Genomic DNA, 124,334 nt, shown 5'->3' with positions numbered 1-124,334 from the left:
TGATTTGCAAGGAAAGATAATGAATTCTGCTTTGAATAAGTTGAGTTAGAGATGTTCATGGAAATTTCAGGTGAAGATGTCTTTTTGGCACTTGGTAATATTAAATTGGGATGTCAAGAGAGAGGTTAGAGATGGAAAATAGATGTGAAGATTATATGCATAGGATTTATAACTGAATCCATGGGAACTGATATTATCACCAAATAAAATCATATAGAGAAGAAATCCCAGGAAAGAGTCTTGGAGGGTCAAATGAGTATGATTTACACAAAGGAGATGAAAAGACATTGAACGAGTTTTCTCTGTCTTCATTCTACCCCTTTGTTTCTCTTCTTTGCTTTGTCATATGTAGATGATATGCCACAATATACCAGGAATTTCAGGATTTTCCTTCTGGCAATTTCAATTCAATTAGAAAATATTTTTAAAAACTTTTTTTATGTTTGAGGAACTGTATTAAGAACTGGACATGTACAGTCAAGCAAAGATCCCTGCACAAGGGCAGCTAGGTAGTACAATGGATAGAGCACCAGCACTGGGACCAGGAGAAGCCGAGTTCAAATTCGGCCTCAGACACTTAATAATTACCTAACTATGTGGCCTTGGGCAAGCCACTTAACCTTATTGCCTTGCAAAGAAGAAAAAAAAAGAAAGAAAGAAATCAGATCTCTGCCCTGACACCTGGGAAGAAATGAACATAAAAGTAGAAGGCCCTTATTCCCTGAAGACTTTTCAGAATCAAAAGGGGTGGATCCATTGGTATGAGCTGGAGGAACAGAAAAAAACGTCCTTCCTGGAGGTAGAAGAACAGACTAAAAGACCAAGGAGAGGGACTTTTCCTGCCTGAAATCCAGGTAAGGAAGTGAGAGAAAGCCCTATAGGGAGGCTATCCTGTAATGCCTGTCTACTCTCCATTTTTTTTTTCACTGCAAGATGGTAAATGCCAATGGAATAGAGATGATGGCAATGTCCCTAGAGACTTCAAAACCTGCTTCCTGCTCTGGAAATATTAACCTTGAGGGAATGAACCTTATTATAAAGAGACTGTTGCAGTCAACCCAGCTCAGCGAGGTCCCTTTCATTTGCTCAAGAATCAGTTCCTGTTATATTTGGTGAGTAACTGTTAAGGTGTGGACATCAAATTTAACTGAATCTACATGTTCCCAGATGAAAATTTAATAGAATCAGAAGGGTTACAGTATGTGTCCAGTATCTGGTTTGGAGAAATAATCTAAAAGTAACAGATCATGCCAGAGTAAAGTACTTGTATGGAACAGATTAGATGAGTTTTTAGATCTAGAAAGGATATTAGAAATCATCTTATCCAGCCCCTCTTTTTATAATTGATAAATCTGAGACCTAGAAGAAAGTCTGTTTGTGTGTGTGTGTGTGTGTGTGTGTGTGTTTGTGTGAAACATGTAAACAATAGCCACAGAGAAGTGATATTTAGGAGGCAAGATTTGAGAGACTAGTCATTATCATGTGCAAATTAAGAAAAGACTGGGGAGCAGTTAGGTGGTGCAGTTGATAGAGCACAGGCCCTTGGAGTCAGGAGTACCTGAGTTCAAATCTGACCTCAGACACTTAATAATTACCTAGCTGTGTGGCCTTGGGGAAGCCACTTCACCCCATTGCCTTAGAAAAAAAAACCTAAATAATAGAAAAGACTAGGCACCTATCATATTAAATTAGTCAATGAACATTTATTGAACATCCACTATGCAAAAGGCTCTTTATTAGGTTCTGTATGATCTCCTGAGACAAATGAGTTAGGAATGAATTTTCCTCAAGGAGTTAAATTCTAATAGGGGAAATAAAACATAAAGATATCATCAGCTTAATAATTTACTAATTTCATAGTAACCTAAACAAGGGAAGAGACATAGGAATGCACGAGAATTTCAGAACAAGGATAGAGCTGAATTGAATTAAATTTGTCAGAAAGGAAATTCTAAAATTCCAGGCATATTGCAGCATATCAATGCATATGGTGAAGAAAAGAAGAAAGGCAAAGGGTGAACTTCTTGGAATGGGAGTTGTCAAGGAAGCCTTTCTGGACCATGCAGAATTTTAGCTTGACCTTGAAGTATGAGGGGATATAGAGAGGAGGAAAAGATTTCCTACTATCTGACTGGTATGTACAATAAAACAGAGAGGAAAAGATATGATAGAGAAATTGAGAATTTGAAGATCTCTGAGACATCAAGACTTCCAATAATATACTTGGATAATTTATTTGAAAACAATAAAAACTTATGTATGCAAATATAAAAGCAATTTTTAATTGCAGGAGAGAAGAGGTAGAGTACAGGCACACCTCAAAGATAATGCACGTTAGGTTCCAGACTATTGTGATAAAACAGGTTGCATGATGTTTTTTGGTTTCTCAGTTCATATTTTTTTTTGTTTTTGTGGTAGGGTTACATTACACTGCAGTTCATTAAGTGTATAATAGCATTAATTTTAAAAAGTATATAATTAATTAAAAATACTTTATTGCTAAAAATAAAGCTAATTATCTTCTAAGCTTTCAGAAAGTTGTAATATTTTTGCTGGTGAAGGGCTCTGCATGATGTTGATGGCTCTTGACTGATCAGTGTGGTGACTGTTTGATGACTCTGGGGACTATGACAATTTAAAAAAAAAACAAGACAACAATGAAGTTTGCCACATGGGTTGGTTCTTCCTTTCACTAGACTATTTAGAGTCATTGTAGAGTTATTAATTGACCTAATTTCAATATTGTTATTTTTCAGGGAATAAGGAGAGAGGAGAAAGAAGGGAATCTTCGGTCTTACAACATTAACAATTAGGTCTTTTCTCTCATAAGGATGCGCTTCGTTATGGGTGCCTCAAAACATTTACAATAGTAACATCAAAGATCAAGTCTAGATCACAATAACAGACGTAAAAAAGAAAAATTTGAAATCTTGAGAGAATTACCAATACGTGACACAGACACAGAATGTGAGCATATGCTTTTGGAAAAAAGAAGCTAATAGACTGAGTGATGCAGGGTTGCCTCAAAACTTCAATTTGTAAAAAATGCAATGCCTGTGAAACTCAGTAAAGTGAAATGTAGTATACCCAAGTATGCTTGCAGTGAATGCAAAACCGGTCAAAAAATCAGGAAGACCCAGGTTCAAGTCTCACTTCTGACATATGTTGACTATGCATCTCTAGGAATATCATTTAAAAATCTTAGTGCTTCAGTCAATTATCCAAGACTGGGTTCCTTGATTAATGAAATCAGAATCCAGTTTAAGAAAAGTTAAAAGACTGGGATTATCTGACTTGATAGAAATTTATATTGAAAAATCTCAGTACTTTAGTCTTACCCATAACATAAATAAGCAGCAAGATAGTATTTCTAATGTGGCAGTGAGGTAGTACCTAGCCTAGAGTTAGAAAGTATCACATTCTGGAGTTCAAATTTGACCCCAGACACTCACTATCTGTGTGAACCTAAGTGTCACCTAACCATGTTTTCCTCAGTTTTCTCATCTGTAAAATGAAATAGAGAAGGAAATGGTAAACAACTTTAGTATTTATACTAAGAAAACTCCAATTAAAGTCACAGGAAGTTAGATATGACTGAAAATTGACTTAGCACCAGATATCTTCTAATGGGTGTCAGTAACAATATTGTATCCAAAATGAGGGATATATATATATATATATATATATATATATATATATATATATATATATATATATATATATATATATATATATATATATATAGGATCTCTCTCTCTCTCTCTCTCTCTCTCTCTCTCTCTCTCTCTCTCTCTCTTTCTCTCTCTCTCCTTTGAGAGTCCTGCTTTTCTGTCATAGATTTTATATGAAGCACTGGGTTTAGTTTCATTTATCTTACTTTAGGAGAAACCTTGATAAAACAGGTAATATACAGATAAGTCCAAGAGAGTTTTTTGACAACTCTTCCATATGGGGAATGGTTGTTATAATATTAAAAGATTAATTTGGAGAAGAAAAGATCTAGGGAACCTCATTCCTTCATTCATTCAACAATATTTCCAGAGTGGTTACTATGTGCCAGAGTCATAGAGGATACAATGGAACAAAAGATATAGTCATTGCTCTCAAAGAACCAAATAGAATGGAGAAAATGATACACAGACTGAAATAAAGATATGTGCATAGATAAGGTAAATAGGATTTCAAACGAAGGAAGGCTCTCTTTCATTCAACAGTTAAGGAGATAAATCCTAGAAGACTTTTGAGAATATGGCATTTTAGTTTAAACTTAAACAAGAAATCATTTGTTTATCTTTCATGCTTGAAGAGGTCCATGACATCAGAAAGATGATGTCAAGACTTACAAATGAATTGGATTAAAGTGAAGGAGGGATGTGCAAAATAACCAGCTTCACTCTCTCTTTCAGAGTCATCTTGGTCCAGTGTCAGCCCAAGTTTCACTTGCTTATTGTGTGGACTCTGACAGCTCAAAGTTCGGATTATTATCATTTCTTTTACTTTGCCCAGAAATTCTGAGCCTCTTTCCCTCCCAGATAAATGATTAGTAAATAAACATTATTACCACTGCATCAGTACTAGAGTTGACCTGAGTCTCTGACTCAGAATGACAACATTAGCTCTTTCCCCTTATTCTTACCAATGCTATATTGGTATCCTTATTAAATTTTATGCTGTTTAACTTTAGCTCACCCCAAGATCTTTTTGAAACTCAGATTACAATTTATTAGTCTCATTTCCACCATAGAGTAAAGAGAACAGGAGATGGAGATTGAGGAAAAATAGAGACAGGGAGAGAATTGGAAGAAGAAAAAGTTGTAGAGAGGAAGAGAGGAGAGGTAAAGGTAGAAAAAAAATGTTTCTGTTTTGTTCAATAGACAAGTGAAACCATATTCTTACATAAAAGGAGAGAGAGAATTGATGATTAATAGAGGAAAACATAATTTTTTTTTTTTAAGTTTTTGCAAGGCAATGGGGTTAAGTGGCTTGCCTAAGGCCACATAACCGGGTAATTATTAAGTGTCTGAGGCCTGATTTGAATTCAGGTACTCCTGACTCCAAGGCCAGTGCTCTATCCATTGTGCAACCTAGCCTCCCCCTTATAATTTCTTAAATATGGCAATTATACCATAGAGATTTTTGATGAGTTAGATGCAAACTAACATAAACATACAATGGAAAGACAAGGAAAAAAAAACATGTTGCATCTCATAATTTAGGATTTGAAACGTATTTTTATAAAGGAGAAAGACCCCAGAAGGACAAGTAACTTAATAAAGCCTAGTATTTTAGATGAGGAAAAACATCAGGACTCTATACTTCCACAGAAAATTTCATAACCTCTCAGCATCAAACTGAATAGATCAGGAAGCATTTGTAGGTTCAAAGGCAGTGAGTACAGTGTAGTCAGAAGAATAGCGGACTTAAATTTAAGATAGATCTTCATTTTAAGCTCACATCCAAAATTTACTAACTGTTTGAACATGCTCCCTTTATATTTGTGTCTTAGTTTGCTCATCTATAAAAGGGGAAAAACAACACTTAAAATATCTACCTCACAAGGAGCTTGGTGAGGCTCAAATGAAATACAGCATATGCATCACTTTAATGTAATTTATTATTATCATTTTCATTATTTTATTCTTCCATTATGTTCTAATTTGAGAAAAAACATATCTGGGTTTGGGGTATGGTGAATAGGAAAAGAATTCTGCCCTAGAAGCCATTAGTACTGCTCCTTATCCTATCTTTGTTGCAGTCATTGAATAGTTTTGAAACAATCAGTTGTCCTTTCTGTATTTGTTTCTCAGGCATAAAATGACGGATTTTGATTCATAATTTCATTGTTTCATAAGGAATAATAAAGGGACATATCTTTGAATAAGGGAAAAAAACCCAAATGGAAACTAGGATTATCACCACAATTAGACTAAGGTTGGGGGATGCATGTCTGTTGATAGGGAACATGGAACTATGTCTCATTGGGAAGAACAATCAAGTTTCTAGCTTACCAATTTACTCTTCTGTCTCTTCTTTTTCAGGCTGGATTCACTGTGAGCCACAGATCATAGCCTATGGAGGCGACACCATGGTGGGCAACACCACTATTTCCAACTTCTCATCCTTTTTCTTGGTTGGTATTCCTGGTTTAGAATTCCTCCATTGTTGGTTGAGCATACCTGTTTTCCTTCTGTATATCATGACTGTGATGGGGAATGGCCTCATTATTCTTGTGATAAGAGAAGAATCCAGCCTTCATCAGCCCATGTTCTATTTTCTTTGTATGTTGGCCTTTGATGATATAGCCATTGCCTCAACAACAGCCCCTAGGATGCTTGACATATTTTGGTTGGATGCTCATGTCATTGAATTTGATGCTTGCCTGGCTCAAATGTACTTAATTCACACCTTTTCCATCATTGAATCAGCTCTTTTGGTAGCCATGGCCTTTGACCGCTATGTTGCCATCTGCCATCCATTACATTATGCTACTATCCTGACCACTCCTTTGGTCATTAGGCTAGGACTGGTAAGTGTGGCCCGAGGAGCCATTATGGTTTTGCCCTGCCCATTGCTCATTAAACGGCTGAGATATTGTACACAGAATGTTATACGGCATTCCTACTGTGAACACATGGCTGTGGTGAAACTTGCATGTACCAATACCTACATAAATCGTAGTTATGGTATCTTTGTGGCCCTTTCAGTCATACTTCTGGACATTGGACTTATTTCTTTGTCCTATGTTAAGATCCTTCAGGCTGTTTTTCGTCTTTCTTCCAAGGAGGCCCGCTCTAAGGCACTAGGCACTTGTGCTGCACATATTTGTACAATTCTCATCACCTATATACCTGCACTGTTTAGTTTCCTCACACACCGCATTGGCAAGAGGGTGCCTCCATCCCTTCATATCATCTTTGCCAGCATATATCTCCTGGTCCCACCTGCAGTTAATCCACTAGTCTATGGTGTAAAGACCAAGCAGATTCGTGACCGAGTGGTCATCCTTTTCTTCAGGAAAAATGATAAAATTTCCAACCACTAGGATTGGGCTACAAGCAATGCCTTGTTTAAAGTTGGCTTATTTGCAAACCCTGATGCATTTTGTCTATACTGTTCTGACCCAAAATAATTGTAGATAAATTGTGTAGAGCATAATGAGATAATTCTGATACAATTGATCAATTTGGGTCTGTCTTGAAGATGCTCCTCTTGACCTGTTTGTCTACCTCCATGTACTGGTCAGAGTTTGAGGCCTGGGCCAAGATTTTGTTTCTCACCTGGGAGATAAGGACTACATAGTTCAGACTACATGGTGAAGAGCATGAAAAGACAATCCCAGACTTCTCTGCCACATCCCCAGGCTCTTTGAGGAAACTTGAATTTGACTTTTCTTTCAACATCAATTCCAAAAGTTCTTGGGATGGAATGTGATCTCTTGGCCCTAGAAAAGTTCTTTGAAAGTTATAAAGATCATAAGTTGGATGTCAAAAAACCTTTGAAAATCAACTACCTTGATCTTTGTCTACCTTGATCATGACCAATGTCTACAATGACTATTCCCTTCCAAAGTTCAGACTGATCACTGTGGCTCACCATGGTGGTCTTAAGTCTCTGGTCATGACCAAGGAAACAGACATATTTGCTTTGTTCTGTAATCATTCACTGGCCTCTGCAAATTCATGTTTAAATTGATAGAAAATTAATACCTTGAGAAACTGGTGCAGAGATGACACCTTGCTGTTTTTTTAATAACATGCTAGAAAATAATTATCAAGTAAGGTAGAAGTTTTAAGTCTTAGTATCACACAATTATTCTCAATATAAAACTGCTAGTTTTGATAAGGAGTTGTTTCCTAAACCAACCAAGAAAGTCTCTGGGCTCAAGGTCTTCAAGAACCATTTTAAACACTGACTAAAATGATGTTAACAGCTTAGCAGACATAAGTGTGAACTAGAGATATGCAAGAATTTGATGGTCAATCTCTGGTTTTTGAACTACTCCTTTTTGAAATCTGTTTTTGTTTTTCCTTTGTTTCTGAAAAGGACTATGACATCAGGGAGGTGATATCATGACATGCAGAGGAGCCAGATATAGATCAGGATGACTGGCAATGACCCTGGATACAGTGGGAGACCTTGGCCTTTATAACCTTAGGCCTTTGACAGATCTCAGTTTAAACAAGGCAATGCCCAGTTGGTGATCAGTATAATCATAATGAATATGGGAAATATGCTGGGAGGTTTTTTTTCCTGGCATAATCTATCTTCCTTTTATTTCTGTGGTCTATGGCAATTGATACCTGTCAACCTAATTCATATATCTGGGAGAACTTTCTTAGAGCATTGCCTTTTCTTCCAGGTAGTGCCAAAAATATCTTGTCATTAGGGTGATGGAAGCAAGTTCTAAAGACAATGGTCACCTGGATGGATGGGAAATATTTTTCAAGCCCTTCTCAGATGGATGATAAGGTGGCATATGTTACTACATTTTTATGAAAAAACTTTCCTATGGTTTAAGCACAGAGCAGTGTACTTCCTAGAATGGTAATAGATTCTTTGTCATTGTAATTCTTCATATAGAGATAGGACAGACTATTTCATGGAGTTTCTTGGTTAGCTACAGGTTGAAAAGTAGGTGACCTTCGAGGTCCCCCCCACCTTGGGAATTTTTTTAATGTTTGGGAATCTATGATTCTAAAAATGGTTTTTCAGCTTTGTCAAGATAAGATTAAAAAAAAAAACTACCTTGCAGCAGGCCAGGTACTGTACCAGCCATATTAATGAAACAGAAACATATATTTTATAAAATGTTACATGGTCAGTTGATAACCTTATCATTCCCTAAACCTAACTCTTGATCAAATTTCTTTGTTGAGGATACTCTTATTATTCTTCCATTCACCAGATTCACAACCATAGAGTTCCTTAATGTACCACAAATAAATTGTCAAGTTTTGGCAAATCTCTGTCTACACCATTTCTCCAAACTTTTTTCTTTGTTTTCATGAATATGGCCCCCATCTTAATTCAGCTTCTTATCAGTGTTTTCCTGGACTATTGTAATTGTCTTCTAATAGGTCTCTTTCTAATCTGTTCTTCATAGAACTGCCAAAATAATCTTCCTGAGGCAAGGAAATGTTTGACAATGATATTAAAATATCTCCTATTAAAAATTTGTCGTTCTTTATTATTTCTAGTGTAAAATACAAAGTCATGAATTTTTAAGGTCCTTTACAATTTACCTCCAACCTACCTTTCCAGCATATTGCACCTTTATGTACTATTCTTTCAAGTCAAATAAGACCAGTAAATTTTCCCTGAAAATATTACATCTCCTGTCTCTATGACTGTATATAGGCTTTATTACCAATGAATAGAGGAAAGAAATGCAATGCCATTGCTTCACATGCCTGCACTTCCTCTTTCTTCACTCCACATTTAAGGAATCTTAGTTCTTTTCAAGGCTCCAGGCAATTTAGTATTTCCTCCTTTTATGTATTTGTATAAGTGTCATATCTACTTCACTCTCACAGTGCCAACTGTTGGAGGGGGTTGGGATTGTTCTTGATTATATCTTTGTCTCACTTCTAACCTCCTAAGCAAGGGGATCAAGTATAGTTGCATACGACACAATCTAACCTTTTAATTTTCCATCAAAGTTCATGTCTTTTTGTTATTTGACTGCATGGAAGACCTCACTGAAGTGACTCTCTGCACTCTCATCATAACTTAATTCTATTTCCATGCTTTCTTGTTCACTACTCCAATGCTTTCAACAAGTGAACAAATGAGTGAATAAATGAAATGAAAAAAGCATTTATCAAAATCTTTCTATGTATAAGCCTTTGTGCTATCAGTAATGGGGATGCAAATAATTAAAATCAAGAAAGTCTTTGATCTCAAAGCATTGGCATATGAGCTGTGATTTGCTAAAGGTCACATAGCAAGTCAGTGGCAGAAACACATCTTGTCATCATACCATGTTGCACCGAATTCAATGAACAGAAACTTAGCAATCTGGAACTTTCAATAAAAATTTCAGGAGAAATGAGCAGATGATATGAGCCTTAACCCGGTAAGCTATTTTAAAATAATAATAATAATGACAATAATTACATTTATATGGAGTTTTAATGACTTCCATTCATGTAGAGTTTAAAAATTTGCAAAAATATTTTGCATTACTGATCTTATTTGAATATCATGCCCACAGATGTACCTATGACTAACTGCACCTAACTGAAGCACTCAGAATTGTTGAGAATTATCTATGTCAGGGCAGCTATTAGGTGTCAGGAAATTTATTTGAAAGTCCATATGCAAAAGGAGCAATTTACCACTTCCAGAACTTCTCTTGCTACAGTCATCAGGATATTTTCCATAAATATGTATAGTCACTATGTACTCCATGATAGTCTCTTTGTGAAGCTTTAAATCTGTACCTTATTTGTCCTTAGGTCCCAATGTACACATTGCAATCAACTATTCCAGGGACACTGGAAGGTTGCTGATGAAAAATGGAATAGGAAAAAACTTACTGACACTTTCAAACTCACTCTCTTGACTCTCCTGGGAATTCCCAATTTTTTTTTAACATTTTAGCATTTTATTTGTTTTCCAATTATATACAATAGTAATATGTACCCATCATTTTTTGCAAGGTTATGAATTCTGCAATTTTTCCCCCCTCCTCCCTTCCCTCTCCCCCACAGAAGGCTGTCTGGCAGTCTCTACATTTTTTCATGCTATACATTGATGTAAATTGAATGTTATAAGAGTAAACATAATATCCACCCCAAGAAGATAAAAAACTTCAAGAATAGAGAGAGAGGAAAAAAAATTGAATTTCACTCTATGTTCAGATTTCAATGGTTCTGTTTCTGGGGTGAGTTGCTTTCTTTATCATAAGTCCACCAGAGAAGTTGCTTCAATATTTTTCCCACAGTTGCTATTACTAGTTGTACCTCCACTCTATTTCTCCCTACTCTCATTTATTCTATTCTCTCGCTCTCCTTTCATCCTAGCCATGTCCAAAATTGTGTTGAATGTGAGTACTCTCTCCCTCGATCTTCCCTTTCTTCTATCACCTATTTCCCCCTTCCATACCCACATTCTCCCTCATCTCATCCCTTTCCTCCCATCTTTGTCCAGGGCAAGACAGATTTCCTTACTCTATTAAATCTGTATGTCATTTCTTCCCTGAGCCATTTCCAATGAGAATGAAGGCTCACTCATTCCACCTTGCATTCCCCCCATCCACTCCATTGATAAAGCTTTTTCTTGACTCTGATGTGAAATCTCTCAGCTTCTTCTTCATCTCCTTTTCCTTCCTCCCAGTACTTTCCCCCATCACTCATTGACTCCATCCCTTTACCTCATCGTACCATTATATTCTGCTTGTTCCTATGTCCTGTCTATATATTCTTCTTCCAAAAGCTCTTATAAATAAGAAAGTTCATATGAGTTATCAATGTCTTCTTCTTGTGCAGGAATACAAACAGTTCAATATCATCAAGTTCCTCATGGTTAGTCCCTCTCTTCCACCCCCTCTATGGTTCACCCGAGTCCTGTACTTGGAGAACAAACTTTCTGTTCAGCTCTGATCATCTCAGCAGGAAAGTTTGAAAGTCCCTCGTTTCATTGAAAGTCCATCTTTTAACCTGAAAGAGGATGTTCAGTTTTGCTGGGTAGTTGATGCTCATATTCCATTCCCTATAAGCCCATAATGTCGATGCTGCCAGATCCTGTGTAATCTTTACTATGGAGCCTAGGTAGTTGAATTGTTTGTTTCTGGAAGCTTTTGGAATTTTCTCTTTGATTTGGGAGGTTGAGAATTTGGCTATAATATTCCTGGAAATTTTTTCTTTTGGGGTCTCTTTCAGGGGGTGACTGGTGAATTCTTTCGATTTGTATTTTACCCTCAGCTTTTAGGATCTCAAGTCAATTTTGTTGTATTATTTCTTGAAAAATGAAGTCTAGGCTCTTCTCTTGGTCGTGGCTTTCATTTAGCCCAATAATTTTTATAATTATTTCTTCTGGATCTGTTTTTGAGTTTTTCCAATGAGATATTTCACATTTTCTCCTAATTTTTGGCTTTTTGGGGCAGAGCTTCATTTCTTCCTGCTTTCTTACAAAGTCATCAGTTTCCTTTAGTTCCTTTCTGCATGTGAAAGAGATATTTTCTTCAGAGAGCTTTTTTAGCTTCTTTTCCAGCTGGCCAATTCTGCTTTTTAAGGCATTCTTCTCCTCATTTGCCTTTTGTTTTGCTTTTTGCATTAGGTCTAAACTGTTTTTTAATATATTATTTTCTTTAGTATTTTTTGGTATTTCACCAAGCTTTTGATTTGGTTTTCATGATTTTTCTGCATCACTCTCATTTCTCCTCTCAATTTTTCCTCCACCTCCCTTAATTGCTTTTCAAAGTCTTTTTCGAGCTCATCCATAGTCTGAGCCCATTTTCTGTTTCTCTTGGAGGTTTCTGATGGATAAGTTTCGATTTTGTTGTCATCTGAGTATGTGTTTCGATTTTCCATAGGACTAAAGTAATTCTCTGTGGTCAGATTCTTCTTTTTCTGTTGTTTACTCATTTCCTCAACCCACGACTCACTCATTCTATTGTAGCAGAGTTCTCTCACCACCCCTTCAAGGTGTTGCCAGCAATCTCTGGTCTGGGCTGGGCTGGACTGGGCTGTGGCCGCAGCTTTTTTCCCAACCCCTTGTCCTAGCGAAACACACTTTTCCAGTGGAACTTCTAAGTTATATTGAACTGGGGAAATGTATCACTCAGTGTTTCTGTGCGTTCTGCCCCTCTAAGTTTTGGCTAGAACCATCCTTTGTTTTCTTTTGGGTTTGGGGAATTGGAGTTCCCAGAAAATGCTGCCTTCACACTACTCTCTTCGCTCCACTCCCAGAATTTCCAATTCTAATAAGGTCAATGATTTTACACAAGCCTCCAGAGGAGAGGAGCAAGCTTTTTCATAGATTTCTGGAGCACCCAAGAAGATGTCTAGCCCTTGTTCACATTTAGTGAAAAACAGATGTTTTCTCACCTACTGAATGCATCATGGTTAACTGCAATAGAGATTTCAATCCAATACTTACATTTCACTTATTGTTATAAATTTACTAACACAAAGGAAAGTTTGAGAAAACAAGTGTAGAGAGCATATGCTACATAAATATCACCTATGGTTTGGAGTTAGAGTACTGACTAGAATGTGTTGTTTTGGAACCTATGTTCATTCCTTTCCTAGATACCTACTTAGACATCTGCATACTGGTTCTGTGGCCCTTTCCAGTTTTAGTTATTGCTATGACTACACCTTACCACACTTGAGACATACACTCAATGTCCTTCTGATCCACTATGCTATTAAATAAAGTAATTGCAAACAGAAATACATCAGTTTGAAATTTAGGTTATTCAAGAAAAAAAAGAGAGGATATTTTTGACAGATGTCTTTTTAAAAACTATGTGCCTATCTGCAGGGAAATATTTTTAATGTCAATAAATATAAATAACAGTATGTATAGTAGGTGCACATATACAGATGACATCAGGGGAGAGAGATGGGGAGAGGGAGAGGGACAGGGAGAGGGAGAAGGAGAGAGAGGGAGGGAGAGGCAGAGGAGAGACAGAGACAGAGACAGAGACAGAGACAGAGAGAATGAAAGAATAGTGGTTGATGAAAAAGTCTTCTCTGTAAGACACTTATCCATCAACTCAATAGCAGCAGTAAATGTTTTCCTGCTCACTTCACTTTGCATCATAAAGTCTTCCCAGGTTTTTCTGAAACCATCCCCTCTCTGATCAGTTCTTGGAGAATAGTAGTATTTGATCACAATTATATACCAAAGCTTGTTTAGACATTCTCCAACTGATATTCTCTTCAATTTCCAATTCTTTGTAACCACAAACAGAGCTGCTATAAATATTTTTATATGTTAGGTCCTTTCCCTTTTCCTTTGAGCTTTTTAATATATAGATATGGTAGTGGCATTATTGGGAAAAGGTGTATGAGTAATGTTTTAGCCCTTTGGACACAGTTCCAAATTGCTCTTCGGAATGGTTCACAATTCCACCAATAGTGAATTAATGTTCTTACTTTTCTTTATCTCCTCCATCATTTGTCATTCTCCTTTTCTGTCATGTTAGCCTACATAATAAATGTAAGGTGATACTTCAGAGTTATTTTAATCTTAATTTCTCTAAGTTATTTGATCATTTTTTCATTGTAGACTGTGATTAAAGGTAGTGCTATTGTTGAGTCAAAGTATATAGTTAATTTAATGACTGTCATAATTCCTGATTGCTCTCTAAAATGGTTGTATCATTTCACAATTCCATCAACAATGATTTAGAGTCACAATTTTCCTATATTCCCTCCAACATTTATCATTTTCCTCTTCTCTCATTTCAGTAAATCTTGTCAGTGTAAAATAATACTTCAAGGTTATTTTAATTTCTATTTCACTAATGAAGAATGATTTAGAACAAATGTCGGAAAAAATATTGAAACATGTTTCTCTGAGGAAGCCCTCATTTCTCAACATAGAGACCTGAGTCAAAAATAAGAGTTATTGTCCAACTTATAAATTATCATGAGATATGAACAGTTCTCAGATGAAGTTATCAATGCTATCTATGGCCATATTAAAAATGTTCTAACTCACTATTGACTGGAGAAATGAAAATTAAAATAATTCTGAAGTACTACCTTATACCTATTGGACTGACCAATAGAACAGAAAGGTAAAAATGACAAATATTGGAGGAGATTTAGGGAAAGGAGACATTAATGCACTGCTGTGAAATGATTCATTTCACAGAGCAAATTGGAACTATACCCAAAGAGATATAAAACCATGCAAACACTTTGACCTAGTAATGCCTCTGAGTTCTAGGACTGATATGTATAAGAATATTTATAGCAACTCTTTCCTAGTGGCAAAGAATTAGAAATTGAGACAATGCCCATCAGTTGGGGAATGGCTGAACAAACTGTGGAATGTGATTATGATGGAATGCTATTCTTGCTATAAGACATGATGAGCAAAATATTCTCAGTAAAACCTGGAAAGACTTAATGAGTAGTTGCAATGTGAAATATACCGTATACAAAGAAACAGCTATACTCAAGTATGATCAACTCTGAATGACTTTGTTTTTCTTAGCAATGCTGTGATCAAGACAACTCTGAAGGATTTATGATAAAGAATGCTATCCATTCCCAGAGAGAGAGAACTGATGGTGTCTTAATAAAGATTGAAGTAAACTTTTAAAAATTTATTTTTCTCAAGACTACTTTGGGGGAGTATATGTTTTTCTTTCACAACATGACTATTACAGAAATGTTTTGCATGTCTACACATTTTTAACCTATATCAAATTACTTGCCTTCTTCTTTGGGGGTGTGGGGTAGGAAGAAAGGAGAGAAGTTGGAACTCAAAGTTTTAAAAATGAATGTTAAATCTTGTTTTTACATGTAACAGGAAAAATAAAATAAAATTTAAAATGATTTAAAATATTTTTCATATTACTATAAATTATGTTGATTTCTTCTTCAAAAATTGCTTATTCAAATCCTTTAACCACTCATCAATTGTGGTATGACTTGTATTTTTATATGTTTGACAAAGTTCTTTATCTATTTTAGATATGAAACCTTTATCTGATAAGCTATCTATAACAATTTCCTTATTTTCTGCTTTCATTCTCATCTTGTCTACATTTGTTTTCTTTGTATAAACACTTTTTAATTTAGTGTAATAAAATGATCCATTTTGCAACTAACTTTGCACTATATCCTTTTTAATTATATATTATTCACCTATTAATAAGTATGATCAGTAATATGTTCAATATTCTGATATTTTTATAAAATCTTTTTATATCTAGGTCATGTATCCATTCTGACCTTATCTTGGTTAATTGTGTGAAATACTGGTCTCTAATCCAAAACTGCTTTCCAGTTTTCCCAACAATTTTATAAATCAAATAATGACTTCTCATCTCCAAATCTTAAAACATTTTTTACTTGTTAAATAAAATGCTATTATATTTATTTGTTGCTGTAAATTGTATGTCTATTCTATTCCATTTATCTACCTTTCTTTTTCTTAGCTAATACTAGATAGTTGTGATAATTGCTGCCTTCTAATATAATTTAAGATTTGGTACTGCTGATCTTAATATTTTTTTGTATTATTTCCTAAGATAGTCTTGATTTTTTCTGTTTCCAAATGGGTTTTTCTATTATTTTTCTAAATTAGTAAAAAAAAAAGTGGAAATTTAATTGGGACTTATTGTTTTTTAATAGTTTGGATAAAATTATTGTTTTTATTATATTGACACTGTGCACCCCAAGCAATACTTTTACAATTAATTAAATTTGATTTTATTTGTATAAAAAGTTTTTTAAAATAATTTTTATATGGTTCCTGGGTTTGTTTTAGCAGATGTACTCCCATGTATTTTATGCTGTTCAGAGTTATTTTATATGAAGTATTTTTTACTATCTTGTCTAGCAATGTTTTATTTGTGACATAAGAATACAAATGACTTATGATTTCTTCTTAAAACTTCATATTCATTTTTTTTGCCATTTAATCAGTGAGGAATGACTCTTATTTTTACAAATTTCATTCATTTTTCCAGAAATTTGTGAAATGAAACCTTTAACAGAGAAATGTGTTGAAAAATCTCCTGCTTTTTGTCCAATTGTAATTGTATTGGTTTTGTTTGTACAACTCCCTTTAAACTTCATTTAATCATAATTATCCAATATATTAATACTTTTTTTATTATCAAGAGACATTCCAGGTAAATTTTTCTGTCTACGATTTATTTGTTTTAATATTACCCTTTATATTTTAAATAATATATTTGTTTTGCACTTATTTGGGGATGTGGCATAGTCAATGCTTAGTTTCTGCCAAACTACTTTATAGCCTCCCCAGCAATTTTTGAAAATATTGATTTCTTGTTTCTATCTCCCCCTACCCCTCCAAAAAAAAGCCCATTTGATTTTTGTGTTTATCAAAAACTCCAGGCATATAGGCACAGGAATTCTGGCAATGTTAGTACTTCTCTGTCATTACAATTCCTGTGTCTAGCCCAGTCTTCTTAGCTATAATTGGAAAAACAATTCTTTTGGAGAAAGGGCTAGTTAGCCTCAATAGCTAACCAATTGCCATACACAGAGCCGGCAAATCAACCTATCTGAAGTAGTTGGTCTCTTGAAAGGACAAAAAGAAAGAGTCAGATGTGCTTAGGCAAGTCAAATCATCACTACCACCTTAACCAAAATTCCTCTCATCTCTACACCTCCTCCAATTCCCCCACCTCCCCCACAACTACTTTGATCTTCATCTTACCTTAGATTCTAATGGGGATGATTAAGGACCCTGAAGTTAAGAGCCTTGGAAATATCAATGTCTTTAATTCATTGTCCTTAGATAATTTCTTTTGAAATAATCCCTTTGTTTGACAACCGCTTTGTAGGTGGTATAGCTATAGTCACATGGACCAAAATTATTCTTATCTTTAAAGTACTTGGCACTACCAAATGGTTCATTTACTATTATAAGAAATGATAAGATTTTATCATTGGAAATGACATTAAAGAAATTGAAATTTATTGATCTGAACTCTAAAGAACAAGAATTATTCATGTTGTTGCTGTATTCTAAAGACAATGGGACTAAGGAGATAATCTTTGAGAATCTAATTTTATTTTGTATTATTATTATTATGTTTTATTATGGTGTGCGTACATGGTGTGTAGTCTCCTTATTTGAATGTAAGTTCAATGAAGAAGAGACTGGATCTTACCAGTTTTGCTTTACCCCACTATACAGAACAATACCTTACATTAATAATATTTTTGAATGATTGAATTTCTTGAATGATGAAAATCATTTATTTTTATAGTCAGGGATTTTTTTTACTACAGAATTGCAAATGGTTGATATTAAAAAGGTCTTTAGAAATCAACTAGTCATATCTACCCTGTATTTTACAAAAGAAACTGAGATATTGATGGGGAAGTGATTTATCTGAGATCTCACAGACAATAAACAGAAATGTAATATTCAAACCCAGATCTTTTAACTCTGAGTTCAGTGTTCTTTTCTACTATACAAATGGATTCTAAATTTAGAAAAACAACAACTCCTGAAGGAAGTCCTGGAAAACACTGTATCGCAATAAATCTTTGGTTTTGGGGGACAATTTGTTTAGGAAATTACAGTGGAAAGAAGAGATATGAGTCATTTACTGAATAACAGATACAGAGGTAGAAAGAGTTATAGAAGACTGAAGGTCACAAAGTGAATGTGTGGCAAAGCTGGGATGCAAAAGCAGTCTTTTTCTACCCATCTCTGCTCCTTAGTCATCTAGGGAGCTTGCAGGAGGATTGCGGAGCTGAGACACATGCAATCAAGAGCAATAATGACCAAAAATTATTTCTTGTTGATATATGGACTGGTAAATGGGTTTTGTTAGTATGGTTAGTATGGATAAATTTCCCAGAGAAGGTGTCATTGAATTGGGATGTTAAAGACCAAGAATATTGACCAATGTGTTATGAGAGAGATATAATATGAATAACAGAAATGAATGGGTCAGAAGATTGGACTGTAGTAAATAGCCAAATAGACTAAGCTGGATAAATGAATCTATGTAAGTCTTTTGCAAAGTATATAGCATTTCTAGGTAGCAATTGAGTAGCCTCTAGACTATAAGGTAAAGTGGTGTATATCTCTGCATGTATGTTTAAGAAATTCTTCCATTAATATAGTGAAACATAACAATATTAAGGAAATGACTGATTTCCAAGAGAATTTTCCCTTGACCTTCTTCCTTCATGGCATCACTGTCAGAGAAAAAGAGAAAGGGGGAAGGAGAGCAAGAATGAAAATATTAAATTCTAGGGTTATTCTAGGCTATTATTCCCTTTCCTAATAGCAACCTCTGGGGCAATACTTGGCTCAAATTCAAGTACCTTCAGAAACAAGATAGGAAGGCATGACTCCTCTAGGGGCCATTCTCCAGCAAGACATTTTTTCTTGCTGGTCTCAAAGGGAGGGTCTGGGATCCATAAAACCTACAACAGAACAGCTTTGTTTGCACAGGATTTCAATTGAGCACTGTGAGTTTTGGGAGAAGTGAGGGGAGGGGATTAAAGTCTAAATGTACAGGGCAGGGACTCCTGGTGTGCATCTAGGACTAGAATGCACAAAAGACTTACTTGGAAAAATGAACTCTTCAAGATGCAGAATTACTTCCTTTCCTTAGATGAGTGATGACTAACTGGGATGTTTCTGCTAATGGCTTTTCTTCATCCTATTCCCTGAGTGGGTGGCAGAAGAGAAGTCAAATGGACTTCTCTCAAATAAATTTAAGGGATGATGGAACTTTGGGAGGACACGGTGACCAGGGTTTTCGAGTTAAAAGAATAGTGGTGACTGAAGAAGAACCTATTCACTCATCCTTTCTGGGTTCTTAGTTCCTTTCCTTATTGCCTTCTTTATGGAATGAGCCTATATGTTTCTCTTTTTTAAAATTTCTTTTCATTTTTTAGGATTTTGCAAGGCAAATGGGGTTAAGTGGCTTGCCCAAGGCCACACAGCTAGGTAATTATCAAGTGTCTGAGTTCGGATTTGAACCCAGGTACCCTGACTCCAGGGCCGGTGCTTTATCCAGTGCAGTGCGCTACCTAGCCACCCCAATGCTTACCTTTTCTTAGTAAGAAATGTCACAGTTTAGTGATATGGAAGCAAAACCAGGAGAGGAAGGTGAACATTGAGTAAGAATGAGAAAATAGAGGGGACACTTTAATGGATTAGGGAAAGGGTACAAAAATGTGTCTTTACAAATGGGGAAACTTGTTTAATCAATTTTATTGGAATATGAATGAGTATAGAATGAGAAAATATGGTGAGTTGTAATCTGAATAACAGATTCCTTTAAATTCTCTTTCCTCTCAAAACTATCCTCCTTCCTCACTTTCCTATTAAGTTAATTAATGAACTACCATGTCAGTTGTTCAAATTCACAATCTTGAGGTAATCTTCAAATTCTCTTTTCTTTCACTCTACATTTCTAATTATTTGTTCAATCTTTTTCAGGTAAACTTCCACATTTATCTGATCTCCATTTATTTTTCTCTCTACTACCCACAACGATTCCATTTCAGGTTCTAATCATCTCTCACCTGGATAATCTTCAACCAATTGCCACAGAATTTTTCTTAAAATCCAACTTTGGCTCCATTATATTCCTTCTCAGTGAATCCCAGTGATTCCCTAAGGATTCTAGATTGAAATATTATTTAGTCTTTACCTTAAGCTTTCATAATTTTTCTGTTTGGTCAAGTTTTAAAATGCATAAAAATATTAGTGCAGAAAGTACATTTTTATTACAGAAATAAACCAATCATGAGTAAAATAAATTTACCCACTTATAATCTCACATGTTATTATAAATGAGTAAATATGCATATTTTGAGAATGCATATTCAAAATTTTTTACTGATAGGGTATGTAATAAAAATATAGATTACTGGCCTAACTCAATGTAAGATAATGTGATATTTTTTTTCAGACTATATACCTCAAACTCATGCATCCTTTGATGTTTATGATTAAGAAGTTGAAATTTATGGAATGACTATTTTGACATTATCTATTCTTCCTTCCATCAGACTCCATTCCCAGGAATATTTATTCCTGTGACTATGCCCCCAAATCATTGCAACCCCAAAATAAAAAAATGATAACATATTTATATTTAAAATAAGTAGGTAGGGATTTGAGACAAGGTCTTGTAAACTCTGTATGATACGCAGTCCACTAGAATGTACATCTTCAAATCTCCCCTTACCATTCTCAGAACTTAAAGGATCTTCTAAGCATAAAGTGTATGCTATGAAAGGGGCAATATAAGTCATCCAATTCTGTTTCTTTACAGATAGATAAATAAAGATTAAGAGAGAAGAAATAGTGACAGAAAGAAAGACTAATATTTCTATTTTATTTCTATATGTACCTTTTTCAGGGAGCAGCTGTGTTCACAAAGAATGAGATATGGTGACAGTTTTTTTTTCAGGAGAGATTCTGACCTAGTCTGATGATGTCTGGCACAGTTATCACTTCTAATGAATTGACTTCTACTTCTACATTTTCTAGTCTCCAGGTAAACCCCGACCAACCCAAGCTCTACCTCATGTCATCTGCTAATAATAGCTTACATGCTGCACTCTCTGAGTTCTTCCTCATTTGCTTTCCTGGCCATCAGAACTGGCAGCACTGGCTCTCCATGCCCCTAGGTCTACTCTTAATTCTGGCCATGGCTGCCAATGCCACCCTACTGCTCACCATCTGGTTGGAGGCCTCTCTGCATGAACCCATGTACTACTTGCTCAGTCTCCTGTCTCTGTTGGATATTGTGCTCTGCCGCACTGTCATCCCCAAGGTCCTGGCTATCTTCTGGTTTGATCTCAGGGCCATTAGTTTCTCTGCCTGTTTCCTCCAGATGTTCATCATGAACAGTTTCTTTCCATGGAGTCCTGCACCTTTATGATCATGGCATATGATAGTTATGTGGCCATTTGTCACCCCTTGCACTACCCTTCCATCATCACCGATCAATTTGTGACCAAGGCGAGTCTATTCATTGTGGCCAGAAATGCTCTAATTTTTGCACCCGTTCTAATTCTTTCATCCAGGCTACATTACCATGTAAAAATATAATTATGAATTGCATCTGTGCCAACTTATCTGTGTCCCGGCTCTCCTGTGACAACTTTACTGTCACCTGACTTTACCAATTTGTGGCTGGTTGGGCCATACTTGGCTCTGACCTCATCCTCATCTTTATTTGCTATACATTTATCCTTAGAACTGTGCTGAGGATCCAGGCTGAGGGGGCTGCAGCTAAGGCATTGACCACCTGTGGCTCCCACTTCATTCTCATCCTTTTCTTCAGCACCATCTTGCTGGTTGTTGTTCTGACAAATGTGGCCTGGAAGAGAGTTCCCATGGACATTCCAATCCTTCTCAATGTCCTTCACCACCTCATTCCCCCAACCCTGAATCCCATTGTTTATGGTGTGAGGACCAAAGAAATCAAACAAGCAATCCAGAAGTTACTAAAAAAGAAGGGTGTGAAGTGGAAATCACTTCCAATATAGTGAATTGAAGACTGAACAACTGGATGGGAAAGTTCATCCTATCTTATCCATTGTAGTATCATAAAAGTGAAATGTTTATCCATATATACTTGTTCCCTGTCTTGTATTTCATCCTAAATTTTCTCTGTTTGCAGCAAGTAAAGATAAAATATCTATTTGTCTGAAGAAATAGAGTCTAGACTTGATTTCAGAGCACCTTTCTCCATCACTTCTGGGGAGTAGTCATCTAGTCCTTTTTTCAAAGTCTAGTGCAGAGCATCCAATCTCTCTCTGCGCTAGTAATTTCAGGGACACCTCTAACCTTCCCTGCCCTTCATTTGTATTTGACTTCACCTCTCCCTTTTGTCTGTGTGCTTTTTAGTTCTTTCTGTGTGAATATGTGTTTGTTGAGATGAATTTTTATGGAGTAGGACATCAAAAATTTGAGTTATTTAAGCTTAAAGCTGTGTTAAGATTTTTGGGAAACCCAATTATTCTATAAGGTTTGGATTTATTTTCTTTACTTTTTCATTTTGCAGTGCAATGGGATTAAATAACTTGTCCAAGGTCACGCAACTAGGTAATTATTAAGAGTCTGAGGCCAAATTTGGACTTGAATTCTCCTGACTTCACAGCCAGTGATCTATCCACTGTGTCACCTAACTGCCCCATGTTTAGATCTTTTGATTTTTAGTGTTAGTTATTAACTTTTATCTGAATGTATGTGTTTGTTTGAGTTGGTGATTCTAGATGATTGTCAACTCACATTTCCACTATTGGCACTTAAAAATTCAATGGAAAAACTTCCCCCATACCTTTCTCACCTTTTTTCATATTACCTGTCCAAATCCTTTGTTTCTCTTAAACTGGTCTCACTAGTAGTCCTATTATATGTTGTCTTCCCTTATTCTAATGCAAAGTGGCTCATCTCCACAGGACTCTCTCTTCCATGTCATAGAAACTTATACTCCTTCACTATTAGATTACTTCTCCCATTGGGAGTATCCTTTGCCCTCAGTGTCCTCTCCATTTGGTTTCCTAATTCTTCTGAGAACTTCCTATTAAGGATAAAGTCCAGGATATCCATGTTTTCATTTTACTCTAGGTTACACTACTAACTCTTCTCCACAAGATTACTCTTCCAAGCCCCCTGACTGGGTCCTCTTCTTCTTTCACCAAAGCACTTTTTAGCTCCCTTTTCTGTATTGTCTTCTTCCATTAAAATGTAAACTCTCTGAAACCTTAATTTCTTTCTGGTTAAATTTATATTTTCAGTGCCTGGTATAGAGTAAACACAAAATAAATGCTTGCTGACTATGTACCATTTCTTTCTTCCATATCTTTCAAAAGACTCTTCATCTGAAATGAATGTACTCCCCGTTGATATGTAGCATCCCTTATCATCCTTCAAATCATAGTTTAGGTGCCACTTTTTTCATGAAGACTTTCCTAGCCTTACAAGTCATTAGCAATTTCTTTTCTTGAAATTAATTTACATTATTCCTCTGGGGCACTATTCCCAATTCCCACTGTCCTGATGAATCAAATCACCTATGTTTAGCTAAGAGTTCACCTCTAAGATCTGTGTATCCCTCATGGGTTAGGGTGTATTTTTTCTAATGTTATCATCTCAGCTCCCAGTTTTGATGCTTTTCCCTCCATACTAACTACCAGTGGTTCCTCCAAATTATCATTTAATCAACTATCAATTATCTTTTACAGAGTACTATTACTAATTGAATAATATAAGTGTTTCCTTTACTCCCCCAACTCTATACTATACCACCTCAATTAAATTGGATTAAAAGTTAATATTTCTTCGCCTACAAACCATTTGACTTTCCACTTCGATTTCTGCATGAGGTATATATTTTTGTTGAATTTTTGCATTTAATTGTATATTGTGGCTATGACCTATATGTGTTTGTGGTGATCTCTCTGAGCACAACGTCCCCATGGTTTTTGGCAAGGGGATATTACACAGCTCACAAAACTGTAGAGTTTATAGGAGACCTGTAACTCATGTAAACAATTATTATTTTATTGATTTCCTAATTGAATTAATTTCAACCATGATGTTTCTTCAATGTTTCGAAGTTTTTAGTTTCCTAGTCTTTAGCCCATAGCAGATTTTGGTATGGTCAAAGATAGTTATATCTGTATAACATTTATCAAGGAATCTAAAAAGTAGGGGGAAAGATCATGCTTTTTATTAATCTACTGATCAGTCTCTTTCTAGGAATCAACTCTTATTATATTTGCATTACCTCACATGAGCTCTATTTTTAAACTCCTCTGCTTTTCATATATATATATATATATATATACATATAATTGCTGTCTCTTCTTTTACACATCCACCACACAGTTGCTAAAACTCTTCTTTAAAAATATTTTAGTTATTTGGTTAATTATTTCAAAATTATTTTTTAAATATTATTTTAGTTTCCCCCCAATTACATGTCAAGATAATTTTTAGTATTTATTTTTAAATGAGTTTGAGTTCCATATTTTTCTCCCTTTCTCCCTTCACTCCATTCTTCTGAAAAGAGTAGGCAACTGGATAATAGTTAAAAATGTGTTGTCATGCAAAACATATCTCTGTATTAGTCATAGCTGTCAGAGAAGAAACAATTCAAAAAGAAAAAAATGCCATGAGAAAGAATAAAGTGAGAAAAATAAGCTTCAATCTGCATTCAGGTTCCATAGTTCCTTTGTCTGAATGCAGATAATATTTTCCTTCATGATTGTATAGCTGAGAAGAGCTGAGTCGTTCATAATTGACCATCACACAATGTTACTAATACTGCATGCAATATTTTCCAGGAGCTGTTCATTTCCTTTTGTATCAGTTCTTATGAGTCTTTCCAGGTACTTTTTTGGAGTATGCCTACACATCACTTCTAATTGCACAATTCTATTCCATTCATAGCTTGTTTTCCCATTCCCCAATTGATGGACTTCCCCTCAATTTCCAATATTTTGCCACCATGTTAAAGGTTGCTATAAATATTTTTGTAATTTTAGGTCTTTCCCCTTTCTTATGATCTTTGGGTTACACACCTAGCAGTGTTTTGCTGAATCAAAGATACATACAGTTTGGTTGCCCTTTTGGCATTGTTCCAAATTGCCCTCTGGAATGGTTATATCAGTTCACAACTCCACCAAGAATGCATCAGTGCCCCAATTTTCCTACATTCTCTCCAACATTTATCACTTTTCTTTTTTTCATATGAATCAGGTGTGAGGTGGTATCTCAGAGTTGTTTTAATTTGTGTTTCTCTAATCAAAAGTGATTTGGAGTACTTCTTCATATATATGTTTGATCTCTTTATCTGAAAACTGCCTATTAATTTCCTTTGACATTATCATTTGAGGGATGGCTTGTGTTCTTATAAATTTGATTCAGTTCTTTATATATTTGGAAAATGAGGCCTTTATCAGAGACACTTGCTGTAAACATTGGTTTCTAGCTTTCTTCTTTCCTTCTAATCTTGGTTCCATAGGTTTTGTTTGTACAAAAATCTTTTATTTTAATTTAACCAAAATTATCTATTTTACATTTCATAATGCCATTAACTCATTTAATTTCTCCTTTAGGAATTTGGATACTATACCACTTGATACTTTTATGTTATGAATTGATATTGCTTCTTTGTAACACTTTTTATCAAGATATAATTTTCTTTCTTAATTCTTTTAATTAGATCTTGTTTTTTTATAAATGCTAACCCTTGCTTTTTTTTTTAACATCAACTAAAGCATAATAGATTCTGCTCAACCCCTTCTATGTGTATCTTTCTGCTTCCAGTGTGTTTCATGTAAACAACATAGTGCAGGATTCTGGTTTTCAAACCATTCTACTATCTACATCTGTTTTATAAGAGAGTTCATCCCATTCACATTCATAGTTATGATTACTAACTGTATTTCTTTCCATTCTATTCTTCCTTCTGTTTGTCTTCTCTCCTTTCACCCTGTCTCTCTTTACCATTATTTTGCTTCTGTCCACCACCTTCCCTGATCTACCCGGGGTGATTCTGAAGCATGTGGCTGTTCTCAGAGCAGGGATTCTAGTATTGGTGTTTGCCTACTTCAATGAACCAAAGTTCAGGATCTCCTACTGCTTGCTGGGATGTTCCTATCCTGGTTTGTGCTTCCCCTTTTATCTGAATGAGACAGAACTTTCCTGTTGATTTTCCAAGCTTCTTGGGCTCAGAGATTGTCTTTTTTTCTGGTTCTGCTTTTCCAGGATTTGTTTTGGGAGGGTTATGAAGGCTTTCTATAAACTCTGCCATCTTGGTTCCTGGAAGTCCCAGATCTCTCCAAATTACTTTTAAAACAATTTTCAACATTCATTTAACAAAATAATTTCAAAATTCTCTATCATCCTCCTACCCTTTCTCCAACTCTTGAAAAGTGAAGCAATATCATAAATGTTGTATATACAAAGTAATGCAAAACTCATTTCAATATTAGCCATCAAAATAATTTTCTTTTTCTTTTTATAATATAAATATTTTATTTTTCCAATTATATACAATAGTATATTCTACCTATCATTTTATAAGGTTTTGAATTTTATACTTTTCCCCCACCCTCCTTTCCCTCCCCCTCTCTTCCACAGATGGCAATCTGACAATCTTTACATTGTTTCCATGCTATGCATTGATCAAAATGGAATGTGTTGAGAGAGAACAAAACATATCGCTGAGGAAAAAAACAATAGCAAAAAATAGCAAAATTATGTAGTACATAAGACAACTTTTTTTTTAAATTGAAGGTAATAATCTGAATTTTGTTTAAACTCCAGTTTTTCTCTGGGTAAAGAAAGTATTCTCTATCACAGATACCCTAAGATGGTCCCTGATTATTGCAGCAGTGGAGTGAGCAAGCCCATTAAATTTAAGCATCACCCCGATGTTGCTGTACAATGTTCTTCTGGTTCATCTCATTCCTTAAATTTTTCTTAGATATCAGTTCTAACCATGATATTCTTCTGCTAGAGCATCTTCAGTGACTACCTATTGCCTCTGTTAGTTTGGCTAGAACATACCTGTTTATATCAATTTTATCCCTTCACACAATCCGCATTTTATTCAAGCTGGCTTCTTTTTACCCCAACTTCATATTCCTTCTCTTGCATCTGGAATTTTCCACAAGCTATCACTTTCTCTCTTTTTTTGCATATAGTGAATGTGTTGGTGTGACTCCTCATTTAACCTGTAGACTCTCACATTTCTCATATAGGATCTGTAGATACCTGTTATTCACTCATTGCCAACTCCTTAAAATGGCAGGTTCTGATAATCAGAGAAAAATCACTTCTAGTCGGCTAAAATAAAATTCTCTCATCATTTTAAAATTTCGCTATTGTGGATCACGATGTCCTCTCATTCATTCTTTTGAGCCTCCAGTGGACTACTTCTACTTAGAGAAAATATTTACTCATAAAAATGATGCACAAATAGAACTTTTAGTAAAACAATTCAGCTTGATCCTCAAGTCAAAGAAAAGAAGCCTAACCATCTCTTCACCCACAAAAATCCCAATCCTTTAAAGTATACCTCATTTCTCTTCCTATAAGAAAGTTAAGGGACACAGAGCCAGATCTGAATTAGGAAGACTTATCTTTCTGAATTCAAATGTGGCTTCAGTTATTTACTCTGTGACTCTGGGCAAGTTACTTAACCCCGCCTATCTCAAAGAAGAAGCCCTTCAATCAATTGGGCCATGAAGATTAGGTCATGATTGAAACAATTGAACAACAACAAATCTCTTCTTCTATAGCAAGGCAACTGCAAAACCTTCTCCCCCATCCCCCACTGGTTTCCCCCTTACTTCCCTCATTAGAACCAGAGTGTGCAGAAGAGGTAAATATTTTCCAGTGCTTTCATCTCTTAAGCTCTTGGTGGGATCATAAGATAGTAACTTGAACTGAAGCTATTTTTCCAATGAGTTTCTGAATTAATTAGCAACCAGAGATTTACAGCTTAAAACTTCTTGCCAGATTATTGATTCTGTTGATTTTTTTAAATTACTGCACAACTGCTTTTCATACTAAGTTTTCCCTCTCTTCCTAGGTTCTTTGGTCTCTTCCCCACTCCTCAACTGAATATGTATGAGTGCTTAGCACAGTATCTGGTTGTTTAATAAATAGTTATTTAATAAATACTTTATGATTTATAAATGTTTAATTGCTTATAAATTGTTTAATTGCTTAAATCAGAACCTAATAGCACTCATGAAGAAACAACTTTCACTTATAGGTTAAGTGAATTCACCAAAGTTCTACGAAACTTATGTGTTTTATTTAATCATCCCTAGGGTCCAAACACCTCTATTTGAACAAAAATATACTTGATCCCCTGTGTATGTTTTAAAATATTTACTTACAAATTAACTGAGGAATTACAATGTACTGAAACTCTAACTTTCTATCAGTTTTCAATAGGCTGCTTTATGACCTTTTTGTCCTTGAAACTTGAAACTTATATTTTATATTTTAATAAATGAAATTTCCTTCTATTAATTTTTACACAATTAAAATATTGGCATACAAATGAGATAGCACTATATATCCATTAAAACATGAATTAAAGTGTGGAACCAAGATGGCAGGGTAGAGAAAGCACTCAGCTGAGGTCTTTGAACATTCCCATCCAAACAACTTTAAATTAATTTTTCATGTCAAATTCTGGAGTGTCAGAGTCAACAAAGGATCAGAAGATGACTTTCTTCCAGCCCAAGACAACATTGAAGTTCAGAAAAAAAGATCTGTGACATGAGAGGGGAGGCTGACCTGGAACCCAGGTGAATGATGCACCAATGATGGGACTAGGTGTGAGTGATGGAAGCAGCGGTAGTTTCAGGAATTTTAATGTTTCCCATAGCAAGGGGATCTGACAACTGGCCAGAAAGGATCATAGGGAAGTTGTATGTTAGCAATAGACATCTCCATTGGCTTTATCCATTTCTGGGTCATAAATCAAGGACAGGGGGAATACTTTTGGGCAGGAGAGTAAAACCCTGAAGAATAGCTATTTGACTTTTCCATTGCCTAAATCCATCTCTGGATTATAGCGTAAGGACAGTAAAGACATAATGAAAACAATGAGAGAGTATCTTTTTAGGGCCCAAAGGAACAGGGGCTCTGCTGAGGATAGATTGCAAATGCAAGGTATCAGGGGTCCTTTCTTGTTAAAGACTAGAGAACAGACCAGGAAAGCAGTAAGCATACTGCTTTCCAGATAACATTGACTTGGAAGCTATAGGACTAGCAGTGTGAAAAAGCAGTGCTTTCGCCCATTACCTCCTCCCCCTCCACAAATGAAACAAAAGGAAAAAAAGAAAAAAGGAACTGACCATAAAAGCTACTATAGTGATAGGAAAGATCAAGATAAACTCAAGACAATGAAGTCAAAAATAACTGCAAGCTATATCTCAAAGTAAAGAAAATTAGTTTGGTACAAGCCCAACAAGAGTTCTTAGAAGAGCTAAAAATAATTTTCAAAATCAAATAACAATGATAGAGGAAAAATCCAGCAAAGAAATGAAAGCATAGGAAGAAAATGATGGGAAAACAAACACCTTGGCAAAAGAAGTCAAAAAAGAAACTCAAGAAAATATAAAATAAAAAAAGAGAATTATATAAAATAATATCTCAACGTGAAATTTGAGCTCCAGTATTTCTATATATTCTATATATCTATATTTTCTATATATTCTATAGGTCTTATATATATTCTATATATTCTACATACTATATATTTCTATATATTCTATATATTCAAATAATATGTGTATATTAATTTCATACCTCTCTATTAATTACATACTTAAATTAAATCCTTCTGTATTAATTATTTATTCAAAGTCTGAGTAAAATGTCCAGCTATTTTATGTTAGTTAAGACAATTTGGGATTGAAGTGTAAATACTTTCTGGCACATACTACCAAATCAACAAAAAAAAATTCCTGAAAGCAGATATATTGGGTGGCACACTCAGCTTCAGGAACTTTCACCTCATGGACAACGTGAGCGTCAGAGAGCTGAACAGCACAAGATAGCAGTCTGGTAACACCAGTAGTAGATGCTGCACCCGGATGCATAGATCTTAGTTCTGGGGTTGTGGCTGTGGTTGAGGAGTGAGCACATGCTGCTGAATACAATCACAGCAGCTGGGAACACTGCTGACTGTGGGTACTTAAAGAGTCCCTGGTTTTGGTTTAAAGAACTAGCTGAAACTTTAAATTCTGGGAAGAATCACAGAAAGTAAAAACATTTGTAGTGGTGGCAATGCTGGGCTCTGGCTATAGCTAAATTTTGAAGCTCTCAAGTCAAGGAGGAAATACTTTTTAAAAAACTGGAAGAAATAATTTAAATACTATGGAGCTATAGTCTGGATAACATAAGATTTAGCAGTTTCTATAGTAAAAGACTATGGAACAATATATTCCAAAGACGAAAGGAGTTAAATTTGTAACCAAGAAGTTGTGTGTTATTTGTGAAGAGAAAAAAAACATTGAATGGAAAATTTGACCTAATAGAATCAGGAGAAACATAAGAGGTAAGCATTAAAGATCAATGATGGGGCGGCTAGGTGGCTCAGTGGATGAAGCAAGGGCCCTGGAGTTAGGAGTACCTGGGTTCAAATCTGGTCTCAAACACTTAATAATTACCTAACTGTGTGGCCTTGGGCAAGCCACTTAACCCCACTTGCCTTGCAAAAAAAAAACCTAAAAAAAAGATCAATGATAAAGGATGTAATAAGGTCAAAATCTTTACTGCTTATATGAGAAAACTTTATTACTTCAAAGAATTTTGGGATTACTTGGGTAGTTTGAAAGAGCAGAGTATGTTGGAATCAAGATACAGTGTGTTCAACTGAATGATTAGACCAATATGAATTTATAATGCTCTACTACATATCAGGCACAAAAAATTCATATGAACATTTGGAGTAGAGATATCTCTAAATTTGTGCATCTCATGTTTGCAAAAGCTCATTTGCAATTCTGCTTGATTATACTACCTGTTTTGATGGGAACACACTTAATCGAATGATATAGCATTTACTTTGTTAGCTATAAAATAAATTTCTAGGAAAACATGCTGTGACATTTGAAAAATGTGGCTAACCCAGTAATACTAAGCTCTCTGTAGCAGGATTTGAATGCTTGGCAATTCAGCTTAAGAAAAGACTTCTGTATCTTGCCAGGTGATCTTCAGAATCTTCCTAACACAATTCAAATGAATGTGATTCAATTTCCTGGAATGGCATTGGTATACTGCCTAGGTTTCATTAGCATATAAAAATGAGGTTATCATAATAGCTGTGAGGACCTTCAGTTTGGTAGGCAGTCTAATAACTTTCTCACACTTTCCTTCAGAATTTTTCCAAACACTGGATTATCGCTGGCAATATGTACATCAACCTCATCATGTACTTCTGTGGAAAATATACTGTCAAGAAAAGTGAACTTATCCATAGAATTCAAAATTTCTCCATTTGCTGTAACTAATCCATGTGAGGATGGTGTTCTGTTGGCTAATAGAGAACCTCTGTTTCCTTGATTTTAATTGGGTCAAAATTAGTACAAGTTACAGAGTATCTACTTTGTTGCATCTCAGTCTCATTGAGGGCACAATCATCTATAAACAAGCATTTCTCCTTCCACTTTAGTCTTGGATTGTAGTCCTTTCAAGGTAAACAATTTGCCATCAGGGTGGTAGCAGACGTTGTCACTTTTATCATCACTGAAGTTGTCTGATACTGACTTAATTTGGTTTAAAAAAAAGAAAGAAGAAAACTAAATGTCAAGTATCACAATTCAATGGGGGGATTCACCCCCCAATGTTGAGGAAAACAATTTTATAAACTAATTGCCCAATAATATGCCAATAAATATGACAGTCTAAGGTCATGGATAAATATTTATAAAAATATTAATTGTCCAGAATAATAGAAAAGGAAATAGAATATAAATTCATCTTAGAAAGAGAAATTGAACAAAAAATTAATGAGCTACCAAAGAAAAAATCCCAGGACCAAAGGGATTTATAAATAAATTTTATCAAATATTTAAACAACAATAAAGCCATTATATAAACTATTTGAAAAAAATGAATGAATGAGTCCTACCATATTTCTTTGATGAGAAATATGGTGCTTATTATAGCTAAGACTGGTAAATCAAAAACAGAGAAAGAACAGTATAGACCAATTTCCCTAAGAATATTTATTTATTCAGTGCCATGCTATTCATACTATCAAGTAATTTTTTGTAAAGCTAGAAAAATTTCAACATAATTCATCTGGAAAAGTAAAAGGTCAAGAATATCAAAGCAATTGATGAAAAAATGTGAAGAGAGGAAGCCCATTTCAGATTTCAAATTATATTTTTTGTTGTTATTTCAGTCATATCTAACTGTCTATGACCCCGTGTTGGAATTTTTTTGGCAAAGGAAATGGAGCCTTTTTGCCTATTCCTTCTCTAGCTAATTTTATAGATGAGAGATGGAGACAAACAGGATTAAGTGACTTGCCCATACAGTTACTAAGTGACTGAGGCCAGATTTGAACTCATGAAGGTTCCTGATTCCAAACCCATTGCACTATTTACTGTGCTACCTACCTACCTGTCTTTATACTATACTACAAAGTGGTAATAATTTTTTTAAAAAATGGCAATGGCTAGGAAATAGAGTGATTAATCAATGAAAAAGATTAGGTTCACAATAGATAGTAATAAATGACCATAGTTATCTTGTGTTTGTTACACTAAAAAAATCTAAGTTTTGCAGTAAGAACTCAACATTTGACAAAAGTTTCTGGGAAAATGAACACAGTTTGTTAGAAAATAATCATAGGCCATTACATACCACATTACAAGATAACATTAATATATATATGTATATGTATATATATATATATATATATATATGATTAGAGACAAAGGATGATATCAGAAGTAAATTAGAGGAGAATCTAAAATTGCTAAGGATTTATGGAAGATGTATGAATAAGGGAAGCATTTTTGACCAAATAAGAGATATTGACCATCACATCACAAGATGTAGAATAGATAATTTTGATTAAATGTAATTAAAATGCTTTTGCAGAAATAAAATTGATGGTGATAAAATTAGAAGGAAAATAGAAAATAGAGGAAAGTTTTTACAAGTTTCTTTGATCAAGTCCTCATTTTTCAAATATAAAAGGAACTGAGTCAAATATATAAAAATAAGAGCTTTTTCCCAGTTGATAAATTATCAAAGGATAGGACAGGCAGTTTTGAGAAGAAGATATTAAAATTTTCAATGGTCACATGAAAAAGATTCTGTGAATCAGTACTCATTAGAAAAATGCAGTCATGTTTTTATTTTTATAATATTTTTAAAAATAATTCCGGAGTCTCCTAGGTACTTCCCTCCACCAGATGACCTCTACTATGACTCATCAGGAAGCCCAATGGATTCCAAATCCCACTTGCCCAAATTCTTTTCCCTGGCTCTGGGGAACAAACGGGAACAGAAGTTGAAAGCTTTAAAAACTGCTCTGTGATATTAATTACAATCCAGAACCTAGGGAGCAACCCCAGATCATACCTGAAGGAGTCTGGTTCATGCAGCAAGATCCTAGCTCAGGAGATCTTTTTCTGTGAGTCAGCAAAGGGCACGAAAGAGAGAAAAGAGTTTGGAGTGACACTACCATCTCTTTTCAATAGGAGGGAGTATTTGGATAAGATAGAGGGAGATATTAAGTGGGATAAAGACACTATTTGTGCCCTGCTCCATAGGAGAAGTAAATTCCCAGAGAATTTTAATAGCAGAACTAGGAACTGTGGATAACTGAGTCACTAGCACTACAGATAGTCTAATAACCCATCCATCTCAATTTTGTTTATTATATATTACTTGTCAGGGATGCTTTAGAAGGGATTTTCATTTGTAGTAAATGGTTAGGCAAATTGCCTTCAAAATTCTCTACTAAATAGTAGATTTCTCACATAAGAACTAGGGGTATTTCATAGCATCATGGTTCAAAAATTTGAAATAAAGTGACTTTGGAGATCATTTAATCTAACCCATTTCTTTTTTCTAGGAGGGAACTGAGGTACAGATAGATTTAGAGATTTTCCCAAGGTCACTTTGACATTAAGTAGCAGAACTAGCATTTGGTTTGAATCCACCTCTTCATCCAAATATAGGACTCCTTTTACTGTGACACAGTACCTGAGGAATCGATTTAGACTGGCCATCACAAGTTAATATATAGATTACATTTGTTCTACATAGCTCCAGATATCAAAATTAGACTCAAGGAGTTGAAATCACAGGTAGATTTTGGTTCAATATAAGGATAACCTTTGAAAGCTTCAGAGCTGTTAACAAGAAAACCTGAAACGTCTCAAGAAAATATTGGATGTGTGTTTGGCTATAGAGAAATCCATGCTTTAGGGAATAAACTGGATGGCTTCTGAAGTCTTTTCCACCTTAAAAATTCTTGAGAGGCTCATCGAGTAGATGGCAAACAATGGCAAGGTGGCAATAGTACTGAGGATCGTATCTACAGGTGCTCCTCCTGGCTGAGGTTTACTGGACCATCACTAAGCAATAGAACAGATATGACTGAAACAAAAAGCTTTAGATGATATGAGAAAGGATCAGTCATCTTGTTTTGCTTTAATACCCCCTTCCTATACTCTTAGTGTGGTATTAGGTGCTCTAATATTTTGGACTATAGGATTTTAAATCATATTACATATAAGATCTATGAGAATCAAAAACACTATTGTCTGTATGAACAAAGAAACAGAAGTAATTTGTCCAGCTCTGGTACATGTATTTATATGGAGAAATGAAATACATACTTTGGACAGTATCTTTTCATAAACCTAGTTTCATTTTTCAAGGCTTAGTGTAAGTAAATTGATTCTCGTGTATTTCTATTGTCTCTAATGCATTGCAAAATAATATTGATAACTTTGTTTTGGTACATCACCTATGTTTCCTACTCTATCCCTTCCCCTTCCATTTTTTTAAAGTCCAACCTCACATCTTTACCTCATTACTTGGGGTCAAGAAGAAATTTTCATCTTTGAAATTTGAAGTTTTTGGAAAAAAAAATCTCTTAATGATCTCTAATTGTTTTTATCCATAGGTCAGTTGATTTCTTCCTCATCTTTTCTCACAATATCCTCTAAACACAGAGTAATTAATATCATTACTTATTGTTTACTTAATTGTGCTTATTTGTTTTCTTTTCCTTTGATGGTGTTTGACAAAATATTCTGCTCAATTTTGGTGAGAATGCTTCTGTTTTCTATCCTGTCAATTGACTGAGAAGAATCACTGTCTATTGCTTATTGTAGTTTGGGAGGGTCAGGCAGGGAAGGATGCATTCTGAAAAGTTTCAAAAGCAAGATGGAATCCTTATATGAGGTCTAGGCACAGTCCCTTGGATTAGTTTGTGCATTCCTACTAGAAAAAGGATTGAACGAGTTCTTTAAGAATCAGGGATTAGTGTTCTTTGGTATTAATAAGGATTTTACCTTTTGGAGGTTCTATTGTTATTGACACGTGGATTAAACTATAACCATTCCAAATCAGTGCATAATCTTGCCTTTGGTGTGGAGGTGGAGTCAGGAAAAAATAAATCTAGTTTACCATCTTTTTGCTCCTTAGTCAACTTTCACATTCTACTTTGACATTTGTATTAATTTTTAGAGGGTAATATCTCCTTTTACTGTCATTCCATCATTATTCATTGTGGGTGCTCTGAGATGAGGTGAACCTTGTTACAGTCTCCCCAGGGCTTCAGTTCTTAATTAGATGATCGTCTCCAAAAAGAACTTCATTGGTTTTTTTTTTAATCAATTGAATCTGGCCCCTGCGACCTGTGTGACAGCTAAATGGAGACTTTTGCCAGTAAATCTATCTCTTTTACTTGCTTATCCACAAAATGCTCCCTAAAAGAACAGGAGACATTTCTTGCCTAGTTCCATATTGAATTGTATTCCTGTCCCTATTATGAACTCAGAGTTTAGGCTTTGTGATAGGGGAAGATATCTAATTGTATGAGGGAATGATATACCTCCCATACAACCCATCCAGATACAATATTAAGTGGGGAGTGCTCAAACCATTTCTCTTGCATTTAATGAAGCTACTAGATAAAGGTTTTACTCTGCTTAATGATATGCCCTGTTTTTCTAGAATTTAAAATGAACATAGTAACTAAAGAACTAATTACTACACCTGACTGTGGAAGGAATTCATAGGAAAAAACCTACCTAACTCAGGACCTGCTTCATGGCATTCATCGGCAATAGCTCATCTCCTTTGCCTTCTGAATTCCTCCTTATCTGCTTCCCTGGCTATCAGAACTGGCAGCACTGGCTCTCCCTGCCCCTGAGTCTACTGTTCCTATTGGCCATGGGGGCCAATGTTACACTCCTCCTTACTATAAGGCTAGAATCATCTTTACATGAGCCTATGTACTACTTACTTAGTGTATTATCTCTATTGGATATTGTTCTCTGCCTCACTGTCATCCCCAAGGTCCTGGCCATATTCTGGTTTGATCTTAGACCCATTAGCTTCCCAGCCTGCTTCCTCCAGATGTACATCATGAACAGCTTTCTGACCATGGAGTCTTGTACCTTTACTGTCATGGCCTATGATCGATACGTGGCCATCTGCAAACCACTACATTATCCAGCTATCATCACTAATCAGTTTGTGGTCAAGGCTACCATCTTCATTGTGACTAGGAATGCTGTCCTTACTGCACCCATCCCAATTCTTTCTGCCCAACTCCATTACTGTGGAGACAATATCATCAAAAATTGCATCTGCACTAACTTGTCTGTCTCTATACTTTCCTGTGATGACATCACTTTCAACCGGATCTACCAGTTTGCGACTGGTTGGACCCTATTGGGTTCTGATCTCATCCTCATCATTCTCTCTTATTCCTTTATCCTTCGGGCTGTATTAAGGATTAAGGCAGAGGGTGCTGCAGCCAAGGCTTTGAGCACCTGTGGCTCCCATTTCATCCTTATTCTCTTCTTCAGCACCATCCTACTGGTTCTGGTCATTACTAATGTAGCTAGAAAAAGAATTCCTCATGATGTTCCCATCCTGCTCAACATCCTGCATCACCTCATCCCCCCAGCAATGAACCCCATTGTCTATGGAGTCCGGACAAAGGAGATCAAACAAGGGATCCAGAAGCTGTTGAGGAGGTTGTGAGGAATAGGATGGGTTCTTCCTGTTTTTGATGGACCAACTTTTTGAATGAAAGGCATCTTGATGTGGGTTAAATAATTTATTTTTACTCTGTGACTGAATTCCATTCTTCCATCCTGCTCCAAATGACTATGGATGTCTCTCTCCCATTGAATGTCTCAGTTTTCTTTTTTTTCTAATAAGTTTCCCAACTGAAAGGGGTTGCAAGTTGGGCAAAGACATCCAGCATGACTGTTACTGTAAGTAAACTGACCATGATCCATATGATAAGGTTGCCTTATTCCCAAGAAAAACAAAGATAGATAATTAGAGATTAATTTGGAAGACTATTTTTGAAATTATCTAAATAGAGCTATGCAAGATGAATGATCATAGCTTGCATTGCAATGGCATGATAGGATTTAAAAACACTTTCCTATTTTAACAGTCCCACTAGGTACATCATAGGGTCATGGAAGAAGCCTCAAAGGCTCACTAGTCCAAATTCCTGAACCTCCATTTCACAAATGAGGAAACTGAGGCCCAGAATTAAATGACTTGCCGAAGTACCAAAAAACAAATATGCATCAGAGGTGCAATATGAACCTAGATACCATGAATCCAGAGCCAGTCCTCATCCCTCTCCTAGGGTAAACCCACTCAAATATATTTCATAATAATAACTACTGAGATTTACACTGTACTTTTAGGTTTAGTAAATGCCTTACATTTATTTGGTCCTCATATTATTGCCAAGAGGCTGGTAAAACATACATTATCTTTCTTATTTTACAATTGGTTAGCTGAAGATAAGAGAGGTCAAGTGGCTTGTTCAACCAGTAAATGTTAGATAAACTATTTGAATACAGGTCACTTCTGACTCCAAATTCAATCTCTTTGTGTGACTGCCTTTCTAAGATTCGAAACAACTCATCTGACATTTGGGCTTATTTGGACAATGCCTACCTGGAGAGTTAATTTTAAGACAGGGATATTATGTTATAGGGACTTCTTAAGAAATGCCTACAAGACAAAAAAAGAAAACAACAAATACAAGATGGTTAATGCTTTCTGGCAAGTGTTTACAGGGACTCCTGGTTGCTTTCCTGGATCCATCATCTACTTTACACTTCTTGAGTTATTTTTCCCTTATATATAACATTATAGTAGTACTGATAATATAACACTCATCTTATATAAATGTATTATGTTTTAATTCTGGTGTGGGTTTGCTTTTGTGAAGTTTTTATATGTCTTATACATACAACATATGTCATATAAGATGGTAGTGTTATGAGATTAGAGATCTTACTCATGTTTCTCTGTAACCTTTGAAAAGATACCTAGCATCAGTAAATTTTTGTTGATTAATTAAAATCAATTTCTTCGCTGTTCTCAAAGACTTGGGAACTCTCTGATCTGTTTACCTGGTAATATCTTTCATTCTTTTGATCATATAGAAATATAAATAATGATTCTTGAATTATCAACTTGAAAGACATATCAGGGTTATCATATTTGAACTTGACATGAAAATGGAACCTACTTTCTAGATTATATTTTGGAAAATCAGTTAAAGATTATATAAACTGGCAAGAGGAGCTATAACTTGTTTAAAGTAACATAGTCAATGGAGTTGAAAAGTGGCTGGAAAAAAATAATGCAGAAGAAAAGACAGAGGAGTCCTGTGGAGATGAATCAGCAGTTTGACCTGGAGAAGTATGAAGACAGGAGCCTCAGTCACCTATTTAAAGGAGAAGTTCTTGGAGAATCTAGCCAATAAGAGAGAGGTACTCTGGGGGTAGAGAGTAATTCCCAGTTGAAAAATAGGCCAGAGGCAAAGGCTGCTTCCAAGATGACATTGTTTCAATGGCATGATAGAGAGAGTCCAGTGATAATGAATCAGTCATACAACCTAGAGAGGAATTAGCAACACAATTTCTTTTGTATCAGGTCCAGGATTTGAAGCCAAATTTTCTGATTTCAAATTTAGTCTTCTTGCTTTAGCATTGAATCCTTTCTACAATATCTCTGACAAGTGGCTTTGCTTAAAGATTCTATGATGAGAAACTCATTGCTTCATGAGACAGTCCATTTTTCTTTAAGCCAGTTCTAATTGTTTTCTTCAGTTAGCTTTTGGGCTTCTTTTTCCAACTTGTTAATTTTACTTTTAAAGAAATTGATTTATTTCCCATTTGGCAAATTTTACTTTTAAAATTATTAGGCTTTTTCAATTACTTTTTTTATAATTCTTCTTTATGAATCATTTCTTGTATCCATTTTTTTCTTCTTCCTCTCTTTTTTTAAGTCCTTTTGAGCTCTTCCAAGGGTCTTTTTTGGATTTGAGACTTAATTATAACCCTGTTTGAGTCTTCACATGTAGGCATTTTTCACTGTTTTCCTCTTCTAAGATGTCATTTTTATCGTCCCTATTAGAATAGTGGGAAGCTAGGTGGTGCAGTGGAGGGAGCACTGACCTTGGAGTCAGGAGGACAGGTGTTAGAATCCAGCCTTAGATACTTGACACTTACTAGCTGTGTGACCTTATGCACAGTCCAAAAATTCAGAAGAGAGAAAACACTTTACCAAACTTGTTTTATGAAATAAATAGTCTTAACACCTATAATAAGGAAAGATAAGAGCAAATAAAGGAAACTATAGCCAATATCCTTACTGAATATTGATGTAAAAATTTTTTAAAGAAAATCCTAAAATTATTTGCTACAATAATTTTGGATTTTGGGGGTCATAAAATAGGTTAAATTTAGGAAACAACATAATGATAATTTTAAGAAATGATGATTATATGATTAAATTAATGTATGCAAAAAGAAAGTTGGACAAAGGAAAAAAATCATTTTATGTGTCCAAACTGAAACCTTTTATTTGGGTTTTTCCATTTAAAAAAATTTGTAGTTTTATAGGAGATCTGATTTTTAAAAATTTAGCAGTATTTTTAAATTTTTCTGTATGTTTCTCAATTATATCTATTTTTCTTTTAAGATTTATTATTTTTTAGTTTTAACATCCAATTAAAAATTGACTTACAAATTTTCTCCCTTTCTTTAGTCCCTCCCTCATTTACCAAGATGACAAATAATTTATCTATTATACATATGAAATCATGCAATACATTTCCACATTAGTGATGTTGTATTAAAAAACCCCATAAAAATAAAGTTGAAAAATGAACTTCAATTTGAACTCAATTCAATAGTTCTCTTTCTGAAGGTAGATAATATTTTTGTTATCCTGAGTCATTGTATTGAAAATTTTTCTCACTTGATCATTATTAAAATGTTGTTCTTACAGTGTTGTTATATGTATCATTGCACAATAATTGTCTTTTTCTGCTCCCTTCACGTTACTTTAATTCATATTGTTCTTACCAGGTTTTTCTGAAACCATTTCCCTTGTAATTTCTTATAGCATAGTAACATTTGACCATAATCATATACCATACCTTGATCAGATATTCCCTAACTGATTGGCATTCCCTCAGTTTCTAATTCTTTTCCATCATTCAAAAAAGTACTATAAATATTTTATACATACAAATCATTTTTCTTTGTTTTCTTTGGTATATAGACATAGAAGTGGTATTGCTTGGTCAAAGGGTATGCACAGTTTATAATGCTTTGGGTACAATACCAAATTGCTCCCCAGAATCATTAAACTAGTTCACAACTCTACAAACAGTGCATTAGTGTTTCTATTTCCTATATTCCTTTCAGTATTTGCCTTTTTAGTTTTTGTCATTTTAGCCACAGTACCTAAGAATCATTCTAATTTTCATTTGTCTAATTAATAGTGATTTGGATAATTTTTTTATATGCCAACAGATAGCTTTGGTTTCTTCTTTTGAAAACAGCCTCTAAATATCATTTGGCCATTTATCATTTGGGAAATGGCACGTATTTCTATAAATTTGACTCAGTTCCCTAGATATTTGAGAATTGAAGCCTTAATTAGAGAAATTCATTAATATATTTTCCCCACATCAGTTTTCTGCATTCTTTCTAATTATGGGTGCATTAATTTTGTTTGTGCAAACCTTTTCGGTGTTATGTAATCAAAATTTCCATTATATTTCCCATGATTCTATTTCTTTTTGGTCATAAAATCTTCCATTAGTGATAGATCTGACTGATAGAATTTTCATGCTCCCCTAAATTTGCTTATACTAAATTTGTTATATACTAAATTTATTTTGGTATATGGTATAGGAGAGCTATCTTTTCAATGTAATAACTAACTGCATATACTCTTTTTCAGTAGTGCTAAGTGGTGGAATTGGAATGCAAAGAGATGACTAAAATGAAACCAGTGGCAGTTAATCTTTAGTAGTTTAGAAGCTTTCTGCTCCTAATTCTCACTCCTTTCTTTCTTTTTTTTTTCCTGAGGACTCTTAACTTTTATTCATTAATACTTTTTATATAAGGGAGTACAAGCCGTGGACCCCAAGAGAGGTCTTGGGGCTGTGAAACCTGAGGTCATTTAGATGGAAGGACTGGTTCTCTCTCAGGGAGGAAATGGCAAATAACAGAAATTTTTTGACCTCTTGGGGATCTGGTGCTCTCCAAAGTAGGACTCTTTATTTTGAAGGATCTTGGAAGAGAAGTCCTATGGGGCAGGGCCCCTGATGTGGAGGGGAAGCAAGACTTGAGTCAGTAGCTGAGGGGCAGGTTTGCTTGAGAGTGGTAGCAGGGTAGGACTGACAGGGCAAGGGATGAAGTCAATCACAAAGAGAACCCAAAATGTCTAAGATAACAACCCCAGATCCTATTTCTAGGAGCTCTGATCTTTTGGCCTTGAGGTCCTCCTACCTGAGGATATAAAGGGAGTCAGATTCCAGTAGCAACTCCAGCCATTCTTGTGGATCTTAGGTGTCAACTTGTTGCTTGACACTGGGGGAGAACAAGGAAAGGCCTGTAATGATGCCACCACAGCACTGGCCAGAGAATTAGAACCATAAAATGACAAACCTGAGACTAGGTTGGAGGGGAGAGGACTCTAGAGTCCATCCAGTTTCAGTGATGGGAAGACTGAGTCCCAAGAGGCAGTAAGTGACCAGAGAGCTGGACTTGGAGTTAGGAAACAGTTTAAATCTAGCTTCGGAGATTTGCTAGTTGTGTGACCCTGGGCTTGTGAGGTAACCCCTGCCTCAGTTTCCTCATCTGTAAAATGAATATAATATCAGCATCCACCAGTCAGGGTTGTTGTGAGGATCAAATGAAATAACTGTGATGTTTTCCTTCATTCTTGAAGAAGACCATGAGTGAGGGGTGCTGTGCTAAGTCACCAGGCTTACTTTCTCCTCAGAGCTATTTGGGTCCATTGGTCAGATTTGAATCAGGATGACTGGAGATGGCCCTAGATGTGTGGAAATCAGGGTTAAATCACTTGCCCATGGTCACATACAGCTAATAAATGTCAAGTGTCTGAGGCTGAATTCAAATTCCCATTCTCCTGACTCCAAACAAAGAGCCTTGCTATTATCGTTGTTCCAGTGAGGACCCTAGAGATCATCCCATTTCACTGATGGCAAGACTGAGGTTCAAAAGACCCAGAGTTAGGAAGATGCGTTTAAATCCAGCCTCAGACACTAGTTGTGTGACCTTGGGTTTGTTAGTTAACTTCTGCCTCAGTTTCCTCCTCTATAGAATGAAGAAAATAATAGCACTCACCAGCCAGTGGTGCTGTGAGGATCAAATGAGGTAATAATTGTAAAGGGTTCAGCCTAGAGCCTGGCCCACAGGAGTGGCTGAATAAATGCTTCTTGCCTTCTATAGTTCCCAGAAAGGGCAAGGGCATCCTCAAAATCCGCACAAAGAAGGGGCAGGCAGGGAGGGGCTCGGGACTCCTTGGCTCAGCCTGCCACAGGCCAGGTCCCTGCCCACCTTTGTGTTGTCCCACTTGGGGCTTGATGTAACCGTTTTGGTGGAGAGACAGGACGAGAACCACGGGAAGCTGGCCAGGGCCGGGGGGAAGGCGGCTGCCCGGACCCGCTGCAGATGGCCTGGCTCGCCGCTGACCAGGGCACCTTCTCTGGCTCCCGGAGGCCGGGGATCGCCCGTGCCAGGGATGGTGCTGGCAGAGGCGGCGCCGCGGCTCGGGCTCCAGCTCCTGCCCAGCGTCTCCTCCGCTCCCCGATCCCCGAAGCCAGCCGGGCGCGGGGCCCGCAGCGCCCCGACTCCTGGCCTATTTTCATGGAATGAGTGTTTCGATATCATCTGAGAAGCCTAGGAGGAGAGCAGATATTCCCAGGGAAACATGCATTGAAGGCAGACACTTCTGCCATCACTGACTGTACCCGGAAGAGCAAATAAAATAATAAGCTAATGCTGAGAACTTCATTCATAAGAAGCTTGAGCTTGTCTCCCTTTGAGAAAGGCGTAAAGCCTTTATAAAGAAGAATTGGGCAGTTTCGTCTTTTGGTGGCCATATTCTCCCTCCTCCTCCGCAGGCTTAGATCTTGAATTGGACATTTCTATGGTCACTTGAAATTCTGCTGATTACTCAGAACTTTATCAGCCTCCTGTAGTTGGCTCCTTGCAGCCTCTGCTGGAACAGTTTCAAAGAGAGGAGTCCAGAACATGCTATTTATTAGCATACACCAACTACCCTACATTTCACAAGACTTCTATATTCTAGGCCCAAATCCTGAATTACCACATCACATTGGTTTGGGATTTTTGTCTGTATTTGGTGCTATGCAGCAAACTTGTGCAACCTGTTTTCTCAAATGCAGAAATAGGCAAATATATTTATTTACATATAGACACATTTGTATACATACATAAACATGTGAATAAATTGTATATATGTATTTTATGTTTGTATATATCAATAGTATACATATACATAATATATATATGTTTATATCTATATTTATGTATGATTTTATTATTTGTTTGCTTGTTTCTGGTAACCTTGGAGATATGATTCTTTCTTTCTCTCCCCTTTATTTTTACTTTGAGCAATAGCATCATCTGGACCTATGAGGTCTCTATAAGTCTATTTCTGATACCAAGTGTTGGACCACAGATAACTTAAGATCAGAAATCAAGTCAAGGAGAGCCACAATATAGTAGCAAACAGAATTTTATTTGCACTACAGAAAAGATAAAACTATAGAGTTTCCAATTCTTTTAGCTACTGCAGAAAGCTTTGATAGCATTCTTTCAGAGCAGGTCAGCTGGAGGTAGGTTTGCATTCTCATGTGTTGGTTACAGGTGAATGCCCCATCAAATTATACTAAAGAGCTATACTTTGCATGAACTTGAATTTTTGGTCAAAGAATTAGATGATCAGTTATATCTTATATCATTGTGTGTAGCTAAGTGATAACCCAAATGTTTCAGGGGTTACAATAGAAATGACTCAACAACAACATACAATACCACAGTTGTTATGCAAGTTTGTATTTATATAGTGCTTATGAACAAATAAGAGAATTCTGAAGCTGGGGTTCAGGCAGAAGTTATTCTACACATACAGAATGAAGAGAGAAACTTTGTTCAACCTGTCTTTTCAGAAAATTTCTCTTTACTATGCTACAGGACTCCATATTTTGGGAAGGATCTGAGGTGAAGCTAGAAAATAGTGATCGGTATGTTAACAGGACTTGAAATCATACCATACAAGGATCATTTGAAGGAACTCATGATATTTATTCTGGTAAAGATAAAATTTGAAGGTGGAACATGCTAACTAACTCCAAATATAGAAAAGGTGATCACATGGAAGATAAGTAAGATATATTCTGCCTACTAATAGCTAACATAATTTGAACTAATGAATGGAAGTGAGAGAGAGAGAGAGGGAGATTTTCTTTCAATACTGTAGTGGGGAGCCCTAATAATTAGATCTGTTAGTGAATTCCCTGTCATTGGAGTACTTGGGGAAAAAAAAAAACTGGGTGAACATATCAGGAATATATATCTATATATCTATATCTATATCTAAATATATAGATATACAAATATCTATGAGTCATGCATCTATCTCATACAGATTTTTGCACACAGACATACACACACATGCATACACATCCATATAAACACACAGAATATAAACAAACACCATACATATATGTACACACATGCATGCAACACACATGCCTGTAGGAGCACACTGACACATGTATATGCATGTGTATGTGCACACATATATGTATTATGTATATGTATGTATAAAGGCAACTAGAGTGCAGTTGATAGAGCACTGGCCTTGGAGTCAGGAGGACAGGAGTTTGCATTCAGTCTCAGACACTTGCCACTTACTAGCTGTGTGATCTTGAGCAAGTCAATTAATTCTGATTGCCTTCAGGGCCATCTCCAATCATCCTGATTCATATCTGGCCACTAGACTCAGCTAGCCCTGGAAGAGAAAGTGTGGGATATATGGTTATATATGTATTTTTCCCTGTTTCCATCCTAGTCCTCAACATAATTGGGAAAACAGTTGCCATGGAGAAAATGCAATCCAACCAGCTGCAACACGCAGGACAGACAAGTCAGTCTAGATGAAGCAACAGGGCACTCAAGGGTAGAGACAGGAGAGTATATAACAAGCAAGTCAAATCACCTCTACCACTTTGACTAAAATCTGAATATCCTCTAACTCCCCCAATCCCACCACAACCACCTTGACTTCCATATACCCTTGGATACCTGATGGGGACATCCCAGGGACCTGAATGCAAGGGCTTTGGCAATAGCAATGCTTCCAGTCCCATGCCCCCAGAAATCTTTTGAAATAACATCTATGGACTTATTTTCCCTGTTAGTACTCTAGTCAAAGCTATAGTATACAGCCCCTCCCCTGCCAGCCCCTGGCAGTGTTATGTCTAAAGTACTTGGCCCTGTCAAATGGTTCATCTGAAATTGATATGGTTTTTTACTAATGGAAATGATATTTGCGAAATTGAAATGTATTGATCTGATTCTAAAGAAGAATAATTAATATCTATGTTGCTACTGCACCCTAATGACCATGAAAAATTTCTATCTCACTTGTAGTTTGTGTTGTCTCCCCTAGAATAATGAGTTTCTTGAGAAGAGGGATTGATTTACTCTCTTTGTGTACCTAGTACTTAGCACAGTGCTTTCACATAGAAAGTGCTTAATAACAATTTTATACATATTGCAGAGGAGTTAATGGTCTGACTTCAGAAAAGCCTGGAAAGACTTGACTGAAGTGAACAGAACCAAGGAGAACACTACACATTAATAGCAATATTGCAAGATGATCAACTTGGATGAATGCAGCTCCTCTCAGCAGTTCAGTGATCAAGGATAATCCTGAGAACCTATTATGGAAAACACCGTCCACATCTAGAGAAAGTACTATGGAATCTGAATGCAGAGCAAAGCATACTATGTTCACTTTTTAAAATTTCTTTTATATTTTGTTCTTTCTCATGATTCTCCTCCAAGTTATAATTTTTCTTTCACAACATGACTAATATAGAAATATATTAAACAACATTGTACATGTACAAACTGTATCAGATTGTTTACTGCCATGGTGGGGGGGGGGGGGAGGGAAGGGAGGAGAGTAGAAAATTGTGGTACTCAAAAGTTTGCAAAAGGATTAATGTTGAAAACTATCTTTGCATGTAATTGAAAAAAATTAAAAATATTTTTAAAAAAAGGTCATTAGAGATCATTTAGTTGTACCTTCCCCTTATTTTACAGAAGAGGAAACTGAGGTAGTGATTCGAAAGTGATTATATCCACAGTCAATAGGTGGAAATGTAAAATTCAAATCCAGATCTTTTGACTGAGCTTATTGCTCTTTTCCACTGGATCAAACCATCTCTGGACTTAAAAAACTCTTAGTATGAAAGTAAGCTATGCCTGTCAGATCCTCTGGGAAAACCATCATTGAAGGTCTTTTGGTTTGAGTGACAATTTGAATCACAGATTCATAGTTAGAAGAAACCTTAAATATCTAGCAGAGATTCTGGAACATTGCTTTATAAATCTTTTTTGAATCAAATCAATTTAGTTCTCTTCCATTCTGAGTTTAGAGCCATTGTTTTTCTATTTCATTACATTGCTTCTTGACTTAGGAGGCATATCTATATAATCAACAGAAATAATTCCAAAATGGTTTATTTTAATGAACTTGGTCTTTTTTAATATGGGTAGATTTCTTTTAGAAGGTGTCACTGAGCTAGTATATAATGGATCGAGAATGTGAATTAATGGAACATTAGAGAAATGCTATATGAATCATAGAACTGCATGGACCAAAATAGTGTATTGTGATAAATGGGATCAAGGATTCAAAGTTAGTTGAATAAATGTGTCTGTAGATTCTTCAAAGAAATATTGATCTTTCTTTACAATCTAGAGAGGTGTTCTGAGTTTAAGGTATAAGTTTGTGTGTATGTGTGTATGTGTGTGTGTGTGTGTGTGTGTGTGTGTGTGTGTGTGTGTGTGTTTAGGAAATGCTTCTATTAATACAATGAGACTGCACTATAATAAGGCAATTACTATTTTTTTTGGGAGAATTTTACCTTGACCTTCTTCCTTCATGCCATCACTGTTAAAGAAAAGGAAAGAAGGGAGTAGAGTAAGAGAGTGAAAGAGTCAAATTTTAAGGCTATTGGCTTTTGTTCCTCCTGGGCAAGATTTGGCCAAATTCAAGTATTTTCAGAAACAAGATAGGAGAGTGAAGCCTCATGGGATCATTCTCCAGCAACTCAAACATTTTTCTTGCTTATCTCAAAGGAGGGTCTGGAACCTATAAAAACCTACCATATTATTGCTACTGTTTGCACAGGAGGATTTCAACTGAACACTGTGAGTTTTGGGAGGAGGAAAGGGAGGAGTTAAGGTCCAAGCATACAGTACTGAAAGAGTCAGTGTCCAGGTTTGGATCTAGGATTAGGATACACAACAGACCGAAATCAGGGTTGGTTTTGAAAAATGGGCTTTGCAAGGTGCAGAAGTAAGTTCTTCTTTTTGATGAGTAAATGACTCTGATTGAGGTGCTTCTGCTAATGGCTGCTATTCTTTCTTTCCTGTGACTGAGTGAAAGAGGAAAGGTCAAATTCACCACTCTTTAAATGGATGTACAGGGATACTGAAATCTTGGGAAGACATGGTGACCAGAATAGTGGGGAATGAAGAAAGACTCAGTCACTTATTCTTCCTGGGTTCCTAGTTTCTCCCCTTGATATCCTTTTCAAGGGAGATGATCATATAATTCCTTTACGCTGTCCATTGCTCCCCATGATCTGTTCTATAACTGATCTGACTATATCTTAACAAAGAAGTAGAGTCATCTTCCACCTTTTTCTTAAGTCAGCAAGCCACTAAATTCTGGAACTTTTAAGAACATTGAGAGTTAGAGTTGTGGGTGTGTATGTATATGTGTGCATGTCTGTGTGTGTGTGTGTATTTGTGTGTGTGTGTATTTGTGTGTGTGTGTCTGAGAGAGAGAGACAGAGACAGAGAGAGACAGAGACAGAGACAGAGAAATAGACAGAGGGAGAGAGAGAAAGACAGAGAGAGACAGAGAGAGAGAGAGACAGAGGGAGACAGAGAGAATCAGGAAATTGAGAAAAATTAATTATGAAGAAGGGAAGGGAGGAGAATGAGAGGAGATGGGTAGGAATTGTTACAAGTTACTGATATGAAAACAGGACCAAGAGGGAAATGAACATCGAGTAAGGAAGAGAGAACTCACAATTTTAGCAGATTAGGATAGGTTTTCAAAATAGGGAAGGTACAGCATACATATTGTCATATTCAGAATGAAAAAAAGCCTGAGTGAGTTGTGATCTGAGTAGCAGATGTCATTATATTCTCTTTCTTCTCAAATTACCCTTCTCCTTTATTTCTCTTTTCTAGCGAAGACAGCACTAATCTGTCAGTTACTAGTTTCACAACCTTGATATAGTCTCTCTTTCACTCCAACTATAATATCACTTGTCCAGTATTTTCATGTTTACGGCCACAATATTTATCCTGTATCACTTTAATCCTTCCCTCTAATTGCACAACCACTGTGGTTCAGGTTCTAATCATCTTTCACCTCAGGTTCTAATCATCTCACAAGCACTGGTCTCTTGATCTGACTCTAGTAAATGCCAGTAGTTCCCTATTGATTCTAGGATCAAATATTATTTAAACTTTATCTCAGATTTTTACAATTTCTATGCAAAAGTCTTAATATATATATACATATATAATTAGAAGTACAGAAAGTACATCCTTAGTACAGAAAAAATAATCTATGAATAAAATACATTTATTCATTTATAATTATATCCTCACAGGATGAATAAAATAAAGGAATAAAATACACTTACTGGGAGTTCACAATTAAAACTTTCTTACTGATAGATGTATTTAAAAAATTGATTAGAGACTAATAACCTTACCTAATGAAACATTAAGTGGTTTTTCTCAGACTACTCACCTTAAACTCATAATACTTTGATGACCCTGATTAAAAATTGAAATTTATGAAATAACATATCTCAACATTGGTTATTTTCCTTCCATCTGACTCCTTCTAAGAAATATTTATTATATCAATATGTGGCAAAATTATTGCAACTCCTATAATAATAATAATAATAACACATCTAGAGTGTGTGCAAAAGTTTGCAACATATATTCTTAAATACATTATCTCCTCTGATTCTCTTTACAACTCTGTATATTGCATATTATTCTCATTTTTCAAAGAAGGCAATGGAGCCTCAGACTTGCCCAGGATGACATAGAAGAATGGAGGCAGGGATTTGAACCTGTTTGTGATTCTGTTTGACACTCTGTCTAATGGAATATTATTCCTCAAATCTACTCTTCACAAGCCCAGAGGCTATAGGGTCTTTATAAGTAGAAAGTGTGTACTCTAGAAGGGGTCATATAAGTCATCTAATTCAATTTTTTTTTTTGTTTCACAGAAGGAAATATAGAGATTCTGAGAAAGGAAGTAATGATAGAAAGATCGGTATTTCTATTTTATTTGTGTATGTACTCTGTTGTGGGGGCAGCTGTGTTTACAAAGAATGAGATATGGTGTGAGTTTTGCTGAGGAGAGATTCTGACCTAGCCTGAAGATTCCTTCTGATGAATTGATTCCTACTTCTACATTTGCTGGTTTTCAGGTAAACCCTGATTGATCTCATGTCACCTGCCAACAACAGCTTACCTATTACTCTCTCTGAGTTCCTTCTTATCTGCTTTCCTGGCTACCAGAGTTGGCAGCACTGGCTCTCCCTGCCCCTGAGCCTACTCTTCATTCTGGCCATGTCTGCCAATGCCACCCTCCTACTCACCATCCGGGTGGAGGCCTCTCTGCACGAGCCCATGTACTACCTTCTCAGTCTTCTGTCCCTGCTGGATATTGTGCTCTGCCTCACTGTCATCCCCAAGGTCCTAGCTATCTTCTGGTTTGATCTCAAGGCCATTAGTTTCTCTGCCTGTTTCCTCCAGATGTTCATCATGAACAGTTTCCTTTCCATGGAGTCTTTCACCTTTATGATCATGGAATATGATCATTATGTGGCCATCTGTCACCCCTTCCACTACCCTTCCATCATCACCGATCAATTTGTGATCAAGGCTAGTGTATTCATTGTGGCCAGAAATGCTCTATTTTGTGCACCCATTCCAATTCTTTCATCCAGGCTTCATTACTGTGGAAAAAACATAATTGAGAACTGCATCTGTGCCAACTTATCTGTGTCCCAACTCTCCTGTGACAACTTTATTGTCACCCGACTTTACCAGTTGGTGACTAGTTGGACCATAGTTGGTTCTGACCTCATCCTCATCTTTATTTCCTATACATTTATCCTTCGAACTGTGCTGAGGATCAAGGCTGAGGGGGCTGCAGCTAAGGCACTGAGCACCTGTGGCTCCCACTTCATTCTCATCCTCTTCTTCAGCACCATCTTGCTGGTTGTTGTTCTGACAAATGTGGCCAGGAAGAGAGTTCCCATGGACATCCTGATCCTTCTCAATGTCCTTCACCACCTCATTCCCCCAGCCCTGAATCCTATTGTCTATGGTGTGAGGACCAAAGAGATTAAACAAGGGATCCAGAGATTACTAAAAAGAACAATGTAAAGTGGAAATCATTTCCAATTTAATGAATTGAGGACTGGGCAAAAGGATAGGGAAGTTCGTGCTATCTTTTCCACTATAGGATCAAAACCTGAAACAAGCATGTGTCTGCATATACTACGTTCTTATAATTTATTCCTTTCTTAAGTCTTGGTGTCTGTCTGTACCTGGTGAAAATAAAGTATATGTTGTGTTTAACAAAACAGAATTTAGGCCATTTCAGTGAAGGAGAACTAAAAATTCTTCTAGTTCATACTTTTCTCCAACATTCCTGATGAGTAATCATCTAATCTGTACACAGTTCTGTGGGGGAACGTCCAACCTTTCCTCACTTTCACATATATGACTGCACCTTTCTCTGGATGATTTGTGAATATGTATTTGTCTGATTTGGTTATTCTGGATAATTGTCTCAGCTCATGTTTCTACTGTTGACATTTAAAATTTCACATTGAAAGTTCTCCATCATCTGTACCTCCTTACCTCCCTATCTCATTTCACAAAAATTGTCCCTCCAAATCCTCTGTTTTCCCCCACCTGACCTCATTGGTAGTCCTTATATGTGTTGTCTTCCCTTATTAGAATGCCAGATGGGGGCGGCTAGGTGGCACAGTGGATAGAGCACTGGCCTTGGAGTCAGGAGTACCTGGGTTCAAATATGACCTCAGACACTTAATAATTACCTAGCTGTGTGGCCTTGGGCAAGCCACTTAACCCCATTGCTTTGAAAAATCTAAAAAAAAAAAAGAATGTAAGGTGGTTCATTTCCATAAGACTTTCCACCAAGTTAAAGCAGCCACTTTGACCTGAAATGTCACTCTTCTGGAATATTAACTTTGGGGGCCCTCAGGGACATCTCCATCTCATTGACTGGTTTCTTCCATAATCTCCTTTTAAGACTTCATTTCACTCCAGGCTTTATTTCTGAGTGGCATCTTTTCTTCTTCTCTTCCCACACATACTTTTCAGCTTTCTTTTACATATTTTATTCCTCCATTAGAATGTAAACTCCTTGAGGTCCTTTGTTTTTGCTTGTACTTGTATTCCCCATTGCTAGTAGAAATACTTAATAAATAGTTACTGACTGACAGGCAGCATTTCCCTTCTTCCTTATAAAATCCCTACATCTGGGATTAATGTCCTTCCCATCAGTGCCTTGGTTAATCTATAGTATCCTTCAAAGCAAAATTTAGATGCTACCTCCTCCCACAAGTGATTAGCAATTTTACTTTCTGAAATAATTTTATATTATATAATACATTCTTTGAGATGCTTCTCCTAACTTACTGTTATGAGTCAGATGATCTAACCTCAAATATGATTTAACAGCAGAGATTTGTGTGTTTCTCTCACGGGACAGGGTAATGTTATCAACTCAACACCAGTGGTGAGCTCCTCAGTATGATTTAACCAAATAGCTTTTACAAATGACTTTTTTCTAATATAGTAATACATTTAAACATTCCCTATCCTTCCCCACTCCTACAAACCTGGGAGCATACTCTATTATAACCACTTGGGGAGATTGACTTAGAAGTCAGTGTAGGTTTTCTACAAACTATTTGCCCCATGAAGTTGACTTTTGAATTGGGAATATTCTCAAGACAAATTCATATCTTATCTGCAGCTGAGCCCATGTACTAGATGCTAAGTTAATTTTTTGTTTATTTTTTAAATTTAACTGTGGATTTATTGTCTATTGGTTTCTAATGGTCTCTCTGGGAACAGAAGCCCCAAAGTATTTGGCAGGGAGGGTAGACTTTATCAAGGATAAATAATTAATCCAATTAATTCAATCTCTCTTTGGTTTATTAATTTACCAAGTAAATTAATTTCCATTACATTTCCAGTTTTCTAGTTCTTAGTGCCCAAAGGCAGGTAGCCTACAATATGGCCAGGAGAATCATGTGGATTGCAATTTTTGAGGGAGTGGGAAGGCTAATTGGAAAGATTAATATCCTATACTCTGTTGACTGGAATCAACTTCTGATGGAATTCCATTGCTTAACATGATCTCTATTTGCCTTCTTTCTAATCCCCCTCTTTCCTGAAAACTGCTATCCCTTCTTTAATATATCCTTCACATAGTTGCCAAAACTATGAAATTTTTTCACTTTTAATTTACTGTTTTCCCCCCATAATGTTTTCCCTTATTTATCCTACTCTGTGCTTTAATCCTGTCCCCCTTCAAAAGTGCTTTCAACTACACCTCCCTCAATCTGCCCTCCCTTCTATTACACCTGGTTTCTCTTATCTGCTTTCTGTCCTATTTGTCTGTAGTCTAAGATAGTTTTTTATACCTAACTGAGTGACTATGATATTCCTCTTTGAACCAATTCCAATGAGAATAAGGGTTATATGCTCTCCCCCTCTCTCATCTTCCCCTCCACCAAAAAAAGCTCTTTTAAGCCTCTTTTTTAACTTATATATTTCATTTGTTTTCCAATTATATACAATAGTAATTTCTACTTATCATTTTTGAAATGTTTTGAATTTTACAAATTTTCCCCCAACCTCCTTTCCCTTCCTCCCCAGGAGGCAGTCTGATAATATTTACATTGCTTCCATGCTATAAATTGATCATAATTGAATTTGTTGAGAGCAAAATCATATGTTTGAAGAAAAAATAAAACATAAGAGATAACAAAATTACATAGCATATAAGACAACTTTTTTTTAAATTGAAAGTAATAGTATTTGATCTTTGTTTAAACTCCACAGTTGTTTCTTTGGATACAGATTGTATTCTCCTAAAATTGTCTCTGATTATTGCACTGATGAAATGAGCAAGTCATCAAGGTTGATTATCATCCCCATGTTGCCATTAGGGTAGACAATTTGCTTCTGGGTCTGCTCATCTCGCTCAACATCAGTTTATGCCAGTCTTTCCAGGCTTCTCTGAATTCCCATCCCTCATGGTTTCTAATAGAACAATTGTGTTCCATAACATACATATACCACAATTTGTTCAACCATCCCCAAACTGATGGAAATTCATCCAATTTCTACTTCTTTGCTACTACAAACAGAGCTGTTATGAATATTTTTGTACAAGTAATGCTTTTACCCTTTCTTATGACCTCTTCAAGATATAGACCCAGTAGTAGTATTGCTGGATCAAAGGGTATGCACATTTTTATTGACCTTTAGGTACAATTCCAAATTGTTCTCCAGAAAGATTGGATGAGTTCAGAGTTCCACCAGATTTGCCACATCCCTTCCAACAATGATCATTAGCTTTCTGGTCATATTGACCAATCTTTCAAGACTCTTTTAAGTGAGATAATTTTATAGCACTCCTTTCCCCCCTTCTCCCAGTGCATTCCTATTCCTCACTCCTTAATTTTATCTTTAAAAAATAATCATCTCATCATATTCAACTCACATGTATGCCCTCTATGTATTCCTAACTGCATGAAAAATGAGAAAAATTTTAGGAGTTACAAGTATCATTTTCCCACATAAGAATTTAGAAAGCTTAACATTATTGAATCCCTTATAATTTCTTTTTACTGTTTTATTTTTTTATGCTTCTTTTGAGTATTTTATTTGAAAGTACAATTCCATTCCTCTATGGACTTTATTTCATCAAGTATTCATTTTCCCTCCTGAAGAATTATGCATGATTTCTGGATACGTGATTCTTAGTTGTAATCCTAGCTCTTTTGCACTCCAAAATATCAATCTTTTAATGGAGAAATTGCTAAAAGTTATGTTATTTTGATGATATTTGAGTTGTTTTTATTTTTGTTAATTTTGGTTGCTTGCAATTTTTTTTTTCTTTGAGCAAAGAACTCTGGAACTTGGCTACAATATCCATGAGAATTTTTATTTTGTGATCTCTTTCAGGAGGTGGTCAATAGAGTCTTTCAATTTCTAATTTTTTCTCTAGTTCCAGAATATCATGGCAGTTTTCCTTGATAATTTCTTGAAAAATGATGTCTAGTCTCTTTTTCTGATTATGGCTTTCAGTTACTCCAATTATTCTTAAATTTCCTCTTAACCTATTTTCTAGATCATTTGTAATGAGATATTTCACATTTTCTTCAATTTTTTTCATTCTTGTGGTTTTGCTTTATTACTTCTTGGTGTCTCATGAAGTTATTAGCTTCCACTTACCCATTTTTATTTATTTACATATTACTACAATAATTTTGTTATAAGAGCAAACATAATTCCCCCTCCCCCACAAAAACAACAACAACAAAAACCTCATGAGAAATAAAAATGAAAGGAGAAAAAAATGTGCTTCACTCCTGTATTCAGATACCATCAGCCCTGTCTCTGGGGTGGATTGTATTCTTTAACATAAGTCCATCAGAGAAGTTACTTCCATATTTTTCCACAATTACTGTTGCTGATTGTAATTCTCCCCATCCATTACTCTTCTCTTCCATTTAATACATGTTCTCTCTCTTTTCGCTCTTACCCTCTTCAAAAGTGTACTTTGGGGAAGCCAAGTGGCACAGCAGACAGAGCCCACATCCTACCCTAGAGACCCAGTAACCACCCAGTTGCATGGTCCTGAACAGCTCCCTCCTCCAATCTACCACTTTACAAAAAGTAAAAAATCAAATGTGTGTTGTATCTGACTATCCTCTCCCATGATCTACCCTCTCCTCTATCACCTACGCCCCCTCCCATCCCCCTCTTCCCTTTCTCCCATACTCTTCCTCTCCTTTTTACTCCAGATTTCTATACCCTTTTAAGTGTGTATGGTGTTTCCTCTCTGAGCCATTTCTGATGAGAATGAAGCCTCCCTCATTCCCCTCCCCCTTCCCCTTCCACTCCATTGCAAAAGCTTTTTCTTGACTCTTTTACATGAAATATCTACCTCTGCCCATTGTACCTCTCTTTTCCCTTTCTCCTACTACATTTCCTTTTCATCCATTAACTCCATTTTCCACAAAATACCTTCAAATTCAGCTCCCTTCTGTGCCTTTTCTAAATGTGCTCCTTTTAACTGTTGTATTGAATGTAAATGATATGGTTCATATGAATCATAATCATATTCCCATGCAGGAATGCACACAGTTCAACAATGTTAAATCCCTCATAATTTACCCTTCTTATCCATCCTCTCTATGCTTCACCTGAGTCCTGTATTAGAAGACCAAACTTTCTGTTTGGCTCTAGCCATTTCAACAGGAACATTTGAAATTCCCCTATTTCACTGAATCTCCATCTTTTCTCTTGTAAGAGGATGTTAAGTTTTGCTGGGTAGTTGATTCTTGGTTGTATTCCAAGCCTTTTTATCTTCCAGAATATTATATTCCAAGTCCTTAATGTGGATGCTGCTGCTTGTGTAATCCTGATTGTAGCTCCATGATATTTGAATTGTTTTGTTTTGACTGCTTGTAATATTTTCTCCTTTACTTGGGAGCTCTGAAATTTGGCTATAATATTCCAGGAGGTTAATTTTTTGGATCTCTTTCAGGAGGAGATTGGTGGATTCTTTCTATTTCATCCTCTTCTTCTTCTAGGATATCGGGGCAATTTACTTGTAGAAATTCTTTAAAAATGGGGTCAAGCCTCTTTTCCTGATCATGACTTTCAAGTAGCCCAATAAATTTTATATTTTCTCTTCTGGATCTGTTCTCTAGGTCAGTTGTTTTTGCAATGAAATATTTCATGTTTTCTTCTAGTTTTTCATTCTTTTGATATTGTTTTATTGTTTCTTGATTCCTCACAAGGTCATCAGCTTTCTTTAGCTTCCTTCTACATCTTAAGGAGTTGTTTTCTTCAGAGAGCTTTCTAATCTTATTTTCCAAATGGTCAATTCTACTTTTTAAGGTATTCGTCTCCTCATTAACTATTTAGATTTCTTTTTCCATTTGACCTAAACTGGTTTTTAACATATTGTTTTATTAAGTATTTTTTTGGATCTCCTTGACTAAACTGCTGACTTGGTGTTCATGTTTGTCCTGAATCTGTCTCATTTCTCTTCCCAATTTTTACTATACTCCCTTACTTGATCTTCAAAATCTTTTTTGAGCTCTGCCAAAGCCTGAGCCCAATTCCTATTTTTCTTGGAGGCTTTAGAAGCAGAAGCTTGGACTTTGTCATTTTCTGAGTGTGTGTTTTGATCTCCATGGGGTTAAAGTAATTGTCTATGTTCAAGTTCCTTTTTTTTCTGTTTACTCATTTCCTCAGCCTCTGCCCTGGTTTTGGGGTGCTTCCAGAGTTTTTGAGTTGTTATTGGTACACTCATTCAGATACCTCCATTCCTTCAAAGTCTTATGAGAGACTCTGACTGCTCTTCTGGCCTGTGCTTTGATCTGTAGATGACTGCAAGCACACCCCTCTGTCCTGGAGCTTTAAGAAGGGTCCTTGCTCCACTATGATAGTATGGGACCCAGATTTTGAGCAGGGTATGAATATGGACAAAGTACAAGAGTCTGGTCCCAGGGACAAAAGAGAGACTTCAACAGTCTCCCCCCCCCCCCGAACCCCTTCCTTTTTGTGGACTGACAGTTCTGGGAATGGCTGCTGGGTGGTTCCCTGTTGCACAGTTCTGTAGGCCTGCTTCTGTTTTCTGGAACTAGGGCTGTGCCCAGGGCTATGGCTGGGCTGAGGGCCACACTGGCCTGGCCTCCATGCTCACTCTGGCAGAGTTTTCCCAGATCATCTTACAAGTTGTGCTTCATGTTCCCTGAGTTGGCAGGTCAAAAAACTGCTTCTGCTGCCAGGAGCCAGCACTCCCAGGGACCCAGGTGTCCTGCAGACTGTTCCTGGAAGGCTGGATCTCTTTCAGTCTCACCTGGTGATCCTTGCTGCACTACCTCTCCCTCCAAACCTTTGGAACTGAGCCTTCTCACAGTCTTCCTGTTTTCCTTGGGTTGGAGAATTGTCTCACTGGAATTTTCTGTGAATTCTGTCTCCTGAAAATTTAATTTGAGTCATAATATTAAGGTTTTTGGAATATTTTAGAAGAAAGCTCCTAGGAAATCCCATCCTTATGCTGCCATCTTGGCTTTCCCAGTTCTAATTTTTAACGATTTATTTTCTTCCATGACCAATTCTACTTTTTCAGAAGCTCTTTTCTCCGGTCAACTTTTGTACATCCTGTCCTATTTGGTCAACTCTGCTTTTTAATGATTTCTCCTCTTTGGTAAATTTTTGTATATTTTTCTTCATTTGACTTATTCTGCTTTTTTAAAAAAAATGTTCTCTTCACTGAATTTTTGTGCCTTTTTTATACCATGTGGTTTATTCTGATTTTTAAAATGATATTTTCTTCAGGATTTTTGTGCTTACTTTACAAAGTGTTCACTCTTTTTTCATGACTTTCTTGCATTGTTGTGTTTTCTTTTCCCAATTTTTCCTTTACCTCTTATTTTGCTTTCAAAATCTTTTTTGAGTTTTTACATATATTCTTTTTTGAAATGAAGACTAATTAACCTTTTTCCTTTGAGGTTTTGGATGTAACAGTTTTTACTTTGTTGTATTCTCCTGAGTTTGCATATTCATCAGTTTGCAATATTTTCTCCTTTACCTAAGAGTTTCATAATTTGACTATAATATTGTTGAGAGTTTTCATCTTCAGATTTCTTTCAGGAAGTGATCAGTAGATTCTTTCAATTTCTATTAGTGATAGAATATCACTTGGTTCTAGAATATTACTGGTAGTTTTCATTTTCCTTTCCTTCATTTAAGAAAATTTGAATTCCAAATTGTCTCTCTTATGCCTTCCCCCCACACTTTGAAAAGGAAATAAATATATCTATTACACAAATGAAATCATGCAAAACATATTTCCATTTAAACCATCAAAAGCATTTTCTTACAGCATAGAGCAGCCCATTCTATTGCCTTTCTCAAGAATCTTTAATGACTTATATTGGAGTTTAATTTTAGTTTGACTATAGCCTGTCTGTTCATATAAATTAACTTGAAAAAAAAAGTAGATCAAGAAGTAATTCTACCAAATCCTTTTAAGAACCTAATATAGGAGAGATCATAGGGACTTTCAGCCAAGATGACAGAGAGAAGTTGGGCCTGTTCCAAGGTCTCCTGGCTTTCCTTTAGAATTAATGTGAACCAATCCCCTTTACAGAATTCAGATCCACAAAATCCAGAAAGAACAAAGGAGAACATCTACCAATAAGGTTTGTCTCAGGGGAACATATATGAACTGGGGGCAGAGAGCAGAGAGCCAGTGCAGGTGCAGTGGGGTGATATCTGGGTCTGAGATGAGAATGGAAGCTTTGAGTTTGTGAGGAGGTAGCAGAACTCCAGTGAAATTGGAGGAATAATTCTAGCACAGTGGCTAGACATCAATCCGGTCACCTCCACTGGCCTGGAAGACCAGTGCTATGAGGCTCACATTTTACAGTTAGGTGCCCCCCCCCCCCATGGGATAAAGGGACTCTTCTCAGAACAGACACAGTAACAATCTCCCCCCACCCCCACCTCAGTCACTCAGTTGTGGTCAGCAGATCTCTCTTAGTACTAAGTAAATAATAAGATTAACTATATAGCCTAAGGGTCCAGCCCACATTGTCCAGGTTAATTCAGACTCTGCTGTTTTCCCCACCCCCTCAGATCTAGGGAGTGGGCCACAAAGCAAGGTCACATACACTCCAGAGAAAGCTTATCACACTTCCTACTGGCCACCCCACTAGGAGTTACAAAGCCTGGTGAGGAAAGCCTATCTAGGGTTTTCAAAACTAAAGGTCTCTGAACCAGCCTCTTCCCCAACAAAAAGTTCTAGGAAAATGAAAAAAACCCAGAGAAAAGAGGTGGATTCATTGAAAGCTACCTTGAAGCCAAAGACCCTAATTCAGAGAGAGTTAGAACTTCTGAGGAGAATATGAAGTGGTCTCCAACCCAGAAAATCTTCTTAGAAGAGATCAGAAAGCAGTTTAAAAATTAATTGGAGGGGGCAGCTAGGTGGCACAGTGGATAAAGCACTGGCCCTGGAGTCAGGAGTACCTGGGTTCAAATCCTATCTTAGACACTTAATGATTACCTAGCTGTGTGGCCTTGGGCAAGCCACTTAACCCCATTTGCCTTGCAAAAAAACAAAACCTTAAAAAAATTAATTGGAAAAATTGGGAAAAGAAACCCATGAGAAAAATGAACACCTTGCAAGAGAAAATTAACACCTTGCAGCAAGAAAACAAGTCCTTAGAAGATACAACTGGACAAGTGTGAAAAGAAAATAATTCTTTCAAAACCACAATTGGGCAAATGGAAAAAAGAATTGCAAAAGGAAAAAGAAGAAAGTTCTTCTCTTAAAAATAATAGGAGACCTCCAAATTTTCCTGATGAAAAGATGAGAGCTAAGTAGAAAATTTAGACTTCAAACAGGAGACTCAAGAGACGCATGAAAAGATAAAAAAAAGGAAAAGAAAAAAAATGCTATCCAATAAGATGAAACTGGCTATATCCCCACCTGGCAGAAAGATTCCCATAACTCTTGAGAATTGTAACTCTATTAAAGAGAATATTCTTAGCCAGAAGTTATGGACACTCATGACTTGTCCATATCTCTGATAAAATGATTTAAAAACATTGTCTCCTTAAAAAGGGGAACAATAAACACAAGGGAGGATGCAGGTGATTGAATGGGGTAAATCACATTACAATGAAGAGGTTCAAAGGACCTATGAAATAGAGGGGAAGAAGAGAGGAGGTGAGAACTACCTGAATCTTATTCTCATCAGATTTGGCTCAAAGAAGGATAAATATACACACACTCAGTTAAGAAACTTATCCTAGCTTTCAAATATTAAAAGGGGAAAGGTGGATGCAGAGGAAAAGAGGAACTAACATAAGGAAGGGAAGGACGAAGGGGAAAAGGGGAAAGATGGGGAGGGTGTGGTTATAAGGAGGCCAAAACAATGAAAGAGGTGGTTTTCTGAAGTAAAATACTGAGGGAATATGGATAAAGTAAAAAAGGGGGAAATATAAACACAGGGAAGATAGCATGGAGGGCAATAGAATTAGTAATTATAACTTTGAATGTGAATGGGATGAACTCTTCCATAAAAATAAATGAATAGAAGAGTGGATTAAACACAAGAATCCTGTAATATGCTGCTTATTAGAAACTCATTTGAAGCAGAGAGATACATATACAGTAAAGGTAAAAGGTTGAAGCAGAATATATTTTGCTTCAGACAAAGTGAAAAAGGCAAGGGTAGCATTCCTTATCTCAGACAAAGCAGCTGCTAAAATAGATCTCATTAAAAGAGATAAGGAAGGAAACTATATCCTTTTAAAAGGTACCATAGACAATGAAGCAATTTCAATACTAAATATGTATGCACCAACAAATTATAGAGAGAATTAATTATTTCACCTTAGACAATGATAATAATGAGACAACATATCAAAACTTATGTGATATAACCAAGACAGTTATTAGAGAATATATTTTATCTTTAACTACTTACTTGAAAAAAAATAAAGAGGAAATCAATGAACTAAGAATGCAAATAAAAACAAAATTAGAGGAAAAACAAATCAACCCCCCCATTAAATACCAAATTAGAAATTCTAAAAATTAAAGGAGAAATTAATAAAATTGAAAGCAAGAAAACTATTGAACTAATAAATAAAACCAAGAGTTGGTTTTATGAAAAAAAAGAATAAAATTGATAAACTTTTGGTTAATTTGATTAAAAAAAGAAAGAAGAAAACCAAATTACTAGTATCGTAAACGAAAAAGTTGAACTCACCACCAATGAGGAGGAAATTAAAATAATAATTCAGAATAATTTTGTCCAACTGTATGCCAACAAATTTGATAATCTAAGTGAATGGATGAATATTTATAAAAATATAAATTTATAAAATATAAATTTATAAAAGATATAAATATCTATCTCAGAAAAAGAAATTCAGCAAGTTATCATTGAACTCCCTAAGAAAAAATCTCCAGGGCCAGATGGATTCACAAGTGAATTCTATCCAGCATTTAAAGGAACAATTGGTTCCAATTCTATATAAACTCTTTGGATAAAACAGGTGAAGACAGATCTCTACCTAACTCCTTCTATGACCCCATTATGGTGCTGATACCTAAACAAGGAAGAGTCAAAACAGAGAAATGAAATTATAGATCAATTTCCCTAATGAATATTGATGCAAAAATCTTAAATAAAATCTCAGCAAAGTGATTACAGCAACTTATCACTAGGCTAATACACTTTGACCAAGCAGAATTAATCCTAGGAATTCAGGGTTGGTTCAATATTAGGAAAACTTTTAGGATAATTGACTATATCAGTAACAAATCTAACAGAAATCATAAAATTATCTCAACAGATGCTGGAAAAGCCTTTGACAAAATATAGCACCCTTTCCTACTAAAAACACCAGAGAGCCTAGGAATAAATGAATTTTTCCTTAGAATAAAAAGCAGTATCTATCTGAAACTATCAACAAGCATTATATGCAATGGGGATAAGCTAGAGAAATTCCCAATTATGTTCTGAGAAAGATGTATTCACTATTTCTGCCTTTCTGCAACTGATCATTAGGTTTTTATGTCCTAGTACATGGTCAATTTTTGTATAAGTGCCATGTACTGCAGAAAAAAAAAGTATATTTCTTTCTATCCCTTTCAGTTTCCTCCATAGCTCTATTATATCTAGGTTTTCTAACAAACTATTTGCCTCCTTAACTTCTTTCTTGTTTATTTTATGATTCAATTTATCTAAATCTGAGAATGGGAGGTTGAAGTCTCCCACTAGTAGAGTTTTGCTGTCTATTTCTTTCTATAACTCTTTCAACTTCTCCTCTAAGAATTTGGATGCTGTCCCATTAGGTGCCTACATATTTAGTATTGAAATTACTTTATTGTCCATGGTATCTTTTAGGAGGATATAGTTTCCTTCCTTATCTCTTTTAATGCTATCTATTTTTGCAGCTGCTTTGTCTGAGATAAGGATTGCTTTTCTGGCTCCTTGTAGCATTGTTTCTTTTATCAGATAGTTCTGGAATAATGCCACAACATTCCTTGGTGTTTTCATTTTAGGATCTCTTTCCAGAGGGGATTAATGTATTCTTTCAATAACTATTTTGCCCCCGGGTTCCATGATATCAGGGCAATTTTCCATCACTAAATCCTGTAATATTAAGTCCATGCTTTTTTTTTTCTCTTCAATGTTCTCAGGAAGGCCAATAATTCTCAGATTCTCCCTTCTCAATCAGTTCTCGAGGTCTGTGGTTTTGCTGATGAGGTAGTTTACATTTTTTCTATTTTTTCCATCTTTTGGTTTTTGTTTAACACAATCTTCTTGTTTCATGAAGTCATTAGTTTCTTCCAGTTCCATTCTTTTTTTTAGAACAGAAGATTTTTCTTTCTTTATCTTTTCCAACTCCTTTTCCAGTTGGTCCATTCTATTTTTGAAGGACTTTTCTATTTTCCCAAATTTAGTTTTGAGAAAATCATTTCCTTTTTGCATTTGCCCAATTGAAGGTCTGAAAGAGTTATTCTCATTTTGTATTTGTCCAATTGTCTTTTCCAAGGATTTGTTTTCTAGTTGTGAGATGTTAATTTTCTTTTGCAATGTGTTAATTTTATCTTGAGTTTCTTTTCCCAATTTTTCCAATTGATTTTTAAACTCCTTTGTGATTTCTTCAAGAAAGTCTTTCTGGGCTGGAGACCAATTCATATTCTCCTCAGCAGTGCTAGATTGCTCTGGGTTAGGATCTGTCACTTCTGAGTATTTCTCCATGCCCCCTCCCCCCCCTTTTCTTTGGTCTTTTCTCATTTTGTGTTGGCGGGGTGGGGAGCTGGCTCTCACAGGTTTGCTTTTGAGGATCCTAGATCCTTTGTTCACTTGGCTTAGTAATTCCAAGGGCCAGCAAGTAGGGGGCACTGGTTGCTTTCTCTGGAGTGAGGTCCTTTGCCTCAGGGTCTGAGTTGACCTCGAACATTGGGCTGGGACCTGGGGGAGGGAGTTAATCCCTTTCTGTTGAGGGAGCTCTGCTGCCCTGGGTGGGTGGGTGGGGTGGGGTGGGGCTGTTTATTGTTTGTTCTAGGCAAAGGGCTCTGCCTAAAGTATGGAGCTCAGATCCTTGGCCCATCTGGTTGTTCTCTAGTTGTGCTCTGAGACTATGTGCTGGGCCTTACCCTCTCATAGCTCTTCTCCCCCGGCCAAAGACTTAGTAACTAAAGCTGGATATCGTACCCACCACTCACTGAAGTGTCCACAGCTGAGGCTGACCCTCTGGCTTCCCCCAGCTGAAGTCTCCAGTGCTAATCCTCTGCTCTTGTCTCCCAGTTCACCCAAGGTCCCCTGAGACAGATCTTCTTGGTAGGTTTTCTTCTCCTAGCTTTTCTTTCTGGGTTTTGTTGATTGAATTTCTATTAAGAGGTTTCTCTCATGTTATTTCTGAGGGGAAAGAGAGAACACTATCACAGTGTCTGTCATCTCTCCACCATCTTGGCCGGAAGTCCTATAACTCTGTAATCTTGCTGTAATTACTAGGTCGTTGGATTCTTTTTTTTTTAGTTACATGATTTGAAACAGAATGCATCGTTCTGTTTCATAAATGGTTGTTTTATTTTTCTTGTCCTACCCAATTTACTTATATCTATTCAGTTAAGTAACTTGTACACACACCCTGTGACCCTTTCAGGCCTTCCACACTCTGACCCATGGTAGACCTCATAATTTAGGCCCTGAGTGGACCCTAAAAGGAAAATTGGGTAAAAACATTTCTGATTTTCTTTTATTTTTCTTCCACTCCTATCTCCCAATGTCATCTTCCTCTTCAAGTTAATTACCTCATTGATTCAGCAATAGCCTCCTTTTTGTTTTGCAAGGCAAATGAGTTAAGTGGCTTGCCCAAGGACACACAGCTAGGTAATTATTAAGTGTCTGAGACTGGATTTGAGCCCAGGTCCTCCTGACTCCAGGGCTGGTGCTTTATCCACTGCACCACCTAGCTGCCCCAGTAGCCTCCTTTCTTACCCAGCGTCAGCTCAAGCTGACAGCACTCATTAGGACTGGTCTCTTCTCTTCCTTTCATTTAATCAAATTCTACCCACACAAATAGCCAATCTTTAATGTAAGCTAGATCATCACCCTTTTCTTGAGTCCTTCAATTACAATTATTTATGACTTTTTTCTTTTTCTCTGAAATACTATTTCAGTACAGTATTATATACCTTTTTTCTTAATCTTTCTCACATTGTTTCATATCAATCAATTTTCCTCAAATTCACATCTGATTGATTAATGATGAGAGATGGCACTCAAGGGGGTGGGGTGCCGGTGGTCTTTGATTCCCAATAATTATTAGTCAACATCATTATTGAGTAACTATTAGATATGAGGAAATTTGAACCACACCAGTCCTGAAAATTCTTTCATGATCAGTGTGCTTAACATAATAAATTGTCAAATAGTTGATAAGAATTTTCTTTGAAATGAAAATATGTAATGTATTAAAAATGTATGACTATCAGTCAATAAGCATTTGCTAAGTGTTTTATTATGTTATGGACACCAATGTGCTTATGATGAGGGTGCAGGTCCAAATGAATAGATTGCAAAATAGTATCATATTTTTGCCTCTGTGGGAAAAGTTTATGGAAATTTTAATGGAAACTAGGGGAGAGGAATTTTTTTTTTTTACATATGAGCACACACATTGAGAACTATATCTACTACAAAAAGTCAACTTGTCTTCCATTGTGGTTACACTTTTTCTATCCAGAAGGTTCACTCAATAATATCTATGATCACTGACTTGTCTCTAGAGACATTGCTCACTCTCAGCATTAATTCAGCTGTGGAGATGTGATTTTTGCATGCCCCAGGAGAGACTAATTTTTCTAATTATTCTTTTTCCTGTGATAGGCCTGCAGTCTCCTTAGCAAAGGAAATAGTATTTGTGTGTGGTTTGCATAAGAAGGGAGATTTCATTTAGGAGATGGTGTAGCCCAAATGTTTCAGAACCCTGAATTCTCAGGAATAGGGAGCTCAATCTCATATAACTGTTTATATAACCCTATCTGTCAAGCAGTCTGGGTAGCTGTTTACTGAACTGGAGAGTTATGGTTTAAAAGCACAAGAAGACCTCTGTAAGTATCTATGTTTTTGCTTGTCAAAGGTTTTAGGAAATGAAAGATTAGGGATAGTTTCTGGGTTATAATAGTTTTAGTAGCTTAATGAAAGCAAAATCCCTTTCTTTAAAGATGTGCATATAAACCTAAACATCACAGTGTCTGACCCTCCCAAAATTAGAAATTATACTATAGAAGAGAAATCTAAAAGAATCTGTTAGAAATTTAAACCATCTCCTGACTTGGGCTTGGAATAAGAATGCCATTTTCTTCTTAGAAAGATTTAAATATGGTGAGATGCTAGTCTGAAGTCATGGGATGAATGAGTCTGTTTCTCAATAGGACATCCACAAATACAGGAAGCTTCTTATGTTCTCCTTTAGCCAGTGGGATCCCTGGAGGGATGGTTTCTGTCTGCAGCACAGAAATGATACTGGGAAAGAAGGAAGGCTAGAAAAAGAATCATCACTGGGACATATATGACAAATGATGATCTAGCCTCTGCCTGAAAAATCCCTAACGAAGGAGTGTAACCATATCATTCTGTCATGATGGAACTTCATAAAAACAGTTAACTGCTCTCTCTGTCCTTAGCCATTGAAACAGTTAGAAATGATAAAGGGAGAAGTGAGGTGAACCACCATCCAATTAATCCCTCTACTCCCCTTACAAATGGACCTACTGAGGAGAGAATCTTGTGGGCATGGTTGGAATTGCCAGGGCAAGGCATTCAACAAGGCAGCAACCCACTCTGCCTGCCCCTTGCCAATGGGATGCTCTTTAGATGGAATGCTAGAGTTATCATTGAATTGACCACCATCCTGGTAATGACCAATCTACATCATGCACCATTGGTGCATTGAAATGGAAATCAGGAAAGGTAAGGAAAGCAGGATCTCTTCTACAAATTTTCCTTGATATCAGCTTTTGTCCAATTCATCCAGTAGTTTTATCTCTAACCTTGCAGAAGGGACATGACTGAGGTTACCTCCTTTATTTTAATTTATTTTATAATTATACATTTTAAAATTGTGAACATGAGAATAAATCAAATGGTTACTTCAATAAACAAAGAAAAGAACCATTGTATATGAAATTATGAACTTCTTCAATTACATTAATTACATATATTAAATTCAACATGATAGTAATGAGATTGCCTTGTTTATTTATATCTCCTTTGAAATTCATTCTGTTCTCTTTTGTGCATTTTATACTTTATTCTTGTTCTTTTTATGTTTCACTAATATCACTACCCAAAAACTTCTTTACCCACAATAGAATACTTCCCTTATATGAAACAAGCACAGTAAAACCAAACAAACCTTTATATTGACTGTATATGAAAATATATGTCAAGTTCAGTTAACAAGCATTTATTAAGGAATGGGTAGGTGCCAGGAACTTCTCTAAGCCTCATACTGCTCATCTTGACTATAGCCTGTTTGCCAAGAGGTAAAAGGCATGTTTCATCTTAGTTTTCTCAAGTCATGATTATTTATTGATTAGAATTCTTAAATCTTTCAAAGTTGTTTTCCTTTATATCATTGGAGTCAATAAATTAAATGGTTCTCCTGCTTCTCATTTCATTCTTCATCAGTTAACACGTCTTCCAGATTTTTTTGAATCAGTTTTTTTAACCATATTTTATGGCACACAACTACTGCTTTATACTTATGCCCCATAATTCATTGTCATTTCCTGGTTGATGAGCAATCTCTTTGTTTTCAGTTTTTCATTTTAACGAAAAGTTGTTATAAAATATTTGGGAGGGTTCATCCTCTTTGTCACTATGCACTGTGGTATATAAATAAGTATGGTATTGCTGGGTCAAAGGAACCCAGGTTCAGCTACTCTAAGGTTATAGTTGCAAAGTGTTTTCCAAAATGAGTTGATAAATTTCCAGTATCACCATCATTACCTACCCAAAGGTGCTCAGGAAACTTGACATTTTTTTTTATTCAAACTTAAAGAATATCAGTTGAAATTTTGCATTTTATTTTTACATTTGCTATTCATTTAGCATTGGCGATTTGGAAACTTTTTTTAAGTTTTTTTTTGTCAAGGCAATGGGGTTGAATGACTTGCCCAAGGTCACACAACTAGTTATTGCAGATTCTTTCCATAGCTTATCAAATTTACTCTTTCTAAAATTGCATTTATAACAATCATCCATGCTATGATTCCAGTGAATACTAACAAATCAGGGGTGGAAGGTGGAGAGGGTAGGAACTAATATCTTTGTAATCCTTTCCCCATCATAAAAGCTATTACCTAAATTTTAATCCTTGATATACTGTATTTATAACAAAATCCCTCTAAAAGACACCTGCTCTCCAGATTATGCTTGGAGCATCCACAATCCTTTTCATCTCAGTGAGGTTGATATTGAGACCATATGATTGGAGAGGTATTCACATTAAAGGGGTATCAAATTAAGGAAAAATAAATCTTTTTTTTTTTACTAGATGATAAACTATCATAGGCGATGGCACTCTTACCCAACAACTCCTCAAACCAGGTGACTGAGTTCCTGATGATCTGTCTTCCTGGGATGCAGGATGTACAGCATTGGCTATCTGTACCTCTGACCCCACTGCTGGTGCTGGCCTTGGGGGCCAATATAGTGTTATTATTGACTATTCATCAAGAGGCTTCTCTACATGAACCAATGTACTACCTGCTGGCCATTCTATCTTTGCTAGACATCATCCTCTGCCTCACTGTCATCCCCAAGGTAAGATTCCTATTAGAGAGTTACTCCAAATTTCACTCACTAACTTTCAGAAGCCCCTAAGACCCCAATTCTAAGATTCTTTGGTCATCATTAAGTCTAAGTCTAGTGATTTTGACACCACCATCCTCCAGGGTGTTCAATCAGCACCATCTCTGAGATCACTCACTGTCCTTGTCAGTCCCAAGGTTATGTGGCCATGGTTGTTTTAAAAATCATGCAGTAAATTGAGAAAATCAATTTGATTTTTATGAAGCTGAGACCAGACAACAATTCAATTTATCACTACTGTTCATGAGTTTATAGAAAGAGAAAGCAATGTTTCTTACTTTGAAAAACTGAAAATTAACCTGGAGGAATCAGATAAGATTTTAAGTCAAACATAAAATTCTCAAACTGCTCAGATGGAACATTATCATTATTATCATGGTCTTACCTATATTGTAATCAATAATATCAACAACAAACATCATTAGACCTGTTTCAATCTAATTCCCTGGTAATTTAGGTCCCAAACTGAAATGATAAGTTATCTTGAGGATGTTGGAAAGATGTCTGGAGAAGGTTGAGGGCTGATCTTGGTAGATATTATCAAGCTACTTTAACTTAGTGACGGGATAGTTACAGAATATAAGGAGAGCAGTATTTAAGAATGTCCTATTTTCACTCCACTCCACCTTAACTACTTACAAAGATGAGCAAATCCTTGATATTGACAATAACCAGATAAGGACCACCTCCATGTTCAGGAATTTCCAGATCCTCTTCTTGGTCCACAATCTATTGGTTTTTCCAACATTCCCTCTGTTTTCCCTTATTGAACTTTTGCATTTTTACTATGAACTCTAGACCCTCAATGCATCAATTTGCTCTTAAGTCATCTTGTCCACAAGTTATACGCTCTCCTTTTCCTCATCTTGACACTTTGGTGAACCAATTAAATTCTTTACTTGTCCTCTTCCCTTGAATTTTTAGATTCCTTATCATATTACCAATTACTTCTTGCCAATCCTTTATTGGATCATTTTATAATGATTTCATATATATATATATATATATATATGGGTTGTCAAATGAAAATAGAGGAAATCATACAAGGGTTCTGACTGAACTAACCACAAAATTTTATTAAACGATTATAATTTGATGCTCACTGTGTCTTCTATACATGCCTCATCAACTTACTATCCCATTCTCAAGTGCTTTTCCAAACATTTTCATCCCTTCTTAAACTTCCTATGACTCCCTTTCCACCCCATCCCTTCCATTGAGAACCTACTCTCATATGTTATAAAAAAAAAACCCCAAAACAATTAGGGTCATTTACTATGACCCTAATTCTGCCCTTTTCCCCATCTCATGTCACTCATATCCCTCAATCCCCCCTAATCACCTGGGCTCATAATCTATGATCCCTTCTCAATTCTTGCCAAGGCCTGTCCACTTTTACCTTTGCAATGATTTTTTTTTTATTTAGGTTTTTGCAAGGCAAATAGGGTTAAGTGGCTTGCCCAAGGCCGCACAGCTAGGTAATTATTAAGTGTCTGAGACTGGATTTTAACCCAGGTTCTCCTGACTCCAGGGCTGGTGCTTTATCCACTGCGCCACCTAGCTGCCCCTGTATCCTTAAAATTTAACAGAGTTCATGTTACAAAACATGAGCTTAATAAATTTTGATTGATTGATTTTTTTTCCAGGTCTTGCTTCTCTTCTGGTTCAACATGAAGCCCATTAGCTTCACAGGCTGTTTCCTACAAATGTTCATTATGAACACCTTCCTACCCATGGAGTCTTCTACCTTGGTTGCCATGGCATATGATCGCTATGTTGCTGTTTGCCAACCTCTGCATTATCCATCCATCATTACTGAGCAGTTTGTGATCAAAGCTGCCATATTTATCATCTTTCGAAATTTATTGGTTACACTGCCCACCCCAATCTTAGCTGCCAGGCTAGATTATTGTGCAGGGAATATTATAGAAAACTGCCTCTGTGCCAATATATCTGTGGTTAGACTCTCTTGTGAAGATAACCATCTTAACAAACTCTACCAATTTGTGAGTGTCTGGTGCCTTCTGGGTCCTGACCTGGTGCTAACTTTCTTCTCTTACTGTTTCATCCTGAAGGCTGTACTGAAGCTACGTTCTGTGGCAGCAGCCACAAAAGCTCTGAGTACTTGTGGTTCTCACTTCATCCTTATCCTCTTCTTCTACACATTGCTTGTGGTTCTGGTCATTGCTAATGTGGCTAGAAAGCAAATCCCCCTCGATGTCCCCATCCTTCTTAATGTTCTACATCACCTCATCCCACCAGCCATCAACCCCATTGTCTATGGGGTTAGAACTCAAGAAATCAAGCATGGAATTTTGAAATTACTCAAAATTAACAAGTGAAAAGCAATACTATATAGTTCATTTCCTTTAAAGTTTATGGAAGACTATGAATTGTTTTGAGCCTCTGTATAGCCCTAGAAACTTTGAACCCTTCTTCATTCAATCCCTTTACCCTCAAACCCTACTTCCATTCCTCTATTTTTTTTATTCACATACCATTATTCCTCAGTTACTTTATTAACAGTTATGTACTGATTCCCCAGATCAAACCTTACAGTGATTCAGTTTAAAATTGTCTCCTACTTTTATCCCCAAAACATTCTGGGTTTTGAATATGATATGATTCTCCAGATCCTTATTTTTTCAACCTTGTTATAAGAAATGTTAGAATGTGGAAAGTTTTATTGGAATTTCAAGGATTCTGACAGACATAATTTGCATAATTGTAAAATGCTTACCACAGTGCCTATTCAGGTGCTGAGCACTTCATAATTGTTGCCTATTATTATTGAGTTGCTTTAAGATTCTAAAATGAATTAACTTTTATGTACAGCATGTGAAATTTTGTTCAATTGAATCAATGTCACATAAATTGTAATTATTCCATGTTTATGTTTTAAATATATGAGATTATGTAAAATTTTTCTAAAGTATTGAGCAATACAATTAATGGGGAAGACTTCTTTCACATTATATTTTAGTCTGTTTAGGTTTTTAAAAATGTGGTTCTGCTCCCTTCACTCAGCATCAAATCCTGTAAGTACTTCCATGCTTCTCTAGAATCTGACCATTTAGAGTTTCTTATAGCACAATAATATTCCATAGTCTTCATGTATATAACTTGTTTAGCCATTCCCCATTGATGGGCATCCATGTAATTTCCAATTCTTTGCCACTACAAAAAGCTGCTATGAATATTTTGGAACCTGTAGGACTTTACCTATATTTTATAATTTTTTCTGATATAGACCTAGAATTGGAATTGCTGATCAAAGGGTATGAACAGTTTTGTTGCTCTTTGGACATAGTCCCATATTGCTCTCCAGAAAGTTTGGATCCATTCACAACTCCACCAGCAATGCATCAAGGTCCCAGTTCTCCCATAACGTCCCAACATTGATCATCTTCCCTTTTCTCTCATGATGGTCAATCTAATAGGTGTGAGGTGATACCTCATTGAAGTTTTAATTTTCATTTTTTTCTAATCAATAATGATTTTTAACATTTTTATATGATATTATATCTATCTATATCTATATCTATATCTAATCTATATCTATATCTATATCTATATCTAGAGAGAGAGCTTTAATTTCTTCATTTGAAAACTGTATTCATATCCTCTGACCATTTACCAATTGGGGAATGACTTGTAAACTTATAAATTTGATGTAATTCTCTCTATATTTTAGAAATGAAACCTTTATCAGAACTCCTAATTGTGAAGATTGTTTCCCAGCTTTCTGCTTTCCTTCTAATTTTGGCAGCATTGCTTTTATTAGTGCAAAATCATTCATTTTGTACTTTATAATGTACTCTAACTCTTTTTTTGGTCATAAATTAGTTCCCTTTCCATAGATATGATAGAGGACTTCTTGGTCTATTAATTTATCTATGGTGCCATCCTTTATGTCTAAATCATATACCCATTTTGACTTTATTTTGGCATAGGGTGTGAGATGTGGATCTAGGCCTAGTTTTTAATCATACTATTTTCCAGTTTTCCCAACAACTTTTGTCAGATAATGAGTTTTTATCCCAGGACAATGATGTCTTTGGGTTTGTTAAATAGTAGATTGCTGTAGTTGTTTACTGTGTTTTCTTTTGAACCCATCCTAAACCACTGGTTCCATTACTCTATTTCTTAACTAGTACCAGGCAGTTTTGATGACTGCCACTTTATAGTATAGTTTTAGATCTGGTAGAGCTAGGCCACTTTCCTTTACATTTTTTTCATTAATTCCCTTGCTATTCTTGACTTTTTGTTGAACCAGGTGAATTTTGTTTCTATTTATTCTATTTTGGAAAAGTAGTTTGGTAGTTTGATCGGGATGGAACTAAGTAATTTAATTTAGGTAGAATTATCATTTTTATCATATTAGCTCGACCTAACTATGAGCACTTAATATTTTTCCAATGATTTAGATTTTAGTGAGAAGCACTTTATTTGGGTGAGAAGTACTATTGTGTCCATGTAGTTTCTGGATTTGTCTTGGGAGGTAAATTCTCAAGTATTTAATGTTTATAGTTACTTTAAATGGAATTTCTCTTTCCATCTCTTGCTTTTGGACTTTGTTGTTCATATATAGAAAGGCTGATGATTTATGTGGGTTTATTTTATATCTTGCTATTTTGCTGATTTGTTTCAAGAAATTTTTTAGAGGATTTTCTTGAGTTCTCTAAGTATACCATTATATCATTGGAAAAGAGTGAAAATTTTACTTCCTCATTGCTAATTCTGATTCCTTCAATTTTTTCTTCTCTTATTGCTACAACTAGTAGCAGTATATTAGTACATATATATATATATATATATATATATACTAATAGTATGTATATATATATATTAGCAATATACAATATAGTGTATTGAATAATAATGGTGATAATGAGCATCCTTGTTTCACTACTGATTTTATTGGAAATGCTCTGAGTATATTACCATTACATATAATATTTGTTGATGGTTGTAGATAGATACTATTTCTTATTTTAAGGAAAACTCCATTTATTCCTAAACTTTCTAGTGTTTTAATAGGAATGGTTGTTGTTTTTTATCAAATGCTTGTTCAGCATCTATTGAGATAATCATGATTTCTGTTGTTTTTGCTATTGATATGTTCAATTATATTGAGTGTTTTCCTAATATTGAACCATCCTCTACTTGATATAAATCCTACCTGATCATGGTATAATATTCAAGTAATAACTAGCTGTAGTCTCATTGTGAAATTTTATTGAAGATTTTTGTATCAATATTCATTAGGGAGATTGGACTATAATTTCCTTTGTCTGTTTTGGGTCTTCCTGGTTTAGGTTTAAGCAACATGTTTGGCAGAACTCCTCCTATTTTTTTTTTAAATAGTTTATGTAGAATAGGAATTTTTAAATGTTTGGTAGAATTCACTTGTAAATTAGTCTGAACCTAGTATCTTTTTCTTGGGAAGTTTATTGAGAGTTTCTTCAAATTCTTTTTCTGAATTGGGGTTATTTAAGTAATTTATTTCCTCTTTTGTTAATCTGGACGGTTTGTATTTTTGTAAATATTTATCCATTTCACTCAAGTTACCCAATTTATTGGCATACAGTTTGGCAAAGTAGTTCCAAATTATCCCTTTAATTTCTTATTCATTGATTCTTAGTTCAACCTTTTCATTTTTGATACTGGTAATTTGGTTATCTTCATTGTTTTTTAAAAATCAGGTTTACCAAATTTTTGTCTGTTTTATTTAACCAACTGTTAGTTTTATTTATCAGATCATTCTTGCTTTGAATTTTATTAAGCTCTCCCTTGATTTTTGAAATTTCTAATTGGTATTTAATTGGGGGATCTTTATTTTGATATTTTTTCTAGGTTTTTAGTTGCATACCCAATTCATCGATCTCTTCTTTCTCTATTTTATTCACATAAGCATTTAGAGATATAAAGTTTCCCCTCAAAACTTCCTTGGCTGTATCCCATAAATTTGTTATGATATTTCATTAATATTATTTTCTTGGATATAATTATTGATTATTTATATTATTGCTGTTTGATCCACCCACTGTTTCAGAGGAAGTCATTTAATTTCTAATAATTAGTTTTTGGTTCATCTTTCCATGACCCCTTTTTACATGTAATTTTTGTTGTATCATGATCTGAGAAGTGTATTTATTATTTATGTCTTTCTGCATTTAATTAAAAGTATTTTGTGCCCTTGTACATGGTCAGTTTTGGTATAGGTGCCATGTACTATCCCCATTAAGTTTTCTCCAGAGGTATATTATATCTAAGTTTTCTTTCTTTCTTTTTTTTTTTAGTTTTTGTAAGGCAATGGCATTAAGTGACTTGCCAAAAGTCACACAGTTAGGTGTCTGAGGCTGGATTTGACCTCAGGTCCTCCTGACTCCAGGGCCAGTGCTCTATCCACTGCACCACCTAATTGCCCCCATATCTAAGTTTTCTAAGATTTCATTCACCTTCTTAACTTCCTTCTTGTTTATTTTGTAGTTAGATTTATCTAGTTCTGAGATAGGGAGATTGAAGTTCCCCCATTATTAAAGTTTTGCTATCTATGTCTCCTTGTAATTCACTCAACTTTTCCTCTAGGAATTTGAATGCTATATATCTAGGTGCATACATGTTTGGTAATGATATAGCTTCATTACCACTGGTGCTTTTTATGAAGATGTAGTTTCCTTCTTTATCCCTTTTAATAAGATTGAATTTTGCTTTTACTTTATCTGAGATCAGTATTGCCTACACCTGATTTTTTTATTTCAGCTAAGGTATAATCTATTTTGCTCCAATCTTTAACCTTCACCCTGCGTGTATCTCTCTGCTTCAAATGTGTTTCTTGTAAACAACATATTGTAGAATTCTGGTTTTTTATCCTGTCTTCTATCCACTTCTGTTTAATGCAAGAGTTCATCCCATTCCCATTTACAGTTAAGATTACTAATTCTGTATTTCCCTCCATGCTATCTTTTACTTCCTTTCCCCTTTGAATTTTCTTTTAAGTTTCAGTTTATTTTCACTTATACTTTTACCTTCCCTTTTATCAGTCCCTTCTTTCCTTATCTTTCCCTTTCACCTCTCCCCCCACTTCCCTTTAGAGTAGGAAAAAAATTTAAACCCAAGTGGGAATGTATCTTATTCCCTCTCTGGACCAAATCTAGTGAATAGAATTTACTCAGAGTTCACAATCTCCCTTCTTTTTCTCTATAATAATAACATCTGGTGTTATTAGGTATTATCAATCACAGGTAGTATCAATCATAGCTTGATTATTTGATTTCTGGGAAAGCTAATATTATTTTCAAAATATCACAGATTGATTGATTAAGCAGCCTTGTCTCAAATTATATCCAATTAAAATTATAATCATTTTATACCTTACCCCCTTTTCAAGTACCCTCCAAGGGGCACACTCCTCCAGACCTATTTTCTCTAACCTTTTACCCCACCTCCCCACACACATACCCGGGGTACTTAACCTCTTGTTAAGTGAAGCAGGGCATATTTTTTCTCATAGTTTTACCCTCCCCCCAACCAGGGTACTTGATAGTTGTCAAGTGGCATCAAGCCCTGATCTAATTAAATACAAGAATCTCAAAGGGCTCTAAGTACTGGGAAGCTCTGAAGGTCTCACTTGAGATCTTTACAAATGATTGTAAACTATGGGAGACATTAATGCAGGACAATCCAGGTCATGATGCTCTCAGCAGAGAAAGTGCTGAATTTTGTCAACAAAGCAGAATTAAAGTGGGTCCAAGAATAATGAGACACTTAAGTTTAGACTTAACACCCCTGCTTTTCATCAGGGCTTTTTTGTTTCAAACATAGTTATGTCATCTTGGGCCTCTTCAATGGAGAGACAAGACCCAACAGTATTCATATCCTTTAAGTCCACTCTCTTCAATTATATGCAATCCTTTAATTATCCTAAGAGAAGTAAAGTTCTCAAGAATTAGAAGTGCTCTATCTTCCCTTTTAGGGATGACAACATTTGTTTTGTTTTGTTTTTTTTTCTTCTTCTCCTTTTTATTTGCCTTTTCATGCAGCTTTTGAGTTGTGTATTTGGTGATTGAATTCTCTGTTCAATTCTCGTCTTTGTGTCAGGAAATTCTGGAAGTCCTCTTTTTTGTTGAACATCTATCTTTTCCCCTGACAGTATATGCTGAATTCTTCAGAGTAGTACATTTTGGGTTGTAATCCCAGGTCCTTTGCTCTTCAATATATGGTATTCTGGGTCTTTCCGTTCTTTAATGTTGATACTGATAGGTCCTGTGTGAGTGTGATTGTGTTTCCTTTTTGCTGCTTACTATATTCTCTCCTTTATGGAGAGTTCTAGGATTTCTCTATAACAGCCCTTGGAGTTTGTATCTTGGGGTCTCTTTCTGTAAGGGTTTTGTGGATTCTTTCATTGGTTATATTGTTTTATTGTTCTAGTAGATTTGGAAAAAATACTCTTTTTAATTGTATACTAGTAAAATAATTTTCAGTGGTTACAAATATTATCTTTCTGTTAAGAGATGTAGACAATCCAGTTTTATTGACTAATTTTTTTGACTAATTTTTTCCCAATTACCTTCTTGCATATCTCTTGAGTCTTGTCTTTCAAAAATCAAATTTTCTGTTCACTTCTAATTTTTTTTTATTGGGTAAGTTTGGAAGTCTATTTTGTTGAAAATCAATTTTTTTTCTCTTAAAGCTGAATTTTTCAGGGTAATGGATTCTTGGTTGTAATCCAACTTCCTTTGCCCTCTGGAATATAATATTCTAGGTCTTCTTATCCTTTAGTGTTGAAGCTGATAACATTCTGCCCAATTCTGATTGTTGTTCCCTGGTATTTGAATTGCTTGTCAAATTTTCTCCTTCATCTGAGAATTCTGAAATTTAACTCCAACATTTCTTGGAGTTTTATTTTGAGATCTCCTTCTGGAAATTTCCGATGGATTCTTTCAAGGACTATTAAATCTTCTTATTCTAGGACATTAGGGCAATTTTCCATGATAATTTCCAGAAAGATATTGTTGAGGTTTTTTTTTTTTTAATCATGGCTTTCAGTAGACCAGTAATTCATAGACTATTATTCCTGGATCTGTCTTCCAGGTTGGTAATTTTTACTAAGAAGCACTTAACATTTTCTTCTATTTTTCTAGTCTTTCAGTTTTGTTTCATAAATTCTTGATGCCTCAGAGTTCTTACTTTCACTTGTCCAGTTCTAGTTTTTAAGAATTTATTTACATAAGTTAGTTTTTTACTTTCCCTTTCTAGTTTGTTAATTTTACTTTTAAAGGCATTGTTTTCCTTTTCCAATTGGTCAATTTTGATTTTAAAGGAATTGTTTTCTTTTTCCACTTGACTGACTTTATTTTCATGATATAATTTTCTTCAGTTAATTTTTCATGATTAGCCTGTATGACTCATTTATTTTTCATTTTTTTCTCTTCTATTTTTTAAAGCCTTTCTGAGCCATTCTAAGAATTTTTGAATTTGAGACTATTTCATAATCCCCTTTGAGGTTTCACACATAGGCATTTTCTCATTGTTTTTCTTTTCAGAAATGGTGTTTTGTTATTCCCTGTCAACTTATTAGTTTTCTATGGTTAGGTTTCTATGGTTTTTGTTGTTTTTGCTCATTTTGAAAGTTGTACTCTGCTCCTGGGGCACGGGATATACAGTCCCAATATTTTTGTCTTTGACATTGTTCACTGGCCTTGCAGATACTCATGTCTTACCCCCTGTGATGGGGTAGTTCAATCCAGCCCTGCTTATTGCACCAGTATTCTGCTTTAAAAAGTTTGGGTTGCTTTCTGGGACTAGGGCTCTCACTACTGACATACTATACTGCTGCTCTGCTAAACAGAAATCCATATATTTTAGTTGGCTGAGCTGTGGTTAAAATCTTCCCATCTATGTTGCACTGCACTCCCCTTGTAACCACATGAGACAGACATTTTCTGAAGTTCTTCCAAGATATTTTGAGCTGAAATGTTTTACTCTGCCTTTTTGTAGGCCCTATCACCTTAAGATCTTTTTAAAAGGTCATTTAAAGATTTTTTTTTTTTGTTTTTGGAAAGACTCTGGAAGCTTTCTAGTTTCTCTGCACCATCTTAGCTCTGCTCCAATTATCTTTCGATTTTTTTACTTTAGAAGTCCAATCTCCTGTGATGAATATGACAACTTTTTTTTGGTGGGTTGTTTCTTAAAGGTTTATTAAGTATTCATGGAACTTAACAATTTTTATGTCTTTGGCATTAGTGGTTGGAGCATTACGGTAATATTGAACAGCTTGACTTGGATTCAAACATATTATTCTGTCATTTTTTGAAGTAATATTGTAGTATAGCTTTTCAGAATTACTTAATTTCTTCTAGGATTAATTCCTATAGTGATGCATATCTAGAAACCACCAGAAATTCACCAATTCCCATTTGCATAAGTTTACTGATATAAGATGTTAATATTTATTCCTTCCATCTCCTGTTTGACACCTGTGGCTTTCCTTTGTTTAAAGACTGTACAATCCATGTTCCTTTACAATACTGATGTTTACAGAATTAAACCTTCCTTTGGTCCACCGATGATTCCACAGATGAACTTCATTTATGCTTTGGCTCAGCTGCTTTCTTAATATTTGAACTGTTTGTAGTTAACCTCTATTCTTTCCCAGTAGCATATTGAACATCTTCTGACCCAAGGAGCTCATCTGATGTCATCACTTTTATTATTTTGCTATTTTCTATGGGGTTTTCTCAGCAAAGATACTGGAGTGGTATACCATTTCCTTCTTTAGTGTACTACTTTTGTCAGAACTCTCAATAGGACTTGTCTATCTTAGGTTACCCTACATTGAATAACTTATATTTCATTGAACTATTCAGTTCCCTTCACCACAAAAATACAGTCCTCTGGATCCTCACATATAATTAATACCTTTTCAGTATTTGGCATTTATTCCTGGAATGTTCATTTTTTTTCCTTTGTTGTATTAGAGTCCTTAGTTTCCTTCAAGCATCAGCTCAGTTTTCTTCCTCATGAAACCTTTCCTGATTTCCCCAGTTATCAATGCAGTCTATCCTCTCCAAAATATCATTTTCATTTTGAATATATTATATGTATATATTGCTGTATGGACATGCTGTCTATCATATTAGAATTAGGATCATTACTTTTTCTCACTTTTGTCTTTGTAGTGACAGAATAGGCCCCTAACATTCACTGATTGATTGTTCTGTCAGTGATACATCAGTGACTTGACATTCTTTTAATTGACCTGACATCACAATTAAGTACTTATGACATATGTTGAAGTGTACTCCCCATGAATTCTGCATATTCCAACATATTTAGCATGTTCAAATCTCATGAATTTGGAGAATGTTCATTAAAAAGTAACAAACATGTAATGGATTTAAAATATGTGTGTTTCTGAGAAGTATACAGGTTCATATATAAAAGTTGTTTACCAGTTAGGACTTCAGATTTTCTTTTCTGTTTGTAATTATTTAATGTGAATTCAATGGAAAAAAATCAGAGACCTGGCTAAAGAAAGTACAGTCACAGGAGTTAGTGGATGATTATCAAGCCTGCTTCTGAAATTCTTCATATAAAAAAAAAATCACACACATATTGCATTCCTAGTACCCAACACAACATCTGTCACATAGTAGGTATTTAATAAGTGATTTTTAAATTAAGTTATGTTCAATGGTATCAATTGCCATAAGTGTAGTCTACTTGTGTTAATCTCTATGAACATTTTTCTGCTCTAGAAGAGAAACATGAACACATGTACCATAATCTTGTTTCTTTTAGGAAAAAAATATCTACCTGAAATTCAGTGATTGTTACATGCTTCAGAGGGAATTCTAAATCCTTCAGTTCTTGTTTCCTTTGTTTTATCTTATTTGAATCCTTAGCTTCCTCATAAAAGGGAAACAATTTGGGTATATATTAGGGAACTAGAAGCCCCTGGGGATATCCCAAATGATACTGCTTCCTAATATTCTCAAGAGAGGCAAATTTAGTTTCAAAAAGGGCTCTGTACAACCCCACCCACCAGTCAGAGCCTAAGGAGTAGATGAAAAGTTGGAGTTGACGAAGACATCATTTCGGTCAGTGTGTATATGTGTATGTATCTGTATGTGAGTACGTGTATGTTTGTGTGTGTGTGTGTGTGTGTGTGTGTGTGTGTATGTGTATTTACTTGTCTAGTATTGTGGGAATTTCAGATGGAACTTGGGCTAACAATGGTGTCAGTTCACCTTATCTGTTACCAAGAATGATCCCTTCTTCAGGAATATGATTCATGTGCCCTTCACCTCTACAATTCATAGAGACTGATAATAATTTCATCAATGGATAGTATAATAAAATATTATTATTACTATGGTTTCTGGCATTGGCTACATATTTAAAAAGTCTATAATAATGTTGCTTTGCAAATATTATGTGTACAATGCTGGTAGACTAGATGGGAGAGGGATCAAATCTGGGATGTCAATGAGTAACAGGGAGGCAAGGGCAAATGATAAGAATGTCTTAGATTTTAGGGGCAGCTAGGTGGTGCAGTGGATAGAGCACTGGTTCTGGAGTCAGGAGTACCTGAATTCAAATCCAGCCTCAGACAGTTAATAATTACCTAGCTGTGTGACTTTGGGCAAGCCACTTAACCCCATTGCCTTGCAAAAACTAAAAAAAAAAGTCTTAGTTTTTGCCCATATGCTTAAGGTTAGAAATTTCCCTGAAGCATCAGCCAAACTATCTCTGATAGAGTGTTTTAGTGTTTGGACATACTGAAGTAGTTATGTCTCAGTTTAATAAAATGAAAACCACCTATATGACCCATAAACAACCTTTTGAAGAAAGATAAAGAGTGAGATGATAAGACTTTTAGACTTCAAGAAATATCATGATTTAAGGAAAAGATCCTAGAATGAGAAACAGGACATCCGAAATCAAGTTCTGATTTTTTTCAACAATTTGGAAGCCTGTAGCCTCTTTGGTTTTCATCTTTTGCATAATGGAGGTCGTTATTCCAGATCTATATCCCTCATAGAACTGTTACAGGGATCAGGTAAGGTAATGTAAGAGAAGGTATTTAAAATATTTTTAAATTAAATTTTTAATATTACATAATATTTATTTTCTATCTTCCCCTACAGACTCCTTCCCTGAAAGAACAAATAGACAAAAAAAACCCCACCAAACTATTTTCAAATATTTACAGTCAGGAAAAATAAATGTCCAATTTGGCAATGTCCCAAAATGCATTTTATTTTGCATATTATGTCTATAGCTTTTCTATCAGGAGACAGGTGGTAATTTTATTCATCAGTCCCCAGCAATCATAGTTGATCATTGTATTGATCAGCATTCTTATGGATTTCAAAATTGTTCATTTTACGTTGCTATTATCTAATGAATTGTTCTCCCGACTCTTCTCCTTTTCTGATATTGTGGGAAAGTATTTTGAATAAATCTCTAAACATTATTATTTGTGTGGTGATTATTATCTCACATTTTGATTATTTTTATTCTTATTTTTTTACAAAGGAAGAACTTTAAAAAAGAATCTAGGCATTGTCAATGCAACAAAAAAAATCTAGAAATTAGAACTTCAGGATAGAATTTAAAGACTATAACTCCTTTTAAATTTAATTTTAAAAAATTTGAATCAGTTGGTTGAGCTCTAAATGGTGCTCCTGACTTAAAATTAAATGTATCTGCAGATAATGTCCCATTTGTTAAGTGGAACCCTGAAAGGCCAAGTTCTATAGTGTATACTGAAGTGATCATTGTCCAGTAACTGGTTGGGGCGTCTTTGTAGATAGGAAACATGCTTTGTATGTCCACAGCAGGGAATTGCTCTCTCTCTCTCTCTCTCTCTCTCTCTCTCTCTCTCTCATTCTCGCTCTCTCTAGCTCTCTCACTCTCACTCTCTCTAGCTCTCTCTCTCTCTCTATGTATTTTATTTGTTTGTTTTTTAGGTTTTTGCAAGGCAATGGGGTTAAGTGGCTTGCCCAAGGCCACACAGCTAGGTACTTATTAAGTGTCTGAGGCTGGATTTGAATTTAGGTACTCCTGACTCCAGGGCCAGTGCTCCATCCACTGTGCCACCTAGCTGCCCCTCTGTGTGTGTTTTAAAGGGAGGGCATTGTCTTATGGTATATGAAATAAATATCACTCAAGTAATAGACACCATTTTAACCTAATGAGTGGGACCAATTGAGAAAAAAAAAATCTTTGACAAGTTCAAAAATTATCATCATTTTCTTATTGAGGTGAAGTATCTATAAATAAAGGAACCCACTCTGCATGTCCTTGTATAAGGAATTCTCAGAGAACTATTCCACTAATGAACAGACTTCATCAGGAAATACTGAGGGACTGGAATCTGAACAGGAGGTAAGGAAAGTAGCAGTTTCCAATCTTTCTTCTCTTTACTTTCATCCCTCTCCAGATTTTTCTAGTCCCAACCCAGAAACTCACTTATTGCTTAAACTTTGATATGTATAATTCTTTCCCTTTTTCCTTCTCTTAAAAAGAGCTGATTACAGTTCTCAGATGAAGAAATCAAAGCTATCTATAGTTATATGAAAAATTGCTCTAAATCACTAATCAGAGAAATGTAAATTAAACCATCTCTGAGGTACCACCTCACACCTCTCAAATCAGTCAATATGACCAGAAAGGATAATGATCAGTATTGGAAGGGGGTGTGGGAAATCTGGGGCATTAATGCATTATTGGTGGAGTTGTGAACTGATCCAACCTTTCTGGAGAGCAATATATATATATATATATATATATATATATATATACATATATATATATTATGATTATTTGCTCATTCCATAAGTGCAAAAGGACAATTTCAGGGGATTTGTGATGGAGAATATCTATCTGTATCTAGAGAAGGAACTGTGGGGTTTAAATGAAGACCAAGGATTATCATCTTCAACTTTTAAAAGTTGTCTTTAATATTATGTAATTTTGCTTTCTTCCTTATCTATCTGATTCTTCTCTTCTGATCTATGTTTATCAAGGATGCAAATGTAAAAGCCATATTTCAGATTACCTTCTATTGGGGGAAGGTGGGAGGGAAGAGAGGGAGGAGAGGAGGGAAGAGAGGGAAGGAGAAAAATTGTAAAACTGAAAACCTTGCAAAAAATGATTGGCAGAATCTGAGAATATGAAGAAAAATAAAGAAAGGATTGACTTCATACTTGTCCCTATGCTGTGATTCCAGAAAGTGTTGGGAAAAGTGGAATGGGAATGAGATGCTTTATTCCTCCTCCCTCTTCCAGTCAAAAAGTCTTATCTAAAAAGTCCATCCTTGAAGCAACTTCCCTCAAATTCATGTATTCTTAGTCTTTTTCTGTGTCATGGATGCATTGGACAGTCTGATGAAATCATTAGAAGTCTTCTCAGAATATTTTAAATTAATGAAGGGAATGCTACATTTTTGTCAGACCTGAACAAAGTGAATGTGATTTTTTTTCCCCCATTCAAGTTCACAGATGCAATGAACGTCCTGTTCCAGTTCATCTCCTATAAAATGTCTGCTTAATTTACATAAGACATGCTTGGTACATCATAAGTCCTTCATCCCTTAAAGAGCATGTGAATCTGAGAGAAATTTGGATGGGGAGGAGCAAAGACTAGGAGGCACTAGACAACAGAAAGGGGATATAGAACACTATGTGGGAATAGGGAGGCTAGTAAGTAGCACTAGCACTGATTGAACAATATTTCTAGGTCTGAATTCACTAAACTGCTTATCCAGATAACTCTCTTGCCCCTTTGTAAAGAATTAATTGAACACATAATACCAATCTTCAAATAGGATAATATGGGATAACTGGAAAAGGTCTCAGAGACACTAGAGAGAGAGGGCATGAAAGCATTGGATATGATGCTGGGCAGGTCTCATTATACTCTTTCGGTATTACATTTTTTAACCTGTGATCATTACTTGCCTTTCATTAATCTGTGTTAATCTGATTTCTGAACTCATCCCTCAAGAAAGCAAAAGCTGCTTTCACCAGAGGCCAATCTCCTGTAGTGATTATCAAATTCAAAGGTGACTTCTCAGTTCTTATCCTTTTTTACCTTCAGCAGCCTTTGACAAGATATGCTACTTCTCTCCTTCTGGATCATCATTCCTCCTTGATTGATTTCATGATACATCTCTCTTTTGGTTCTCCTGCTATCTATCTGATTATTTCTCCTCAATATCTTATCCTATTTGCCTGATTATATCTCCCCAATATCTCCCCATATTCTGATTTTTAGCTTTGAATATTTCAAACCCTTGACTATCCAGAAACCTCATCTGTTTTTCCCCTATAGATTTTCAATAATATTGTGAGGAAGATGAAAGAAGAGGAGCAAGAAAAGAGGTATAGGAATCTCCAGAGAATCATAGAATCTGCTCATTGAATTTCTACCTAAATAGGCAATCCCTCTGAAGCATCTCTGACAAATTATCCAGATTCTGCTTGAAGAGCCTTAGTAATGGAGAACTTGCTTGAGGCAGTGCATTGCTTTGTATTATAACTCTAATTGTTAGTTTTTCCTTATGCTGAGCTGAATAAAAGAAAGAAGAAATAAGATTTATGTGCCTGTTTATATTCAAGAGGTAGCAAGAGGAGAAGGGGAATAAACATTTATTTAACTGCTATTATATGTTAGACACTACACTAAGCACATAACAGATATTATCTCGTTTAATCTTCATGAACACTGTGAGGTTATTAACCCCATTTATCAATTGTGGAAACTGAGGAAAACAAAGGTTGAGTGATTTTCCCAGGGTCACATTGCCCATAAATGCCTGAATTTGGTTTTAAACTCAGATCCTCCTGACTCCAGGTCCAGGGCTCTATCTATTGTCTTGCTTCTCTTAGTTGCCAAGGAAGCCAAAGACTGAATTCTTTACCTTTCTCTTTCAGCCAGGTCCCAGCCCATCCACCAGCCATGGTTTTGACAGTCAACAGACCTTCAACCCAGGTTACTGAGTTTTGTTTAGTCTGTTTCCCTGGGATGCAGGAGACACAGCACTGGCTATCAGTACCACTGACTCCTTTATTGGTGCTGGCCTTGGGAGCCAAAGTGGTTTTATTGCTGGTCATCCAGTGAAAGGTTTCTCTGCATGAGCCCATGTATTACCTGTTGACCATCCTCTCCTTCTTGGATGTCATCCTCTGCCTAACTGTCATACCTAAGGTAAAACCTTTGATTTGCCAACTGCTCTTCAGATCACTATTTTATTGACATATCTGGTTTTATTCACTTATTCACTGTCATCCCCAAAGCCATTTGTCACTATAGGAATCAAAATCCTGCAATATTACCAAAATCTCCAAGTCTACTCAGTCACCATCCTCTGCAATTCCAACACTGATAGGTTGACTAGTATTTCAAGGGTCAGTCTGTCAGGATTAAATGTATTCATTTACAAGGTCACCATTAGTCCCAAAGACATCAGCTCAACATAATTTCTAAGTTTAACTTTTTACATTATTCCCAAGTCCAAATACTTTTGTCATCATTGCTTATTTCTTAAAATAAGATTCTTGATGTCTTGTTTTTAATAAAATTATAGTTTTAATTATTATTCCTTTCCCTTTTCCTAACAGTCATGCCATATAAGAAATAGTATTTTTATTTTTAATTTTAATTTTTTATAATAACCATTCTTTTTTTATCATTTAAAAACTTTGACTTCCTGATTCTCTCCCTTCCACTCCCACTCCCACCCTACCAATAAGAAGGGAAAAATATGATGTGAAATGATGCAAAAAGGATAATAGTTTTAAAAAACAAAATAGAGAAAATAAATATAACAAATTATATAGTATTTCTTGTATTTTTAAAGATATCTTCTGTTTTCTGGATGTCTTATATCAATTTTGGCAAACTCAGATAGTAAAGAGTGACCACTGAACCACACATAATTGTCCCTAAATGCCTTAGAAAGTCATATATTTTTATGTTTATAGTATTTGAAATTATTTTGTGAAATATTTATGAATTGCATTTTAATTTAGTGTGAACTTCACTAAAGAATGTTACAAGTATATTTACCACCCCTGTCTTAGAAAAATTGAGGCAGTTAAAGTTTCTTCATCTTTAGTGAACAATTTCTGTTATGAAGAAATACTAGAGGTTGTGAGAACCAGGAAAAATGTTTAATCCTCATCTGATAAATCAAATGACCCATTGCTTATGGATCCTTATGCTGATAAAGAATTGCATCCGAAACAAAAATATTATCTTAAGAAAGTTGAAAAATAAAATGAGACTTTAAGATTCTGAATTTTGAGGTACCTCAGTGGTTATGTAGTCCTTTGTTCGTGAAATATTGAAAATGTTTCAGTATTTATTTGTAATTTTAATTTTCCAAAATTGAAAAATATTTCCCTATTGCATATGAAAAAAATCTTCTTTCTGGCATGCTTGATAAATGGTCATTCTCTCTTTGCTTGTGAACACATCCAGTAATGTAAAAGCCACCACCCCAACTCCAAAGTAATCCTTTACACTTTGATATATCTCTCATTTCCAAAATCTTTTCCCCTTACAACTTGAAATTTTCCTCTTTTAAACCTTGCTATTACTTCTCTTTCTGCCCTCTTTGTCCAAGGAAAAGCCTCTTTCCTTGGGAAAAGCCATTCCAATGTTGAAAAGCATCTATTGTATCTTCATTTCATTTCTTACCCCCCCCCAAGTCATTTCCCACTTTAATTTTCCTAAGAGAGGGATATAGAAAAGTAATATCAGCAAATTGATGGATATTATTATACTATTAATAATTATACTATTAATAATAATGTTAAGAATATAGTAAAGTATATGTATATATGCTATAGTATATACACACACATATGTGTGTATGTTGTGATAGCATAGAAGAAAGCATTTTATTTGAAAATTTTTCACCTAAGATCAAATATTTACAGCAGCTTCACAGTAATTATTATTACAGAATTATTATTACAGAAAGTTTATGTAATAATAAATAATAAACAATAAACAATAAATTATCACAGAAATTTTCTAGAGCACTTAGAGGTTGAAATAAAGTCATAAAATCCATAGGTGTCAGAGATGGGATTTGGAACCAGGTCTGTTGGATTTTGAGGTCAGATCTCTATCCACTCTATCATGTTACCTCTCATAATACTCTAATCCTTCTAATAATACCAGTTTTTTCAGTGGTAAAATATTGGGGTTGGATTAGATAAATTTGAATCTTTCTTGCAGGCTCCAACATTATGATACCATGAATATGGCTCAAACGAAGGTCACAAAGACAAGAAGGTATCGGGTTATGAAGGTGTTCTGATAAGGAAAATTTCTCAGAGATAAGTTGGGAGATGAGTTTTGAAAGGAGTGATGGATATAGATAGGAAGAGAAGAGGGGAGGGAATAAGAGAGGGACAAAGACTAAAATCAGAGGGATGGAAATTAGCAAGTCAAATGAAAGGGAGAAAGAGAAGACTGGACCTGGGGGCAGGGGTTTAAGGAAACATAGTAAGGAAAGAAGTGAGGTAAAATTAGATAGTATTTAGGTGTAATGTTGGATTAATCTAATGAACAAGAGAAAGCTCTTATGACTTCCTGACCTGTGGTTGGTGTCAAATTTTAAGAACAGTATTTGAGGATGATACTTCTGATAGGTGCTGCTCATCTTCTGGTTCAACATGAAGACCATAAGCTTCACAGGATGCTTCCTACAGATGTTTCTCATGAATACTTTACTGCCGATGGAGTCATCCACCTTTCTGAGCATGGTTTATGATCGCTATGTTGCTATCTGTCATCCCCTGCACTATCCATCCATCATCACTGAACAGTTTGTAGTCAAGGCTGCCATATTGATTATCTTTCACATTACCTACTCCAATCTTGGCTGCCCAACTGAATTACTGGGCAGGAAATATAATAGAAAATTGCATCTGCACCAGTATCTCAGTGGCTTGACTCTCCTGTGGGGATATCCATCTTAACAAACTACCAATTTGTGAGTGCTTTGTGCCTGATGGGCTCTGACTTGGTACTCATTTTTCTTTCTTACTGCTTCATCTTGAGGGCTGTGTTGACATTACAGTCTGAGGGAGCAGCCACAAAGGCTCTAAGTACTTGTAGTTCCCATATGATCCTCATCCTATTCTTCTACTATTTTGCTGGTTGTCGTCTTTACCAATAAAACTGACAAGAAGGTGTCTGCTGAAGTGCCCATCCTTCTGAATGTCCTGCATCACCTCATCCCACCAGCCCTCAACCCCAATGTCTATGGAGTTTGCACTCAGGAGATCAAGAATGGCATCTTGAAATTGCTGAAGGGTGCTTCACACTTAGGAGTGAAGTACTCATACCTTGTATGGTGTATCTTGCAAGGTAATCATCACAGCTTTCCTTGGATTGGTCATTGCTGCCATTTTCTATGGGATAAAAATGATCCTACTGGAATTCAGAACGGAACTGGGGTGCTATTTTTCCTGACCAACAAATCAGTGTTTCAGCAGCATCTCTGCAGTGGAGCTTTTGGTTGTGGAAGAAAAGCTTTTTATACATGAGCATGTCAGTGGATATTATAGAGTGTCTTCATATTTGTTTGCGAAAGTGTTATCTGATTTGCTACCCATGAGAGTATTGCCCAGCATCATATTCACTTGCATAACTTATTTTATGTTAGGACTGAAACTGATGGCAGGGGCCTTCTTCATCATGATGTTCACCTTGATGATGGTTGCCTATACTGCCAGTTCTATGGCTCTGGCTATTGCTACAGGTCAGAGTGTGGTGTCTGTGGCCAATATCTTAATGACTATCTCATTTGTTTTCATAATGATATTTGCAGAGTTGTTGGTCAGTCTCCAAACTGTTGAGCCCTGGCTTTCATGGGTACAATATTTCAGCAATCCCCAATATGGTTATACAGTTCTGCAACATAATGATTTTATGGGCCAAAACTTTTGTCACAATAGCAACACAACAACTCCCAACAGTACCTGTGAATATGCAATATGCTCTGAAGAAGACTTTTTGAGGAACCAAGACATTGACCTCTCTGACTGGGGCTTGTGGCAGAACCATGTTGCCTTGGTCTGCATGATTGTATTTCACAAAATGTTTTATGAAATTGTTGTTTATGAAGAAGTTTTCATAAAACATTTTGTGAAATACAATGTGATTCAGTCTCACAAAACATTTTTGATTACTGTAAAATATTTGTTATTTAAGTTTTGGTTGTTGAAGAATTACTCCCATTTAAATTGGATTTAATTTTACTGTGATTACCTATATCTCTGCAGTTTATGTTTGCTATGAAGCTTTTACAGAAATTATGTTTGCAAAATATTAATATCAGAGAGAAACAGCAATGAAAGTTAATAATATTGTATATACTTCTCAGTTTATAGACTCAGTAAGTTTATGTAAAAGACACTATGTTTAACTCATTGATCTGGCACTGATCAGTAAATGATAAGCAATAAGTATTTGCACTACTGTAATAGGAACTCATGTCCTGAGACATAAAGTTTTATATATTTGAACCCGTCATGACAATAGACCAAAATTATTGGCCTTTAATAAACTTATTAAAATAGGAGAAAAAAGGGGCGGCTAGGTGGCATAGTAGATGGAATACTAGCCTTGGAGTCAGGAGTACCTGAGTTCAAATCTGGCCTCAGACACTTAATAATTACCTAGCTGTGTGGCCTTGGGCAAGACACTTAACCCCATTGCCTTGGAAAATCTAGAAATTGCTGAAGAATCAAAAGTGAAGAACTAGGCTAAAGTTCTGTACACTCTAATCCCCTATTCTCATCTCATTGTAGCTCTTCTATTCCAGTTCCATTCAGACTTTTATCATTTTTGTCAAACTGTATCCTCACCTGCCATAAACCCTCTCCATTCTCAGTCACCAGTATTGAGCAGAGTTTATATATAATAATAATATTCATTGATATTTGGGGAAACTGGCAGGCAGAAAACTGAAAAAAATCTAAATAGATCAAACAGATCTAAATAGATCAAAAAACAAGTTTAAAACTATAGGGGGTGATATGAGGGGTCAGCGCTTTCAATTTTCATCTCCATTGAAATCCTTTGCTTTTCCTTTAGAGAAAAGTGGCATTACCAATCTATTTCAACTTAGAAAACATTTAATAAATGAGAGAAAGTTTGGGAGACATAGAGAAAAGTGATTGATGTTAATGAGGACTCAGTTGAGATTTGGTGTTATATTACATGACTACAAGTACTATCTTGTTTCTTCAGTGATGAAATCTTAAGAATACTAAAGAGTAGAAAAGAAAGATCATTACAAAGAGCAAAAGACACTTGATGGAATAAGGGATGCTGAATTAAGAAATGCCTGGGAAGGGCATTTAGGGTTAAAAATTCTCCAATTAAACCCATTTTTAGGTAGGAAAAAAGCTGACTTCTGTAAACACACTTTGTATGGTAATTTGCTAACCTATACACAATTTATACTGAGATTTCTTAAATGATAGCATATTCAAATATTAGACACTAAGCATTTCTCAAGTACTGTGTGCTGAACACTGTTCTAGAAGTACAAAGATAAATTGAAACCTTCCTCACCCCCCCCCACTACCACCAGTGAATTTTCATTTTGTATAATTAGCTGAGTATGAAGTCAATATTGATTTATGACTGGGGAATCTTCAATTCATGGGGGAAAGGGGCAAAGATTTTTTGTCTTCTCTTTGTGTTCATAGAAGGAAATTGATCAACAGTTTGATACTGGCTAAGGACCCAGTGTATTTTTTAAAATTGCAAGAGTGAGATTTTTAGAGAAATCATACATTTTTCATATCCTTTCACTTAAATAAAGTTTTAAAGAATTATACAACTTTCTCTCTCTTCCTCCCATTATCTTTATTTATTATAAGTAATTATAACATCCAGAAATATAAGCACATTTTAGGAAATTCTATGAGCACAGTGCCCAATATACCAGAATATTTTTTTAATCTCTTCTCCAAGAATATACTGAACATTCCCTGTAATTTCTGAAGCTTCCATGACAGTCTATGTACTTTGATGGTAAGAATTCAGTTCAATTCAATTCAATTTAGGTTTACAAAATTCAAGCATAAGATACCAGAAGAAAAAATAAAGGTTTAAATGAATCTCTCTTTTTTTTTTTTACTAATATCTCCCACAGGACTTCTCTTTTTTAGTTAAGCAGTAAATTTGTTGATCTATGAAAGAGACTTAGATATAATTTGGTGTCATAATTGTCCAGTAGATATAGAAACAATTTCTCTATCTCATAGCATTAAATTCATCTTCAAATTGTTATATCATCTGTGGGCATTCAATAATTCTAAGGTTCCCTGGAGAACTGCTATACTTGGTTCAAGGTACTTAGTAAGCCTGCATCCTCTGGAACACAAATTTCCACCTAATGTGTTACTCATTAATCATTAGCCACAAACCTAATTAAGTGTAAACTAATGCATTTAATTAAATGTCATGGTAAGCAAGGAAAATTTCTCTCACAAAACCAAGACTACATTATTTTACAAATGTACTTCAAATCAGTGGGGAGATTGGACATCATGGAGAACACCTGTGGATGGGCAGATATATAATAAATAATAACTAATATTCCAATAAGGAGCATATTTGATAAGAGCTCTTATATGGAGAAGAAACTCATGTCACTTACATGTCAGTGATGCAGATTCCTTCCCGGAATGCCACTGCTTTCCCTGCTGAGCTTATAGTCACTGTTTAACAATCTTTCAACCATGGTCATTATGGTTGTAATGATGATTGGATGGACATGTATTCTCTGTCAGAGGAACCTCTATTGGATGTCCTGATGATTCCAGAATCCAGCTCCAAAGAAATTATTGCTTTCTCTTTCCCAAGGGAAAACATAGTCTTTCCGTTTAAATTCATATCTTTATTAGCATTTTTTTGAAAAGGCAAAAATCTTTGCCTGAGACCAGAAAATAAAACCCTCTCCACAAGATTTGTTCCTTTAGCATTTTCGAATGATGATTCTGAGTTACAAGTAGCATATTCTTTTGATCAAAGAGTTTCTTCCAAAGAAGTTTATGTCCTCAAATTTATTCTATTATTTATATTCCTTTCCCAGGGTCAGGCCCCCCCCCTTTGCTATAGACTCTAATTTATGGTGGGCACTCTATAAATTTCCCAATTTAATTCCTGAAAGTTAGACTGTAAGCTAACCATGCATGTTATTCCTTCAATAATTACTAAATATCATTCAGTTTTAAGGTTTCCAATTTTAAATATATATATATACATATATATGTATATATATATATATATATATATATATATATATATATATCCTCTATGTTCCCAATCTAGAATACATGGAGCTGAATCCAGGGTACAAGGCTATTTTTAAATGTAATCTTGATCTTTCATATATAGATCCAGCTAGTGGAAATCCTCAGAGAGCTTCTGTAGCACTCTCTTGCAGAATGCAATAATCTGTTGATTGAAGTTTTGCATGAATTCCAATTGTTGAGACTAAGATTGCTATTGATAATGTGTTTGACAGTGCAACCATCCATGAGTCCAATCTGTTGGTTCAATTATGAAGCAACAGCCAAATGATTCCCATATTGTAGGGAGAAGGGAATAATTAGCCATTCAGGTTAACAGTTTCATAACGTTTGCCTGTTCAAAAGCTTGGAGGGTTTGTTCTCTTGTTTCACAGATTCAGGTTTAAATGAACATCAACTGACTGCTTTGACTACTGCCAGGGCAGCACTCCTTTTCTTCAGTACTATCTCTGTGCATCCATGTTACACCATTCTTAGACTAACCCTCCATACTAATAAAGCTGTAGAATCCAACATATGGTCAGTGGTACTGATGGTGGTGATAGCCTGGTTCCCTTCCCCTGACTCTACTCTAGTTCTTAAGAAGGAAACCTGGTAGGCAAATGAAGGACATTCATGATGGTTCCAAGACTGAATAGAAGTTCCCTTATCTTCACCAAACCTTTACTGATCATGTATTGAGCACAAGGCATTACATTCAGAAGAAATAAGTAACTGGAGTTGGAAGTAACATGAATCAGAGGAGTTGGAAAGTCTTTAGAAACAATAGAGCACTGTGAGATCAAGAACATGGAAAGAAAGGCTAAGCATGTGGGAAAGGACTCTATTGGAAACTTTGAAAGCTCCCAAAGCACTTAAATGGTTTGATTACAAACTTTAAAGGTCTTAAAAGAATGTTACTTTGCCACTTAAATATCTTCTCATGTTTCCAGGAGGTCTATATTGAGTCACTTGTCCTGAAATTCAAATATAGAAATTAATGATTTTCAAACTTTTTGAAAAGAAAACTAATGAGTTAAAAAAGAAACTCCAATACATAAAAATATATTCATTTCCTGTTTATGTCTAAATCATGTACCCATTTTCACCTTATCTTGGTATATGGTGCAAGATATTGGCCTATACCTATATACCTATATAGTTTCTGCCAAATTGTTTTCCAAATTTCTCAGCGGTTTTTGACATTCTTTTTTCAGAATCTGGAGTCCTTGGGTTGATCAAATTATAGTTTACTATGGTAATTTACTTTAGTTTTTGCACTCATAGAGCTTACAATCCAATGAGGGAAACAATAAGCAAATAAATATGAACAAACTATATGTGGAGTAAAAGGGAAATAGGTGAAAGAAGAAAATACTAGAATTAAGAGAGATTGGGAAAACTTTTCTGTGGAAAATTTAAACAACAAATAAAGATGAGGAGGAAAATATCCCCTTCATGGGGACAACTAGGAAAAAAAGTTCTCGAACCAAGAGTTGTAGTGTCTTGTTTCTAAAATAACCAGGAAAGTAGTATAACTTAATTAAAGTTGTTCATTAGAAGATTGAAAAGGTGATTATGAAGGACTTTGATGTTGGAGGCCACAGGAAGACATTTGAGTGGTGTGATGTGATGTGGCTTGCACTTTGAAAAGAAAATCACTTTAGCGGTTGATGGATTGAAATGGGGAGAGATGTAAGTTAGGAAGACCTATCAGCAGGTTATTGTCATTAGTCATGCATGAGATGAGGACTTGAGGAGTAGTGGCAGTGTCAGAGCATAGAAGGGAACATATTTGAAAAATGTTGAAAAGGGGGCGACTAGGTGGCGTAGTGTATAAAGCACCGGCCCTGGAGTCAGGCGTACCTGGGTTCAAATCCAGTCTCAGATACTTAATAATTACCTAGCTGTGTGGACTTGGGCAAGCCACTTAACCCCATTTGCCTTGCAAAAACCTAAAAAAATACTTAAAGGCAAAGTTATATGTGTTATAGGAAGATATAGACAGCAAAACTATATTGGGGGGGGACTCCAAGCTTGAGGTATTGGGAGAATGATGATGCCCTCTAAAGCAATAGGGAAAGTAGGGGTGGGGAGAATTTAGGGGGAAAGAATTTCTATTTTGATCATTTTTATTTTAAGATCTATATTGGATATTGAAATCAAAATGTCTGAAAGGAATGGAGATATGAGATTGTGGATTAGCAGAGAAGTTTAGGTAGAACAGGTAAATTATGTTTTGATTTCTTTTCAAGCTATGCTATTAGATCTTTTATCTTTCTTCTGTAAACCTTCTGAAAAGAGGGGTGGCTAGGTGGCACAGTGGATAGAGTATTGACCCTGGAGTCAGGAGGACCTGAATTCAAATTTGGGCTCAGACACTTGGTAGTTACTAGCTATGTGACCTTGGGCAAGTCATTTAACTCCATTGACCTAAAAAAAACAAAGAAAGCACTTACTAAGGAATTGCTATGTGACAGAAATTGTGCAAAGCCTCATACTACTGGTCTATCCCATCTATATAAGGGGTGGAATGTGGGAATTAAATGCATTGTCCTTCCTTCATCTTCACCATGAAAGCTATTACCTAAACTTTTTTTTTTAGGTTTTTGCAAGGCAAATGGGGTTAAGTGGCTTGCCCAAGACCACATAGCTAGGTAATTATTAAGTGTCTGAGACTGGATTTGAACCCAGGTATTCCTGACTCCAGGGCTGGTGCTTTATCCACTGAGCCACATACCCATCCCAATTACCTAAATTTTCATCCTTGTTGTACTATCTTTCTAACTCATGCTCTGCAGATAATGCTTGGATCACTCACTATCCCTTATCCCTCAGTGAAGTTGAATATGAAGACAGGTTTACAGAGAGAGTGGGGGACAGTGGAAATTTTTTATTTTTTGCTGTTTCCAAAATCCTTAGAATTTACTCACCATGAATTTTCTAGGTCTTTTCCTTGAATAGGTGCCAGCAAATAGTCTTAATTAAAAAACCTCACCAGTAGCTTAAAAGAACTATTTCAAAAAGTGATGACTCTCTTCTGACTAAAGTCTTTCAAGAAGAGACTGGATGACTGCTTAATAAGAGATGTAGATGCCCACTCATGCATTTTGAAGTAGATATCTCCTGAGATAATTCAATGAAAAGGAACTCTAGTATGGGAGGAGGCTAAAGAGTTTCAGTTCCTTGCAAAGTCTTGAATAGAGTGCTAAATAATGCCTATCATTAAAAGCTGATCTTCCTTCCCCTTGGTATCTGCTCCCTAATTTAGGTCTAGACTCTTTGGGGATCATTTCATGAATGGAGGGGACTATTTTTGTTGGGACATAAAAGCTGTAATTTTGTTCAGTAATGCTTACTGAACCAGAAAGGAGGTGATGCACTAATTAACCCAGAAACCAAAAGTAGATACTTTGCTCTCTGTCCATTTTGACCTTTTTTTTTAACTTTTGGATGGCAAAAGGTAGAAGAAAAGGAGAGAGAAAAATACTGCTTCCACAGAATAACAGAAACATAGAATCTCAATAATAGAACATAGAAAGGGACTCAATCAGATGTTCTCTAGGCCAAACATTACATAATAATAATAATAATAAATATAAAATTATATTTGCTTTAAACTTTTTAAGATACTTTAAGAATGTTATTTTATTATATTCTCATAATAACCCTAGAGGTAGGTACTATTAGTAACTTTAACAAATTAAAGATTTTACCAGGACCCAACAACTAGGAAATATCTGTGGTTGGATTTGAACTCAAATCTTTTTAATTCCAGATTCAGTGTTGAATTCACTGTGTCACCTAAATACCAAAACAGGAAATTCTTTTATAGAATTCCTGAAATGGACATTCAATATCTCTGGTTGCAGTGATAAAGAACTCAATATCTCCTAGTATCTCCTCTTTCATTGTAGGACAACTCTCATTACTGGAAAATCTTCCTTCATGTTAGGTCAAAGAAAGGGAAAAAAAGTGTGATTTGAGAGATATTGAGGGATGGCAATCTAAGCATAAGTAATTTTCTTCTTTACTATTTAGGCCCTGAACTACTTATCAGCCATGGCATTGTCATTTCAAAACTCCTCAATCCAGGTGACAGAATTTCTGATGATCTGTCTCCTTGGGATGCAGGATGTGCAACACTGGCTCTCCGTACTTCTGATTCCTTTGCTCGTGGTGTCCTTAGGACCAATATGGTGCTAGTACTGAATAGTCATCTGTAGGCTTCTCTCCATGAACCAATGTACTACTTGATGGTTATTTTGTCCCTGCTAGAAATCATACTCAGCTTCATTGTCATCTCAAGGTAAGATTTCTATTACAGAGCTACTCAAGATATCACTCACTAATTTTCAGAAGCCCTTGTCATACTCAAATTTTTTGGTCACTATTAAGCTCAAGCCTACTCATTTTATACCACCATCTTTTAGGGCTTTTAATCAGCACCACATCTTAGGTCACTCACTGTCCCTGTCAGTCCCGGGCCATGTGGCTCTGATTGTTTCCAAAATCATGCAGTAAATTGAGTAAATCAACTTAATTTTTATAAAGACTAGATAATGACTCAACTTATCACTGCTGCTCATGTGTATCAGTATTAGGCAGTTTTTTTTAAAAAAAGAGAAATCAAGGTTCTTCACTTAAAAACTGAAAAAAAGCTTCCTCTCATGCTTTCTAGAGTTCCTTTTCTTTGAATTATCTCAAGAATCAGACAAAAATTTAAATTAAACATAAAATTCCCAAACTACCTAGATGAAACATTATCATTGTCATAGTTTTACCTTTATTGTTATTCATAATACCAACAATAAAAATCATTGGGCCTGATTCAGTCTAAATCTCTGGTAGCTTAGATTGAAAACTGATATGATAAGAAGTTATCTTGTGGATGTTGGAAAAATATTTAGAGAGGATTTAGGACAATGTTAGACTTGATCTTGTTAGGTGTTATGTGGAGCTACTTTAGCTTAGGGACTTGGGGCAGTTGTAGAATATAAGAACAGTATTTAAAGTTATTCTATTCCTCTACCCCATCTTTGCTACTCATAAAGATGATCAAATCCTTGATCTTGCCATCACCCTCATAAGTATGGTTACCTCCATGTTCAAGAATTCCAAAATCCTTATTTGACCTTAATCTCTTGGTTTTTTTATCCATCCCTGTTTTCTCCCATTACCCTTTATTCTTCATCTTTATTATGATCTCCAAACCCTCAGCATATCAGTTTCTCTTTAACTATCTTGCCTGTACCAGTCATATTCTTGCCTGTTTTCTCATTTTGACTCCTTGCTGAATCCATTCAGTTCTATACTGTCCTCCTCTATCAAATCTCTAGACTCATTATCACATTACCAATTTCTCCATACCAAACCTCATTCTTCAGTCATTCTCATGGTTTCTCACCTGCACAACTGTCCTGACCAAGCCCGCTATAAATTATTGTTATCCAATTTAACTTGTCCATCACTGCAGCTAGATAATTCTATACATGCCTTATCAATTTACTAACCCATTCTCCACAGTAGTCCTTCTAAACCCTTTCATCCCTTCTAAAATTTCTCATGGCTCTCTTTTCCTGCATCCTTTCAACTGAGAACTTCATCTCTTATTTTATTAAAAAAAACAATTGGGACCATTCACTATGAATTCTCTCTTCTTCTTTCTTTCCCACCTGAGCTCACTCATATCCTTTTAGTCACTATCTCTGCCTTAACCCCATGTTTTACATGATGGGGTGGCATTATTTCTTACCAACCCTAATCCCTATATATGTTAAGGCAAATCATTCCAATCCCATTTCTCCAACACATTTTTTCCCCTTTTGTCATTCTTATTCTATTACTCTATGGTCAATCTCTCTACTGACTCCTTCACTACTTTCTAATTCTACATATCCTCAGGACATAACACTGAACTTAATATTCACTATTGCCTAAAGATCGTGATCATATGTTCTTCATCAACAACAACAAAAAAAAACCTTAACATGATCCTGATGATGATGTTTGTCCTCCATTCTCAAAGAAGACCATGATATCAGGGAAGTGATGCCTTGATAAGCAAATGAAATGGATTAGAGTTGAGGAGGTACTGTGCTAAGTCACCAACCTTACTTTCTCCTCTGGAGCCATCTGGGTTCAGTGGCCAGATATGATTTCTATATTTCATATTGTTCATATGTAGAGCTACTTTTTTGGGTTGTTGAAAAAATGTTTTCTATGAAAAGAGAGTTATTTTGACAAACCTCTACTAGTTTCTTACTGCTTCCATTTGTTCTCTAAGATCATACTTGTCTGTCATTTTGTCTATTGATTTCTAAATGTAGAAATCCAATATCCTATGATGGCATTATTTCTTGGCATTATTTTGTCATTATTTCTTGAAGGGGTTTATAAGTATTCCTGGAACTTATCAATTTTCATCTCTTTGTTATTAGTAGTTGGAATATAGACTTGTATTACTGTGATGTTGAACAGTTTGTCTTGGTTTCAAACAAACATAATTTACACTGATACAGCTTTTCTCATCCTTTTATTTGCTATCAGGCCTATTACATTTCTTTTAGGTCTCATTCCCACAGTGGTATATAGAGATCACCAGAATTAAGTTCATTCATTGCCATTTATGTAACTTTCCAGACACACAAGATGCCAATATTTACTTCTTACATCTCATATTTGACCACTTGTAACTTACCTTGGTTTATGTTTGTTCAATCCATGTTCCATATCAATACTGATCTTTGCAGAATAAAATCTCCTTTATTCCCCAGATGATTCTACAGCTGAACTTCCTTTCAGCTTTGACTCATCTGCTCTATAATATTGGAGCTCCTTGTATTTACCTTCTACACTTCCCCAATAGCATATTGAACATCTTCTGATCCAAGGGGTTCATCTTTTGATGTCATTTCTTTTATTATTTTATCATTGTCCATGGGGTTTTCTTAAGCAAAGATGCTGGAGTGCCATTCCTTTCCTCCGTGGATAACCTTTTCCAGAACTCTCCACTAGGTCTTGTTCATCTTAGATTACTTTGCATTCAAGAGCTCATATTTCATTGAACTATTCAATTCTCTTTACTACAAAAATGTAGTGCTCTGAGACAGGGGGGTGTCCTCACATATAATTAGTGCCTTTGCATTAGTTGTCACCTATTCCTGCAATGTGTTCTCTTTTCACTTTGGTGTATTGGAATTCCTGGTTTTTTTCAAGGATCAGTTTAATTGTTACCTTCCTCATGAAACCTGAGTTATTGGTGCATTCTATCCGCTCCCCAAAAATCTCATTTTTGTTATGAATATATTATTTATTTATACTGGTATATGTATAGCTGTCTACTAAATTAGATTGTAAGTTAATTCAGGGAGCGAATTCTTCTCACTTTTGCTTTTATAGTGACAGAGGGGGCATCTTATGTTCACTGGTTGATTGTTCAGTCAGTGATACAACAGTGGCATAAAATTCTTGTAACAGAGCAATACCTTGACATCATATTTAAGCACTTAGGGGATGTGTTGAAGTGTGTTCCACATTAAATTCTTGAAATTCAATATATTTAGCATATCTAAATCTCTTGAAATTGAAGAGAATTTTCATCAAAATGAGTAATAAATGTGATGGGTCCAAATTGTGTTTGTTTCTGAGGAGTGTGCAGCATGTAAATGTATACTAGTTAGAACTTCAGGCCTTTTTTGTGATTTTTTTCATCAGAATATATTAAGATTATAATGGAAATCAGTGGGAAAAATTCATATAGAAGTATTTGTTTTATGTATAATAGAGGCCTGGTCAATGAAAGCCTAGTTACATGAGCATGTGGATGATTGTTGAATTCATAATATCTTCTGGAATTCATAATATACATACATACATATATATATATATATACACACACACACACACACATAAAATCATGTACATGTTGCATTCCTTTTGCCTGACATAGCCCTGTTACATAATGTGTCTAATAAATGATTTTTGAATTGAGTAGATATGTTCAATGATGCATCAATCACCACAAATGTAGTCTAATTGTTAAAACACTTTTCTGCTCTAGAAGGGTCATCCAAGCGCCTCTATCCCAATTTTATCTCCATTAGGAAAAATCTAATTGAGGTTCAGGGACTATTACAATGCCTCAGAGGAAGTTCTAAGTCCTTCTGTTCTTACTTCCTTTGTAACAGACTTTGGTTTAGGTCCTTAGACCCCTCATCACAGGAAATAATTTGTAGATGTGTGTTAAAGAGCACTTGGGGAAAAAGGGATGCCCCAAATGATTCTGTTTCCTAGTATCCTCCAGAGGGGCAAATTTACTATCATAAAGGGCTCTGTACAATTCCACCCACTAGTCAGAGTCTAAGGAGAGGATGTAGAGTTAAGTATTCTCTATAGTTGTCCAAGACATCATTTCTGTGAGTGTGTATGTGTGTTTCTGTGTTGGGAAAATTTCCTTTCCTAGGACTCTAGGAGACTGTGGGTAGAACTTGGTTATAATGGTGTTGGTGTCTGTTACAGAGAATGATTCCTTCTTCATTAGTATGGTTCATGTGCCCCCACACATTTCACAGAAGCTGATACTGCCATCTTTGAGTGGTATAATTAATAATAATAATATTTGAGAAAGAAGAAGAATGATTTCTTTCTATCATTGGTTGCATTGTTAATCGGTCTATGGCTTTGCAAGCATTGGGTTTGCAGTGATGGTGGACTTGATGGCTTCAAATAGAAGAAGGATTTTACTGATTGGAAGGAGGAATCAAATCTGAGTGGTATCAGGGGGCAAGGACAAATGACCAAAATTGTCTTAATCTTTGCTCATATGCCTTAAGAATTTGCTTCAGCGATATTTGGGTCTCTATACAGAGATTAGACATTTCCCCGAAGCATCAACCAAACTGATGCTGATAAATATTGGAGTTTAGCATGTGGTCATACTGAAGTAGTTATTTCTGGACCCAGATGGTTTCAGAGGAGAAAATGAGACTGGGGACTTAGCACAAGGCCCTCCTCACTCAAATCCAATACATGTGTGTGTCATGACATCATCTCCCTAATATCATGGTCTTTTTTAAGAGTGTAGGACAGGGGTGGCTAGGTGGCATAGTGGATAAAGTGCTGGCCTTGGAGTCAGGAGTACCTGGGTTCAAATCCGGTCTCAGACACTTAATAATTACCTAGCTGTGTGTCCTTGGTGAAGCCACTTAACCCCATTTATTTGCCTTGCAAAAACCTTAAAAAAAAAAGAGTGAAGGACAAACATCAACATCATTACCACTGGTCTTTCCAGGTTTTTCTGAAAGGCTGGGAAAGTATAAATCTTTGTACTATTTATTATTATTGTGGTAATTATTATTTCCTCATATTTTGATTATTGTTGTGCTCTATTATACAAAGGAGAATTTTTTTAAAAGAATAAAGGCAATGTCTATGAAGCAAAAAAAATTTAAATTAGAACTAGAAATTTAAAGCAGTCAGTAGAGCTAAAATTGAAAATCTTGACTTAAGAAGAAATGTATCTACAGAAATGCCCTACTTGTGTAAAATGAACGAGGAATTGTCATGTCATCGAGTCTCAAGATGAGGCATCCACAAAGATAAAAAACCACTCAAAGTTTTCCTTCCTAAGGGGAATCTGAAAGGCCAGACTCTATGGTGTATACTGAAGTAGCCGTTGTCCCAGTAAACTGAATGGAGCATCCTTAAGTGAGAAGAAATCTGCTTTATGTATCTTTTTAACTAGAAGAGCAGGGAATCTATCTATCTGTCTGTCTGTCTGTCTGTCTCTCTTGCTTGCTTTCACTCTCACTCTTTCTGATTGTCTGTTTTAATGATTGATAACTGAGTATATGGAGTAAGCATCATCCAAATAATAGACACCCTTACAAATGGGACAAATTGTTAAGAAAACTTTGACATTTAACAATTGCCACCATTTTAATATTGAGCTGAAACATCCACAAAGATAGTAACTCATTCTTTATGTCCTTGTCTAAGGGATGCTTGTAGTACGATTCCAGTACTGAACACACTGCATCAGGCAACACTAAGGCACTGGAACCTTATCAGGAGGAGGTAAGGAAAGAAAGAATTCTCTGTCCCTAGTAAATTTTTATCTGGTCCCCAAAGTAAATCAATCTTCAAAACATATGATCAGCTTATCACAAATGTTTACTATCATTTCTTCTTCTCCCACTATGTACCCTGGATCTCCTCTATTGATCTTTGTTGTAACTAGGTCATTCTCAGGGGTTATTGTGGATCAAACTTCCAGTTTGAATTAAAACTCCTTTTGTCTCAAGGGCTATGTGGGCAGTTCTTTATGTGGAATCCCATTCTTTGCTTGAAAATGAAAGGGAGGAGAAATAACTACATTCCTCCTGAGGATACTAGGTACTTTCATTCAATCATAATATCCCAGGACTATAAAATTAAAGACAGAAGAAATCATAGAGCTCATCAAGTTTGAAATTCTTATTTTACAAAAGATCCTGATGCTGAAAGCTATCCAGAGTTACACAGCTACTGAGTGTCTGAGAAATGATTCAAAGTCAAGTCTTCTCAGTCCAGTACTGTACCCACTTGTCTTTTAAGAAGAGTCTGAAAAGGCTTGATAGGATAGAAATTGGGTAGAGTAAACCCTCCTTACACTTCTCACTTTCAAGATAGACTGCCTAGACTACAATCACTGGAGACCACTCTCCTTTAAGGAGAACAATTGGCATGCAATCATTATGTGAGAACCTGTGAGAGAAAGTGACTCCAGATGAAGATTAGTTAATTGAGTCTCTCCAGAGTTTGTCTCACTCAGGGTAACAAGGAGACAAGGAGTCAGAACCAGAGAGTAATAGGAATGTGATAGAATCCCTAGGAAGAACGAAGGCAAGTGAGTGTTGGAGGTAGAGATCCCTTTATTTTGTTTTGCAATTATTCACCACCTGACTCCTTGATTCTTTCCTCTAGATGGGGAGGTAAACAATCTTCTTCCCTTTACTTTCACCCCTTTCTGATTTTTCCAGTCCAACCCTGAAATTCACATTGCTTGTTGTGTAATTTTCTTCTTTCTCTACCTCTAAAAAGGACTGGTTTCATACTTTTCTCTATGTTGCAATTCCAGGAAGTGTTGGGAAAAGAGGAGGGGGGGAGGGTACTTTTTTTCTTTTCCTCTATCTTCCAAATCAAGACTGTTATCAAAACGTCCATTTTTGAAGCAACTTCCCTCAAGTTCAGCTATTCTTAAACATGCTGTGTTTCATAGAAGTCTTGGGAAATTGGAGGAAATCTATGGATTCCTTCTCAGCATAATATCATTAAATTCATGAATGAAAGGTTAAATTTTAGTCAAAACAGAACTGAAGCAAATACATGAAATTTTTTCCCCATTCAGGTTCACAAATTCATTGAAAGTCCTGTTAGAGGTCATTTTACTAAAAGCCTACATTTGTAGAAGGCATTCTTAGAACATCATCAGTCTTTAATTTCTAAATATGCATGAAGAAGAAATTTGCATGGGAAGAAGCAGAAGTTGGAAGGGCATGGGACTACTGAGAGTGGGCATAAGGGGACATTATGGGAATATAGAAAGGTTAGTAAGCACTGACATTGACTCACAATGTTTCTGGAATTGAATTCACTAGAATACTAATGCAGATGACTCTTTTACCTCTTTGTATAAAAGCGGTTATCTGCTTAATACCAATCCTGAAATAAGATATCATGGGAGAACGGGAATAATTCTCAGACTCTGGAGAGAAGGCATGGGTTGATTGGATTGCATATAGTATTGCATATGCATAATTCTCTTTCAATGTCATGTTTTTGGTTATTTTTATGCTGTCTCTGATCATTAATTGCAATATTTTCTTTCTTTTCCTCAACCCTATGTTAATCTGATTTCTGAACTTAGCTCCAAAGAAACCAGAAACTGCTCTCACCACACTTATCAATGATCTCCTGTAGTAGCTGCCAGATCTAAAGAATATTTCTCAGTTCTTATCCTTCTTGACCTCTTTGCAGCATTTGACAAAATACATTAATCTCTCCTTCTAGATTGTCATTCCTCTCTTATTTCATGATACTACTCTCTCAACTCTCCTTATATCTGTCTATTTCTTCTTTACATACTTTGCTAGACCCCCATCTATATTCTCATTTTCTCATTGGATTCTCTAAACATTTGACAGTCCTGTATCTCTTCTGTTCTGTTCCTATCCATTCTCATTCATAAAGGAGAGGATGAAAGGAAAAGAGCAAGAAAAGAGATAAAGGAATCTAAGATTGGAAGGATTCTGCTCATCAAATCTCTACCTAAATAGGCAATTCCTCTGGAGCATCTCCAACAAATCATTATCGGGACCTTGCTTGAAGTGTTCTAGTGATGGAGAACTTGCTTGAGGCCGTGCATTGCTTTGTATGACAGCTCTAATGGTTACAGTTTTTCCTGATGCTGAACTGAAGAAAGGAAAGAAGAATAAGATTTGTGTGCCTGTTTACATTTAAGAGTAGCAAGAGGAGAAGGGTAACAAGCATTTATTTAATCCTTACAATGTGATAGGCACTATACTGAGCACATTGTAGACTTTCTCTTTTAATCCTCATGGCAACCCTGTGAGGTTTATGTATCATCCCCATTTGTGGAAACTGAGGAAAACAGAGGCTGAGTGATTTGCTCAGGGTCAAATTCTTAATAAATGTCTGAATTTGGATTAAAGCTCAGATCCTCCTGACTCCAGGTTCAATGGTCTATCTATTGTATTGCTTCTCTTAGCTTCCAAGTAAGCCAAAGACTGAATTCTTTACCTTTCTCTTTCAGCCAGGCCCCAGTCAACCCACCAGTCATGACCCTGCCAATCAACAGTTCTTCAACCCAGGTGACTGAGTTTCTGATGATCTGCTTTCCTGGGATGCAGGAGACACAGCACTGGCTGTCAATACCACTGACCCCTCTACTGGTACTGGCCCTGGGAGCCAATGTGGTGTTGTTGTTGGCCATCCAGCGAGAGGCTTCTTTGCATGAGCCCATGTATTACCTGTTGGTCATCCTCTCCCTCTTGGATGTCATCCTTTGCCTAACTGTTATCCCTAAGGTAAGGCTCTTGATCTGCCAGCTGCTCCACAGGTATCTTATTGGCATGTATGGCTTCACCCACTTACTCACTGTCATCCCCAAAGTCATTTGCCACCAGAAGTCTCAAAACTCTTCAATATTACTGAAATCCCTGAAGATACTTGATCACCACCCTCCCCAAAATTATTTACGTATTCTTTTCCTTATGATTACTCATTCTTTCACACCTAATCCATTACTGTAATTACACCATTTATAATGTTACCATTATCCCCAGGGTCTATCAGTCAGACTTAGCCATTCATGTTGTCTTTACCAATCTCAACGACATTAGCTCAGCATCATTTCTGAGTTTAAACTTTTTACATTATCCCTAATTCCAGATACTTATTCAATATATCACTATTGCTTATTTCTTAAAATAGCTTTCTTGATGTCTTGCTTTTTACATAATCATAGTTTCCCCACGATTCCTTCCCCTTTTCTTCACAGAGAACCATATCATATAAAAATATTATTTTTAAAAAGCACAGTATAAAGAAAGCAGAAAAAATTTATATCCAATTAGGCATTAGTTCTTGAATTTTTAAGATATCTTTTTGGTTCTTAGTATCTTAGATCATTGGTGTCTAACTCAAGTAGAAAAAAAGAGGCCTCAAAACCCATACATAAATGTCTCTAAAAGTACACATTGCCTTAGAAATCCACATATTATCATTATCCATGTTTATAGCATTTTTAATTATTTTGTGAAATATGTCTTAATTACTTTTCAATTTAATTTGAGCTTCACTAAGGAATGTTATGGGTGGCTATGTATTCAACACCTCTGTCCTAGACCATAGAGATGGCTAAATTTGTTTTATCTAAATTGAATAATTTCTAGTTTGAATAGATATGAGAGATTATGGGGATCACAGAAAATGTTGAATCTTCCATTAGATTGGTCAAATGACTCAGCATATTCAAGTGACCTTGGTGGTTATCTGGTCCATTGCATTTAAAATATTATAAATCATTGAATATTTATTTCAAAATTTTTATTTCCCAAATATTGAAAAATGTTTCCCTATTGCATATTAAAAGTTTCCTTTATAATATTCTTGACAAATGGTCATTTTCTCTCTGAATGAACACCTCACTAATTTAGCAATCTTCTCCCATCCCTCTAATTCAATCCCTTACACTTTGGAATGGCTGTAGTTGCCAGGATCTTTCCCCTTTCCAACAAATCAAAATTTGCTTCTTTTAAACTTTGATAAAACTCTTATTCTGCACTTTGAGGACAAGGGAAAACCTCTTCTCTTTTGTATCTTCACCCTTCCTCCCCCTTGACCCTATTTCCATGTCATTCCTCACTCCTAATTTACTCTTTTTCTTTTTTTCTTTTGTGGTAAGGCAGTGGGGTTAAGTGACTTGCCCAAGGTCACACAGCTAGATATTTATTAAGTATCTGAGGCCATATTAGAACTGAGATCCTCCTGACTCCAGGGTTGGTGCAGTAGCCACTCTGCCACCTAGCTGCCCCAATTTACTCTTCCCAAAGAGAGAGTTATATATAAGTAATATCAACAAGTAGACCCTATCATTATATTATTATCAATAATGTTAGAAAGATAAGGTAATGCAGAGGAAAGAGTGTTTTATTTTGAATTAGTACACCTGGCTTCAAATCTTTACAACATCTTCATTGCAATATAAAATCACAAAGACCTCCTGGAACACTTAAAGGTTTGGATCATAAAGCCAATATGTGTTAGAGATGGAATTTGGAAATATATCTGCTGGACTTTGAAGTCAACTCTCTATTCATTATACCATGCTGCCACTCACACTATCCTGACACTTTTCAGAATATTAATGTGTTCTTGGGCAAACCTCCTATTCTGATAGTTTCTTCAATGGTAAAGTATTGGGCTCAGAGTTGGACTAGGTAATCTCAGATGCTTTTTCAGTTTTTAATAATATACCATGAATGTAGGTTTCAAAGATTAAAAAGGTACAAAATAAATGTAAGTGTTCAGATTGGAAAATCTTCCTAGTAGAGATAAATTGAAAGGAGTGATATAGATAGGAATAGAAAAGAGAGAAGGGAATAATGGAGGGACAAAGACTAAAGTCAGAGGGATAGGAATTAGCAAGTTAGATGAAAGGGAGACAGAGAAGACTAGACCCTGGATGGGGGTTAAGGAAACATCAAGGAAAAAGGTGAGGTAAAATTAGATAGTATTTAAGTACAATGTTGGATTAATCTAATGAATAAGAGGGAGCTATTATGGCTCCCTGATCTTTGGTTGATATTGATATCAAAATATAAGAAAAGTATTTGAGGATGATGATTCTGACAGGTGCTGCTCATCTTCTGGTTCAACATGAAGCCCATAAGTTTCACAGGCTGTTTCCTACAAATGTTTGTCATGAATAGTTTCCTGCCCATGGAGTCATCCACCTTTCTGATCATGGCTTATGATCGTTATGTTGCTATCTGTCATCCCCTACACTATCCATCTATCATCACTGAACAGTTTGTAGTCAAGGCTGCCATTTTCATTATCTTCCGCAACCTGCTGGCCACATCACCTACACCAATCCTAGCTGCCCGGCTGGACTATTGTGCAGGAAATGTAATAGAAAACTGCATCTGTGCCAACATTTCTGTGGCTCGACTCTCCTGTGGGGATATCCGTCTTAACAAACTCTACCAATTTGTGAGTGTCTGGTGCCTGCTAGGCTCTGACTTGGTGCTTATTTTGCTATCTTACTGCTTCATCTTGAGGGCTGTGTTGAAATTGCAGTCAGGAGGAGCAGCCACAAAGGCTCTAAGTACCTGTGGTTCCCACCTTATCCTCATTCTTTTCTTTTATACACTTTTACTAGTATTTATCTTCACCAATAAAGCTGGCAAGAAGGTGCCTGCTGAAGTGCCCATCCTCCTCAATGTCCTGCACCACCTCATCCCACCAGCCCTCAATCCCATTGTCTATGGCGTTCGCACTCAGGAGATCAAGAATGGCATCTTGAAATTGCTGAAGTATCAAAAGTGAAGAATCAGGCTAAAGTTTATGCCTTTTAGGGATCAGGAAGATTATGGAATAGTATATAGAAAGTCTAATCTGCACATGCTAATCCCCTCTTCTCATCTCACTGTAGCTCTTAAAATTTATTTCCTCTCAGACATTTATCATTATTGTCAAACTGACTCCTCATCTATCCTGAATCTTCACCATTCTCAGTCAACTACTCAACCAGTATTGAGCAATGGCCATTGGCATGGCCATGTACTAAAACTGCAATTCAGACCCACATAAATCTTGTCATTGAATGTCTTTGTCTCATTGATCATTGTTTTTCTGGACATTTTGTTAACAAGAGGTTTCCATAAAATTTAGAGATATATAAATATTCATTGATATTGGGGATACTGGCAGGAAGGAAACCAAAAGAAAGTTAAATAAACTCAAACTCATTCGGTATAGAGACTACTATAGGCACCAGTGCTTTCAACTTTCATCCCCACTGAAATCCTTTGTTTTTTCACCTACATAAGAGTGGATATTGCCCATTCTATTTCATCTTTGAAAACAGGTAATAAATGAAAGAAAGATTGGAAGACATAGAGAAAAATGGTTTGATGTTGATGAGAACTGACAATGGATGTCACAGTAAAGAACATTTGCTTTGGAGTTAGATCACCTGGCTTCAAATTATGCCTTTCCACTTCCTACTTTAAGAAGAGTTCTAAAGCCTAAAGGAGAAAGATCAATAAAATAGCATAAGAGAGATGATAACCAAGGATGCTGAGTTAGGAAGCCCTGTAAAGCAGGTATTTAGAGTCAAGAACCCTTCAATTAAGACATATTCTAAGGTAGAAAAAAGCTAGATTCTATAAATACACTTTATTCTGGTAATTTTCTAACCTGTATATAATATATGTATAAATTCCTTACTCTATAGCAATTTATCTTCTTTCTCATTGAAGTCTAAAGCATTAAGCATTTCTAAAATGTCTATTATATGTATGACATTGTTCTTGAAACACAGGAATACAAAGATAAATTGAAAACTTCCTCCCCACCCTCTAGCTCTCATTTTATATAATTAGCTAAATCTGAAGTCAATGACTGAGGAAACTTCTAATCATAAGGGGCAAACACAGTGACCTTCAATTGAGAGTCATGGAATGAAATAGTTCAAGGTTGGTAGTGACTCCATTTTTAAAAATTGCTGCTTCTCTGTTTTAGTCAGTTTAGTAAGTTTTAATAGGTTTGTCCATCTATAATGGAGACTTAGACATAATTTGATATCACAATTGTGCAGTTCTTACGGAGGCACTGCCATCTATGCCTCATTGTATAAAATCAATTTTTCAAATTAGTATCTCATCTGTGGGCATCCACCAATTCTAAAGTCTGCCAGAAAACTGCTACCCTTGGTTCAAGGTATTTAGTGAATTGCAACCTGGAACAATACCACACAAACTCCTACCAATGTTTCATCCATTAATGCTTAACCATGGAACATAATGAGTTGTAAGCAAAGGTATTTAATTAAATGGCACAATAAGTAAGAAAATCTCTTGTAAACCAGTAGGCAATATCCTTACAAATGCATTTTATTGGACACTCATGGAGAACACATGTGGATGGGCAGATAGACAATAAATAATAGCTAATATTTCTATAAGAAACTCATTTGGTAAGAGTTTTTCTGTGGCGAAGCAACTCACATCACTCAGATTGCAGTACTGCAGATTTCTTCCAGTGATGGAAGAATGGAAGCATGCTGTCCTCCTGGCTGAGCTTGTAGTCTCTACAACATAGTCTTCAAATATAAACAGTATTTTCCACTAATGATTTAATGAATATTTCGCCTTTGCTAGAGAAAGCTCTATTGGATATCCTGATGCTTCCAGATTCTAGTTCAGGTGTAGTTGTAGGCTTGCTTTTCTCTAAAGTAAAAGAAGTTTAAATTCATTGGTTTATTAACATTTTTTTTGAAAGGTAAAAATCTTTGTTTGTAACCAGAAAATAAAATCCTTTTCACACTTTCTTCTACTTTGTTCCTTTAACTTTTGGGGGTACTGGTGCATCTTATTATTCCAGTGATAATTCTTAGTTGAAAGAAACAGATTTTTTTAAAACAAAGAGCAAGGTCTTCTCAAGTAGTTAATGTTCTCAGATGTGGTCTGTTCTTTGCATTTCTCTTCTGGATTCAGGGGCTCTTTTTGCCACAGACTTCTCTCTAATTTAGATGGGAATTCCACAAGTCTCGTAATTTAATCCCTGAAGGCTAAATCAGCAATAAATATCATTTGCTCAATAACTACCAAACATAACAGTTTTGAGGCTTCCAAGTTTCAAACACCTCTTTTCTCCACAATTAGAAGAAGGAATAAACAGGGAAATGGTGCACAGGTAAATTGAGCTTAGGGAAAAAAAAAGATCATATTTAAATGTAATGTTGAACTTTCATATGTAAATCTAGTTAGTGGATAGCCACAGAGAGCCTTTGTTGCACAACCTGGCAGGATGCAATAATCTGTTGATTAAGATTCTGCTTAAATTCTAGCTGTGGGAACAGGATTCATATTGGTAATATGTTAGATAGTTCAACCATCCATGAGTCCCATATGATTGTTGAATCATGATCCAATTCCCCCCCAATAGTTTATTGATATTCCAATTTTTTTTCACATCTCATTCAGCATTTATCATTTTCCATTTCCAACCAATCTGATAGGTGTGAGGTGATACCTCAGAGATGTTCTTATTTGCATTCTTATAATTAATATAAATTTAGATATTTTTTTCATGTGACTATAGGTAGATTTGATTTCTTTCTATGAAAACTTCCTGTTCAAATCATTTGGCCATTTCTCAATTAGGGAATGGCTTAGATTCTTATAAATTTGACTCAGTTCTCTAAATATTTGAGAAATGAGGTCTTTGTCATAGAAACTGCTTCCTCTATTTTCTGCTTTCCTTCTAATTTTAGCTACATTGGTTTTGTTTGCACAGAACCTTTTAAATTTCTTATAATCAAAATTACACATTTTTCTTCTTGCGATCCTTTCTATCCTTTGTTTGTTTACAAGCTCTTTCTTTATAGATCTGGCAGATAACCTATTCCATGTTCTCATGTCTAAATGTGCTATTTTTGACCTTAAATTAGTATATTGTGTGGCATGTTGGTGTACACCTAGTTCTTCAAATTTTCCAATTTTCCCAGCAGATTTTGATAGTGAGCTCTTTCCCCAGAAGCTGGGGTCTTTGAGTTTACCAAACTATTGATTACTATTTTCATTTACTACTGAGCATTGTTTTTGTAAAATTTTTTGCCCTCAAGGAACTCATGGTTCAGTAGGGGAGTCAATAAGCAAATAAATATGTACAAAAATCTCTATACAGAATAAATAGAAAATAATTGGGAAAGTGGAAGTTTCTAGAATTAAGAGAGGTTGGGGGAAAATTTTCAAAAGAGAATGGAATAAGTTTTTTTTATGTCTATGTTGATAGTACTCAACCATTCTTTTTTTTTTTTTTAAGGTTTTTGCAAGGCAAATGGGGTTAAGTGGCTTGCCCAAGGCCACATAGCTAGGTAATTATTAAGTGTCTGAGACCGGATTTGAACCCAGGTACTCCTGACTTCAGGGCCAGTGCTTTATCCACTGTGCCACCTAGCCGCCCCTGGAATAAGTTTCTTGTGGAAGATGGGACTCAGAAAAAAAGGCAGGGAAAGCAATAATTAAAGATGAGCAGCACAAACATCTCAGTTATGGGGACAGTGAGAAAAAAAATTCTTAAACTAAGTGAGGTATTGTCTTGTTTCTGGAATAGCCAGGAAACCAGTGTCACAGTGTCACTGTATTAAAGAGTACATATTGATGAGTGATCACACCATTATCCTGGGTTCTCTTTTCTCTGATTTTTAAGCTTTTCCTTCATAGTTCAATTTATTTTATTCTCTACACCTTTCCCTTTTCCTTTATTTAAAAATAAAAAAAAAGTTTATTTTTTCAACTACTTGCAAAAATAGTTTGCCTCAGTCATTTTTAGTAAGGTTTTTAGTTTCAGATTTTTCTGCCTTCCTCTCTTTTCTTCCCCCTTCTCTCCTTGTGACACAGAGCAATCTAATATGTTAGACATGCATAACTATGTTAAACATATTTCCATATTAATCATGTTGTGAAAGAAGAATTATCAGAAAGGAAAAGTCATATAAACATAAAACAGATTGTCACTTTCCTTTTTTTTTGACATCTTACAATTCCCACACTTTAAGTGTTAGTATCCCCTTAGACTCTCTTCTTTTTCTAAACTTTTTTACCTTGGTAATTTCCTCAACTTCCATGGGCTCAATTTTCAACTCCAAATTGATAATTCTGTGCTGATATTAACCAATACAGAGAAAATTAGAATGGCCTTTGTGCAAGGGTGACACAAATATCCATCAAGTATTCAACATTTAAAAGAGTAAAATTGATTTAAAATGTGTGGATGATTTTTATATATTTGTATCCACCTCTGAAATTTCTTCTAAATATCATTCCCACCTTCTTCCACCACCTGCTCAGTATCTTCACCTAGATGGACATTGATTTCTCAATTTCCAAATATCAGAAATGGAGTTCATTATCATAGGAGTATAGCACCATTGAATCTGACTTTAGAAATTATTTAGTCTAATAAAGTATTTTCAATGACAGAATTAGAAATCTTAAGTGATTTGCCCAAGGTCACAAGAAAGAGAAAAGGAACAATCATTTATTAAGTGCCTATTGAGTTCCTGGTACTATGCTAAGGGATTTTGAAATATCTACTAAGTTTCAGAACTAGATTCAAATGCAAATTTTTTGATTCCAAATCCTGGTCTTTTTTTCATTTGACCACATCATCTCCCTTATTTCCCCCCTCATTACATCTTCTCTTCCATTTTACCAATTGAGGATACTGCCAACTTTCTTATTAACTAGGTTTATAATCTCAAAGTTTTCCTGGATTCTCCCTCTTCTTCACTTTTCATATTCTATTACATATACCCCTTTTCTCTTCACTCAGTTGACTGTAATTTGAATTCTAGTTCTATTCATCTTTTCTCTAAGTTATTATAATAGGTTCCTAATTCCCATATTATTTCAAATCTCTCCCTACTCTAAAGCATTTTTACCAAACTACCCAAAGAACATTATTAAGACATAACTCAATTACAGTCTCCTGATAAAAAACACCTTGTAGCTATCTGCAGAATGAAATACTTAATTTGGATATTCAAATGTAATGGCTTTTTAATTAAAGGACATGGGTTCAAATACTTCCCTCTACCACTTGCTAACTATATTACCCTGGATGAGCCATTTGACATCTTGGGGCCTTAGTTTCTTCATAAAGAAATTGAGAAGTTTAAAGTAGATGATGTCTAGTGTCATTTGGAGCACTAAATCTATGTCTATAAACCAATCTTTCCAGTATTATTTCTCCTTCCCATACTTTAAGCTCTGTCACCTTTGATGTTCATCTTTCACTGAACTCTAACATGTGAGTCCAAGAAACTGCAGCAACCCCACCTGGAAAAACAACCTTGACAGCCAGACTAAACCAGATTGAGGGCAGTCGATGGGTCTCAAACCCATTGGTAGTTTAATAGAATGTCCACTTCAAATATGTCAATACTTCCCCTGATGCAATGGGCAGAAAATGTCATGAAAACAACAAACGTGAATTTGAACAGATTTTGAGAAATAGAGGAGGAGAGGTATGATTCATAGGGTCATGAAGAATTGGACATGACTGAATAAGTGAACAACCATGTGGTGCCTCTATAATCTTAACACTCCATCTCTTGACTGTGGACATTTTACAACCCACACTTGGAACACTCTTCTTGTGTTTTCCTCCTGCCTTCCCTGATTTCTTTCAAATTCTAATCAAAATTCCATCTGCTACAGGTTGCCTTTCTTAACTTCTCTTAATTCTAGTGCTTTCTCTCTGGTAATTATTTTCTATTAATCCTGTGTATAGTTTTTTTGGTATATTTGTATGTTTGTTGTGGTGTCACCTATTGTATTGTGAACTCCTTGAGACTGCTTTTACATTTCTTTGCATTTCTAACTTGTATTCTTTGTGTGCCTATCACAGAGTCTAATTTGGAAAGTATTTTTATGTGCTTATTGACTGACAAAACTGATTTTTGAGATATATATAAATATAAATATATATATATATATATATATATATATTCCACATGATACATTTTTTAAAATGTTCAGGTTACATAATTACCACTTTTTTATTTTTGTTTTGTTTTGTAAGGCAAAGGGATTAAGTGACTTGCCCAAGGTCACACAGCTAGTAAGTAACAAGTATCTGGGGCTGAATTTGAACTTAAGTCATCCTGACTTCAGGGCTGGTGCTGTATCCACTGAGTTACCTAGCTGCCCAATGCATGTATTCCAATATAGATCCTAGAGGGGCTAGATAGCACAATGGATAGAGCACCTTGGGCAAGTCACTTAACTCCTTCATCTTGTAAAAAACAAAAAAAAGGAAATGTTTAAAAAAAATTTGTCTCCCCCAATGTACAAACTGTGAAAAGGAAGTCTATGTAATTATGTTGTTTACACATATTCAGTGAAAATCGAAAAATTAAACAAAAGTTAAATATTGGAAAATAAGTCCAAATTCATTGAGAAGAGGAAATTGTTAAGAAAAAAAGGAGGGAGAGAGAGAGAGAAATTGGAACAAGACTGGAAGAAATAGGACAGAAATATATCATTTAAGAAATCATCTGACAAGAATTTTAGATGGGGATTCACATTTAATTCCATTCAATGAGCATTTTAAACATCAATTACATACCAAGAGCTCTTACTACTGATTATGCATTATTTCTTATATGTAATTAGTGTGTTTGTATTGGTCCCCCCCCCCCTTAGAATGCATATTCTCCTCACTTTGGATTATTAAAATACCTGGTTTAATTCAAGGTTTGGCTTAATTGTCACTTTCCTCATGAAGAGTTTCCTGATTTCCCCAGCTATTTATTTATTCCATCCCACCCCCCCCATCTCATTTTCATTTTGAATATATTATGTATATGTTGATGTATGTACATGTTATCTATCTTATTAGAATGCAAGCTTGGTGAGGTCAAGGATTATTCTCACTTCTGTCTTTGTAGTCCTAATACTTGGCACAATGCCTGAGACAGAGGAGATAGCTAATGTTCATTTATTGATTGTTCAGTCAATGAGATATCAGTTACTTGGCATTATTGTAACTGACCAATGGCCTGACATCACAATTAAATACTTAGTTTATTGAAGTGTGTTCTTCCTCTCTTCTGGAAATTCCATTGCACTCTGCATGCCCAAAGCTCATGAAATTGGGAAGGATATGCATCAAAATGAGCAATAAGCATGTGATTTTTCTAAAGTGTGTATTTGTAAGGTGTATATAGGTCCTTGTGTAAAAATTGCCCATTAGGTAAGACTGCAGTTGTTTTTGTTGGGGTTTTTTGTAATTTTTTAATTGGAATGCATTAATGTAGTTGTGATGGAAGTCAATGAGTAAATATAATTCCACATAGAAATATTTGTTTTATGTATAACAGTGTCCTAGCCAGTAAAATCCTAGTCATTAGAGTACATGGATGATAATTGAGCCTGCTTCTGGAATTTTTAATGTACACACAGAATTATATGCATATCTTCTTAATATCTATTACAGTGGCCTTAATCAAGGGACCTAATCAAATTATGTTGATAAGCTCAATAATCTTTCACCTTCTTTTCCTCAGAGGAAGAGTAGATACTGTCATGTTCTTTCCCATTAATTCTTTGTTTTTTCAAAAAAACCCCAAAAATCATTGCATAGAACCAGAAATTAAATCCTTTCCTTCACTTTCTTCAAATTTGTTCCTTTAGTTCTTTCATATATATATATATATATATATATATATATATACATATATATATGTATGTATAAAATTTTGGTACAAATGATGGTTTTTATGCAATACTAAAACATTCTTGTTTAAGAGTAAACACAATACCCCCCCAAAATATAGACCCTCATGAGCAATAAAGTAAAGGAAAGAGAAAAGAATAAAAATTTAAAAAATATACTTCAGTCTATGTTCCAACACCACCAGCTCTGTCACAGATGGATCACATTCTTTATGATAAGTCCATCATAAAAACTACTTCCATATTTTTCCACCATTGCCATTGCTGATTGCAACTCCCTCCATTCATATCTCCCTACTATGATATACTATATTTTCTCTCTCCTTTCACTCTGTCCCTCTTCTTAAATGTGCTGTAGGATAGCTGGGTGGTGCAACAGTCTTATCACTGCCCCTGGGGCCAAGAAGCTCTGAGCCCACATACCATCTCCAAGGCCTAGCAACCACCTGGCCCTGTGGTCCTAGACAGGCATCCAATTCCAGGCCCTTGCAAGAAGAAAAAAAAAAAGAAAATGTGTTATATCTCACCACTCTCCCCCACAGTCCACTCTCTCCTCCTTCACTCACATCCTGCCCCTTTCCCCTTTCCCCCTTCTCTCCTTTTTACTCTAGATGTCTATACATCATTGAGTATATATGCTGTTTCCTCCCTGAGCCACCTCTGATAAGAGTGAAGTTTCCCTCATTCCCCCTTGCCTTCCAAATCATTGCAATAGCTCATTGCATTAATAAAAAAATCTTATTATATGAAATATTTAGACTATTCCACCTCTCCTTTCTCTTACTCCCATTACATTTACCTTTCAGCCATTGACTCCATTTTTACAATATATTATCTTCAAATTCAGCTCTCTCCTGTGCTTCATCTATAAAGCTCATTCTACCTGCTCTATTAAATGAGAAGCTTCATATGAGTATTATTAATATCATTTTTCTATGCAGGAATACATGCAGTTCATCATCATTAGTCCCTCATATTTTACCCTTTTCCTCCACTCTCTATGCTTCACCTGATTCTTGTATTTGAAGATCAAACTTTCTGTTCAGCTCTGGTTGTTTCAATAGGAACAATTGAAATTCCCCTGGTCCTTTGAAAATCTATCTTTTCCCCTGGAAGAATATGTTTGGTTTTTCTGGGTTATTGATTCTTGGTTGTATTCCAAGCTCTTTTGCCTTCTGGAAGATTATATTCCAAGCCCGATGAGCCTTTAATGTAGTTGCTGCTCAGTCCTGTGTAATCTTGACTGCAGCTCCACGATATTCGAATTGTGTCCTTCTGGCTGCTTGTAATATTTTCTCTTTGACTTGGGAGCTCTGGAACTTGACTATAATATTCTTGGGGGCTGTTTTTTTGGATCTTTTTCTGGGGGAGATTGGTGGATTCTCTCAATTTCTATTTTGCCTACTGCTTCTAGGATATCCGGGCAATTGTACTGTAGGAATTCTTTAAAAATGAGGTCAAGGCTCTTTTCCTGATCAAGACTTTCAGGTATTCCAATAATTTTTAAATTATTTTTTCTGAATCTGTTTTCCAGATCAGTTGTTTTTTCAATGAGATGTTTCACATTTTCTTCTAATTTTTCATTCTTTTGGTTTTGAAATATTATGTCTTGACTTCTCATAAAGTCAACAACTTCCTTTAACTCCATTCTATATCTGGAAGATTTGTTTTCCTCAGAGAGCTTTCTTATCTCTTTTTCCATCTGTCCAATTGTGCTTTTTAAAGCATTCTTCTCCTCAATAACTTTTTGAGCTGTTTTATCCATTTGGCTTATGCTGGTTTTTAACATGTTATTTTCTTTTGCATTTTTTTGGATTTCCTTGACTAAGCTGCTGACTTCTTTTTTCATGTTTTTCCTGCATCTCTCTCATTTGTTTTCCCAATTTTTCTTCTATCTCCCTCACTTGATTTTCAAAATCTTTTCTGAGCTCTGTCGTAGCCTGAGCCCAATATCTGTTTTTCTTGGAGTCTTTAGATGCAGAAACTTGTACTTCCTCATCTTCAGACTGAGTATTTTGATCCTTCTTGGGGTCATTGATAATATATTTCTCAATGGTGCTCCTCTTTTTTCTCTGTTTACTCATTTCCCCAGCCTGTGCCTTGTTTTGGGGTGCTTCCTGAGCTTTTGAGTATTATTGGGACACCCCCCCCCCCCCAGGATTTCAGTGTGTGAAACTCTGTCTTCCCTCCTGGTCTGTGAATGACCACAAGCACATCATCGCTGAGGTGGGGAGGTGTTGCTGTTCTGTGGAGGGTCTAGACTGTGATAAGAATCTGAATGTGGTCAGAGCCCTAGAGTCCTGTTCCAGGTACAGAGGATAGATCTCGGGAGTCTCTGTCCACTCCCCTACCTTTGGTAGGCAGAGCACTCAAGGCTCAGTTGCCTGGGGGCTCCTGCTTACTGACTCTCCTTGATTCCATTTCCTGAATCTGGGCTGCCCTGGCCACCACTGTTCGCTGAGTGCCCTGAGGGCTGGGCTTCGTGTTCTCACTCTGGCAGAGGTCTGGCTGATCTTCAAAGTTGTGCCTGGTGCTCCTCAGGGTGTAAGTCAGGAAACTGCCTATGCTGTCATGCATAGTGGCTCCCAGGCACCCTGGGGCTGCCTCTGGGAGGCTGAAGTTCCTTCACTCTGGTGGGCCACTCCTCTTACCCTGGAGGGGCTCCATGGGTTGGAGCCTTTCTACTATTTTCCAGGTTACTTTGGTCTGGAGAATTGCCTCACTGGATCCCTCTGTGGGTTCTGTCTCTCTAAAATTAAGTTAGAGTCATAATTTTATGATTTTTGAAATATTATGGAGAGAACACCTAGGAGATGCTCTTCTCCTGTAGCCATCATAGCCCCACGCCCCGTTCAGTTCCTTTAGTTCTTGAGGGAACTGAAACCTTTCATCACTCTAGTGGAGTTTTTTAGTCGTGATTAATTGGCTCTTTAGACTAAAGGGCAAGGTCTTCCAAAATAAATAATGTTCTCAGACTTAGTCTGTTCTTTCTACTCCTCTTCCAAGTCAAGGAGTCCCTGTTTGCCACAGAACTCACTCTAATTTATAGTGGGCATTACATGAAACTTCCAGCTTTAATCCTTGAAGAGTAGACTTCAAGTTACCCATAATAGTTGCTTATTCAATAGCAACCAAATATCATTAAGTTTTCCTAGTTTTTAAATCCTACATGTCCTCTATGTTCCACTTAGAAAACTGGATGGAAAGGGAAAAGGAACACAGAAAAGCTGAGCCAGGGAATAGGATTATTATTACTTCTATCTGTCATAATGTAATCTTGACTTTTCATATGCAAATATAGTTAGTAGAAAGGCACAGAGAACCTTTCTAGCGTTCCTTGTCAGAAAACAGCAGTCAGTTGACTGAGGTTTTGTATTAATTCTAGCTGTCGGGCTAGAACTCTTATGTCTGGCAGTTCATCCATCCATGAGTCCCATGGGTTTGATCACTGAATTTTGAAGCAATAGCCAAAAAGATGCTCTCAATATAGGGAGGAGTAATATTCTATTCAGTTTTCCAATTTCACAGTGTTTGCTTCAGAAGCATAATGGGTTTACTTTTCTGGGTCACTGGTTCAGGTCAAAATAAACATGAATTGATTGTTATGACTACTGCCAGGATAACCTTTCTTCAGTACCTCTATGTCTCCATGTTACACTAGTTTCAGGCTAACCCCCTCATAATTAAGTCATTTAGTGAAGCTACAGTCTAATATGTGGACATTGGCACAAAGTAGACACACTCAGTTTTGACAGCCTATTTTCCCTGACTCTATTTTTCAACTGGAGTAGACAAATGACAGACACTGAGGGCAGGTCTGAGACTGGATAGAATGTCACTCATCTTCATTAAAATTTTACTGGATGTATACTGAGCATAAGGCCCACCTTCAGAATGAGAAAAAAATGACTAGAGGGAAAATTAACAGGTTTGAATCAGTCAGAGGAACTGGAAATTCTTTAGAAACTATAATCAGAATATTCTGGAGGTAAGAAGGTGGAAAGAGAGGGAAGAAGGATCCTATTTTTTGTAACCTCTGAAAGCTCCCAAACCACTTATATGGTTGGATAACTACCTTTCTAAAAAAGCTAAAAGAATGTTATTCTCTCATATGTACCAGGAGGTCTTCACCTAGTCACATATCCTGAAACTAATAATTTCCAAATTTCTTTTTGAAGAACAACCCTATCAATAAAAAAATGAAGCTCTTATCAGGCCTTGATCAAGTGGTAAAAGGCTTTGAGCAAGAATCTAGTAACCTTTTGTGTGTGTGTTGGTTCAAGAACAGTCTCATTTGGTGAGGAGGCTGATCATCAGAAGTCTGGTATCCAAATGAATTATTTGCTCTTGAAATTATACTACTAATTTATATAGGTGAAGGATAAACTCAACAGACTATATTAGAAATTCAAACTATTATAATAACTATGAGAAAGACTTACTCATATTAACCTATTTATAATATAAGATATTTTGGCAAATGTAGATATCTAGGAACATATTCAGTACTTAACCATTACAAATTCCTTTGTACAATTCCGTTGATCTCTGAATTTAATTTCTAAGTTAAGTAGACATACTCATCTAGAATATCTTTTGAGAGTCAGAAACCTTTCAGGAATCTTGCATAGGTGTCTTCTCTGGTTTCTAAATTATAGCCTCTCTCTCTTGCACCTCATACCTATAGATCTGAGAGTTGGAGATAGGGTCTGGTATAATATATTCATTTGCACCAATTCATAGATATCTGCTGAAGTGAATTTTATAAAAGACTGACTTTTTTTGTCTGCAATCAGCTTTTAAAAATATATTTTTAAAAGATAACCTACTCTTTAAAAATAAATGGAAAACATTTGTAGATGACAACATAACATCCAAAAATCAATGAGGAACTGAAACATATATACACATAGTAAGATTCCCACTCTCATATACATTGCATATGTATATGTGAAAAAATGTGTAATGGAGCCAATTTGTGGAGTCACTATATCCTAAATAAATAGGAACACAAGAGGAAACTAAGAATCCTCTAAAACTGAGATGGGAATGTCCGTCCCAACTATATGACTATAAAATCGTTTGGTCTGACGCTGCCATAGCAACTGCAGGTGGGATTCAACATTCATTAAATGTTGGATCTTTTTTTGACCAAATATGGCAGGCTAATTTTTAAGGGATAATTTTGTACAACCTGCAAACAGCCATACAAATGGTCCTTGGCAGAAAACCATGTTCTAAAAGTGTATAAATGGGAAGAGAGACTCAGAGATGGAGACAGACAGACAGAGACAGAGAGAAGCAAAGACATTCACATAGACAGAGACAGAGAGACAGAGACAGAGACATTGACAGAGAGAAAGAGAGACACACAGAGAGAAATAGAGAAGTGAAAGAAGAGCAAAGGGAAGGAGAAAAGAAGAGAAGAGAAAACCTCAAAATCTACTGAATGGGCAGTATTTCTTGGCTAAGACTTAATCACTCTGATTGAAGTCACTCTCTACATGCCATCTTCCTATTACAGGGATCAAGGACTAACCACAAATTGATCAATCCATTAGCACAACAAGTTCATGGAGAGAAGCAAAATGAGTGTTGCATCATTCCAAAGGCCATGTCCTTCATTTATGATCCAAAATACATTTTTGGAAGTGGTTCAGGCCTAGGGCCCAAACTCACACCTATTCATTCTCTGTTGAATAGTCCTGGATTCTTCTTCATGAGCTCAAACTTGATATTAGCATTCAATATAGATATACTATTTATGTATGTATCTCTTTGTATTTGTGTGTGTATCTATCTATCTATCTATCTATCTATCTATCTACCTATCTGTCTCTATCGATCTATCTATTCACATGATTCACAGGGTCAAGATGCCTGAATATTTGCTAATTATGTTCTAAGAGGAACATCTTTGTATCATATTCTACAATGTAGTAGAAGCATTCATATCCCTATTGCTAGTGCTAATTGATTGCTTGACTTTCAGTCAATTACTAGTTGAAATAAATATAATGAGTTGGCCTATCTAATTTGCGTTATTATTTCAAATTTCTCTTTTTCTTGATCTTGTCTTTTGTTGTTGCTATTGTTATTATTATTATTATTATTATTATTATTATTATTATTATTATTATTCAGTCATAACTGAACCTTCAGAATGGCAATTGGGGTTTTCTTGGTAGACACTGGAATGATTTGCCATTTTGTCCTCCAGCTGATTTTTGAGATAGGAAAACTAAGACCAACAGATTAAAAGACCTGCCCAGGATCACACAGCTAGTAAGAGTCAGATGTCAGGTTTAACTCATAAAGATGAATAATTCTGACTCTAAGCCCAATGCTCTATCCACTGCCATCTTCTAGCTAGGATTCAGGAGGACCTTAGTTCAGAACTGGTCTCAGACACTAGCTGTGTGACCTTGGGCAAGTCCTTTAAACCTTATTGTTTTGAATCCAGAACTATCCCTGGTCATCTTGGTCCATATCTGACCTCAAGAACTAGATGGCTCCAAAGCAGAAAGTGAGGTTAGTGTAGCACCCCCTCATTCAAATTCTATTCACATGCAAGTCATGGAATCACCTCCCTGCAGTCATGATCTTCTTCAAGAATGAAGGACAAGCATCATCAGATATATAGGTATA

At 35.8% G+C, this 124,334-nt stretch overlaps 5 protein-coding genes, 1 non-coding gene and 3 pseudogenes across 6 annotated transcripts; 8 read left to right on the top strand and 1 right to left on the bottom strand.

Moving 5' to 3' along the window:
- Positions 1-6,085: 6,085 nt before the first annotated feature.
- Positions 6,086-7,042, top strand: LOC141490623 (olfactory receptor 52P1-like). The gene has a single exon (XM_074190732.1). It carries the CDS (start codon positions 6,086-6,088, stop codon positions 7,040-7,042), a length of 957 nt encoding a protein of 318 aa, XP_074046833.1.
- Positions 7,043-21,226: 14,184 nt separating this feature from the next.
- LOC141508015 (olfactory receptor 56A1-like) lies at positions 21,227-22,193 on the top strand (annotated as a pseudogene).
- A 14,296-nt stretch (positions 22,194-36,489) lies between these two features.
- Positions 36,490-37,431, top strand: LOC141490618 (olfactory receptor 56A4-like). Its single transcript, XM_074190718.1, has one exon. It carries the CDS (start codon positions 36,490-36,492, stop codon positions 37,429-37,431), a length of 942 nt encoding a protein of 313 aa, XP_074046819.1.
- Positions 37,432-41,900: 4,469 nt separating this feature from the next.
- LOC141508008 (alpha-ketoglutarate-dependent dioxygenase alkB homolog 7, mitochondrial-like) lies at positions 41,901-43,852 on the bottom strand (annotated as a pseudogene).
- Positions 43,853-50,561: 6,709 nt separating this feature from the next.
- LOC141490615 (olfactory receptor 56A1-like) lies at positions 50,562-51,506 on the top strand. The gene has a single exon (XM_074190704.1). It carries the CDS (start codon positions 50,562-50,564, stop codon positions 51,504-51,506), a length of 945 nt encoding a protein of 314 aa, XP_074046805.1.
- Positions 51,507-69,019: 17,513 nt separating this feature from the next.
- On the top strand, positions 69,020-71,658 carry LOC141490609 (olfactory receptor 56A4-like). The gene is made up of 2 exons (XM_074190692.1): positions 69,020-69,268; positions 70,963-71,658. The coding sequence occupies exons 1-2, from the start codon at positions 69,020-69,022 to the stop codon at positions 71,656-71,658; spliced, it is 945 nt and encodes a 314-aa protein (XP_074046793.1).
- A 14,629-nt stretch (positions 71,659-86,287) lies between these two features.
- On the top strand, positions 86,288-97,880 carry LOC141508000 (olfactory receptor 56A4-like; annotated as a pseudogene).
- An 8,613-nt stretch (positions 97,881-106,493) lies between these two features.
- LOC141490602 (olfactory receptor 56A4-like) lies at positions 106,494-109,767 on the top strand. Its single transcript, XM_074190678.1, has 2 exons — positions 106,494-106,742; positions 109,072-109,767. Exons 1-2 carry the CDS (start codon positions 106,494-106,496, stop codon positions 109,765-109,767), a joined length of 945 nt encoding a protein of 314 aa, XP_074046779.1.
- Positions 109,768-114,079: 4,312 nt separating this feature from the next.
- On the top strand, positions 114,080-114,191 carry LOC141510637 (U6 spliceosomal RNA). Its single transcript, XR_012475071.1, has one exon. It is a non-coding gene; the product is annotated as a U6 spliceosomal RNA (small nuclear RNA).
- Positions 114,192-124,334: the final 10,143 nt, after the last annotated feature.

Source organism: Macrotis lagotis, chromosome 1, assembly GCF_037893015.1.
Source record: "Macrotis lagotis isolate mMagLag1 chromosome 1, bilby.v1.9.chrom.fasta, whole genome shotgun sequence".
NCBI classification, from domain to species: Eukaryota; Metazoa; Chordata; class Mammalia; order Peramelemorphia; family Peramelidae; genus Macrotis; species Macrotis lagotis.
The sequence above is the reverse complement of the archived record's forward strand: the minus strand, read 5'-3'. Positions and strand labels throughout refer to the sequence as shown.

What these genes read in the sequence shown, in the direction of transcription:
- LOC141490623 (XM_074190732.1), top strand. Translation starts at nt 6,086, where the DNA reads ATGGTGGGCAACACCACTATTTCCAACTTCTCATCCTTTTTCTTGGTT.
- LOC141490609 (XM_074190692.1), top strand. Translation starts at nt 69,020, where the DNA reads ATGGCACTCTTACCCAACAACTCCTCAAACCAGGTGACTGAGTTCCTG. An exon ending in GCCTCACTGTCATCCCCAAG is followed by an intron (nt 69,269 to 70,962) that starts GTAAGATTCCTA and finishes TTTTTTTTCCAG; the next exon opens with GTCTTGCTTCTCTTCTGGTT.
- LOC141490615 (XM_074190704.1), top strand. Translation starts at nt 50,562, where the DNA reads ATGTCACCTGCCAACAACAGCTTACCTATTACTCTCTCTGAGTTCCTT.
- LOC141490618 (XM_074190718.1), top strand. Translation starts at nt 36,490, where the DNA reads ATGGCATTCATCGGCAATAGCTCATCTCCTTTGCCTTCTGAATTCCTC.
- LOC141490602 (XM_074190678.1), top strand. Translation starts at nt 106,494, where the DNA reads ATGACCCTGCCAATCAACAGTTCTTCAACCCAGGTGACTGAGTTTCTG. An exon ending in GCCTAACTGTTATCCCTAAG is followed by an intron (nt 106,743 to 109,071) that starts GTAAGGCTCTTG and finishes TGATTCTGACAG; the next exon opens with GTGCTGCTCATCTTCTGGTT.